The sequence below is a fragment of the Rhinoderma darwinii genome, chromosome 1, assembly GCF_050947455.1.
Source record: "Rhinoderma darwinii isolate aRhiDar2 chromosome 1, aRhiDar2.hap1, whole genome shotgun sequence".
Classification (NCBI taxonomy): Eukaryota; Metazoa; Chordata; class Amphibia; order Anura; family Rhinodermatidae; genus Rhinoderma; species Rhinoderma darwinii.
Window position 1 is genome coordinate 657,920,722 of NC_134687.1, and position 140,594 is coordinate 658,061,315.

At 44.0% G+C, this 140,594-nt stretch overlaps 2 protein-coding genes across 2 annotated transcripts; both read left to right on the forward strand.

Moving 5' to 3' along the window:
• Nucleotides 1-27,890: 27,890 nt before the first annotated feature.
• LOC142705830 (gastrula zinc finger protein XlCGF66.1-like) lies at nucleotides 27,891-72,503 on the forward strand. Its single transcript, XM_075848299.1, has 5 exons — nucleotides 27,891-28,049; nucleotides 61,079-61,242; nucleotides 61,732-61,905; nucleotides 61,990-62,113; nucleotides 72,319-72,503. The coding sequence occupies exons 2-5, from the start codon at nucleotides 61,165-61,167 to the stop codon at nucleotides 72,501-72,503; spliced, it is 561 nt and encodes a 186-aa protein (XP_075704414.1). The 5' UTR covers nucleotides 27,891-28,049; nucleotides 61,079-61,164.
• A 116-nt stretch (nucleotides 72,504-72,619) lies between these two features.
• LOC142664101 (uncharacterized) lies at nucleotides 72,620-86,663 on the forward strand. Its single transcript, XM_075843053.1, has 3 exons — nucleotides 72,620-73,150; nucleotides 73,235-73,358; nucleotides 85,409-86,663. The coding sequence occupies exons 1-3, from the start codon at nucleotides 73,127-73,129 to the stop codon at nucleotides 86,467-86,469; spliced, it is 1,209 nt and encodes a 402-aa protein (XP_075699168.1). The 5' UTR covers nucleotides 72,620-73,126; the 3' UTR covers nucleotides 86,470-86,663.
• Nucleotides 86,664-140,594: the final 53,931 nt, after the last annotated feature.

Below are 140,594 nucleotides of genomic sequence, written 5' to 3' on the forward strand. Positions count from 1 at the left end.
TTAGAATTTAGAAGTGGAAAGAATGAGCAATGTATGAAGGACCTGTGATGATGATCACGTGACATGAGGTGTAATGGGGATCATGTGACCAGTGCAGGAGTGGTCAGACATAAGCCGCGTGAAATATAATGGGTTGTGGCTAAAAGACCTGTGATGACGTCAACACCATATGACCAATGCAGAAGGGGCGGAGCTTATCAGTGGGATGAAGGACCTGTGATGTTGATCACTTGACATGACGGGCGGGTCTATGTGAGGGGGCGGGGCTCCTGTGCTGTTTGGAGAAGTGAAGATCACGTGACGTTATATCACATAATAACAGTCTGGACATGCTGGGAGTTGTAGTTCTCTCCTCTTATACCTCCTCCATGTAATGTCCTCTTATATCCCATAATAACAGTCTGGACATGCTGGGTGTTGTAGTCCTCTCCTTATACCCCTCCCTGTAATGTCCTCTGATATCCCATAATAACAGCCTAGACATGCTGGGAGTTGTAGTTCTCTCCTCTTATACCTCCTCCCTGTAATGTCCTCTGATATCACATAATAACAGTCTGGACATGCTGGGAGTTGTAGTCCTTTCCTCTTATACCTCCTCCCTGTAATATCCTCTAATATCACATAATAACATTCTGGACATGCTGGGAGTTGTAGTTCTCTCCTCTTATACCTCCTCATGTAATATCCTCTGATATCACATAATAATAGTCTGGACATGCTGGGAGTTGTAGTTCTCTCTTATACCTCCTCCCTGTAATATCCTCTAATATCACATAATAACATTCTGGACATGCTGGGAGTTGTAGTCCTCTCCTCTTATACCCCTCCCTGTAATGTCCTCTGATATCACATAATAACAGCCTAGACATGCTTTGAGATGACTACAACTCCCAGCATGTCCAGACTGTTATTATGTGATATCAGAGGACATTACAGGGAGGAGATATAAGAGGTGAGAACTACAACTCCCAGCATGTCCAGGCTGTTATTATGGGATATCAGAGGACATTACAGGGAGGAGGTATAAGAGGAGAGAACTACAACTCCCAGCATGTCCAGACTGTTATTATGGGATATCAGAGGACATTACAGGAGGAGGCATAAGAGGAGAGAACTACAACTCCCAGCATGTCCAGACTGTTATTATGTGATATCAGAGGACATTACAGGGAGGGGTATAAGAGGAGAGAACTACAACTCCCAGCATGTCCAGACTGTTATTATGTGATATCAGAGGACATTAGAGGGAGGAGGTATAATAGGAAAGTACTACAACTCCCAGCATGTACAGGCTGTTATTATGGGATATCAGAGGACATTACAGGAATGAGTATGAGGAGAGAACTACAACTCCCAGCATGTCCAGACTGTTATTATGTGATATCAGAGGACATTACAGGGAGGGGTATAAGAGGAGAGAACTACAACTCCCAGCATGTCCAGGCTGCTATTATGTGATATCAGAGGACATTACAAGGAGGAGGTATAAGAGGAGAGAACTACAACTCCCAGCATGTCCAGACTGTTATTATGTGATATCAGAGGACATTACAGGGAGGAGGTATAAGAGGAGAGAACTACAACTCCCAGGATGTCCAGACTGTTATTATGGGATATCAGAGGACATTACACGGAGGAGGTACAGAGGAGAGAACTACAACTCCCAGCATGTCCAGACTGTTATTATGGGATATCAGAGGACATTACATGGAGAGGTATAAGAGGAGAGAACTACAACTCCCAGCATGTGCAGGCTGCTATTATGTGATATCAGAGGACATCACAAGGAGGAGGTATAAGAGGAGAGAACTACAACTCCCAGCATGTCCAGACTGTTATTATGTGATATCAGAGGAAATTACAGGGAGGGGATATAAGAGGAGTGGACTACAACTCCCAGCATGTCCAGGCTGTTATTATGTAATATCAGAGGAAATTACAGAGAGGAGGTATAATAGTAGAGAACTATAACTCCCAGCATGTCCAGACTGTTATTATGTAATATCAGAGGACATTACAGGGAGGAGTATAAGAGAGAACTACAACTCCCAGCATATCCAGACTGTTATTATGTGATATCAGAGGACATTACAGGGAGGGGTATAAGAGGAGAGGACTACAACTCCCAGCATGTCCAGACTGTTATTATGTAATATCAGAGGACATTACAGGGAGGAGGTATAAGAGGAGAGGACTACAACTCCCAGAATGTCGAGGCTGTTATTATGTGATATAAAAGGACATTACAGGGAGGGGTAATTGAGGAAAGAACTACAACTCCCAGCATGTCCAGCCTGTTATTATCTGATATCAGAGGACATTACAGGGAGGAGGTATAAGAGGAGAGAACTACAACTCCCAGCATGTCCAGGCTGTTTCTATGAGATATCAGAGGACATTACAGGGAGGAGGTATAAGAGGAGAGAACTACAACTCCCAGCATGTCCAGACTGTTATTATGGGTTATCAGAGGACATTACAGGGAGGAGGAATAAGAGGATAGAACTACAACTGCCAGCATGTCCAGAATGTTATTATGGGATATCAGAGGACATTACAGGGAGGAGGTATAAGAGGAGAGGACTACAACTCCCAGCATGTCCAGACTGTTATTATGGGATATCAGTGGACATTACAGGGAGGAGTATTAGAGAGAACTACAACTCCCAGCATGTCCAGGCTGTAATTATGGGATATCAGAGGACATTACAGGGAGGAGGAATAAGAGGATAGAACTACAACTCCCAGCATGTCCAGAATGTTATTATGGGATATCAGAGGACATTACAGGGAGGAGTATTAGAGAGAACTACAACTCCCAGCATGTCCAGGCTGTTATGTGATATCAGAGGACATTACAGGGAGGAGAAATAAGAGGAGAGAACTACAAATCCCAGCATGTCCAGACTGTTATTATGTAATATCAGAGGACATTACAGGGAGGAGTATAAGAGAGAACTACAACTCCCAGCATATCCAGACTGTTATTATGTGATATCAGAGGACATTACGGGGAGGGGTATAAGAGGAGAGGACTACAACTCCCAGCATGTCCAGACTGTTATTATGTGATATCAGAGGAAATTACAGGGAGGAGATATAAGAGGAGAGAACTACAACTCCCAGCATGTCCAGGCTGTTATTATGTGATATCAGAGGACATTACAGGGAGGAGTATTAGAGAGAACTACAACTCCCAGCATGTCCAGGCTGTTATTATGTGATATCAGAGGACATTACAGGGAGGAGGTATAAGAGGAGAGAACTACAACTCCCAGCATGTCCAGGCTGTTATTATGGGATATCAGAGGACATTACAGGGAGGAGGAATAAGAGGAGAGAACTACAACTCCCAGCATGTCCAGACTGTTATTATGGGATATCAGTGGACATTACAGGGAGGAGTATTAGAGAGAACTACAACTCCCAGCATGTCCAGGCTGTTATTATGGGATATCAGAGGACATTACTGGGAAGGGTATGAGAGGAGAGAACTACAACTCCCAGCATGTCCAGACTGTTATTATGTGATATCAGAGGACATTACAGGAGGAGGTATAAGAGGAGAGAACTACAACTCCCAGCATGTCCAGACTGTTATTATGTAATATAAGAGGACATTACAGGGAGGAGTATAAGAGAGAACTACAACTCCCAGCATATCCAGACTGTTATTATGTGATATCAGAGGACATTACGGGGAGGGGTATAAGAGGAGAGGACTACAACTCCCAGCATGTCCAGACTGTTATTATGTGATATCAGAGGAAATTACAGGGAGGAGATATAAGAGGAGAGAACTACAACTCCCAGCATGTCCAGGCTGTTATTATGTGATATCAGAGGACATTACAGGGAGGAGTATAAGAGAGAACTACAACTCCCTGCATGTCCAGGCTGTTATTATTGGATATCGGAAGACATTACAGGGAGGAGGTATAAGAGGAGAGAACTACAACTCCCAGCATGTCCAGACTGTTATTATGGGATATCAGAGGACATTACATGGAGAGGTATAAGAGGAGAGAACTACAACTCCCAGCATGTCCAGACTGTTATTATGTGATATCAGAGGACATTACAGGAGGAGGTATAAGAGGAGAGGACTACAACTCCCAGCATGTCCAGACTGTTATTATGTGATATCAGAGGAAATTACAGGGAGGGGATATAAGAGGAGTGGACTACAACTCCCAGCATGTCCAGGCTGTTATTATGTGATATCAGAGGACATTACAGGGAGGAGGTATAATAGTAGAGAACTACAACTCCCAGCATGTCCAGACTGTTATTATGTAATATCAGAGGACATTACAGGGAGGAGTATAAGAGAGAACTACAACTCCCAGCATGTCCAGACTGTTATTATGTGATATCAGAGGACATTACGGGGAGGGGTATAAGAGGAGAGGACTACAACTCCCAGCATGTCGAGGCTGTTATTATGTGATATAAAAGGACATTACAGGGAGGGGTAATTGAGGAAAGAACTACAACTCCCAGCATGTCCAGCCTGTTATTATGGGATATCAGAGAACATTACAAGGAGGAGGTACAGAGGAGAGAACTACAACTCCCAGCATGTCCAGGCTGTTTCTATGGGATATCAGAGGACATTACAGGGAGGAGGTATAAGAGGAGAGAACTACAACTCCCAGCATGTCCAGACTGTTATTATGGGATATCAGAGGATATTACAGGGAGGAGGTATAAGAGGAGAGTACTACAACTCCCAGCATGTCCAGACTGTTATTATGGGTTATCAGAGGACATTACAGGGAGGAGGAATAAGAGGATAGAACTACAACTCCCAGCATGTCCAAAATGTTATTATGGGATATCAGAGGACATTACAGTGAGGAGGTATAAGAGGAGAGGACTACAACTCCCAGCATGTCCAGACTGTTATTATGGGATATCAGTGGACATTACAGGGAGGAGTATTAGAGAGAACTACAACTCCCAGCATGTGCAGGCTGTAATTATGGGATATCAGAGGACATTACAGGGAGGAGGAATAAGAGGATAGAACTACAACTCCCAGCATGTCCAGAATGTTATTATGGGATATCAGAGGACATTACAGGGAGGAGTATTAGAGAGAACTACAACTCCCAGCATGTCCAGGCTGTTATTATGTGATATCAGAGGACATTACAGGGAGGAGGTATAAGAGGAGAGAACTACAACTCCCAGCATGTCCAGGCTGTTATTATGGGATATCAGAGGACATTACAGGGAGGAGGAATAAGAGGAGAGAACTACAACTCCCAGCATGTCCAGACTGTTATTATGGGATATCAGTGGACATTACAGGGAGGAGTATTAGAGAGAACTACAACTCCCAGCATGTCCAGGCTGTTATTATGGCATATCAGAGGACATTACTGGGAAGGGTATGAGAGGAGAGAACTACAACTCCCAGCATGTCCAGGCTGTTATTATGTGATATCAGAGGACATTACAGGGAGGAGTATAAGAGAGAACTACAACTCCCAGCATATCCAGGCTGTTATTATTGGATATCGGAGGACATTACAGGGAGGAGGTATAAGAGGAGAGAACTACAACTCCCAGCATGTCCAGACTGTTATTATGGGATATCAGAGGAAATTAGAGGAGGTGGTATAAGAGGAGAGAACTACAACTCCCAGCATGTGCAGGCTGCTATTATGTGATATCAGAGGACATCACAAGGAGGAGGTATAAGAGGAGAGAACTACAAATCCCAGCATGTCCAGACTGTTATTATGTGATATCAGAGGAAATTACAGGGAGGAGATATAAGAGGAGAGAACTACAACTCCCAGCATGTCCAGGCTGTTATTATGTAATATCAGAGGACATTACAGAGAGGAGGTATAAGAGAGAACTACAACTCCCAGCATATCCAGACTGTTATTATGTGATATCAGAGGACATTACGGTGAGGGGTAGTAGAGGAGAGAACTACAACTCCTAGCATGTCCAGACTGTTATTATGTAATATCAGAGGACATTACAGGGAGTAGTATAAGAGAGAACTACAACTCCCAGCATATCCAGACTGTTATTATGTGATATCAGAGGACATTACGGGGAGGGGTATAAGAGGAGAGGACTACAACTCCCAGCATGTCCAGACTGTTATTATGTGATATCGGAAGACATTACAAGGAGGAGGTATAAGAGGAGAGAACTACAACCCCCAGCATGTCCAGGCTGTTATTATGTGATATCAGAGAACATTACAGAGAGGAGGTATAATAGTAGAGAACTACAACTCCCAGCATGTCCAAACTGTTATTATGTAATATCAGAGGACATTACAGGGAGGAGTATAAGAGAGAACTACAACTCCCAGCATGTCCAGACTGTTATTATGTGATATCAGAGGACATTACCGGGAGGGGTATAAGAGGAGAGAACTACAACTCCCAGCATGTCCAGACTGTTATTATGTGATATCAGAGGACATTACAGGGAGGAGTATAAGAGAGAACTACAACTCCCAGCATGTCCAGGCTGTTATTATTGGATATCGGAGGACATTACAGGGAGGAGGTATAAGAGGAGAGGACTACAACTGCCAGCATGTCCAGACTGTTATTATGGGATATCAGAGGACATTACAGGGAGGAGGAATAAGAGGAGAGAACTACAACTCCCAGCATGTCCAGGCTGTTATTATGGGATATCAGAGGACATTACTGGGAAGGGTATGAGAGGAGAGAACTACAACTCCCAGCATGTCCAGGCTGTTATTATGTGATATCAGAGGACATTACAGGGAGGAGTATAAGAGAGAACTACAACTCCCAGCATATCCAGGCTGTTATTATTGGATATCGAAGGTCATTACAGGGAGTAGGTATAAGAGGAGAGAACTACAACTCCCAGCATGTCCAGGCTGTTATTATGGGATATCAGAGGACATTACATGGAGAGGTATAAGAGGAGAGAACTACAACTCCCAGCATGTGCAGGCTGCTATTATGTGATATCAGAGGACATTACAGGGAGGAGGAATAAGAGGAGAGAACTACAACTCCCAGCATGTCCAGACTGTTATTATGGGATATCAGTGGACATTACAGGGAGGAGTATTAGAGAGAACTACAACTCCCAGCATGTCCAGGCTGTTATTATGGCATATCAGAGGACATTACTGGGAAGGGTATGAGAGGAGAGAACTACAACTCCCAGCATGTCCAGGCTGTTATTATGTGATATCAGAGGACATTACAGGGAGGAGTATAAGAGAGAACTACAACTCCCAGCATATCCAGGCTGTTATTATTGGATATCGGAGGACATTACAGGGAGGAGGTATAAGAGGAGAGAACTACAACTCCCAGCATGTCCAGACTGTTATTATGGGATATCAGAGGAAATTAGAGGAGGTGGTATAAGAGGAGAGAACTACAACTCCCAGCATGTGCAGGCTGCTATTATGTGATATCAGAGGACATCACAAGGAGGAGGTATAAGAGGAGAGAACTACAAATCCCAGCATGTCCAGACTGTTATTATGTGATATCAGAGGAAATTACAGGGAGGAGATATAAGAGGAGAGAACTACAACTCCCAGCATGTCCAGGCTGTTATTATGTAATATCAGAGGACATTACAGAGAGGAGGTATAAGAGAGAACTACAACTCCCAGCATATCCAGACTGTTATTATGTGATATCAGAGGACATTACGGTGAGGGGTAGTAGAGGAGAGAACTACAACTCCTAGCATGTCCAGACTGTTATTATGTAATATCAGAGGACATTACAGGGAGTAGTATAAGAGAGAACTACAACTCCCAGCATATCCAGACTGTTATTATGTGATATCAGAGGACATTACGGGGAGGGGTATAAGAGGAGAGGACTACAACTCCCAGCATGTCCAGACTGTTATTATGTGATATCGGAAGACATTACAAGGAGGAGGTATAAGAGGAGAGAACTACAACCCCCAGCATGTCCAGGCTGTTATTATGTGATATCAGAGAACATTACAGAGAGGAGGTATAATAGTAGAGAACTACAACTCCCAGCATGTCCAAACTGTTATTATGTAATATCAGAGGACATTACAGGGAGGAGTATAAGAGAGAACTACAACTCCCAGCATGTCCAGACTGTTATTATGTGATATCAGAGGACATTACCGGGAGGGGTATAAGAGGAGAGAACTACAACTCCCAGCATGTCCAGACTGTTATTATGTGATATCAGAGGACATTACAGGGAGGAGTATAAGAGAGAACTACAACTCCCAGCATGTCCAGGCTGTTATTATTGGATATCGGAGGACATTACAGGGAGGAGGTATAAGAGGAGAGAACTACAACTCCCAGCATGTCCAGACTGTTATTATGGGATATCAGAGGACATTACAGGGAGGAGGAATAAGAGGAGAGAACTACAACTCCCAGCATGTCCAGGCTGTTATTATGGGATATCAGAGGACATTACTGGGAAGGGTATGAGAGGAGAGAACTACAACTCCCAGCATGTCCAGGCTGTTATTATGTGATATCAGAGGACATTACAGGGAGGAGTATAAGAGAGAACTACAACTCCCAGCATATCCAGGCTGTTATTATTGGATATCGAAGGTCATTACAGGGAGTAGGTATAAGAGGAGAGAACTACAACTCCCAGCATGTCCAGGCTGTTATTATGGGATATCAGAGGACATTACATGGAGAGGTATAAGAGGAGAGAACTACAACTCCCAGCATGTGCAGGCTGCTATTATGTGATATCAGAGGACATCACAAGGAGAAGGTATAAGAGGAGAGAACTACAAATCCCAGCATGTCCAGACTGTTATTATGTGATATCAGAGGAAATTACAGGGAGGAGATATAAGAGGAGAGAACTACAACTCCCAGCATGTCCAGACTGTTATTATGTAATATCAGAGGACATTACAGGGAGGAGTATAAGAGAGAACTACAACTCCCAGCATGTCCAGACTGTTATTATGTGATATCAGAGGACATTACAGGGAGGAGGTATAAGAGGAGAGAACTACAACTCCCAGCATATCCAGACTGTTATTATGTGATATCAGAGGACATTACGGGGAGGGGTATAAGAGGAGAGGACTACAACTCCCAGCATGTCCAGACTGTTATTATGTGATATCAGAGGAAATTACAGGGAGTGGTATAAGAGGAGGGGACTACAACTCCCAGCATGTCCAGGCTGTTATTATGGGATATCAGAGGACATTACAGGAGGAGGAATAAGAGGAGAGAACTACAACTCCCAGCATGTCCAGGCTGTTATTATGTGATATCAGAGGACATTACAGGGAGGAGTATAAGAGAGAACTACAACTCTCAGCATGTCCAGACTGTTATTATGTGATATCAGAGGACATTACAGGGAGGGGTATAAGAGGAGAGAACTACAACTCCCAGCATGTCCAGGTTGTTATTATGTGATATCAGAGGACATTACAGGGAGGAGGTATAAGAGGAGAGAACTACAACTCCCAGCATGTCCTGGCTGTTATTATGTAATATGAGAGGACATTACAGAGAGGAAGTATAATAGTAGAGAACTACAACTCCCAGCATGTCCAGACTGTTATTATGTAATATCAGAGGACATTACAGGGAGGAGTATAAGAGGAGAGGACTACAACTCCCAGCATGTCCAGACTGTTATTATGGGATATCAGAGGACATTACAGGGAGGAGGTATAAGAGGAGAGAACTACAACTCCCAGAATGTCCAGGCTGTTATTATGGGATATCAGGGGACTTTACAGAGAGGAGGTATAAGAGGAGAGAACTACAACTCCCAGCATGTCCAGACTGTTATTATGGGATATCAGAGGACATTACATGGAGAGGTATAAGAGGAGAGAACTACAACTCCCAGCATGTGCAGGCTGCTATTATGTGATATCAGAGGACATCACAAGGAGGAGGTATAAGAGGAGAGAACTACAACTCCCAGTATGTCCAGGCTGTTATTATGTAATATCAGAGGAAATTACAGAGAGGAGGTATAATCGTAGAGAACTACAACTCCCAGCATGTCCAGACTGTTATTATGTAATATCAGAGGACATTACAGGGAGGAGTATAAGAGAGAACTACAACTCCCAGCATATCCAGACTGTTATTATGTGATATCAGAGGACATTACGGGGAGGGGTATAAGAGGAGAGGACTACAACTCCCAGCATGTCGAGGCTGTTATTATGTGATATAAAAGGACATTACAGGGAGGGGTAATTGAGGAAAGAACTACAACTCCCAGCATGTCCAGCCTGTTATTATCTGATACCAGAGGACATTACAGGGAGGAGGTATAAGAGGAGAGAACTACAACTCCCAGCATGTCCAGGCTGTTATGATGGGATATCAGAGGACATTACAGGGAGGAGGAATAAGAGGAGAGAACTACAACTCCCAGCATATCCAGGCTGTTATTATGTGATATCAGAGGACATTACAGGGAGGATTATAAGAGAGAACTACAACTCCCAGCATGTCCAGGCTGTTATTATTGGATATCGGAGGACATTACAGGGAGGAGGTATAAGAGGAGAGAACTACAACTCCCAGCATGTCCAGACTGTTATTATGGGATATCAGAGGACATTACATGGAGAGGTATAAGAGGAGAGAACTACAACTCCCAGCATGTGCAGGCTGCTATTATGTGATATCAGAGGACATCACAAGGAGGAGGTATAAGAGGAGAGAACTACAACTCCCAGCATGTCCAGACTGTTATTATGTGATATCAGAGGAAATTACAGGGAGGGGATATAAGAGGAGTGGACTACAACTCCCAGCATGTCCAGGCTGTTATTATGTAATATCAGAGGAAATTACAGAGAGGAGGTATAATAGTAGAGAACTACAACTCCCAGCATGTCCAGACTGTTATTATGTGATATCAGAGGACATTACAGGGAGGAGTATAAGAGGAGAGGACTACAACTCCCAGCATGTCGAGGCTGTTATTATGTGATATCAGAGGACATTACGGGGAGGGGTATAAGAGGAGAGGACTACAACTCCCAGCATGTCGAGGCTGTTATTATGTGATATAAAAGGACATTACAGGGAGGGGTAATTGAGGAAAGAACTACAACTCCCAGCATGTCCAGCCTGTTATTATCTGATATCAGAGGACATTACAGGGAGGGGTATAAGAGGAGAGAACTACAACTCCCAGCATGTCCAGGCTTTTATTATTGATATCAGAGGACATTACATGGAGGAGTATAAGAGAGAACTACAACTCCCAGCATGTCCAGGCTGTTATTATTGGATATCGGAGGACATTACAGGGAGGAGGTATAAGAGGAGAGAACTACAACTCTCAGCATGTCCAGACTGTTATTATGGGATATCAGAGGATATTACAGGGAGGAGGAATAAGAGGATAGAACTACAACTCTCAGCATGTCCAGAATGTTATTATGGGATATCAGAGGACATTACAGGGAGGAGGTATAAGAGGAGAGAACTACAACTCCCAGCATGTCCAGGCTGCTATTATGTGATATCAGAGGACATCACAAGGAGGAGGTATAAGAGGAGAGAACTACAACTCCCAGTATGTCCAGGCTGTTATTATGTAATATCAGAGGAAATTACAGAGAGGAGGTATAATCGTAGAGAACTACAACTCCCAGCATGTCCAGACTGTTATTATGTAATATCAGAGGACATTACAGGGAGGAGTATAAGAGAGAACTACAACTCCCAGCATATCCAGACTGTTATTATGTGATATCAGAGGACATTACGGGGAGGGGTATAAGAGGAGAGGACTACAACTCCCAGCATGTCGAGGCTGTTATTATGTGATATAAAAGGACATTACAGGGAGGGGTAATTGAGGAAAGAACTACAACTCCCAGCATGTCCAGCCTGTTATTATCTGATACCAGAGGACATTACAGGGAGGAGGTATAAGAGGAGAGAACTACAACTCCCAGCATGTCCAGGCTGTTATGATGGGATATCAGAGGACATTACAGGGAGGAGGAATAAGAGGAGAGAACTACAACTCCCAGCATATCCAGGCTGTTATTATTGGATATCGGAGGACATTACAGGGAGGAGGTATAAGAGGAGAGAACTACAACTCCCAGCATGTCCAGACTGTTATTATGGGATATCAGAGGACATTACATGGAGAGGTATAAGAGGAGATAACTACAACTCCCAGCATGTGCAGGCTGCTATTATGTGATATCAGAGGACATCACAAGGAGGAGGTATAAGAGGAGAGAACTACAACTCCCAGCATGTCCAGACTGTTATTATGTGATATCAGAGGAAATTACAGGGAGGGGATATAAGAGGAGTGGACTACAACTCCCAGCATGTCCAGGCTGTTATTATGTAATATCAGAGGAAATTACAGAGAGGAGGTATAATAGTAGAGAACTACAACTCCCAGCATGTCCAGACTGTTATTATGTAATATCAGAGGACATTACAGGGAGGAGTATAAGAGAGAACTACAACTCCCAGCATATCCAGACTGTTATTATGTGATATCAGAGGACATTACGGGGAGGGGTATAAGAGGAGAGGACTACAACTCCCAGCATGTCGAGGCTGTTATTATGTGATATAAAAGGACATTACAGGGAGGGGTAATTGAGGAAAGAACTACAACTCCCAGCATGTCCAGCCTGTTATTATCTGATATCAGAGGACATTACAGGGAGGGGTATAAGAGGAGAGAACTACAACTCCCAGCATGTCCAGGCTTTTATTATTGATATCAGAGGACATTACATGGAGGAGTATAAGAGAGAACTACAACTCCCAGCATGTCCAGGCTGTTGTTATTATTGGATATCGGAGGACATTACAGGGAGGAGGTATAAGAGGAGAGAACTACAACTCTCAGCATGTCCAGACTGTTATTATGGGATATCAGAGGATATTACAGGGAGGAGGAATAAGAGGATAGAACTACAACTCTCAGCATGTCCAGAATGTTATTATGGGATATCAGAGGACATTACAGGGAGGAGGTATAAGAGGAGAGAACTACAACTCCCAGCATGTCCAGGCTGTTATGATGGGAAATCAGAGGACATTACAGGGAGGAGGAATAAGAGGAGAGAACTACAACTCCCAGCATATCCAGGCTGTTATTATGTGATATCAGAGGACATTACAGGGAGGATTATAAGAGAGAACTACAACTCCCAGCATGTCCAGGCTGTTATTATTGGATATCGGAGGAGATTACAGGGAGGAGGTATAAGAGGAGAGAACTACAACTCCCAGCATGTCCAGACTGTTATTATGGGATATCAGAGGACATTACATGGAGAGGTATAAGAGGAGAGAACTACAACTCCCAGCATGTGCAGGCTGCTATTATGTGATATCAGAGGACATCACAAGGAGGAGGTATAAGAGGAGAGAACTACAACTCCCAGCATGTGCAGGCTGCTATTATGTGATATCAGAGGACATCACAAGGAGGAGGTATAAGAGGAGAGAACTACAACTCCCAGCATGTCCAGGCTGTTATTATTGGATATCGGAGGACATTACAGGGAGGAGGTATAAGAGGAGAGAACTACAACTCCCAGCATGTCCAGACTGTTATTATGGGATATCAGAGGACATTACATGGAGAGGTATAAGAGGAGAGAACTACAACTCCCAGCATGTGCAGGCTGCTATTATGTGATATCAGAGGACATCACAAGGAGGAGGTATAAGAGGAGAGAACTACAACTCCCAGCATGTCCAGACTGTTATTATGTGATATCAGAGGAAATTACAGGGAGGGGATATAAGAGGAGTGGACTACAACTCCCAGCATGTCCAGGCTGTTATTATGTAATATCAGAGGAAATTACAGAGAGGAGGTATAATAGTAGAGAACTACAACTCCCAGCATGTCCAGACTGTTATTATGTAATATCAGAGGACATTACAGGGAGGAGTATAAGAGAGAACTACAACTCCCAGCATATCCAGACTGTTATTATGTGATATCAGAGGACATTACGGGGAGGGGTATAAGAGGAGAGGACTACAACTCCCAGCATGTCGAGGCTGTTATTATGTGATATAAAAGGACATTACAGGGAGGGGTAATTGAGGAAAGAACTACAACTCCCAGCATGTCCAGCCTGTTATTATCTGATATCAGAGGACATTACAGGGAGGGGTATAAGAGGAGAGAACTACAACTCCCAGCATGTCCAGGCTTTTATTATTGATATCAGAGGACATTACAGGGAGGAGTATAAGAGAGAACTACAACTCCCATCATGTCCAGGCTGTTATTATTGGCTATCGGAGGACATTACAGGGAGGAGGTATAAGAGGAGAGAACTACAACTCCCAGCATGTCCAGACTGTTATTATGGGATATCAGAGGACATTACATGGAGAGGTATAAGAGGAGAGAACTACAACTCCCAGCATGTGCAGGCTGCTATTATGTGATATCAGAGGACATCACAAGGAGGAGGTATAAGAGGAGAGAACTACAACTCCCAGTATGTCCAGGCTGTTATTATGTAATATCAGAGGAAATTACAGAGAGGAGGTATAATCGTAGAGAACTACAACTCCCAGCATGTCCAGACTGTTATTATGTAATATCAGAGGACATTACAGGGAGGAGTATAAGAGAGAACTACAACTCCCAGCATATCCAGACTGTTATTATGTGATATCAGAGGACATTACGGGGAGGGGTATAAGAGGAGAGGACTACAACTCCCAGCATGTCGAGGCTGTTATTATGTGATATAAAAGGACATTACAGGGAGGGGTAATTGAGGAAAGAACTACAACTCCCAGCATGTCCAGCCTGTTATTATCTGATACCAGAGGACATTACAGGGAGGAGGTATAAGAGGAGAGAACTACAACTCCCAGCATGTCCAGGCTGTTATGACGGGATATCAGAGGACATTACAGGGAGGAGGAATAAGAGGAGAGAACTACAACTCCCAGCATATCCAGGCTGTTATTATGTGATATCAGAGGACATTACAGGGAGGATTATAAGAGAGAACTACAACTCCCAGCATGTCCAGGCTGTTATTATTGGATATCGGAGGACATTACAGGGAGGAGGTATAAGAGGAGAGAACTACAACTCCCAGCATGTCCAGACTGTTATTATGGGATATCAGAGGACATTACATGGAGAGGTATAAGAGGAGAGAACTACAACTCCCAGCATGTGCAGGCTGCTATTATGTGATATCAGAGGACATCACAAGGAGGAGGTATAAGAGGAGAGAACTACAACTCCCAGCATGTCCAGACTGTTATTATGTGATATCAGAGGAAATTACAGAGAGGAGGTATAATAGTAGAGAACTACAACTCCCAGCATATCCAGACTGTTATTATGTGATATCAGAGGACATTACGGGGAGGGGTATAAGAGGAGAGGACTACAACTCCCAGCATGTCGAGGCTGTTATTATGTGATATAAAAGGACATTACAGGGAGGGGTAATTGAGGAAAGAACTACAACTCCCAGCATGTCCAGCCTGTTATTATCTGATATCAGAGGACATTACAGGGAGGGGTATAAGAGGAGAGAACTACAACTCCCAGCATGTCCAGGCTTTTATTATTGATATCAGAGGACATTACATGGAGGAGTATAAGAGAGAACTACAACTCCCAGCATGTCCAGGCTGTTATTATTGGATATCGGAGGACATTACAGGGAGGAGGTATAAGAGGAGAGAACTACAACTCTCAGCATGTCCAGACTGTTATTATGGGATATCAGAGGATATTACAGGGAGGAGGAATAAGAGGATAGAACTACAACTCTCAGCATGTCCAGAATGTTATTATGGGATATCAGAGGACATTACAGGGAGGAGGTATAAGAGGAGAGAACTACAACTCCCAGCATGTCCAGGCTGTTATGATGGGATATCGGAGGACATTACAGGGAGGAGGTATAAGAGGAGAGAACTACAACTCCCAGCATGTCCAGACTGTTATTATGGGATATCAGAGGACATTACATGGAGAGGTATAAGAGGAGAGAAGTACAACTCCCAGCATGTGCAGGCTGCTATTATGTGATATCAGAGGACATCACAAGGAGGAGGTATAAGAGGAGAGAACTAGAACTCCCAGCATGTCCAGACTGTTATTATGTGATATCAGAGGAAATTACAGGGAGGGGATATAAGAGGAGTGGACTACAACTCCCAGCATGTCCAGGCTGTTATTATGTAATATCAGAGGAAATTACAGAGAGGAGGTATAATAGTAGAGAACTACAACTCCCAGCATGTCCAGACTGTTATTATGTAATATCAGAGGACATTACAGGGAGGAGTATAAGAGAGAACTACAACTCCCAGCATATCCAGACTGTTATTATGTGATATCAGAGGACATTACGGGGAGGGGTATAAGAGGAGAGGACTACAACTCCCAGCATGTCGAGGCTGTTATTATGTGATATAAAAGGACATTACAGGGAGGGGTAATTGAGGAAAGAACTACAACTCCCAGCATGTCCAGCCTGTTATTATATGATATCAGAGGACATTACAGGGAGGGGTATAAGAGGAGAGAACTACAACTCCCAGCATGTCCAGGCTTTTATTATTGATATCAGAGGACATTACATGGAGGAGTATAAGAGAGAACTACAACTCCCAGCATGTCCAGGCTGTTATTATTGGATATCGGAGGACATTACAGGGAGGAGGTATAAGAGGAGAGAACTACAACTCCCAGCATGTCCAGACTGTTATTATGGGATATCAGAGGACATTACATGGAGAGGTATAAGAGGAGAGAAGTACAACTCCCAGCATGTGCAGGCTGCTATTATGTGATATCAGAGGACATCACAAGGAGGAGGTATAAGAGGAGAGAACTAGAACTCCCAGCATATCCAGACTGTTATTATGTGATATCAGAGGACATTACGGGGAGGGGTATAAGAGGAGAGGACTACAACTCCCAGCATGTCGAGGCTGTTATTATGTGATATAAAAGGACATTACAGGGAGGGGTAATTGAGGAAAGAACTACAACTCCCAGCATGTCCAGCCTGTTATTATATGATATCAGAGGACATTACAGGGAGGGGTATAAGAGGAGAGAACTACAACTCCCAGCATGTCCAGGCTTTTATTATTGATATCAGAGGACATTACATGGAGGAGTATAAGAGAGAACTACAACTCCCAGCATGTCCAGGCTGTTATTATTGGATATCGGAGGACATTACAGGGAGGAGGTATAAGAGGAGAGAACTACAACTCTCAGCATGTCCAGACTGTTATTATGGGATATCAGAGGATATTACAGGGAGGAGGAATAAGAGGATAGAACTACAACTCTCAGCATGTCCAGAATGTTATTATGGGATATCAGAGGACATTACAGGGAGGAGGTATAAGAGGAGAGAACTACAACTCCCAGCATGTCCAGGCTGTTATGATGGGAAATCAGAGGACATTACAGGGAGGAGGAATAAGAGGAGAGAACTACAACTCCCAGCATATCCAGGCTGTTATTATGTGATATCAGAGGACATTACAGGGAGGATTATAAGAGAGAACTACAACTCCCAGCATGTCCAGGCTGTTATTATTGGATATCGGAGGAGATTACAGGGAGGAGGTATAAGAGGAGAGAACTACAACTCCCAGCATGTCCAGACTGTTATTATGGGATATCAGAGGACATTACATGGAGAGGTATAAGAGGAGAGAACTACAACTCCCAGCATGTGCAGGCTGCTATTATGTGATATCAGAGGACATCACAAGGAGGAGGTATAAGAGGAGAGAACTACAACTCCCAGCATGTGCAGGCTGCTATTATGTGATATCAGAGGACATCACAAGGAGGAGGTATAAGAGGAGAGAACTACAACTCCCAGCATGTCCAGGCTGTTATTATTGGATATCGGAGGACATTACAGGGAGGAGGTATAAGAGGAGAGAACTACAACTCCCAGCATGTCCAGACTGTTATTATGGGATATCAGAGGACATTACATGGAGAGGTATAAGAGGAGAGAACTACAACTCCCAGCATGTGCAGGCTGCTATTATGTGATATCAGAGGACATCACAAGGAGGAGGTATAAGAGGAGAGAACTACAACTCCCAGCATGTCCAGACTGTTATTATGTGATATCAGAGGAAATTACAGGGAGGGGATATAAGAGGAGTGGACTACAACTCCCAGCATGTCCAGGCTGTTATTATGTAATATCAGAGGAAATTACAGAGAGGAGGTATAATAGTAGAGAACTACAACTCCCAGCATGTCCAGACTGTTATTATGTAATATCAGAGGACATTACAGGGAGGAGTATAAGAGAGAACTACAACTCCCAGCATATCCAGACTGTTATTATGTGATATCAGAGGACATTACGGGGAGGGGTATAAGAGGAGAGGACTACAACTCCCAGCATGTCGAGGCTGTTATTATGTGATATAAAAGGACATTACAGGGAGGGGTAATTGAGGAAAGAACTACAACTCCCAGCATGTCCAGCCTGTTATTATCTGATATCAGAGGACATTACAGGGAGGGGTATAAGAGGAGAGAACTACAACTCCCAGCATGTCCAGGCTTTTATTATTGATATCAGAGGACATTACAGGGAGGAGTATAAGAGAGAACTACAACTCCCAGCATGTCCAGGCTGTTATTATTGGCTATCGGAGGACATTACAGGGAGGAGGTATAAGAGGAGAGAACTACAACTCCCAGCATGTCCAGACTGTTATTATGTGATATCAGAGGACATTACAGGGAGGAGGTATAAGAGGAGAGAACTACAACTCCCAGCATGTGCAGGCTGCTATTATGTGATATCAGAGGACATCACAAGGAGGAGGTATAAGAGGAGAGAACTACAACTCCCAGTATGTCCAGGCTGTTATTATGTAATATCAGAGGAAATTACAGAGAGGAGGTATAATCGTAGAGAACTACAACTCCCAGCATGTCCAGACTGTTATTATGTAATATCAGAGGACATTACAGGGAGGAGTATAAGAGAGAACTACAACTCCCAGCATATCCAGACTGTTATTATGTGATATCAGAGGACATTACGGGGAGGGGTATAAGAGGAGAGGACTACAACTCCCAGCATGTCGAGGCTGTTATTATGTGATATAAAAGGACATTACAGGGAGGGGTAATTGAGGAAAGAACTACAACTCCCAGCATGTCCAGCCTGTTATTATCTGATACCAGAGGACATTACAGGGAGGAGGTATAAGTGGAGAGAACTACAACTCCCAGCATGTCCAGGCTGTTATGATGGGATATCAGAGGACATTACAGGGAGGAGGAATAAGAGGAGAGAACTACAACTCCCAGCATATCCAGGCTGTTATTATGTGATATCAGAGGACATTACAGGGAGGATTATAAGAGAGAACTACAACTCCCAGCATGTCCAGGCTGTTATTATTGGATATCGGAGGACATTACAGGGAGGAGGTATAAGAGGAGAGAACTACAACTCCCAGCATGTCCAGACTGTTATTATGGGATATCAGAGGACATTACATGGAGAGGCATAAGAGGAGAGAACTACAACTCCCAGCATGTGCAGGCTGCTATTATGTGATATCAGAGGACATCACAAGGAGGAGGTATAAGAGGAGAGAACTACAACTCCCAGCATGTCCAGACTGTTATTATGTGATATCAGAGGAAATTACAGGGAGGGGATATAAGAGGAGTGGACTACAACTCCCAGCATGTCCAGGCTGTTATTATGTAATATCAGAGGAAATTACAGAGAGGAGGTATAATAGTAGAGAACTACAACTCCCAGCATATCCAGACTGTTATTATGTGATATCAGAGGACATTACGGGGAGGGGTATAAGAGGAGAGGACTACAACTCCCAGCATGTCGAGGCTGTTATTATGTGATATAAAAGGACATTACAGGGAGGGGTAATTGAGGAAAGAACTACAACTCCCAGCATGTCCAGCCTGTTATTATCTGATATCAGAGGACATTACAGGGAGGGGTATAAGAGGAGAGAACTACAACTCCCAGCATGTCCAGGCTTTTATTATTGATATCAGAGGACATTACATGGAGGAGTATAAGAGAGAACTACAACTCCCAGCATGTCCAGGCTGTTATTATTGGATATCGGAGGACATTACAGGGAGGAGGTATAAGAGGAGAGAACTACAACTCTCAGCATGTCCAGACTGTTATTATGGGATATCAGAGGATATTACAGGGAGGAGGAATAAGAGGATAGAACTACAACTCTCAGCATGTCCAGAATGTTATTATGGGATATCAGAGGACATTACAGGGAGGAGGTATAAGAGGAGAGAACTACAACTCCCAGCATGTCCAGGCTGTTATGATGGGATATCAGAGGACATTACAGGGAGGAGGAATAAGAGGAGAGAACTACAACTCCCAGCATATCCAGGCTGTTATTATGTGATATCAGAGGACATTACAGGGAGGATTATAAGAGAGAACTACAACTCCCAGCATGTCCAGGCTGTTATTATTGGATATCGGAGGACATTACAGGGAGGAGGTATAAGAGGAGAGAACTACAACTCCCAGCATGTCCAGACTGTTATTATGGGATATCAGAGGACATTACATGGAGAGGTATAAGAGGAGAGAAGTACAACTCCCAGCATGTGCAGGCTGCTATTATGTGATATCAGAGGACATCACAAGGAGGAGGTATAAGAGGAGAGAACTAGAACTCCCAGCATGTCCAGACTGTTATTATGTGATATCAGAGGAAATTACAGGGAGGGGATATAAGAGGAGTGGACTACAACTCCCAGCATGTCCAGGCTGTTATTATGTAATATCAGAGGAAATTACAGAGAGGAGGTATAATAGTAGAGAACTACAACTCCCAGCATGTCCAGACTGTTATTATGTAATATCAGAGGACATTACAGGGAGGAGTATAAGAGAGAACTACAACTCCCAGCATATCCAGACTGTTATTATGTGATATCAGAGGACATTACGGGGAGGGGTATAAGAGGAGAGGACTACAACTCCCAGCATGTCGAGGCTGTTATTATGTGATATAAAAGGACATTACAGGGAGGGGTAATTGAGGAAAGAACTACAACTCCCAGCATGTCCAGCCTGTTATTATCTGATATCAGAGGACATTACAGGGAGGGGTATAAGAGGAGAGAACTACAACTCCCAGCATGTCCAGGCTTTTATTATTGATATCAGAGGACATTACATGGAGGAGTATAAGAGAGAACTACAACTCCCAGCATGTCCAGGCTGTTATTATTGGATATCGGAGGACATTACAGGGAGGAGGTATAAGAGGAGATAACTACAACTCTCAGCATGTCCAGACTGTTATTATGGGATATCAGAGGATATTACAGGGAGGAGGAATAAGAGGATAGAACTACAACTCTCAGCATGTCCAGAATGTTATTATGGGATATCAGAGGACATTACAGGGAGGAGGTATAAGAGGAGAGAACTACAACTCCCAGCATGTCCAGGCTGTTATGATGGGATATCAGAGGACATTACAGGGAGGAGGAATAAGAGGAGAGAACTACAACTCCCAGCATATCCAGGCTGTTATTATGTGATATCAGAGGACATTACAGGGAGGATTATAAGAGAAAACTACAACTCCCAGCATGTCCAGGCTGTTATTATTGGATATCGGAGGACATTACAGGGAGGAGGTATAAGAGGAGAGAACTACAACTCCCAGCATGTCCAGACTGTTATTATGGGATATCAGAGGACATTACATGGAGAGGTATAAGAGGAGAGAACTACAACTCCCAGCATGTGCAGGCTGCTATTATGTGATATCAGAGGACATCACAAGGAGGAGGTATAAGAGGAGAGAACTACAACTCCCAGCATGTCCAGACTGTTATTATGTGATATCAGAGGAAATTACAGGTAGGGGATATAAGAGGAGTGGACTACAACTCCCAGCATGTCCAGGCTGTTATTATGTAATATCAGAGGAAATTACAGAGAGGAGGTATAATAGTAGAGAACTACAACTCCCAGCATGTCCAGACTGTTATTATGGGATATCAGAGGACATTACAGGGAGGAGTATAAGAGAGAACTACAACTCCCAGCATATCCAGACTGTTATTATGTGATATCAGAGGACATTACGGGGAGGGGTATAAGAGGAGAGGACTACAACTCCCAGCATGTCGAGGCTGTTATTATGTGATATAAAAGGACATTACAGGGAGGGGTAATTGAGGAAAGAACTACAACTCCCAGCATGTCCAGCCTGTTATTATCTGATATCAGAGGACATTACAGGGAGGGGTATAAGAGGAGAGAACTACAACTCCCAGCATGTCCAGGCTTTTATTATTGATATCAGAGGACATTACAGGGAGGAGTATAAGAGAGAACTACAACTCCCAGCATGTCCAGGCTGTTATTATTGGATATCGGAGGACATTACAGGGAGGAGGTATAAGAGGAGAGAACTACAACTCCCAGCATGTCCAGGCTGTTATGATGGGATATCAGAGGACATTACAGGGAGGAGGAATAAGAGGAGAGAACTACAACTCCCTGCATATCCAGGCTGTTATTATGTGATATCAGAGGACATTACAGGGAGGATTATAAGAGAGAACTACAACTCCCAGCATGTCCAGGCTGTTATTATTGGATATCGGAGGACATTACAGGGAGGAGGTATAAGAGGAGAGAACTACAACTCCCAGCATGTCCAGACTGTTATTATGGGATATCAGTGGACATTACATGGAGAGGTATAAGAGGAGAGAACTACAACTCCCAGCATGTGCAGGCTGCTATTATGTGATATCAGAGGACATCACAAGGAGGAGGTATAAGAGGAGAGAACTACAACTCCCAGCATGTCCAGACTGTTATTATGTGATATTAGAGGAAATTACAGGGAGGGGATATAAGAGGAGTGGACTACAACTCCCAGCATGTCCAGGCTGTTATTATGTAATATCAGAGGAAATTACAGAGAGGAGGTATAATAGTAGAGAACTACAACTCCCAGCATGTCCAGACTGTTATTATGTAATATCAGAGGACATTACAGGGAGGAGTATAAGAGAGAACTACAACTCCCAGCATATCCAGACTGTTATTATGTGATATCAGAGGACATTACGGGGAGGGGTATAAGAGGAGAGGACTACAACTCCCAGCATGTCGAGGCTGTTATTATGTGATATAAAAGGACATTACAGGGAGGGGTAATTGAGGAAAGAACTACAACTCCCAGCATGTCCAGCCTGTTATTATCTGATATCAGAGGACATTACAGGGAGGGGTATAAGAGGAGAGAACTACAACTCCCAGCATGTCCAGGCTTTTATTATTGATATCAGAGGACATTACATGGAGGCGTATAAGAGAGAACTACAACTCCCAGCATGTCCAGGCTGTTATTATTGGATATCGGAGGACATTACAGGGAGGAGGTATAAGAGGAGAGAACTACAACTCTCAGCATGTCCAGACTGTTATTATGGGATATCAGAGGATATTACAGGGAGGAGGAATAAGAGGATAGAACTACAACTCTCAGCATGTCCAGAATGTTATTATGGGATATCAGAGGACATTACAGGGAGGAGGTATAAAGGAGAGAACTACAACTCCCAGCATGTCCAGACTGTTATTATGGGATATCAGAGGACATTACAGGGAGGAGGAATAAGAGGATAGAACTACAACTCTCAGCATGTCCAGAATGTTATTATGGGATATCAGAGGACATTACAGGGAGGAGGTATAAAGGAGAGAACTACAACTCCCAGCATGTCCAGACTGTTATTATGTAATATCAGAGGACATTACAGGTAGGAGGTATAAGAGGAGAGAACTACAACTCCCAGCATGTCCAGCTGTTATTATGTGATATCAGAGAACATTACAGAGAGGAGGTATAAGAGGAGAGAACTACAACTCCCAGCATGTCCAGGCTGTTATTATGTGATATCAGAGAACATTACAGAGAGGAGGTATAAGAGGAGAGAACTACAACTCTCAGCATGTCCAGACTGTTATTATGGGATATCAGAGGACATTACAGAGAGGAGGTATAATAATAGAGAACTACAACTCCCAGCATGTGCAGGCTGCTATTATGTGATATCAGAGGACATCACAAGGAGGAGGTATAAGAGGAGAGAACTACAACTCCCAGCATATCCAGACTGTTATTATGTAATAACAGAGGACATTACGGGGAGGGGTATAAGAGGAGTGGACTACAACTACCAGCATGTCGAGGCTGTTATTATGTAATATCAGAGGACATTACGGGGAGGGGTATAAGAGGAGAGAACTACAACTCCCAGCATGTCCAGGCTGTTATTATGTGATATCAGAGGACATTACAGAGAGGAGTATAAGAGAGAACTACAACTCCCAGCATGTCCAGGCTGTTTTTATTGGATATCGGAGGACATTACTGGGAAGGGTATGAGAGGAGAGGACTACAACTCCCAGCATATCCAGACTGTTATTATGGGATATCAGAGGACATTACAGGGAGGGGTATAAGAGGATAGAACTACAACTCCCAGCATATCCAGACTGTTATTATGGGATATCAGAGGACATTACAGGGAGGAGGAATAAGAGGATAGAACTACAACTCCCATCATGTCCAGAATGTTATTATGGGATATCAGAGGACATTACAGGGAGGAGGTATAAGAGGAGAGGACTACAACTCCCAGCATGTCCAGACTGTTATTATGGGATATCAGTGGACAATGCAGGGAGGAGTATTAGCGAGAACTACAACTCCCAGCATGTCCAGGCTGTTATTATGGGATATCAGAGGACATTACAGGGAGGAGGTATAAGAGGAGAGAACTACAACTCCCAGCATGTCCAGACTGTTATTATGGGATATCAGAGGACATTACAGGGAGGAGGTATAAGAGGAGAGTACTACAACTCCCAGCATGTCCAGACTGTTATTATGTAATATCAGAGGACATTACAGGGAGGAGTATAAGAGAGAACTACAACTCCCAGCATATCCAGACTGTTATTATGTGATATCAGAGGACATTACGGGGAGGAGGTATAAGAGGAGAGGACTACAACTCCCAGCATGTCGAGCCTGTTATTATGTGATATAAGAGGACATTACAGGGAGGGATAATTGAGGAAAGAACTACAACTCCCAGCATGTCCAGCCTGTTATTATGTGATATCAGAGGACATTACAGGGAGGAGGTATAAGAGGAGAGAACTACAACTCCCAGCATGTCCAGGCTGTTATTATGTGATATCAGAGGACATTACAGGGAGGAGAATAAGAGGAGAGAACTACAACTCCCAGCATATCCAGAATGTTATTATGTGATATCAGAGGACATTACAGGGAGGAGAATAAGAGGAGAGAACTACAACTCCCAGCATATCCAGAATGTTATTATGGGATATCAGAGGACATTACAGGGATGAGGTATAAGAGGAGAGGACTACAACTCCCAGCATGTCCAGAATGTTATTATGTGATATCAGAGGACATTACAGGGAGGAGGTATAAGAGGAGAGGACTACAACTCCCAGCATGTCCAGACTGTTATTATGTGATATCAGAGGACATTACAGGGAGGAGGAATAAGAGGATAGGACTACAACTCCCAGCATGTCCAGGCTGTTATTATGGGATATCAGAGGACATTACATGGAGAGGTATAAGAGGAGAGAACTACAACTCCCAGCATGTCCAGGCTGTTATTATGTGATATCAGGGGACATTACAGGGAGGAGTATAAGAGGAGAGGACTACAACTCCCAGCATATCCAGACTGTTATTATGGGATATCAGAGGACATTACTGGGAGGGGTATAAGAGGAGAGAACTACAACTCCCAGCATATCCAGACTGTTACTATGTGATATCAGAGGACATTACAGGGAGGAGGTATAAGAGGAGAGAACTACAACTCCCAGCATGTCCAGACTGTTATTATGGGATATCAGAGGACATTACAGGGAGTGGTATAAGAGGAGAGTACTACAAATCCCAGCATGTCCAGACTATTATTATGTGATATCAGAGGACATTACAGGGAGAAGGTGTGAGGAGAGAACTACAACTCCCAGCATGTCCAGACTGTTATTATGGGATATCAGAGGACATTACAGGGAGGAGGTATAAGAGGAGAAGACTACAACTCCCAGCATGTCCAGACTGTTATTATGGGATATCAGAGGACATTACAGGGAAGAGGTATAAGAGGAGAAGACTACAACTCCCAGCATGTCCAGACTGTTATGTGATATCAGAGGACATTACAGGGAGAAGGAATAAGAGGAGAGAACTACAACTCCCAGCATGTTAGGCTGTTATTATGTGATATCAGAGGACATTACAGGGAGGAGGAATAAGAGGATAGAACTACAACTCCCAGCATGTCCAGGCTGTTATTATGGGATATCAGAGGACATTACAGGGAGGAGGAATAAGAGGATAGAACTACAACTCCCAGCATGTCCAGGCTGTTATTATGGGATATCAGAGGACATTACAGGGAGGAGGTATAAGAGGAGAGAACTACAACTCCCAGCATGTCCAGGCTGTTATTATGTGATATCAGAGGATATTACAGGGAGGATGTATAAGAGGATAGAACTACAACTCCCAGCATGTCCAGGCTGTTATTATGGGATATCAGAGGACATTACAGGGAGGAGGAATAAGAGGATAGAACTACAACTCCCAGCATGTCCAGGCTGTTATTATGGGATATCAGAGGACATTACAGGGAGGAGGAATAAGAGGATAGAACTACAACTCCCAGCATGTCCAGGCTGTTATTATGGGATATCAGAGGACATTACAGGGAGGAGGTATAAGAGGAGAGAACTACAACTCCCAGCATGTCCAGGCTGTTATTATGTGATATCAGAGGATATTACAGGGAGGAGGTATAAGAGGAGAGAACTACAACTCCCAGCATGTCCAGGCTGTTATTATGTGGTATCAGAGGACATTACAGGGAGGAGTATAAGAGGAGAGGACTACAACTACCAGCATGTCCAGACTGTTATTATGGGATATCAGAGGACATTACAGGGAGGAGGTATAAGAGGAGAGAACTACAACTCCCAGCATGTCCAGGCTGTTATTATGTGATATCAGAGGACATTACAGGGAGGAGGTATAAGAGGAGAGAACTACAACTCCCAGCATGTCCAGACTATTATTATGTGATATCAGAGGACATTACAGGGAGAAGGTGTGAGGAGAGAACTACAACTCCCAGCATGTCCAGACTGTTATTATGGGATATCAGAGGACATTACAGGGAGGAGGTATAAGAGGAGAGAACTACAACTCCCAGCATGTGCAGGCTGCTATTATGTGATATCAGAGGACATTACAGGGAGGAGGTATAAGAGGAGAGAACTACAACTCCCAGCATGTTAGGCTGTTATTATGGGCTATAACGTCACGTGATCATCGCTTCTCCACACAGCTCAGGAGCCCCGCCCCCTCACATAGACCCGTCCGTCATGTCACGTGATCAACACCAAATGTCCGTCATCCCTAAGTTCTCCTCCTCAATGATAAGCTCCGCCCTTCTGCATTGGTCACATGGTGTTGACGTAATCACAGATCCTTTAGCCACAACCCATTATATTTCGCACAGCTTATGTCTGACCACTCCTGCACTGGTCACAATATCCCCATTACACCTCATGTCACGTGATCATCATCACAGGTCCTTCATACATCGCTCATTCTTTCTACTTCTAAGATTCAGCGGTCACGTGATCTTTTTATCGTCACAGGTCCCTCATCCACCACTGATAAGCCCCGCCCCTCGTGCCCAGGTCACGTGGTGGTGACGTCATCACAGGACCTTCAGCTATTGCCGTGTATGAGGTAGATAGCAGCGCTGGTCGGGTGTTCTCTCTGTTATCAGTCCCCTCTGTATGAGTGTGTATACAGAGAGCTGTCAATCATTGAGTGACCCCGCCCACTGGACTCCTAGCCGGGATTTAACCCCTCCAGTGCCGGCCTCTTTGTGGTAAGTTGTTATTTCTGGTCTTTGTAGTGGTCGGATGTTTTGTAGGACGAGTCGTATTTTGTAATGATGTAATATTAGGTTCACGACCTCCCAACTTTCAAATAGTGTAAAGACGGACAACCAATGCGGCGCGGGTAAGCCACACCTCTATTACTGTCCATACATACCCGGTTCAACCCACAAAGTATTATGCCCCTATAACTGCCCCCATACATTATAATGCCCCCATACAGTATAATGCCCCATACAGTATAATGCCCCCATACAGTATAATGCCCCCATACAGTATAATGCCCCCATACAGTATAATGCCCCATACAGTATAATGCCCCATACAGTATAATGCCCCCATACAGTATAATGCCCCCATACAGTATAATGCCCCCATACAGTATAATGCCCCCATACAGTATAGTGCCCCCATACAGTATAATGCCCCCATACAGTATAATGTCACCATACAGTATAATGCCCCCATACAGTATAATGCCCCCATACAGTATAATGTCCCCATACAGTATAATGCCTCCATACAGTATAATGTTCCCATACAGTATAATGCTCCCATACAGTATAATGCCCCATACAGTATTATGTCCCCATACAGTATAATGCCCCCATACAGTATAATGCCCCCATACAGTATAATGCCCCATACAGTATAATGCCCCATACAGTATAATGTCCCCATACAGTATAATGTCCATACAGTATAATGTCCCCATACAGTATAATGTCCATACAGTATAATGCCCCATACAGTATAATGCCCCCATACAGTATAATACCCCATACAGTATAATGCCCCCATACAGTATAATGCCCCCATACAGTATAGTGCCCCCATACAGTATAATACCCCATACAGTATAATGCCCCATACAGTATAATGCCCCCATACAGTATAATGTCCCATACAGTATAATGTCCCCATACAGTATAATGTCCATACAGTATAATGTCCCCATACAGTATAATGCCCCCATACAGTATAATACCCCATACAGTATAATGCCCCCATACAGTATAATGTCCCCATACAGTATAATGTCCCCATACAGTATAATGTCCCCATACAGTATAATGCCCCCATACAGTATAATGCCCCATACAGTATAATGCCCCATACAGTATAATGTCCCTATACAGTATAATGTCCCATACCGTATAATGCCCCCATACAGTATAATGCCCCCATACAGTATAATGTCCCCATACAGTATAATGCCCCATACAGTATAATGCCCCCATACAGTATAATGCCCCCATACAGTATAATGCCCCATACAGTATAATGCTCCATACAGTATAATGTCCCCATACAGTATAATGTCCCCATACAGTATAATGCCCCATACAGTATAATGCCCCATACAGTATAATGCCCCCATACAGTATAATGCCCCCATACAGTATAATATCCCCATACAGTATAATGCCCCCATACAGTATAATGCCCCCATACAGTATAATATCCCCATACAGTATAATGCCCCATACAGTATAATGCCCCCATACAGTATAATATCCCCATACAGTATAATGTCCGCCCATACAGTATAATGCCCCCATACAGTATAATGCCCCCATACAGTATAATGTCCCCATACAGTATAATGCCCCATACAGTATAATGCCTCCATACAGTATAATGCCCCATACAGTATAATGTCCCCATACAGTATAATGTCCCCATACAGTATAATGCCCCCATACAGTATAATGTCCCCATACAGTATAATGCCCCCATACAGTATAATGCCCCCATACAGTATAATGCCCCATACAGTATAATGCCCCCATACAGTATAATGCCCCCATACAGTATAATGTCCCCATACAGTATAATGTCCCCATACAGTATAATGCCCCCATACAGTATAATGTCCCCATACAGTATAATGCCCCATACAGTATAATGCCCCATACAGTATAATGTCCCCATACAGTATAATGTCCATACAGTATAATGTCCCCATACAGTATATTGTCCCCATACAGTATAATGCCCCCATACAGTATAATACCCCATACAGTATAATGCCCCCATACAGTATAATGTCCCATACAGTATAATGTCCCCATACAGTATAATGCCCCATACAGTATAATGTCCCCATACAGTATAATGTCCCCATACAGTATAATGTCCCCATACAGTATAATGCCCCATACAGTATAATGTCCCCATACAGTATAATGTCCCATACAGTATAATGCCCCATACAGTATAATGTCCCCATACAGTATAATGTCCCCATACAGTATAATGTCCCATACAGTATAATGCCCCATACAGTATAATATCCCCATACAGTATAATGCCCCATACAGTATAATGCCCCCATACAGTATAATGCCCCTATACAGTATAATGCCCCATACAGTATAATGTCCCCATACAGTATAATGTCCCATACAGTATAATGCCCCATACAGTATAATATCCCCATACAGTATAATGCCCCATACAGTATAATGCCCCCATACAGTATAATGCCCCCATACAGTATAATGCCCCATACAGTATAATGTCCCCATACAGTATAATGCCCCCATACAGTATAATGCTCCCTTACAGTATAATGCCCCCATACAGTATAATGCCCCATACAGTATAATGCCCCATACAGTATAATGTCCCCATACAGTATAATGCCCCCATACAGTATAATGTCCCCATACAGTATAATGTCCCCATACAGTATAATGCCCCCATACAGTATAATGCCCCCATACAGTATAATGTCCCCATACAGTATAATTCCCCCATACAGTTTAATGCTACCATACAGTATAATGCCCCCATACAGTATAATGCCCCCATACAGTATAATGCCCCCATACAGTATAATACCCCATACAGTATAATGACCCCATACAGTATAATGTCCCCATACAGTATAATGCCCCATACAGTATAATGTCCCCATACAGTATAATGTCCCCATACAGTATAATGCCCCCATACAGTATAATGCCCCCATACAGTATAATGTCCCCATACAGTATAATGTCCCCATACAGTATAATGCCCCCATACAGTATAATGCCCCATACAGTATAATGTCCCCATACAGTATAATGCTCCCATACAGCATAATGCCCCATAAAGTATAATGCCTCCATACAGTATAATGCTACCATACAGTATAATGCCCCCATACAGTATAATGCCCCCATACAGTATAATGCCCCCATACAGTATAATGCCCCCATACAGTATAATGCCCCCATACAGTATAATACCCCCATACAGTATAATGTCCCCATACAGTATAATGCCCCATACAGTATAATGCTCCCATACAGTATAATGTCCCCATACAGTATAATGCCCCATACATTATAATACCCCCATACAGTATAATGTCCCCATACAGTATAATGCCCCCATACAGTATAATGTCCCCATACAGTATAATACCCCATACAGTATAATTCCCCATACAGTATAATTCCCCCATACAGCATAATGCCCCCATACAGTATAATGCCCCCATACAGTATAATGACCCCATACAGTATAATTCCCCATACAGTATAATGCCCCCATACAGTATAATGCCCCCATACAGTATAATGCCTCCATACAGTATAATTCCCCATACAGTATAATTCCCCATACAGTATAATGCCCCCATAGCTGCCTCATACAGTATAATGCCCCCATACAGTATAATTCACCATACAGTATAATGTCCCCATACAGTATAATTCCCCATACAGTATAATGCCCCATACAGTATAATGCCCCATACAGTATAATGCCCCCATACAGTATAATGCCCCCATACTGTATAATGCCCCCATACAGTATAATGCCCCCATACAGTATAATTCCCCCATACAGTATAATGCCCCCCATACAGTATAATGCCCCCATACAGTATAATACCCCCATACTGTATAATGTCCCCATACAGTATAATGCCCCCATACAGTATAATTCCCCCATACAGTATAATGCCCCCCATACAGTATAATGCCCCCATACTGTATAATGCCCCCATACAGTATAATGCCCCCATACTGTATAATGCCCCCATACAGTATAATTCCCCCATACAGTATAATGCCCCCCATACAGTATAATGTCCCCATACAGTATAATTCCCCCATACAGTATAATGCTCCCATACAGTATAATGCCCCATACAGTATAATGTCCCCATACAGTATAATATCCCCATACAGTATAATGCCCCCATACAGTATAATGTTCCCATACAGTATAATGCCCCCATACAGTATAATGCCCCCATACAGTATAATGCCCCATACAATATAATATCCCCATACAGTATAATGCCCCATACAGTATAATGCTCCCATACAGTATAATGCCCCATACAGTATAATGTCCCCATACAGTATAATGCCCCATACAGTATAATGCCCCCATACAGTATAATACCCCATACAGTATAATGTCCCCATACAGTATAATGTCCCCATACAGTATAATGCCCCATACAGTATAATGCCCCCATACAGTATAATGCTCCATACAGTATAATGTCCCCATACAGTATAATGTCCCCATACAGTATAATGCCCCATACAGTATAATTCCCCCATACAGTATAATGCCCCATACAGTATAATTTCCCCATACAGTATAATTTCCCCATACAGTATAATGCCCACATACAGTATAATGCCCCATACAGTATAATGCCCCCATACAGTATAATTTCCCCATACAGTATAATTTCCCCATACAGTATAATGCCAACATACCGTATAATGCCCCCATACCGTATAATTTCCCCATACAGTATAATGCCCCATACAGTATAATGTCCCCATACAGTATAATTTCCCCATACAGTATAATGCCCACATACAGTATAATGCCCCATACAGTATAATTTCCCCATACAGTATAATGCCCACATACAGTATAATACCACCATACAGTATAATGCCCCATACAGTATAATGTCCCCATACAGTATAATGCCACCACACAGTATAATGCCCCATACAGTATAATGCCCCATACAGTATAATTTCCCCATACAGTATAATGCCCACATACAGTATAATGTCCCCATACAGTATAATGTCCCCATACAGTATAATGCCCCATACAGTATAATGTCCCCATACAGTATAATGCCCCCATACAGTATAATGCCCCATACAGTATAATGTCCCCATACAGTATAAAGCCACCACACAGTATAATGCCCCATACAGTATAATGTCCCCATACAGTATAATGCCCCATACAGTATAATGCCCCATACAGTATAATGCCCCCATACAGTATAATGTCCCCATACAGTATAATGTCCCCATACAGTATAATGCCCCCATACAGTATAATGCCCCCATACAGTATAATGCTCCATACAGTATAATGCCCCCATACAGTATAATGCCCCATACAGTATAATGTCCCCATACAGTATAATGCCCCATACAGTATAATGTCCCCATACAGTATAATGTCCCCATACAGTATAATGCCCCCATACAGTATAATGCTACCATACAGTATAATGCCCCCATACAGTATAATGCCCCCATACAGTATAATGCCCCCATACAGTATAATGTCCCCATACAGTATAATGCCCCCATACAGTATAATGCCCCCATACAGTATAATGCCCCTATACAGTATAATGCCCCATACAGTATAATGTCCCCATACAGTATAATGTCCCCATACAGTATAATGTCCCATACAGTATAATGCCCCATACAGTATAATATCCCCATACAGTATAATGCCCCATACAGTATAATGCCCCCATACAGTATAATGCCCCCATACAGTATAATGCCCCATACAGTATAATGTCCCCATACAGTATAATGCCCCCATACAGTATAATGCTCCCTTACAGTATAATGCCCCCATACAGTATAATGCCCCATACAGTATAATGCCCCCATACAGTATAATGCCCCCATACAGTATAATGTCCCCATACAGTATAATGTCCCCATACAGTATAATGCCCCCATACAGTATAATGCCCCCATACAGTATAATGTCCCCATACAGTATAATTCCCCCATACAGTTTAATGCTACCATACAGTATAATGCCCCCATACAGTATAATGCCCCCATACAGTATAATACCCCATACAGTATAATGACCCCATACAGTATAATGTCCCCATACAGTATAATGCCCCATACAGTATAATGTCCCCATACAGTATAATGTCCCCATACAGTATAATGCCCCCATACAGTATAATGCCCCCATACAGTATAATGTCCCCATACAGTATAATGCTCCCATACAGCATAATGCCCCATAAAGTATAATGCCTCCATACAGTATAATGCTACCATACAGTATAATGCCCCCATACAGTATAATGCCCCCATACAGTATAATGCCCCCATACAGTATAATGCCCCCATACAGTATAATGCCTCCATACAGTATAATGCTACCATACAGTATAATGCCCCCATACAGTATAATGCCCCCATACAGTATAATACCCCCATACAGTATAATGTCCCCATACAGTATAATGCCCCATACAGTATAATGCTCCCATACAGTATAATGTCCCCATACAGTATAATGCCCCATACATTATAATACCCCCATACAGTATAATGTCCCCATACAGTATAATGCCCCCATACAGTATAATGTCCCCATACAGTATAATACCCCATACAGTATAATTCCCCATACAGTATAATTCCCCCATACAGCATAATGCCCCCATACAGTATAATGCCCCCATACAGTATAATGACCCCATACAGTATAATTCCCCATACAGTATAATGCCCCCATACAGTATAATGCCCCCATACAGTATAATGCCTCCATACAGTATAATTCCCCATACAGTATAATTCCCCATACAGTATAATGCCCCCATAGCTGCCCCATACAGTATAATGCCCCCATACAGTATAATTCACCATACAGTATAATGTCCCCATACAGTATAATTCCCCATACAGTATAATGCCCCATACAGTATAATGCCCCATACAGTATAATGCCCCATACAGTATAATGCCCCCATACAGTATAATGCCCCCATACTGTATAATGCCCCCATACAGTATAATGCCCCCATACAGTATAATTCCCCCATACAGTATAATGCCCCCATACAGTATAATGCCCCCATACTGTATAATACCCCCATACTGTATAATGTCCCCATACAGTATAATGCCCCCATACAGTATAATGCCCCCCATACAGTATAATGCCCCCATACTGTATAATGCCCCCATACAGTATAATGCCCCCATACTGTATAATGCCCCCATACAGTATAATTCCCCCATACAGTATAATGCCCCCCATACAGTATAATGTCCCCATACAGTATAATTCCCCCATACAGTATAATGCTCCCATACAGTATAATGCCCCATACAGTATAATGTCCCCATACAGTATAATATCCCCATACAGTATAATGCCCCCATACAGTATAATGTTCCCATACAGTATAATGCCCCCATACAGTATAATGCCCCCATACAGTATAATGCCCCCATACAGTATAATGCCCCATACAATATAATATCCCCATACAGTATAATGCCCCATACAGTATAATGCTCCCATACAGTATAATGCCCCATACAGTATAATGTCCCCATACAGTATAATGCCCCATACAGTATAATGCCCCCATACAGTATAATACCCCATACAGTATAATGTCCCCATACAGTATAATGTCCCCATACAGTATAATGCCCCATACAGTATAATGCCCCCATACAGTATAATGCTCCATACAGTATAATGTCCCCATACAGTATAATGTCCCCATACAGTATAATGCCCCATACAGTATAATTCCCCCATACAGTATAATGCCCCATACAGTATAATTTCCCCATACAGTATAATTTCCCCATACAGTATAATGCCCACATACAGTATAATGCCCCATACAGTATAATGCCCCCATACAGTATAATTTCCCCATACAGTATAATTTCCCCATACAGTATAATGCCCACATACAGTATAATGCCCCCATACCGTATAATTTCCCCATACAGTATAATGCCCACATACAGTATAATGCCCCATACAGTATAATGTCCCCATACAGTATAATTTCCCCATACAGTATAATGCCCACATACAGTATAATGCCCCATACAGTATAATTTCCCCATACAGTATAATGCCCACATACAGTATAATACCACCATACAGTATAATGCCCCATACAGTATAATGTCCCCATACATTATAATGCCACCACACAGTATAATGCCCCATACAGTATAATGCCCCATACAGTATAATTTCCCCATACAGTATAATGCCCACATACAGTATAATGTCCCCATACAGTATAATGTCCCCATACAGTATAATGCCCCATACAGTATAATGTCCCCATACAGTATAATGCCCCCATACAGTATAATGCCCCATACAGTATAATGTCCCCATACAGTATAATGCCACCACACAGTATAATGCCCCATACAGTATAATGTCCCCATACAGTATAATGCCCCATACAGTATAATGCCCCATACAGTATAATGCCCCCATACAGTATAATGTCCCCATACAGTATAATGTCCCCATACAGTATAATGCCCCCATACAGTATAATGCCCCCATACAGTATAATGCTCCATACAGTATAATGCCCCCATACAGTATAATGCCCCATACAGTATAATGTCCCCATACAGTATAATGCCCCATACAGTATAATGTCCCCATACAGTATAATGTCCCCATACAGTATAATGTCCCCATACAGTATAATGCCCCCATACAGTATAATGCTACCATACAGTATAATGCCCCCATACAGTATAATGCCCCCATACAGTATAATGTCCCCATACAGTATAATGCCCCCATACAGTATAATGCCCCCATACAGTATAATGCCCCATACAGTATAATGACCCCATACAGTATAATGTCCCCATACAGTATAATGTCCCCATACAGTATAATGCCACCATACAGTATAATGCCCCCATACAGTATAATGCCCCCATACAGTATAATTCCCCCATACAGTATAATACCCCCATACAGTATAATGCCCCCATACAGTATAATGCCCCCATACAGTATAATGCCCCCATACAGTATAATGCCCCCATACAGTATAATGCCCCCATACAGTATAATGCCCCCATACAGTATAATGTCCCCATACAGTATAATGCCCCCATACAGTATAATTCTCCCATACAGTATAATGCCCCCATACAGTATAATATCCCCATACAGTATAATGGCCCCATACAGTATAATGCCCCCATACAGTATAATGCCCCCATACAGTATAATGTCCCCATACAGTATAATGCCCCCATACAGTATAATGCCCCCATACAGTATAATGCCCCCATACTGTATAATACCCCCATACAGTATAATGTCCCCATACAGTATAATGCCCCCATACAGTATAATGCTCCCATACAGTATAATGCCCCCATACAGTATAATATCCCCATACAGTATAATGCCCCCATACAGTATAATGCCCCATACAGTATAATGCCCCCATACAGTATAATGCCCCCATACAGTATAATGTCCCCATACAGTATAATGCCCCCATACAGTATAATGCCCCCATACAGTATAATGCCCCCATACAGTATAATGTCCCCATACAGTATAATGCCCCCATACAGTATAATGCCCCCATACAGTATAATGCCCCATACAGTATAATGACCCCATACAGTATAATGTCCCCATACAGTATAATGTCCCCATACAGTATAATGTCCCCATACAGTATAATGCCACCATACATTATAATGCCCCCATACAGTATAATGCCCCCATACAGTATAATTCCCCCATACAGTATAATACCCCCATACAGTATAATGCCCCCATACAGTATAATGCCCCCATACAGTATAATACCCCCATACAGTATAATGTCCCCATACAGTATAATGCCCCCATACAGTATAATGCTCCCATACAGTATAATGCCCCCATACAGTATAATATCCCCATACAGTATAATGGCCCCATACAGTATAATGCCCCCATACAGTATAATGCCCCCATACAGTATAATGCCCCCATACTGTATAATACCCCCATACAGTATAATGTCCCCATACAGTATAATGCCCCCATACAGTATAATGCTCCCATACAGTATAATGCCCCCATACAGTATAATATCCCCATACAGTATAATGCCCCCATACAGTATAATGCCCCATACAGTATAATGCCCCCATACAGTATAATGCCCCCATACAGTATAATGCCCCCATACAGTATAATGCCCCCATACAGTATAATGTCCCCATACAGTATAATGTCCCCATACAGTATAATGCCCCCATACAGTATAATGCCCCCATACAGTATAATGCCCCCATACAGTATAATACCCCCATACAGTATAATGTCCCCATACAGTATAATGCCCCCATACAGTATAATGCCCCCATACAGTATAATGTCCCCATACAGTATAATGTCCCCATACAGTATAATGCCCCATACAGTATAATGCCCCCATACAGTATAATGCCCCATACAGTATAATGTCCCCATACAGTATAATGCCCCATACAGTATAATATCCCCATACAGTATAATGCCCACATACAGTATAATGCCCCCATACAGTATAATGCCCCCATACAGTATAATGCCACCACACAGTATAATGCCCCATACAGTATAATGTCCCCATACAGTATAATGCCCCATACAGTATAATGCCCCATACAGTATAATGCCCCCATACAGTATAATGCCCCCATACAGTATAATGTCCCCATACAGTATAATGCCCCCATACAGTATAATGCCCCCATACAGTATAATGCTCCATACAGTATAATGCCCCCATACAGTATAATGCCCCATACAGTATAATGTCCCCATACAGTATAATGCCCCATACAGTATAATGTCCCCATACAGTATAATGCCCCCATACAGTATAATGCCCCATACAGTATAATGCCCCCATACAGTATAATGCCCCCATACAGTATAATGTCCCCATACAGTATAATGCCCCCATACAGTATAATGCCCCATACAGTATAATGACCCCATACAGTATAATGACCCCATACAGTATAATGTCCCCATACAGTATAATGTCCCCATACAGTATAATGGCACCATACAGTATAATGCCCCATACAGTATAATGCCCCCATACAGTATAATATCCCCATACAGTATAATGCCCCCATACAGTATAATGCCCCATACAGTATAATGCCCCCATACAGTATAATGCCCCCATACAGTATAATGCCCCCATACAGTATAATGTCCCCATACAGTATAATGCCCCCATACAGTATAATGCCCCCATACAGTATAATGCCCCCATACAGTATAATGCCCCCATACAGTATAATGTCCCCATACAGTATAATGCCCCATACAGTATAATGTCCCCATACAGTATAATACCCCCATACAGTATAATGCCCCATACAGTATAATGTCCCCATACAGTATAATGCCCCCATACAGTATAATGCCCCCATACAGTATAATGTCCCCATACAGTATAATGTCCCCATACAGTATAATGTCCCCATACAGTATAATGCCCCCATACAGTATAATGTCCCCATACAGTATAATATCCCCATACAGTATAATGTCCCCCATACAGTATAATGCCCCCATACAGTATAATGCCCCCCATACAGTATAATACCCCCATACAGTATAATGTCCCCATACAGTATAATGTCCCCATACAGTATAATGCCCCCATACAGTATAATGTCCCCATACAGTATAATGCCCTCATACAGTATAATGCCCCCATACAGTATAATGCCCCCATACAGTATAATGCTCCCATACAGTATAATGCCCCCATACAGTATAATGCCCCCCATACAGCATAATACCCCCATACAGTATAATGCCCCCATACAGAATAATGCCCCCATACAGAATAATGTCCCCATACAGTATAATGCCCCCATACAGTATAATGCCCCCATACAGTATAATGCCCCCATACAGTATAATGGCCCCATACAGTATAATGCTCCCATACAGTATAATGTCCCCATACAGTATAATGACCCATACAGTATAATGCCCCCATACAGTATAATGTCCCCATACAGTATAATGTCCCCATACAGTATAATGCCCCCATACATTATAATGCCCCATACAGTATAATGCCCCAGACAGTATAATGCCCCCATACAGTATAATGTCCCCATACAGTATAATTCCCCCATACAGTATAATGCCCCCATACAGTATAATGCCCCTATACAGTATAATGTCCCATACAGTGTAATGCCTCCATACAGTATAATTCCCCCATACAGTATAATGCCCCATACAGTGTAATGCCTCCATACAGTATAATGCCCCCATACAGTATAATGTCCCCATACAGTATAATGCCCCCATACAGTATAATGCCCCATACAGTATAATTCCCCCATACAGTATAATGCCCCCATACAGTATAATGCCCCCATACAGTATAATGGCCCCATACAGTATAATGCTCCCATACAGTATAATGTCCCCATACAGTATAATGACCCATACAGTATAATGACCCCATACAGTATAATGTCCCCATACAGTATAATGTCCCCATACAGTATAATGTCCCCATACAGTATAATGCCCCCATACAGTATAATGCCCCATACAGTATAATGCCCCCATACAGTATAATGTCCCCATACAGTATAATTCCCCCATACAGTATAATTCCACCATACAGTATAATGCCCCCATACAGTATAATTCCCCCATACAGTATAATGCCCCATACAGTATAATGCCCCATACAGTATAATGCTCCCAAACAGTATAATGCCCCCATACAGTATAATGTCCCCATACAGTATAATGTCCCCATACAGTATAATGTCCCCATACAGTATAATGCCCCATACAGTATAATGCCTCCATACAGTATAATGTCCCCATACAGTATAATGCCCCCATACAGTATAATGCCCCCATACAGTATAATGCTCCCAAACAGTATAATTCCCCCATACAGTATAATTCCCCCATACAGTATAATGCCCCCATACAGTATAATGCCCCATACAGTATAATGCCCCATACAGTATAATGCTCCCAAACAGTATAATGCTCCCAAACAGTATAATTCCCCCATACAGTATAATTCCCCCATACAGTATAATTCCCCCATACAGTATAATGCCCCATACAGTATAATGCCCCATACAGTATAATGCCCCATACAGTATAATGCCCCCATACAGTATAATGTCCCCATACAGTATAATTCCCCCATACAGTATAATTCCCCCATACAGTATAATGCCCCCATACAGTGTAATGCCCCCATACAGTATAATGCCCCATACAGCATAATACCCCCATACAGCATAATGCCCCATACAGTATAATGCTCCCAAACAGTATAATACCCCCATACAGTATAATGTCCCCATACAGTATAATGCCCCCATACAGTATAATGCCCCATACAGTATAATGCCCCATTACAGTATAATGCCCCCATACAGTATAATGTCCCCATACAGTATAATGCCACCATACAGTATAATGTCCCATACAGTATAATGTCCCCATACAGTATAATGCCCCCATACAGTATAATGTCCCCATACAGTATAATGTCCCCATACAGTATAATGTCCCATACAGTATAATGCCCCCATACAGTATAATGCCCCCATACAGTATAATGTCCCATACAGTATAATGTCCCTATACAGTATAATGCCCCCATACAGTATAATGCCCCATACAGTATAATGTCCCCATACAGTATAATGCCCCCATACAGTATAATGCTCCCTTACAGTATAATGCCCCCATACAGTATAATGCCCCATACAGTATAATGTCCCCATACAGTATAATGCCCCATACAGTATAATGCCCCCATACACTATAATGCCCCCATACACTATAATGCCCCCATACAGTATAATGCCCCCATACAGTATAATGTTCCCATACAGTATAATGTCCCCATACAGTATAATGCCCCATTACAGTATAATGTCCCCATACAGTATAATGTCCCCATACAGTATAATGCCTCATTACAGTATAATGCCCCCATACAGTATAATGTCCCCATACAGTATAATGCCCCATTACAGTATAATGCCCCCATACAGTATAATGCCACCATACAGTATAATGCCCCCATACAGTATAATGTCCCCATACAGTATAATGCCCCATTACAGTATAATGTCCCCATACAGTATAAAGCCTCCATACAGTATAATGCCACCATACAGTATAATGTCCCCATACAGTATAATGTCCCATACAGTATAATGCCACCACACAGTATAATGCCCCCATACAGTATAATGCCCCATACAGTATAATGCCCCATACAGTATAATGTCCCCATACAGTATAATGCTCCCATACAGTATAATGTCCCCATACAGTATAATGCCCCCATACAGTATAATGCCCCCACACAGTATAATGTCCCCATACAGTATAATGTCCCCATACAGTATAATGCCCACGAACAGTATAATACCCCCATACAGTATAATGCTCCCATTCAGTATAATGTCCCCATACAGTATAATGCCCCATACATTATAATTCCCCCATACAGTATAATGCCCCCATACAGTATAATGCCCCCATACAGTATAATTCCCCATACAGTATAATGCCCCCAAACAGTATAATGCCCCCATACAGTATAATGCCCCCATACAGTATAATGCCCCCATACAGTATAATTCCCCATACAGTACAATGCCCCCATACAGTATAATGCCCCCATACAGTATAATGCCCCCATACAGTATAATGCTCCCATATCGTATACTGCCCCCATACATTATAAGTCCCCCATACAGTATAATGCTCCCATACAGTTTAATGCCCCATACAGTATAATGCCCCCATACAGTATAATGCCCCATACAGTATAATGTCCCCATACAGTATAATGTCCCCATACAGTATAATGCCCCCATACAGTATAATGCTCCCATACAGTTTAATGCCCCATACAGTGTAATGCCCCCATACAGTGTAATGTCCCCATACAGTATAATGCCCTCATACAATATAATGCCCCATACAGTATAATGCCACCATACATTATAATGTCCCCCATACAGTATAATGCTCCCATACAGTATAATGCCCCCATACAGTATAATGCCCCATACAGTATAATGCCACCATACAGTATAATGTCCCCATACAGTATAATGTCCCCATACAGTATAATGTCCCCAAACAGTATAATGTCCCCAAACAGTATAATGCCCCCATACAGTATAATGCCCCCATACAGTATAATGCCCCCATACAGTATAATGCCCCCATTCAGTATAATACCCCCATACAGCATAATGCCCCCATGCAGCATAATGCCCCCATACAGTATAATGCTCCATACAGCATAATGCTACCATACAGTATAATGTCCCCATACAGTATAATGTCCCAATACAGTATAATGCCCCCATACAGTATAATGCTCCATACAGTATAATGTCCCCATACAGTATAATGCCCCATACAGTATAATGCCCCTTACAGTATAATGCTCCCAAACAGTATAATGCTCCCAAACAGTATAATTCCCCCATACAGTATAATTCCCCCATACAGTATAATGCCCCCATACAGTATAATGCCCCATACAGTATAATGCCCCATACAGTATAATGCCCCCATACAGTATAATGCCCCCATACAGTATAATGTCCCCATACAGTATAATTCCCCCATACAGTATAATGCCCCCATACAGTATAATGCCCCATACAGCATAATACCCCCATACAGTATAATGCTCCCAAACAGTATAATGCCCCCATACAGTATAATGCCCCCATACAGTATAATGCCCCCATACAGTATAATGCCCCATACAGTATAATGCCCCATTACAGTATAATGCCCCCATACAGTATAATGTCCCCATACAGTATAATGTCCCCATACAGTATAATGCCACCATACAGTATAATGCCCCCATACAGTATAATGTCCCATACAGTATAATGTCCCCATACAGTATAATGCCCCCATACAGTATAATGTCCCCATACAGTATAATGTCCCCATACAGTATAATGTCCCATACAGTATAATGTCCCCATACAGTATAGTGCCTCCATACAGTATAATGCCCCATACAGTATAATGTCCCCATACAGTATAATGTCCCCATACAGTATAATGCCCCCATACAGTATAATGCTCCCATACAGTGTAATGTCCCCATACAGTATAATGCCCTCATACAATATAATGCCCCATACAGTATAATGCCACCATACATTATAATGTCCCCCATACAGTATAATGCTCCCATACAGTATAATGCCCCCATACAGTATAATGCCCCATACAGTATAATGCCACCATACAGTATAATGTCCCCATACAGTATAATGTCCCCATACAGTATAATGTCCCCAAACAGTATAATGTCCCCAAACAGTATAATGCCCCCATACAGTATAATGCCCCCATACAGTATAATGCCCCCATACAGTATAATGCCCCCATTCAGTATAATACCCCCATACAGCATAATGCCCCCATGCAGCATAATGCCCCCATACAGTATAATGCTCCATACAGCATAATGCTACCATACAGTATAATGTCCCCATACAGTATAATGTCCCAATACAGTATAATGCCCCCATACAGTATAATGCTCCATACAGTATAATGTCCCCATACAGTATAATGCCCCATACAGTATAATGCCCCTTACAGTATAATGCTCCCAAACAGTATAATGCTCCCAAACAGTATAATTCCCCCATACAGTATAATTCCCCCATACAGTATAATGCCCCCATACAGTATAATGCCCCATACAGTATAATGCCCCATACAGTATAATGCCCCCATACAGTATAATGTCCCCATACAGTATAATTCCCCCATACAGTATAATGCCCCCATACAGTATAATGCCCCCATACAGTATAATGCCCCCATACAGTATAATGCCCCATACAGCATAATACCCCCATACAGTATAATGCTCCCAAACAGTATAATGCCCCCATACAGTATAATGCCCCCATACAGTATAATGCCCCCATACAGTATAATGCCCCATACAGTATAATGCCCCATTACAGTATAATGCCCCCATACAGTATAATGTCCCCATACAGTATAATGTCCCCATACAGTATAATGCCACCATACAGTATAATGCCCCCATACAGTATAATGTCCCATACAGTATAATGTCCCCATACAGTATAATGCCCCCATACAGTATAATGTCCCCATACAGTATAATGTCCCCATACAGTGTAATGTCCCATACAGTATAATGTCCCCATACAGTATAGTGCCTCCATACAGTATAATGTCCCATACAGTATAATGCCCCCATACAGTATAATGTCCCATACAGTATAATGTCCCCATACAGTATAATGCCCCCATACAGTATAATGTCCCCATACAGTATAATGTCCCCATACAGTATAATGTCCCATACAGTATAATGTCCCCATACAGTATAGTGCCTCCATACAGTATAATGTCCCCATACAGTATAATGCCCCCATACAGTATAATGCCTCCATACAGTATAATGCCCCCATACAGTATAATGCCCCCATACAGTATAATGTCCCATACAGTATAATGTCCCCATACAGTATAATGCCCCCATACAGTATAATGCCCCATACAGTATAATGCCCCATACAGTATAATGCTCCCAAACAGTATAATGCTCCCAAACAGTATAATTCCCCCATACAGTATAATTCCCCCATACAGTATAATGCCCCCATACAGTATAATGCCCCATACAGTATAATGCCCCATACAGTATAATGCCCCATACAGTATAATGCCCCCATACAGTATAATGTCCCCATACAGTATAATTCCCCCATACAGTATAATGCCCCCATACAGTATAATGCCCCCATACAGTATAATGCCCCCATACAGTATAATGCCCCATACAGCATAATACCCCCATATAGCATAATGCCCCATACAGTATAATGCTCCCAAACAGTATAATGCCCCCATACAGTATAATGTCCCCATACAGTATAATGCCCCCATACAGTATAATGCCCCATACAGTATAATGCCCCATTACAGTATAATGCCCCCATACAGTATAATGTCCCCATACAGTATAATGTCCCCATACAGTATAATGCCACCATACAGTATAATGCCCCCATACAGTATAATGTCCCATACAGTATAATGTCCCCATACAGTATAATGCCCCCATACAGTATAATGTCCCCATACAGTATAATGTCCCCATACAGTATAATGTCCCATACAGTATAATGTCCCCATACAGTATAATGCCCCCATACAGTATAACGCCCCCATACAGTATAATTCCCCATACAGTATAATGCCCCATACAGTATAATGCCCCATACAGTATAATGTCCCCATACGGTATAATGCCCCCATGCGGTATAATGTCCCCATACGGTATAATGCCCCCATACGGTATAATGTCCCCATACAGTATAATGCCCCATACAGTTTAATGCCCCCATACAGTATAATGTCCCCATACAGTATAATGCCCCCATAGCTGCCCCATACAGTATAATGTCCCATACAGTAGAATTCCCCCATACAGTATGCCTCCATACAGTATAATGCCCCATACAGTATAATGCCCCATACAGTATAATGCCCCCATACAGTATAATGTCCCCATACAGTATAATGCCCCCATAGCTGCCCCATACAGTATAATGTCCCATACAGTAGAATTCCCCCATACAGTAGAATGCCTCCATACAGTATAATGCCCCCATACAGTATAATGCCCCCATACAGTATAATGCCCCATACAGTATAATGTCCCCATACAGTATAATGTCCCCATACAGTATAATGCCCCCATACAGTATAATGCCCCCATACAGTATAATGTCCCCATACAGTATAATTCCCCCATACAGTATAATGCCCCCATACAGTATAATGCCTCCATACAGTATAATGCCTCATACAGTATAATGCCTCATACAGTATAATGTCCCCATACAGTATAATGTCCCCATACAGTATAATGCCTCATACAGTATAATGTCCCCATACAGTATAATGTCCCCATACAGTATAATGTCCCCATACAGTATAATGCCTCATACAGTATAACGCCCCCATACAGTATAACGCCTCATACAGTATAACGCCCCCATACAGTATAACGCCCCCATACAGTATAACGTCCCCATGCAGTATAACGTCCCCATGCAGTGTAACGTCCCCATGCAGTGTAACGTCCCCATGCAGTGTAACGCCCCCATACATTATAACGCCCCCATACAGTATAATTCCCCATACAGTATAATGCCCCATACAGTATAATGTCCCCATACAGTATAATGCCCCCATACAGTATAATTCCCCCATACAGTATATTGCCCCCATACAGTATAATGCCCCCATACAGTATAATGCCCCCATACAGTATAATGCCCCATACAGTATAATGTCCCATACAGTATAATGTCCCATACAGTATAATGTCCCCATACAGTATAATTTCCCCATACAGTATAATGCCCCCATACAGTATAATGCCCCATACAGTATAATGTCCCCATACAGTATAATGTCCCCATACAGTATAATGCCCCCATACAGTATAATGCCCCCATACAGTATATTACACCCATACAGTATAATACCCCTATAGCGGTCCATACAGTATAATGCACCATACAGTATAATGCCCCCATACAGTATAATGCCCCCATACAGTATAATGTCCCCATACAGTATAATGCCCCCATACAGTATAATGCCCCCATACAGTATAATGTCCCCATACAGTATAATGCCTCATACAGTATAATGTCCCCATACAGTATAATGTCCCCATACAGTATAATGCCTCATACAGTATAACGCCCCCATACAGTATAATGTCCCCATGCAGTATAATGTCCCCATAAAGTATAATGTCCCCATACAGTATAATGCCCCCATACAGTATAATGCCCCCATACAGTATAATGCCCCATAGCTGCCCCATACAGTATAATGCCCCCATACAGTATAATGCCCCCATACAGTATAATGCCCCTATACAGTATAATGCCCCATAGCTGCACCATACAGTATAATGCCCCCATACAGTATAATGCCCCCATACAGTATAATGCCCCATAAAGTATAATGCCCACATACAGTATAATGCTACCATTCATTATAATGTCCCCATACATTATAATGTCCCCATACAGTATCATGCCCCTATACAGTATAATACCCCTATACAGTATAATGACCCCATACTGTATAATGCCCCTATAGCTGCCCCATACAGTATAATGCCCCTATACAGTATAATGCCCCCATACAGTATAATGCCCCAATACAGTATAATGCCCCATTGCTGCCACATACAGTATTATGTCCCCATATTGTGTATTGCCCCCATACAGTATAATGCCCCATACAGTATAATGCCCCCATACAGTATAATGCCCCCATACAGTATAATGCCCCATACAGTATAATTCCCATTACAGTATAATGCCCAATACAGTATAATGGCCCCCATACAGTATAATGCCACCATACAGTATAATGCCCCTATACAGTATAGTGCCCCATAGCTGCCCCCATACAGTATAATGCCACCATACAGTATAATGCCCCCATACAGTATAATGTCCCCATACAGTATAATGCCCCTATACAGTATAATGCCCCCATACAGTATAATGTCTCCATACAGTATAATGCCCTATAGCTGCCCCATACAGTATAATGCCCCATACAGTATAATGCTCCCATACTGTATAATGTCCCCATACAGTATAATGCCCCTATACAGTATAATGCCTCATAGCTACCCCATACAGTATAATGTCCACATATAGTATATTGCCCCCCATTCAGTATAATGCCCCCATAATGTATAATGCCCCTATAGCTGCCCCATACAGTATAATGCCCCATAGCTGCCCCATACAGTATAATGTCTCCATATAGCGTATTGCCCCCCATACAGTATAATTCCCTATACTGTATAATGCCCCTATAGCTGCCCCATACAGTATAATGCCCCCATACAGTATAATGCCCCCATACAGTATAATGCCCCCAGAAAGTATAATGCCCCCATAAAGTATAATACCCCCATACAGTATAATGTCCCCATACAGTATAATGCCCCCATACAGTATAATGTCCCCATACAGTATAATGCCCCTATACAGTATAATGCCCCATAGCTACCCCATACAGTATAATGTCCCCATATAGTATATTGCCCCCATATAGTATAATGCCCCCATACGGTATAATGGCCCTATAGCTGCCCCATACAGTATAATGCCCCCATACAGTATAATGCCCCTATTCAGTATAATGCCCCATAGCTGCCCCATACAGTATAATGTCCCCATATAGTATATTGCCCCCATACAGTATAATGCCCCATACAGTATAATGCCCAATACTGTATAATGCCCCTATAGCTACCCCATACAGTATAATTCCCCTATAGCTGCCCCATACAGTATAATGCCCCATACAGTATAATACCCCTATAGCGGCCCATACAGTATAATGCACCATATAGTATAATGCCCCATACAGTATAATTCCCCTATAGCTTCTCCATACAGTATAATGCCCCCATACAGTATAATGCCCCTATAGCTGCCCCATGCAGTATAATGCCCCATAGCTTCCCCATACAGTATAATGCCCCTATAGCTGCCCCATACAGTATAATGCCCCTATAGCTGCCCCATACATTATAATGCCCCCATACAGTATAATGCCCCTATAGCTGCCCCATACGCTATAATGCCCCCGTAGGTGCCCCATACAGTATAATGCCCCTATACCTGCCCCATACAGTATAATGCCCCATACAGTATAATGCCCCCATACTGTATAATGTCCCCACAGCTGCCCCATACAGTATAATGCCCCTATAGTGTCCCCCATACACTATAATGCTACCATAGCTGCCCTCATACAGTATAATACCCCATAGCTGCCAATACAGTTTGATGCCCCCATAGTTGCCATTATACAGTATAATGCCGCCTTATCTGCCCGCATACAGCATAATGCCCCATATAATATAATGCCCCATAGCTGCGCCCATACAGTTTAATGCCCCCATAATTGCCCTATACAGTATAATGCCCCCATATCTGCCCCAATTCAATATAATTCCCCTTTAGCTGCCCCTAGTGCCAGTGCCCATGTAGATAGTGCCACACTCCCTGTTGATAGTTCTACCCCCCTGTAGCCATCGGGACTCTTTCAAGGGGCGGTATACCCGGCCCGAGCATCGGCCGCGCTGTGGGCAGGGATTCCGCTCCAGGAGGAGCCACTGACGTCCCTGTCCGTATATGACAGTGACGTTAAGGAATTCCCCGGGCTCAACACTTAAAGTAGCGCTGTGCCTGGGGAGTCTTCTGTACTAATGCTTAAGCTGGGAGCTGGCGGTTCCCTGCTTCAACATTGGCTTTAACTGTATCTGCGTCCTGAGGATGCAGATACAGTTGTCACCCGAAGTCCGGGGCATACAACCGGCCTCCCAGGACAGCGGGACACCACCCAAAATCTGTGACTGTCCTGCTGTATCTGGGACGGTTGGGAGGTACGGGTATATACAACGTATTCAGTGACTTTTATACATTTCTTGTTAATGTCATTCACCGTGCGGTTTATGGGAATGTTCACACGTAGCGAATACGACCCACAACACGCAAGGAAATCACCCCGAAAATTCACCCCAAATGGTGGACGTATAATCCTCCCGAATATCTACTACAGAAATGCAACAAGGCCGATCCTCACCTCTCCCAGCGTTACCATAGCAACACGCCCCTGCTTTTCCGGCTGTGTCCAGGTGACCCCTATAATGACATGTGACCTCTCCGGCCTGTGATTGGCTGCAGGGGTCACATGACGCCTTCTTTTTTATATATGTGTAACCTGCAGCGTTGCTGTGAACACGCGGTGGAGCTGCAGAGGATTCTGGGAACAATGGCGTTTATTGCGGAACTTGACTTTCCCATTGAACTTAATGGGGAAATTCTGCAACAAATGCGCCGCGAATCCGCGGTATAAATCCGATATCCTGCGTGTTGATAATCCGCACCGCAGGTTAACCCCTTAACCACCAGGCCAGTTTAGTTTTCGTTTTTCCCTCCTTTCCTAACTTTTTAAATTTTCTCGTTGATGGAGCGGTGTTGGGGATTAGTTTTTGCAGGGCGGGTTGTAGTTTTTGATCACTTTTTACTACGTTTTACTTTATTTAACTTTTTTTTAGCGCTAATGTGACCAAATAACAGCAATTAACATCATTTTTTTTTTACACCGTTCACCGTGCGGGGTAAATAATGTTATATTGTAATGGTTTTGACTTTTACGGATGCGGTAATACCAGTTATGTTTATTATTTTGTTTTTTTACATCACTTTAGAGAAAAAAGTGTTTGTTTTTAAAAAAAAAAAAAAATTATTACTCCCCTGGGGATCAGATCGCTGATACAATATACTATAATAATAATGTATCGCAGTATATCGTAATTAAGATTAAGGGGTCAATAGGCGTAGAAAGATGGCGGGCTTTCATTACCCCCCCAGGCTACCGTGACAAACATCTGCACCCCGTGATCGCGTCGCGAGGGGCCGATGAGCTGTCAGAGAGGACCACCCCCTCTTTCTAAAAGCTTAGATTCCAATCGCTTTTGACCGCAGGATCTAAGTAGTTAAATGTCCGGGATCGGCGTTCTCTCTGATCCTGGCCGTTAGTGCGAGGTGTCGGCTGTAATACACCTGCAGCGTGTGGAGCGGGCTCAGCCTGTAAACCCTCTCCATACTTCTCTCCCCGCACCATGACGTTCAGTGTTGTCATGGGGCTGGCCGCCTTTGGACATTACTGATGGATTACTGGCGTCTTTCTTGTTACTCTCTAGAAGGGGTTTATGTATTCGCACCATTAGGGTATGTGCACACGACCTCTTTTCAGACGTAATGGAGGTGTTTTACGCCTCGAATTACGCCTGAAAAGTCGGCACCATTACGCCTACAAACATCTGCCCATTGCTTGCAATGGGTCTTACGATGTTCTGTGCAGACGAGCTGTCATTTTACGCGTCGCTGTCAAAATACGGTGCGTAAAATGACGGATCATCAAAAGAAGTGCAGAACACTTTTTGGGACGTTTTTGGAGCCATTTTCTCATAGACTCTATTGAAAACAGCTCCAAAAACGGCCGTAAAAAATGCTGTGAAAACGCAGCGAAAAACGCAAGTTGCTCAAAAAACTTCTGAAAATCAGGAGCGGTTTTCCCTTGAAAACAGCTCCGTATTTTCAGACGTATTTTGTTAATCGTGTGAACATATCCTTAATGTTGTACAACTGACATATTGACCCTGACATTGTAGAGAGCGGATGAGATAAATGACGTGATGTGTTATAATCTATATCTGTCTTACTAGTGACACCCCGTTATCTGTACAAGACGAAGAACTATTTGTAGCTTTGTTATAATTCCAGGATCGTCTTTTTATGACCACGATGGAAATAACCTTCAGTGGTGAGACAAGTCTGACTCCGTATTTCACTCTCACATAAACTCGGGGGGAGACGTTGTCCTCGTGTTGGGGTCTCTCTGGAATAACTCTTACACCATCCCGAATAATGTCATCCAGTCCTGACCGCAAATGGGAAGACACTTTACAATAATGTTTCTGAGCTCCTTATACTTCACACTGAAAGAAGTCGTAAAATATCATCATTTATAAGTCCGGACATTATTTTTGGGGCGATAAAAACTTCACCTTACAAAGTGTTTTATTATGGATTTTTTTTTCTGTACACAATTGAATTTGACAACTTATCATTACTCCACAATCTCGAGGTTCAGACGATCTCACAGAGGAGCCCCCTCCCAAACACTTAGGTGCATTAGTCCCTATTGACCGCAGCTTCAAAAGGGTTAATTGGCCGTAATGGCAGTTCTCTCAGGTCTCCGGCCTTTGCAGCAGGCCTCCGGTCTTCCCTATGTCATGTGAACAACTCCTGAGCGGTAAATATCCTGTGCAGGAAGGGGTTAAATGAGTAAAATACAAGTTTATACTGAATCTTATCCCACATAACAATGTTTCTCGTTAAAGTATTCAGTGGGGGACACAGTGCCATGGGTAGAGGCCGCTGCCACTAGGAGGCTGACACTAAGTGAATATAAAAATAAAGTGTGGCTCCGCCCAGTGGGCTGTATCCTCTGCTGAGCACTCCGCTCCTCAGTTTTAGCCGAGTGTCCGTAGGAGGCAGACATTTTGCTAGATATTTTATTTTTATTTATTTTTCAGGTGCAGGGTGCGAGTCCCTCGCGTGTTCCACTTGGTGACTCCCCTGCGGGCGCTGAGCAGTAGGAATTCCCACCCTTTCAGTGAATGCGCAGCATTTTGGCGGATGCTATTTCCACATCGGTGGATCCCTGCCGCTCTGTTGGATGTTACCCGCTCTGGTCACCCAGTCCCCTATTATTAGCGCCCCAATGGTTGAGAATGCCACTACTTGTGTGTGTTTTCCAAAGCGGTGACAGGCTGCGCCTGAAGACGACTGACAGGTAAGTTCTCCCCCCGCAATTGGGAGCCTCTGTGGTGGGGGAGCATTCAGACTATGTCAGCAGGCTTTGTGGCATTATATATAGAGGTTTTTTTTTCTGAGATGTTGTGTCCTTACTAATGGGGTTTCTAAGGGTATGTTCACACGAGGGCGTCCGTTACGGCTGAAATTACGGGGATGTTTCAGCCTGAAAACATCCCCGTAATTTCAGCCGTAACGGCATGTGCAGGCGCTTGGACGCCGCGTCCATTACGGCCGTAATTAGCGCTGCTATTCATTGGAGTCAATGAATAACGGCTCCAATTACGCCCAAAGAAGTGACAGGTCACTTCTTTGACGCGGGCGTCTATTTACGTGCCGTCATTTGACAGCGGCGCGTAAATTACGCCTCGTGTGAACAGACAAACGTCTGTTTGTCAGCGCTATTGCGGCGCTATTTTCAGATGTAATTTGGGGCAAAAACGCCCGAATTACGTCCGTAAATAGGCCGTGTGAACATACCCTAACACTTATGTGCCGGCAGACATACTCAAACATTATCTTCTGCTTTTTACTACAAGCTGCGGCATTCCGCGGACTGCGCCATTGGTACTCTGATTGGTTGCAAGCTGGCCATGCCCTTGCCCTCCCGCCGGCTCTCCTCCCCGCCCCACTGTGTTCCTGCGCCGTTTTCCCGTTTTGATTGCTCCCCAAGCGGGACCTTAGTCACATCAGCACGGCACCGTTTTTTGGCTAGAGGTAAGGGGTAATTCGGTTCTTGACAGACAATTCTCACCGGTAGTGAAAGCCATAGTACACTGAGCAGTATACAGAAGTCATATAGCGCTGGAAACATTCCTGCTGCACGGGGGTCACAGCACCTAGCGGGTCTGGTAGGATAGCCATTGGCTATTGTGTTTTTTTGTAAAAGGCTCTTTATATGTCATCAAAGGGAAAACCTCCTAAGACCCCCAACCCCCCACCATTGTAGCGCACTTTGTGTGTTCGCGGTGCAGTACTAAGTTTCCATGCAGGCAGGCTGACCAAGTCTGTGTTCAATGCACTAAACCACCACAGGACACCCAGCTCGCATGGTTAGTGAAAATATTACCCCCCAATGGGCGGCTTCCCTCACCCAGGCGATAGATAAACTCACCCGTCCCTCTCAGGCCATGGCGGATGCCTTACAACTCCTTTCTCAGCAGTTAGCTTCCCAATTGTCTGACCCCTCTCAGGCACCACAATCCATTCAGGCCCCCAGATGTTCTTCCCTGGATTGCACTCGTTATATTTCTCCCAGTTCATCCAGCACGCGGGCCAGGAAATCAAGACAATATCATTCTTCCTCTGATTCCTTTTTGGACAAAAATTATTTTCCTTCAAGAGATATATCTGAACCAACTTCTTCAATGAATTATTGCAGCGACACAGATGACCCCCTCTGGTCTTTCCAGATCACAAGGGTTTTGGCAAATTATTTTCTGATCCATGGAAACACTCTGACCGGTGCATTTGGACTATGTTTCCTTTCTCTGATGAGTGTATTGCCAAATGGTCAGCTCACCCCAAGGTAGATGCTACAATACCCGGCTTTATGAAAATACTACCTTACCGGTTGCAGATGCTTCCGCCTTAAAGGTTCCTGTTAATTCCGAAGTGGAGTTTATGGCTAAATCCATTTTCATCGCGGCCGCAGCTTCAGTCAGACCCCCTTTTACAGCATATTGGTTTACCATGGCTAGTATTGAACTAGCTACTCAACTACAGGACGTATCTAATTCAGGGGACTCTCAAGTGGGTAATTCCCTTCTAGCTGTGGAGCTTTTGCAGATGTCTAAATGTATCTTGTAATGTGTCTGTCTAAGCTACCCAAAGGTCGGCTATGGCTAATGCGGTAGCTGTCCTCAGGGCCATTTGGACTAGGAACTGGGATACTGACAGTGCCTCTAGGAAGTGGCCCTAGGAAGGACGAAAACCTTCCATTTGCCCAGGATCTCCTTTATGGACCTGGCCTGGTCCAACTCATTTCTGAGGCTACAGGAAGAAGGAGCACTTTACTTCAACAATGTTGTCAAAGACCACGCCCAGTTACCTCAGTCAGAAGAGAAAGATGATTTTGTTCATTTCGGTACTTGGCCCCTCGTCAGAGGCAGAACTCCCCTCCGAGCACACACACATTTTTTCCGGTCTAGAAACTCCTGGCAGCCTCGCAACAGACCCGCTAGACCTGCCCTGGTACAGCGGGCTTCCACATCCTGAAAATTTGCCCTCATCTGAGCTGCTCCCTCGTATTGTGGGACGGTGGCTCTACTTCCAGGAGACAGGGCTCAAAAACATTGAAGACGCCTGTGTGCAGTAGCTTATGTTGACAGGCTACAAAATACAGTTTTCTTCTCGCCCTGCCGGGCGTTTTTTCCTGTCAACGCCCCCTCAGTGCCCCTCCAGGGCCCAAGGTTTTTCTCAAGCCAGTCAAAACCTCCTCCATCAAGGAGCAATTGTCCCAGTATGAATTTATTAGAGTACAAAAGAAAGATGGATATCTTCGAGCCATTTTGGAAATAAAACGCCTCAATCGATATTTGAAGATTCAAAGGTTTTGCGTGGAGTCTCTGTAATTGGTGGTCGCTTCCTTGGAGGTCGACGAGTTCCTGTCCTCAATAAATATCAGGGATACTTATCTTCATGTTCCCATTGTTCAAGTACATCAGCGTTTCTTGCACTTTGCAGTAGGTTCAGAGTATTTCCAGTTTATGGCCTTCCCCTTTGGGCTGGCCATGGCTCCAAGGGTCTTCACCAAGATCATGGCGGCGCCCATGGCTTTTCTCAGATCCAGGGGGATAGCGGTTATCCTATACTTGAACGATCCTCTGGTGAAGGCACCTTCCAAACAGGACAGTGACAGTACTCCACAGGAATGCTCCTTGCTCCATTCGCTTCATGAAAGTCTTGAGGACTTCAAGGCAGTCCCATTTGCTCAATTTTACTTCTGATCTATAGCTGGCTATTCTGTTGGGACAAGTGTCCGGAGTCCTTGATTCTGTTGATCCGTCTGTCCCCTTCAGTCAAGGAGGAGCTGCTGTGATGGATGTCTTTCCCCGACATCTCTCAGGAAAAACCCTTAACATCTATCAACTGGCAAGTCATCGCAACGAATGGAAGTTTGTCTGGATGGGGGTGCTCTTCAGCTGCCTCACAGATCAGGGCACCTGATCCGATTCGGAAGCTCCGCTCCAGATCAACATGATGTCTCGTCTCCAGACTCTTCCAGTGCGGATACAGACAGACAACTCTACAGTAGTGGCTTACTTCAATCATCACGGAGGTAGAGGAAAGAGGACTGTATGGAAGGAAACCCCTAAGATCCTTCAGTGGGCGGAACAAAATGTCTCAGCAGTGCACATCTGTCACGACTCGTGGGGAATGTGGACCCACTAGGCCGGTCCGCTGTCATTGAGTAGCAGCTGGCCAAACAAGAGTTAATGATAGTCTTTAACATTTATATGCAAATTATTTACATAATTAGTTATATTCAGTTTATTTATTTATATTTACATATATATTTATATATGTAATTTTCTTTAACTAACTCCATAGTTATCTTATTATTTAAATTTAATATCCAGTCAGATATACATATAATATATATTCTTTTCAACATGAAAAACAAATACATATACTTACCTGAAGCCATCCTGTGCATCTGGGGTTAACTTGGACTGACGAATGTCGACACGAGTCTTTGATTGGTTGCCGACCTGTTCAAATAGATGACTAACTCTAGTGTCTGTATGCACGCTCTGAGGAAGTCACGTGGTGACGAAACGCGTCAGCGTAGTGTCTGTGTCCTGACGTCACATGCTGGGAGCACGTGCATTGATCCAGCACACTGTTTGAATACAAGCACGGTCTGAGCGATGCTGCATATGTTGTACCCTGCTGGGCTCCGTATGATCTAAATCTGCTGGTCAGCTGGCTGTTGCTGGGGCTCCTATTACACTCCCTCTACAAGCTGGACAAGGAGACATTGGACTAGGACGAATGATCCCCATTCCAACTATACAGCTAAACTTTGCCGGTAAAAAACTACACACTTGAGAGCGATAAGTGTATTCTGCCGTTAAACCTTCTCCACATACCATTGAAGTGATGAATATATGCTGCAGCTTAATTTCTTCCACATGATACTGAGGCTGCACCACAACAACCAGTGCCTCTCTGTGGTCAATCTTTGATGTCTGTCAGTGTCGATCTGTCTGAGTGTTCACCGTCCAAGCCGTACGAACATTCATTATACAGCCATAGCTAATCAGACGTCTGTGCTTATGTGATATATACCAGCTGGATCATTACCTTCTGCCTTTTCCCTTCTTTGTATGGGGATCATATTTAGTCCCACACTTGCATGAGTTATATGCGCTTAAATAATTTTTTACCAAGTATTTTTGCATGACTACACTTTGTGTTCTAAACTTGGTTGCATTTGCACTTTGAGCATAATCTATATGCTCCTATATGTGGGCTAATTTACTGTTGACCCGGCCGGGCATGTGACGTCCTTTATGTTTTTGTATATTTATGTATGCGTTTGTTTTTTGTGTTTCATTTTTGCTGTTTATACAAGGAATTGCAATTCGTGCTACCTTGTTTCTTTTAACTAATTTTGCTAATAAATTGATATTTTTTTCTATACTTGTGCTGAGCCGAGTGCCTGTTTCTCCCTGAGGTTATTCTCACCTTTTTCTTTTTCTTTCTGTCTTTCTTTCCTTTGATATTTATATCCCTCTTTTTTCTTGACTGTTTTTTTCATTTCTTGAATATATTAGTTTACTTCCCTGGTTGGCACCGTACTGACTGTACTGAGCTCATGCCTGTGTCATTTGGAACTGGAACTCCTCTTTATTCTTTAAGACTATAGTACCTGAATAGAAGACTTGCACAGACACTTGACACGTGCACTTGACTTGACACGAATACTAAACATGAATAATGCAGTCGTCTCGAACACTTGACTTGACTCGGATACAGATACTGAATACGGGATACAGGAAAATGGAATACAGCTAAGGAACCATTTGCTAGACAAACATGGGTAGACACAACATTGTTCTGGCAAGGAATGAATGGGCAGAGTCTGTTTTGTAGTTCCTGGTATGCAGGGATAGGTTGAGGATATTTTCCTGGTGCACGTGCTGGCCCTTTTAGGCCAGAAGCGAGTTCGTGCACCCTATGAGCAGCAGTGGCAGAGGCCAGAACACGCTGGCATCCCCGGAAAGGAGGTGGAGGATGCCGCCACCGAGGTGAGAGATGCTGGCGCCCGCCAGGGGAAGTAGGATGGCGATGAACGGCGGATTCCACCATTAAAACATCCCAGGAGTAGACAACTGGAAGGCGGAGCGCCTGGATCCCAGAGAATGATCTCATAATCCAGAGATTTTTCACTGCATTTGCATTCGGTGGGGTTTCCCGGACGTGGATCTCTTCGCCTCTCACCTCAATCACAAGTGCCCGGACTACATCACCAGAACCAGGGATCCCAGCTCCACCCCCATGTTTTTCCATCCCACATATTCTGGCCTTCCTCCAGGTTGGCTTGGATCATGGACTCCGATAGGGCTGAAACCTGCCCCTTTATAGAGTAGCCAATCTATTTTTTTCCAACGCATTTTGACTTTCCGCGCTCCATTTGAGACTTCTTTGCAGGGAGTCACACATTGTTCTCATCCGTCTCCTCTGGAACCTTGGGCTCTCAATCTGGTCCTTGACGCACTCCAGCCTGCACCCTTCGAACCTTTGTGGGAAGTTTCTCTCAGGATCTTATCTTGGAAGGTAGTTTTTCTTGTGATGATCACCTCTATCCGTAGAGTGTCTGAGCTGACAGCCTTGTCCTGCAAACCTCCGTTTACGGTTTTTCATAGGGACAAGGTGGTGCTACGTCCATTTCCATCTTCCCTTCCTAATTGTCATTGACATTGTCATTCCTTCGTTTTGTTCTAAACGTTACACTGCATGGATGTTGTCAGAGCCACTCGGGTCCACGTTGCAGCTATGAAGTCCTTCCGAAAGTCGGACTCTTATTTGTTGTTCCTAAGGGCCCTCGTAAGATTGGCCCAGCTTCAAAGGCCACCATTGCTAGCTGGATCCGGTTGGCCGTTAAAAGGGCCTACTCTGCTAAGGGTAGGTAACCTCCCTTCTGGGTCACTGCTCATTCTACCAGGGTAGTTGGGACCTCCTGGGAGATGCTCTATCCGGTTTCTGCCCTTCAAGTCTGTAAAGCCGCCACCTCGTCCTCGATACATACTTTTCTGAGGTTTTACTGGATCCATTCTTTGGCCTCTGCCGATGCCAGTTTGCGTCGTATGGTGTGCAAACAGCCATTGTTTTATGCTGCTCGCATGGCTATGATTCTTTTTTACGACCCTAATGGACTGCTTTAGGATGTCCAATGGTACTGTGTTCTCCAGTGAGTACTTAACGAGAAAACAACAGGATTCTTGTACTTACCAGTATAATCTCTTTCTCGTTAAATTCACTGGGAGACAGAGGTCCTGCCCTATTTCTTTCTTTCTTTCTTATGTTTTTGGGCTTCTTGAGGTTCCTTTTCTCATGGAAAACATATTGTGTTAAATCTTCTCTGCTCTTCTACCGCTCTTGGTACAAACTGAGGAGCGGAGTGTTCAGCAGAAGGTATAGCTCACTGAGCCACACTTTTTATTTTATTTTATATATTTATCTAGTGTCAGCCTCGTATTGACTGCAGCTTATACCCATGATACAGTGTCTCTCAGTGAATTCAACAAGAAAAATATTTTACTGGTAAGTAAAAAAAATTCTGTTATCAATCTGCTCAACTCCTCCTGCACCATAACAAGATAAGAGATCCCTTTATATATAATGTCACCTCAACTGCTGCAGAAACTTAAAGTTCATATCAAACACTGACTGCATAGTGTGCACCACGTCTTGTGAGATGCCAGCCAAGTCTCCCCAATATCTGCCATGTGTCGAGTTGTGAGGAGTCAGATCTTCATTGTCTGGGGAAATGTCTTCATTTTTCTCTTCTAAGCTGCAAATTCTCACCTGAGAGATATGCCATAAATGTCTGATAAATGGGGTCCCACCTCTATGTGGAGAACGGGGGTCCCCCGACCCGCCTGGTGAGGTGATGACTATATCCGCGTGGAGAGATGACCGTGGAGAGATGACCACACATGTGCACGATTCTCTCCATTCACTTGTATAGCAGTTCCAGAAACAGCCGAGCACGGCCAGAGGTGGAGCCGCATCTATCAGACATTTCTGGCATATCCTGCGGAAAAATGTCCGTGTTGGGAATACCCCTTTATTCCATGTGGTGACGGCTCTGAGAAGATGTTTCTCTCAATGATCAATAAGTGAGGTTCTGTATGTCACAGTTGATGTTGTCCCCTGTATGATCTCCATCTTCTCCTTTCTTCATAAAGACGTCTGCAGTACTAGATCCTCCAGTTCCTCCAGTTTTCTCATCTTCTCCTCCACAACGTTCCTTCTCCTGAATGACCCACCAAGGATGGACAAGGACAGGAATGAGATGAGCAGAAGAATATTAGACTTCACCTTGGAGATCATCTACCTGTTGAGCGGAGAGGTAAACTTTTCTACATTATAGAACAAGTTACACATAGGGAAGGGACAATACATAATAGGAAGTAATAGGAAGAATCCAGTGTCCTGTATAACAGCGTCCAGACCTTTCAAGTGACGGCAAGAAGCCACCAGCAGAAAAGCTGAAGATCAGCCACCAATATGGTCTGTTATGTGTCATGTCACCAAAGCAGCAATAGTAATGTTGTAGAGTAATGAGAATGACAAGGAACCAGGAGGATCATGATGACCTCTATATAGAAACATAGAAGATGACGGCAGGAGGGGAGCACATGGTCCATCTAGTCCCCCCAATATTATTTCCTTTTTAGTTTTGGCCTCGTTCTATTTTTTCAATGTCTTTTTGTAGGTGAGATCTCCAGTATTACAGATGTGGGGTCATTAGAGGTCTATACAGCGGGGTCACAATCTCCCTCTCTACTGAGGGGGGAATACTGTGTTCAGTTCTCTAAGTGTCTCTCTCCATACACAGGAGTACACAATAGTGAAGAAGACATCGGGTGACTGTACGACTCCCATCATCCATGAGTCAGGAGGATGGAGCAGTAGTCAGAGCCCCATCACAGAGCCTCCCCCTCACTCCTGGATACATGAGAAGAAGATCTTAGAACTGATCTACAAGATGACTGAAGTACTGACTGGACAGGTGACACTGCTGGGAATGCTGGGAAATTCTACAGTAACAGCACTGGAGGTGTCTGGGTGATGACTGTATCATTGTGTGTGTCAGGTTCCTATAAGGTGTCAGGATTTCACTGTCTATTTCTCCATGGAGGAGTGGGAGTATCTAGAAGGACACAAGGATCTGTACGAGGACGTCATGATGAAGAACTACCGGCCGCGCACATCACAAGGTAAGAAGAGACAGATATATATATATATGTATGTTTGGCATTACTGTGGGCACAGGCTGGACTGGCGGCCATGTTGATGCCATGTTGTGAACACCTGCTGTAAATCTGTGATGTGGGGACCATTACATTACACATCTGTGCACATTTGTGGGGAGGGTAATTTATCACATGAGCCTTCTCCTTCCAGGGTGAGACTGGTCCACATATCATGATGTCATCAGTTTTAGACCACGCCCATATTTTAACCCATTCCCGCCAAAGACCGTTTTTTCAGATTTAAATTTTTCCCTCCCTACATTCCAAAAGCCACAACTTTTTCATTTTTCCGTCGATTGAGCAACACATATTTTGCGGGACAAGATGTAGCTTTTTGGGGTACATGCCAGGTTTGGATCACTTTTTATTCCATTTTTTGTGGGAGGTGAGATGACCAAAAAACAGCGATTCTGGCATTTCTACATTTATTTATTTTTATGATGTTCACCGTGCGGCTTAAATAATGGTATATTGAAATAGTTTAGACTTTTACTGATGAAGCAATACAGATTTTGTTTATTTTTTTATGATGCTTCAGGGGGAAAATGGGTTAAATGTTTTTTTAAATTTTTTTTCTAATTTATACTGCTGTATAATGTTCGCCATGCTGCTTCTGAATGTGTGAGATAAACACGATCCTCTCTTGTCTCTGTGTGCTGTGTATGGGAGAGGACATAGTAGATAGTCTCTGCATTATCTGACCCTATCGGAATAATATCCCACAGTAGGGAAAGACAACAGCTTGGCAGCAGATCAAATGCACAGGAAAGGTAAACATACCAGGGCAACTACTGATCCCAGGATAGACTAGATCTCTCAGAGGTCCAATAGGTCTCACACTACAAACAAACACATAGACAAGAACAACATCACTAACTAGAATCTGGAAAGAATTTAGCACATGCCAGAAACAGTATAACCAGCACCTGAGTAATCCAGGCCTGAAGTATATATAGGCCCAAGAAAAGTACTCCGCCCTAATTAACCAGGCAAAGATAAATGATGACTAAATCTAGACACAGACCAAAGGCGTTGCCTAGCAACGACCAAACTGTGATAACAGAAATCATTGATTAGCAGCAGTCCTGCCTCCCCTTTCAAGGAGGACTGCCGAGCCCTTAATCCTGGAGTTCAAATTTGGATTGCCTGCATTTAAGGCTCTTATCAATCTATCAGCATGGATGTCTCTAGCTGTTCCCAGGACTTTTCCTCTGGGCCATTGTCCCGCCAATCAACAAGGTAATGTGGTTGTCTACGACGCCATTCAGAATCAAGGATCCTCTGGACCACATACTCAGGCTGACCATGGACCAAAACAGAAGGAGTTCTACGGATTACCCTTCCAAAAGTAGACACAGGTTTATAAAGAGAACAATGAAAAGTCCTGGATATTCTTATGCTTTGTTTTAAATCCAACACCAAGGAAACTGAATTTGTCTTAAAATCTTAAAAGGACCAATACATCTAGACTCAACTTGCCACATGGTTGTATCTTCCACTTTGAACTTATGTGGCCTGCGGTGGTGATCAAACTTGCGTTTAGCACAAAGGGAAGTTGAGCCCAAAGCCATATGGACCTTACTCCACACTGATTTCAACATGTTAATCCTCAGTCTCAGCAGTGGAATGTCAAAACCCACGCTGCCGGTAAATGAAGATGCCTTTGGGTGAAAAGCATAATTACAGAAAAACGCAGCAACGTTAGTGGATGCATGACACAAATTCTTATAAGCAAACTCTGCCCACAGCAAAAACTGGACCCAATCATCATGTAGTTCTGAAACATTACACCGGAGATATTGCTCTGTCTGGTTCACTATCTGCCTGACCATTGGTCTGTGGATGATAGGCGGTGGAGAAACCCAAATCAATACCTAAATTTGAACAAAAGGCCTTCCAAAATCTAGCCACGAACTGTGAACCCCTGGCGGATACAATATTTTCAGTAACACCATGAAGTCTCACCACTTTTTTAACAAAGTGAGTAGCCAGCTTATCAGCAGAGAGACAGCCAGACAAGGGTATAAAATGGGCCATTTTACTGAACCTGTCTACAACAGCCAAATGGTATCTCTCCCCCGGATCTGGGCAACTCGACAATAAAGTCCATGGAGATGTGTGTCCATGGTTTCCTGGGAGTGGGCAAAGGTTTTAACTGACCAAAAGGTAATGCTATAGATCTCTTACTGTGAGCACAAATGTCACATTCCCCAACAAACCATTGTACTTCTCTCCTCATATCTGGCCACCAAACAGAGCGAGACAAGGTCTCACACATTGTTATGTCCGTGGCTGCGGGCTGTCAGTTCCAACCCCCCCCCCTGACAGCCGCAGCCACGAGTCGGCAAACGCTGGCCCCAGCCTCCTCCTCAGGAGACGCCAGCGCTCGCGTCCAATCACCTCAGCCGGATCCCATAGGGTGCAGCGCGCGCGCACCAGAACTTGTGATGAACTTTGACCCGTGAGTACCCTGGACTATAAGAGAGGTCCAGAACCCTAGTTCTACGCCTGAGCATTGTTGTTCCCTAGTTTGTCTATGTGATGGCCTCCTAGTGTGTTATCTGTACCTGTTCCCGTACCTGTTCCTAGCATTCGACACCTTCCTGGTCTAGCACTGTACTGTGCCAAAGTCGTGCCGTGCTGTATCCACGTCTGACCTGCTTCACCTCGCCTGACATCCGCCTGCTACCTGGTTCCAGCCGAGCCTGCCTTGCTGCTGTCTACATCGCCTCAGGTACCCTTTTCTGGACTATAGACTTTACACCAGACCTGTTTGGCCGGCTGCCGTCCCGCTGCGTGGTACGGCCAAGTGGGTCCACACCATGCCTCGTGACACACATCTTAGTGATACCTGAATGACCCGCCAACTTACTGCCATGACACTCAAAAAGAACAGCGGGTCTAAGGTTAATAGGAACAAACAAGCGTTTGGCGGGTTTCTCTGGAGGTGCCTGAGGTTGAGCCTGCAGAAGTAAATCAGAAATATCCTGTGTTGCCCCTGTCACCATTTTATCAGGAGGAATGATGAAAGAAGGTACAGGGGTCTTCACATGTTGCTGTAGAAAACTGCGAGAAAGGGCGTCAGCCTTAAGGTTTTTTGGAACGTGGAACTAGATGAATGGAGCAGTCATACCCTCTATGAGGGGGGAAGAACATCAGCAGATTTTTCCACACAAAACATTCTCAAATTCTCTATACTCAACAGGCAGACCCTGGGGACTGGTGACTGCGACTATAATCGGGGAAGTAAAACATCTCCCTGAACAAAACTTCCCACTGCACTAATTCTACTGAAGTCCAATCAAACACTGGATTATGGAGGAACAACCAAGGATACCCCAAAATAATGGTATAGGAGGGAGAGAGTCTCACAGTGGATACTTCCTTCTGAAAACTTCAGACCAGGAGTATGGCATCTTACCGATCCTCCAGACACAGGAGTACTGTCCACCGAACAAATGTCAATAGAGGGGCAGGGTTTAATCCCCAACTTCTTGGCGAAATCTAGAAAGTCTGCTGCAGCACCAGAATGAACAAAGGCCTGCATAGAAGAGTACATAGGAAGAGAGAACTACAACTCCCAACATCTCCATGATGCTATTATGGGATATCAGAGGACATTACAGGGAGGGGTATAAGAGGAGTGAACTACCGTGTTTCCCCGAAAGTAAGACAGTGTCTTACTTTCTTTTTATCCCCAAAAGCCCCACTATGTCTTACTTTCGGGGTATGTCTTATATTAGAAAAAAATTGTCGAATTTTTTGCACTTTACTTTATTATTTTTTTATTACTATGGTCTGTCCCTCAAAGGTCAAAAAAGACCTTTGGGGAACTTTATATATATTTTTTTCTTTCTTTTACACCATCTTTTCCCCTGTAACTGGAGCTGCACAGCAGCCCCAGTTACAGGGGAAATCAGCCCTCTCATAGTGACGATTGTCACTAATAGGGCTGTGCTGGGTCTTGTTAGACACAGCAGCAGCCTGCCACTAACGGGACCCGGCGATCATGTGACCTGTCACATGATCATCGGGAGGAATAGAGACAGCGCCGCTGCTGCTGTCTCTATTCCTATACACAGCGTTCATTGAACGCTGTGTAAAAACACATCGGAGAAGACAGAAGCAGCTAAAGCTGCTTCTATCTTCTCCTCCGGGTCCCCGGCAGTCACTGACAGCCGGAGACCCGACATTCAGCTGCCCGATCGCGCGGGCAGCAAGTTAAAACCCGAGCCGTAAAAAGTCTATGGCTCGGGTTTTAAGGAGGAGGCGGCATTGACAAGTGCTGGGGGTGACGTATGGAGAGGGGGGCGGCGCGGAAGTGGGCAGGAGGCGGCAATACCCCGTGTTTCCCCGAAAGTAAGACATATGTCTTACTTTCGGGGTACGGCTTATATTAGCCGACCCCCCTGAAACCCCCGATACGTCTTACAATCGGGGGTGTCTTACTATCGGGGAAACACGGTATAATTCCCAGTATTTCCCGTTCTCCAGCTCTCACACAATTGCTGACAACCTATCAAAGAGGAAAAAACAGAATGCATCCCTTCTCCACACAGCACAGGAGCCCCGCCCCTTATAGGTCCTTTATACAACACTTCTCTGCACTGATAAGCTCCGCCCCTCCTGCCACGGTCAAATGACTTCATCGCAGGTGTTTTAGTCACAAACTATTCTATTTTGCACTGCTTAGCTCTGATCACTCCTGCACCAGTCACATGATCATAATTACCCCTCATGTCAAGTGATCATCATCACAGCTCCTTCATCCGCAGAGGATTCTGGGAGCAATGGTGTTTGTTGCGGAACTTGACTTTCCCATTGAACTTAAAGGGAATGTGTCCCTAGAAACATTTTTTTTTTTTTTTTAGTTAAACTGTTAGTATATAAATAATTAAACATTGTTCTAATTTTTTCATAAGTCAGGAAATATTATAAATTAGATTCTAATTTATAACATTTCCATGTGCTGGACACTAGATGGAGCATTTCCCAAAATTGCTGCATTGGCATGTGGTAAAGCAACCTCATTGCTTTATGCTGCAAAAGTGGAGAACATACACTCGCTCTATCGTCCTCAAACAATCCCCCCTCCTTTATCCTGGCTAGTGCCAGGAGAAAGGAGGTGGTTGAATGTTTAAACCTCCTACACTGTGTGTGTCGCCATTTTTTGAGCGAATGCACAGTGTAGTAGGCTTACATACAGTGGTAAATACACAGTATAACACGAACATACACAAACATAACTTACCTGCTCCTGCCGCCGCCGCTGCCTTCGCTCCCTCCGCTTCTAGTCCTTGCTTCTGAACATATGGACGGAAGCCGCGACCGGAAGTAGTCATCTTACTGTCCGGACGCGACTTCCGGTCCACATAAAATGGCGCCGGATGTCGCTCGGCTGAAGACCCTCCTTTTGGACTGTGTGGGAGCGGCACATGCGCCGTTACACACAGACGGCGTACGCTATAGTGAATGGAACAGCTCCCGTTCACATTCTCTATGGGGATGTATGTGCCGTATTCCATCTCTGTATGTGTCGTTAATTGACACATACAGAGATGAAAAAAAAAATGGCAGCCCCCATAGAGAAGTAAAAGAAATAAAAAATAAAAAAAGTAAAACACAAAAAAACATTTAAATAAAATTTATTTTAATAACATATTAAAAGCAAAAACATATAAAAACATTTTTTTCCGTGACACCTTCCCTTTAACCCCTTCGCGCTCAGCGTCGTACTAGTCCGTCGCGCTAACCAATACGTTCGCGCTCAGCGACGGAATAGTACGTCGCGGGAGTAACGGCCATTTCGGCCGTCCTCCCGACACATACAGGAGCTGTGACAGCTGCTGTCTCGTACAGCAGCTCCTACAGCGGGGACCGATCGCTGTGTCCCCGCTGATTAACCCCTGAAAAGCCGTGTTCAATAGCGATCACGGCTTTTTAGGGGTTAAGCTACAATCGCCAGCCTGCTACACGATAGCGGCCGGCGATTGTAACTATGGCAATCTAAAGTAGACATATGGGAAATGTGAACTAGTAACTATTTTGGGTGGTATAACCGTCTGTTTTACAAGCAGATGCAATTAAATTCTGAAAAATGCTATTTTTTTCTACATTTTCTCTAAATTTTGCAATTTTTCACCAATAAACACTGAATATATCGACCAAATTTTACCACGAACATGAAGCCCAATGTGTCACGAGAAAACAATCTCAGAATCGCTTGGATAGGTTTAAGCATTCCGACGTTATTACCACATAAAGTGAAATATGTCAGATTTCAAAAATGGGCTCTGAGCCTTAAGGCCCAAACTAGGCTGCGTCCTTAAGGGGTTAATGGGGAAATTCTGCAACAAATGCACTGCGAATCTGCGGTATAAATCCGATATCCTGCGTGTTTATAATCCATACAGCAGGTTAACCCTGTTACGACCAGGCGATTTTCTTTTCCCTCTCCGTCTTCTCAGAGCTATAACTTTTTTGTTTTTCTGTCAGTGCCGCGGTGTGAAGGATTATTTTTCGCGGGACGAGTTGTAGTTTTTCAGGGCGTCATATAAAGTATCACATAATGTCACTGCAACTGGAAAAAAATATTTGTGTGGTGAAATGGGGAAAAAAAAATCGTATTGCTCCAATGTTTTTTCGGTTTCGTTTTTATAGTGTTCACCATGTTGGTAAAAATGAAATGTTCTTTATTTTGAAGGTCAATACGATTACGGAGATCCCAGATTTCTATAGTTTTTTATGATGTGCGACATTTACAAAGAAAAATATAATGAATAAAAATTTAGTGTCGCCAAATTCTCAGAGCCAGAACTTTTTTATTTTTCTGTGGATGGAGCAAAGTGAGGGTATGTTCACACGCCCTATTTCCGGACGTAATGCAGGCGTTTTACGCCTGGAATTACGCCCGAAAAAACGGCTCCAAACCGTCTGCAAACATCTGCCCATTGAATTCAATGGGTCTTACGGTGTTTTGTGCAGACGGGCTTTTTTTTACGCGCCGCTGTTTTAAAAAGACGACCGCCTTAAATAAATGCATGTCACTTCTTTCGACGTAATTGGAGCCGGTTTTCATTGACTCCATTGAAAAACAGCTCCAAAACGCATGCACGTGCAAAAACGTCTGAAATTCAGGAGCTGTTTTCGCTTGAAAACAGCTCCGTAATTTCAGACGTATTTTACGTTTGCGTGTGAACATACCCTTAGGGTTTCTTGTTTTTTGTGGGCTGAGCTGTAGTTTTTATACTTTTTATAAAAAATAGGTTTTTAGAGTTAAGCTGACCACAAAACAGCGATTCTCCCTATTGTGTTCACTATACGGGTAAATAACATTAAAGTGAAATGGTTCTGACTTTTACGGATGCGGTGATACCAGTTATGTTTATTATTTAGTTTTTTTACATTACTTTAGATAAAAAATGGGAAAAAGTTGTTTTAATTTTTTTGAACCTAACTTAAAACTTTATTTGACTACTTTTAACAAATTGTATTACTTCCTTTGGAGATTTGAACTTGTTGGGCTTAATAGGAGCAGAAAGATGGCAGACCTCATTACCCCCCAGGCTGCCATGACAACAATCTGCACCCCGTGATCGCGTCGGGAGGAGCCGATGAGCTGTCAGAGGACCACCCCCTCATTCTAAAAGCTTAGATTCTGCAGTCGCTATTGACCCCGGCATTTAAGTAGTTAAATGGCCAGGATTGGAGTTCTCTCTGTTCCTGGCCGTTACACCCCATGTACACGACAGCAAAAATCGACCATGATTACGGTCCGCAATTACGGACCCGTTCACTTTTATTAACCACAGACACCTTCCCGTATATTTGAGGGAAGGTGTCCGGTCCGTAGAAGTTTACCGCAAATTATGGAACACGTTCGTTATTTTGCATTTTACGGGGTGAACAGGCCGAAAATGCGAGTGGCTGTCCGTGGCCGCCAGCGCCTGGCCGTGCCAGTCATCGCGGGCCGTGATTACAGAAACGGCCTTGTGCATAGGGCCTTAGTGCGAGGTGTCAGCTGTAATACACTTGCTGCTGGGGTTGAGCAACTAATCAAATTAATTCAATTAATTCGCCCTTTTATTGAAGCACGATTCTGATTTTTATCAGAGTCGTGAAATTGATCTCAGTCCTGACCCCACGGTATTGGCTTCACATTTTGGCGGGAGGGGCACTATAGGAATGAGCCGCTAGATCAGCAGCGAGTCCAGCACCAGCAGGCTCTCCGAACTTACACCCTCCTGACCACTGACGTCTCACCCTCCTCTGCACACCTGCAGAGCCACCTCACCATGCAACAAAACCATTGCTTCCTGGCCCTGCCCCTCATGTACTGAGAGGCAGACAAGAGGATAAGAACCCGAGGACACACACTGGATCCTGCGGAGGAGGAGGAGCCACTGCAGCCAGGTAATTATGAAGTAAACAGAGGAGAGAGACTGTATCAGCGTTTCTTTCTCTCCTCTATTTACATTAGACAGTCTCTCTCCTGTCGGATATACAAAGAGTAGAGAGACTGTCTTATATACAAATAGTAGATACTTTTTTTTAGCCTGCTTAGGCTTCGTTCAGATCTGTGTCAGGCCTCCGTTCATGGGTTCCTTTGGAGCGCGCTCAGTCTGTGAACCCGCTCCATACTTCTCCCCCACACCATGACATTCAGTGTTGTCATGGGGATGGCCGCCTTTGGACATGACTGATGGATTACTGGCATCTTTCTTGTTATTATCTAGAAGGGGTTTATGTATTCGCACCATTAATGTTGTACAACCGACATATTGAACCTGACATTGTAGAGAGCGGATGAGATAAATGACGTGATGTGTTATAATCTATATCTGTCTTACTAGTGACACCCCGTTATCTGTACAAGACGAAGAACTATTTGTAGCTTTGTTATAATTCCAGGATCGGCTTTTTATGACCACGGTGGAAATAACCTTCAGTGGTGAGACAAGTCTGACTCCGTATTTCACTGTCACATAAACTCGGGGGAGACGTTGTCCTCGTGTTGGGGTCTCTCTGGAATAACTCTTACACCATCCCGAATAATGTCATCCAGTCCTGACCGCAAATGGGAAGACACTTTACAATAATGTTTCTGAGCTCCTTATACTTCACGCCGAAAGAAGTCGTAAAATATCATCATTTATAAGTCCGGACATTATTTTTGGGGGTGATAACAATTATTTATAGTTTAAAAAAAATTCATAATAAAACATTTTTTAAGGTGAAGTTTTTTGTTTTTTTCTGTTCACATTTGAAATTGACAACTCATCATTACTCCACAATCTCAAGGTGAGGATGATCTCACAGAGGAGCCCCCTCCCAAACCTCATACCCATGCCTCCAGTCGCTATTGACCGCAGCATCAAAGGGGTTAAATGGCCGTAATCGCAGTTCTCTCAGGTCTCCGGCCTTTGCAGCAGGTGTCCGGTCTTCCCTATGTCATGTGAACAACTCCTGAGCGGTAAATGTCCTGTGCAGGAAGGGGTTAAATGAGTAAAATACAAGTTTATACTGAATCTTATCCCACAAAACAATGTATCACTGTGCTCCACTCCACCTGCACTGTAACATGATGATAAGAGATCACACTGCATGTTCTCTATATAATGTCACCTCAGCTGCTGCGGAACCTCACAGTTCATATCAAGCACTGACTGCATAGTGTGCACCACGTCTTGTGAGATGTCAGCAATGTCTCCCCAGTATCCGCCATGTGTAAGGTTGTCAGGAGTCAGGTCTTCATTGTCTGGGGGGGAATGTCTTCATTTTACTCTTCTCACCTGAGAGATATGTCATAAATGTCTGATATGTGGGGGTCCCACCTCTATGTGGAGAACGGGGGTCCCCCGACCCGCCTGGTGAGGTGATGACTACATCCAGGTGGAGAATGAATGGAGAGGTGACCACACATGTGCACGACTCTCTCCATTCAATTGTATAGGAGTTCCAGAAACAGCCGAGCACGGCGAGAGGTGAAGCCGCATCTATCAGACATTTCTGGCCTGTCGGGAGAAATGTCCGTGTTGGGAATACCCCTTTATTCCATGTGGTGACGGCTCTGAGAAGATGTTTCTCTCAATGATCAATAAGTGAGGTTCTGTATGTCACACATGATGTTGTCCCCTGTATGATCTCCATCTTCTCCTTTCTTCATAAAGACGTCTGCAGTACTAGATCCTCCAGTTCCTCCAGTTTTCTCATCTTCTCCTCCACAACGTTCCTTCTCCTGAATGACCCACCAAGGATGGACAAGGACAGGAATGAGATGAGCAGAAGAATATTAGACTTCACCTTGGAGATCATCTACCTGTTGAGCGGAGAGGTAAACTTTTCTACATTATAGAACAAGTCACACATAGGGAAGGGACAATACATAATAGGAAGTAATAGGAAGAATCCGGTGTCCTGTATAACAGCGTCCATACCTTCCAAGTGACGTCAAGAAGCCACCAGCAGAAAAGCTGAAGATTAGCCACCAATATGGTCAGTTATGTGTCATGTCACCAATGCAGCAATAGTAATGTTGTAGAGCAATGAGAATGACCAGGAACCAGGAGGATCAGGATGACATATATATATAGAAACATAGAAGATGACGGCAGGAGGAGAGCACATGGTCCATCTAGTCCCCCAATATTATTTCCTCTTTAGTTTTGGCCTCGTTCTATTTTCTCAATGTCTTTTTGTAGGTGAGGTCTCCAGTATTACAGATGTGGGGTCACTAGATCTCTATACAGCGGGGTCACAATCTCTCTCTCTCTCTACTGAGGGGGGAATACTGTGTTCAGTTCTGTAAGTGTCTATCTCCATACATAGGAGTACACAATAGTGAAGAAGACATCAGGTGACTGTACGACTCCCATCATCCATGAGTCAGGAGGATGGAGCAGTAGTCAGAGCCCCATCACAGAGCCTCCCCCTCACTCCCGGATACATGAGAAGAAGATCTTAGAACTGATCTACAAGATGACTGAGCTGCTGACTGGAGAGGTGACACTGCTGGGAATGCTGGGAAATTCTACAGTAACAGCACTGGAGGAGTCTGGGTGATGACTGTATCATTGTTTGTGTCAGGTTCCTATAAGGTGTCAGGATGTCACTGTCTATTTCTCCATGGAGGAGTGGGAGTATCTAGAAGGACACAAGGATCTGTACGAGGAGGTCATGATGGATGAGTACCGGACGCGCACATCACAAGGTGAGAAGAGACAGATATATGTTTGGCATTACTGTGGGCACAGGCTAGACTGGCGGCCATGCTGAAGTATTAATAGCGTCATGTGCAGTACATATACACGTGTGTACAATGATGTGTAATGTAGGAGCCCCACAATTTCAGCTCTTGACATCAGCTTAGATCCCTTCATGCTTCCGGCTGCTCGTAACTCTGCATTAGAGGTCCCATTACATTGTACAGTGCTGGCGGCCGTTCTGGATACAGGAGCCATTGAGATGAGCAGGCCCCTCTGTCTTCTAATGCACAGTTACGGGCAGCCGGCAGCGCGGACTATGGGCAGTCCGTGCTGTAGTTAGAAGTAAACATGATAATACAAGTCATGTAAAAAGATGATTATCGGCACACTCCGGCAGTATAATCGTTTTCTATATAATGTAAGTATGACCGGAGGTTCACTTTAATATTACAAGTTATGGTACTAGATTCTGGAGATGGGACGATGATCCAGGGATTTATTGTGGTTTCCGAATTTGGTGTCGGGGAGGAGTTTTTCCCCTAATGAGACAATTGTCATCCACCTCATGGGGGTTTTGTCTTCCTCTGGATCAACACGGTCGGATTATAGGATGGACTTGTGTCTTTTTTTCATCCAGAGTAACTATATAACACAGAATGGCGCAAAATTTACCACTAATATAAAGTACAATGTGTTCCCAAAAAACAATCTCACAATGACATGGATAAGTAAAATCTTATTCCCACTTTGCTATTTGCACCTTCTGTAGGCAATTATTTATTTTTTCATTAAATATTTGATTTTGTTTTTCTCATTTGACTTTAATTAAAAAAAATACTTTTGGGTTTTTACGATATAGCTGTTATGTCTCCGCTATACACAGAAGCTGGATCATTCACTATCAGCCAAATTCATAAGTGAAATGACCTGACGACTCAGCTGAGAGCGGTTCCTGTGTATCCATGTTCATCACCTTAGGTGTGTTAGAGACACAGGACCCGCTCTCAGCCGAGTCATCAGTTCACTTTACTTACGGATTCGACTGATCGAGAATGATCCAGCTTCTGTGTATAGAGGAGACATAACAGCTGTATCTTGAAAACAAAAATAAAAACTTTTAATAAAAGTCAATATAAAAAAAAATGTTTATTCACCTAAAACCAATATATATAAATATTAATATAAAAATCTTTAAGGAAAATATTGGCTACAGAGGTGTACACAGCCTTTAAGACGCTAATAACCGGGCGATGCCGTGACAATTTTTTGTTTGGCAGGGAACTCTCAAAATAGGGGCGCCCTGTGTCCTGCTACTTTCATGTGTATCCGCGTACACAGAATGTAGAAATCGTTAACCCCTTAAGGACGCAGCCTTGTTTTGGCCTTAAGGCTCAGAGCCCATTTTTCAAATCTGACATATTTCACTTTATGTGGTAATAATGTCGGAATGCTTAAACCTATCCAAGCGATTCTGAGACTGTTTTCTCGTGACACATTGGGCTTTTTGTTAGTGGTAAAATTTGGACGATATATTCAGTGTTTATTGTTGAAAAATTGCAAAATTTAGAGAAAATTTATAAAAAATAGCATTTTTCAGAATTTACATGCATCTGCTTGTAAAACAGACGGTTATACCACCCAAAATAGTTACTAGTTCACATTTCCCATATGTCTACTTTAGATTGGCATCGTTTTTTGAACATTCTTTTATTTTTCTTGGATGTTACAAGGCTTAGAACATAAACAGCAATTTCTCATATTTTTAAGAAAATTTCCAAATCCTTTTTTTTAAGGTACCTGTTCAGTTCTGAAGTGGCTTTGAGGGGCCTATGTATTAGAAACCCCCATAAAACACCCCATTTTGAAAACTAGACCCCTCAAAGTATTCAAAACAGCATTTAGAACGTTTTTTAAACCTTCAGGCATTTCACAGGAATTAAAGCAAAGTGGAGGTGAAATTTGCAAATTTCATTTTTCTTGCTGAATTTCAATTTTATTAAATTTTTTTCTGTAGCACAGAAGGTTTTACCAGAGAAATACTACTAAATATGTATTGTCCAGATTCTGCAGTTTTTGGTGCAGAGTGAGATTTGCAATTTTCTATATATATATGGCATGTCAGTGTACGATATAGTGTGCCCACCATCTGCCACCGGAGATTTACACCCCATAAGCTGTAATGTGGGTTCTCCCGGGTACGGCAATACCCTACATGTGGCTGTTATCAGTTGCCTGGGCACATGGTAGGGCTCAGAAGGAAAGGACCACCATTTGGCCTACTGGAGCTTTTCTAGTGCTAAGTCATGTATGCAGAAGCCCCTGAGGTACCAGTACAGTTGAAACCCCGAGAAGTGACCCCATTTTAAAAATGACACCCCTTAAGACATTCATCTAGAGGTGTAGTGAGCATTTTGACCCCACAGGTACTGTGTAAAAGATAATGCGCAGCAGAAGGTGCGGAGTGAGATTTGCAATTTTCTATATATATATGGCATGTCAGTGTCCGATGTAGTGCGCCCAGCATGCGCCACCGGAGATCTACACCCCATAAGCTGTGATGTGGGTTCTCCCGGGTACGACAATACCCTACATGTGGTTGTTATCAGCTGCCTGGGCACACGGCAGGGCGCAGAAGGGAAAGATGAGGGGGATAAGCAATCTTTCATACAGAGCCCTGGTTTTTTGGGACACGTGTCACATTGGTATATTGTTTCCCTCCTTATCCCCCTCTTTGAGCAGACTCTGCACCTCTTTTGACTTTTTCCCTTCTTGCCAGTTTGGGGAATATCTCCTGGAAAGTGTTGCCCTGGTACGATGCGTGTGGCCTCGCTTCCAGAAGTACTGGGTGCCCCCTCTTCTTGGTCCCTAAAGATTAGGTTCTTGATAACCACCTCTTGAAATTCCAGGAAAGTTCCCCTCTGGCCTGCACATCGATGTAGCACGTACGCATTGTACAATGCCATTTGTATGATGTGCACGGCCAGCTTCTTATACCACACCCTCGATTTCCGCATGGCGGTGTAGGGCTTCAGGACTTGATCTGACAAGTCCACCCCTCCCATGTACCTATTGTAGTCCAGGATGCAGTCTGGTTTGGGGGTCTCTGTACTGGGTACTGGTGTGGCCATGTATTGTTGTCAATACAAGGACATCTCGCTTGTCCTTGTACTTGACACAATATATTGCTGCTAGATTGTGCCCTGCTCTCACCCCTGCTGAGTGTTTGCCCAAACAGAGTCTTAGGGAGGCCTCTCAGATTTTTTCGAGCAGTGCCGCATGCCACAGTACTTCTGGAAGCGAGGCACTTGAAGAGTGGGACACTGGTATAAAAATGATCCAGGTGGTAACCCTGGTCCAACAGAGGGTGCACCAAATCCCACACAATTTTTGCATTAATTCCCTGTAAGGGGGGGCATTTTGGGGGCTGAATACTGCTGTCCTTCCCTTCATATATCCTAAATTTATATGTATACCCTGATGCACTCTCGCACAGCTTATACAACTTCACGCCATACTTTGCCCTCTTACTCGGCAGGTACTGGCGGAATTGAAGCGTCCCTTTAAAATGTACCAGGGACTCATCAATAAAAATACACTTCTCGGGAGTGTATGCTTGGGCAAACCGGGCACTGAAATGGTCTAATAGGGGTCTCAGTTTGTACAAACGGTCAAAACTGGGGTCATCTTGGGGTGGGCACTGCTCATTATCAGCATAATGTAAGAAGCGAAGTGCACTGCTCCTTACTGCTTTATGATGTGCTCCATACTACTGCTGCAGCTTTTAAGGGTGTGCTACAGAGAGATAGTGGACCAGAATGGTTTTCTGCTCTGTGTGTGATGTGTATAGAAGACATGATAGCAGTTCGGCTCCACCCACTACTTCAGGGAAAACTGAGAATTAAACGGGTTGTCCAGGAATTTTTTTTATTTCTACTTCAACTTAACGTGACCTATACAATTAACTTCCTAATATAATGTCTGTTTATAGCTTGTGGCATTACTGCTAATATTCGGTCACGTGACCGCACCCAGAATACGTTTTTCACTTCCTCTGATGTTCCCTGTCTTTGCTCAGCCAGCACTTCCAGCAGAGCAGAGACACGGCGCATCATCAACTGAAGAGCTCATAAAACATCCGCCCAGCAGACTGCCTGTAAAACCTAGTTGATGACGCGACTTGGCTCTGCTCTGCCGGAAGTGCTGGCTGAGCAAAGACAGGGAATGTCCTCTCTGCTAGTACACGCCCCCTCCTCCTCTCTGACGGAGTTCCCGCACTGCCTGCCCGTCTCCTCTCATCGCCCACGCCCCCTCCTCCTTTTGGCTTCCGCTTCTGAAGTCAGGGTAAAACTTCCTTTTCGCTGTTATTTCACACCGAATAGCCACCTCTGTAAATTGAAAACTGAGAGCATGCGTGGAAAAAGTACACCAGACAGACAAATGTTTGTACACATCCTCCCTCAGTTAAGTAGGAAGTAAAAACTGAACTTTTTATTGAACAAAGAAACACAATCTCCGCCCTAGAGATGTGGGACGTGCTTAAGCCCCATTGGCTCCTCAGCTGTAAATCCATCTGTACACTCCTCTTGCATTCCAGGGGCGGTGTCTCCATAGGCGTGTCCCTCATGCAGGCTCCTTTGTGTTCCATAGGTCCAATCTCTTTGTGTAATTGTAAAGGATCTGCCAGGCACAACTTCTGTGTATACGCCCATAGGTAATCAGTCTGCACCTGAGTCTATGTCTCTGAGACTGACTCCAGCTTCCACCACTCAGGATGGCAGGCTTAGGAGTGGGAGAGCCTATCGCAGCCTGGCCAGACGGAGCTAGCTCCCGCCCTCTGTCTATTTATACCTGCCTTTCCTGTTCCTCCTTTGCTTGTGATTCTTCTCGTGTGGTTTCCTGGCCCAGCTACAGCTTCTGACTATTTGATCCTGCTCCATACTGACCCTGGCTTTCTGACTACTCTCCTGCTCTGTGTTTGGTACCTCGTGCACTCCTGGTTTGACTCGGCTCGTTCACCACTCTTGTTGCTCACGGTGTTGCCGTGGGCAACTGCCCCATTTCCCTTTGCTTTGTGTTCCCTTGTCTGTTTGTCTCTTGCACTTACTGAGCGTAGGGACCGCCGCCCAGTTGTACCCCGTCGCCTAGGGCGGGTCGTTGCAAGTAGGCAGGGACAGAGTGGCGGGTAGATTAGGGCTCACTTGTCCGTTTCCCTACCCCCGTCATTACATAATCACAAGTCCATATACCTAGTCTACCCTGATCCCTGACACTACTATGGACCCCCTTGAGACCCTGGCCCAGCAAATGCAGGGTCTCTCCCTACAGGTCCAGGCCCTGGCTCAGAGGGTCAACCAGCCTGACGCTACCATGGTAGTGCCCCTCACCTCACCTCTTGAACCCCACCTCAAGTTGCCTGACTGGTTCTCAGGGGACCGGAGGACTTTTCTCTCCTTTCGGGAGAGTTGTAGGCTCTACTTTCGTTTAAAGCCTCACTCCTCAGGTTCTGAGAGCCAGCGGGTGGGTATTATTATGTCCCGGCTCCAGGAAGGGCCCCAAGAGTGGGCCTTCTCCTTGGCTCCTGACGCCCCTGAACTTTCCTCCGTTGATCGTTTCTTTTCTGCTCTCGGACTCATTTATGACGAGACTGACAGGACTGCCTTTGCTGAGAGTCAGCTGGTGACCTTACGTCAGGGTAAGAGACCTGTTGAGGAGTATTGTTCTGACTTTAGGAAGTGGTGCGTAGCTTCTCGGTGGAATGACCCTGCCTTAAGGTGCCAGTTTAGGTTTGGTCTGTCGAACGCCCTGAAAGACCTGCTAGTTAGCTATCCCTCTTCTGACTCCCTTGACCAGGTTATGGCTTTAGCGGTACGACTTGACCGACGTCTCAGGGAACGACAACTTGAACGTTTTTGTGTTTTCCCCTCTGACTCCCCCATGATTCCTCCCGAGGTCCCCTTGCTTCACTCTTCCAGGGAAGACTCGGAGGTACCTATCCAACTCGGGGCCTCCGTGTCCCCCCCCGACAACGTAGAGAGTTCCGCAGGAAGAATGGTCTCTGCTTCTATTGTGGGGATGACAAGCATCAAGTGAACACCTGCCCTAGGCGTAAGAATAAGCAGCCGGAAAACTTCCGTGCCTAAGTGATCATCGGGGAGGTCACTTGGGCGCACAGGTATTTCCCGTAAATATGAAACGTAATAAAATCTTGCTTCCCTTTCAGGTCTCTTTTCGGGGTAGGTCTGCTACCGAAAGTGCCTTCGTGGATTCAGGGTCTTCTACTAATATCATGTCTGTGGAATTTGCCATGTCTCTAGCTATGCCTTTAATTGATTTGCCTAAACCTGTCCCGGTAGTGGGTATCGACTCCACTCCTCTTGCTAATGGTTATTTTACACAGCATACCCCTGTTTTTGAACTCCTTGTTGGCTCCATGCATTTGGAGCAGTGCTCTGTACTGTTGATGCAGGGATTATCGTCCGATTTGGTTTTAGGCCTTCCCTGGTTGCAGTTGCATAATCCCACGTTTGACTGGAATACTGGGGAGCTTACCAAATGGGGTAATGAATGCTTGATGTCATGTTTTTCTGTTAATTCTATTTCTCCCCCTGAGGAGGTGAACACGCTACCTGAGTTTGTTCAGGACTTCGCTGATGTTTTCTCTAAGGAGGCCTCCGAAGTGTTACTGTAAAGGATCTGCCAGGCACAGCTTCGGGGTTAACTCCCAGAACTAATCAGTCAGCACCTGAGAATACATCCCTGAGACTGACTCCTGCTTCCACCATTCAGGCTGGCAGGCTTAGGAGTGGGAGAGCCTATCGTAACCTGGCCAGACTCAGCTAGCTCCCGCCCTCGGTCTATTTAAGCCTGCACTTCCTGTCCCTCGGTGCTTGTGATTCTTTTCGTGTGGTTTCCTGGCCCAGCTACAGCTCCTGCTATTTTTGATCCTGCTCCATACAGACCCTGGCTTACCGACTACTCTTCTGCTTTTCGTTTTGTACCTCGCACACTCCTGGCTTGACTCGGCTCGTTCACCACTCTGGTTGCTCACGGTGTTGCCGTGGGCAACGGCCCCTTATCCTTGCTTGTGTTCCTTTGTATGTTTGTCGTGTTTGTCGTGCACTTACTGAGCGCAGGGACCGCCGCCCAGTTGTACCCCGTCGCCTAGGGCGGGTCGTTGCAAGTAGGCAGGGACAGAGTGGCGGGTAGATTAGGGCTCACTTGTCCGTCTCCCTACCCCCTGCCATTACAGTTACATCCTCATAGAGAATACGATTGCGCTATCGAATTGGTACCAGGAGCTAAGCTCCCTTAGGGTAGGATATTTAATCTTTCTTGTCCCGAACGTGAAGACATGAGAGAGTATATCCAGGGATGCCTGGCCAAGGGTTACATTCGCCCCTCTACTTCTCCGGTAGGTGCTGGCTTCTTCTTCGTAGGGAAGAAGGATGGTGGTCTTAGGCCATGCATTGACTACCGTAACTTGAATAAGGTCACTGTAAGGAACCAGTATCCCCTTCCTTTGATTCCTGATCTCTTTAATCAGGTTCAGGGGGCCCAATGGTTCTCTAAGTTTGATATACGGGGGGCGTATAACCTTATCCGCATCAAAGAGGGGGATGAGTGGAAGACTGCGTATAACACGCCCGAAGGTTATTTAGAATACCTCGTCATGCCCTTTGGGTTGTGTAATGCTCCTGCGGTCTTCCAGAATTTCATAAATGAGATTTTAAGAGATTACCTGGGGGTATTTCTTGTAGTGTACCTTGATGACATACTGGTGTTTTCCAAGGACTTGTCCTCCCACATTGAGCATGTCAGGAAGGTGCTCCAGGTCCTTCAGGAAAACAAACTGTTTGCGAAAACCGAAAAATGTGTGTTTGGGGTACAGGAGATACCATTTTTGGGTCAAATCCTCACTCCTCATGAATTCCGCATGGACCCCGCCAAGGTCCAGGCTGTGGCGGAATGGGTCCAACCTGCCTCCCTGAAGGCGTTACAGTGTTTCTTGGGGTTCGCTAATCATTACAGGAGATTTATTGCTAACTTCTAGGTCATCGCTAAGCCTCTTACGGACCTCACTCGCAAAGGTGCTGATCTCCTCCACTGGCCCCCTGAGGCTGTCCAGGCTTTTGAGGTCCTTAAGAAGTGCATTATCTCGGCCCCGGTGCTGGTTCACCCCAACCAAATGGAGCCATTTATCGTGGAAGTTGACGCATCCGAGGTGGGAGTGGGGGCTGTCTTGTCCCAGGGTACCAGGTCCCTCACCCATCTCCGTCCCTGTGCCTACTTCTCCAGGAAGTTTTCGCCCACTGAGAGTAACTATGATATTGGCAACCGCGAACTCTTAGCCATTAAATGGGCATTTGAAGAGTGGCGCCACTTCCTGGAGGGGCTAGGCACCAGGTAACGGTCCTTACCGACCACAAGAATCTGGTTTTCCTAGAATCGGCCCGGAGGCTAAACCCGAGACAAGCTCGATGGGCGCTATTTTTTACCAGATTCAACTTTTTGGTTACCTATAGGGCTGGGTCTAAAAATATTAAGGCCGATGCACTGTCGCGTAGCTTCATGGCCAGCCCTCCTTCGGAGGAAGATCCTGCTTGTATTTTGCCTCCTGGTATAATCATTTCTTCTATTGATTCTGATTTAGTCTCTGAAATTGCGGCTGATCAAGGTTCAGCTCCCGGGAACCTTCCTGAGGACAAGCTGTTTGTTCCCCTGCAATACCGGCTAAGGGTACTTAGGGAAAATCATGACTCCACACTATCTGGTCATCCAGGCGTCCTGGGTACCAAACACCTCATTGCCAGAAACTATTGGTGGCCTGGGTTGCCTAAAGACGTTGAGGCCTACGTCGCTGCTTGTGAGGTTTGTGCTAGGTCCAAGACTCCCAGGTCCCGACCAGCGGGCTTACTACGTTCTTTGCCCATTCCCCAGAGACCTTGGACCCATATCTCCATGGATTTTATGGTGTGGGTGGTAGTAGACCGCTTCAGTAAGATGTGCCACTTTGTGCCCCTCAAGAAACTACCTAATGCCAAGACGTTAGCTACCTTGTTTGTCAAACACGTCCTGCGTCTCCATGGGGTCCCTGTCAATATTGTTTCGGACAGAGGGGTACAATTTGTTTCATTGTTTTGGAGAGCCTTCTGTAAAAAGTTGGAGATTGATCTGTCCTTCTCCTCTGCCTTCCATCCTGAAACTAATGGTCAAACTGAGAGGACTAATCAATCTCTAGAACAATATTTAAGGTGTTTTATCTCTGACTGTCAATATGATTGTGTCTCATTCATTCCCCTCGCCGAATTTTCCCTTAATAACCGGGCCAGTAACTCGTCAGGGGTCTCCCCCTTTTTCTGTAATTTTGGGTTTAATGCACGGTTCTCCTCCGTCTCACCTGGTAGTTCCAACAATCCCGAGGTAGAGGTCGTTCATCGGGAACTGTGCACAGTCTGGGCCCAGGTTCAGAAGAACCTAGAGGCGTCCCAGAGCGTACAAAAAATTCAGGCTGATAGAAGACGTTCTGCTAACCCCTTGTTTATGGTCGGGGATCTGGTGTGGTTATCGTCTAGGAACTTGCGCCTTAAGGTCCCGTCCAAGAAGTTTGCTCCCCGGTTTATTGGGCCGTATAAGGTCATTGAAGTCCTCAATCCTGTCTCCTTCCGACTGGAGTTGCCCCCATCTTTTCGAATACATGACGTGTTTCATGCCTCCCTCCTTAAACGCTGCTCCCCGTCCTTGGCTCCTTCGAGGAAACCTCCTGTTCCCGTTCTCACCCCTGAGGGGGTGGAATTCGAGGTGGCCAAGGTTGTGGACAGCAAGATGGTCCAAGGCTCCCTCCAGTACCTGGTCCATTGGAGAGGATACGGGCCTGAGGAGAGGACTTGGGTACCCGCCCGGGATGTTCACGCTGGGGTATTGGTCAGGAGGTTCCACCTTCGTTTCCCCAATAAACCAGGTCCATTTAGAAAGGGTCCGGTGGCCCCTCATAAAAGGGGGGGTACTGTAAAGGATCTGCCAGGCACAACTTCTGTGTATACGCCCATAGGTAATCAGTCTGCACCTGAGTCTATGTCTCTGAGACTGACTCCAGCTTCCACCACTCAGGATGGCAGGCTTAGTAGTGGGAGAGCCTATCGCAGCCTGGCCAGACGGAGCTAGCTCCCGCCCTCTGTCTATTTATACCTGCCTTTCCTGTTCCTCCTTTGCTTGTGATTCTTCTCGTGTGGTTTCCTGGCCCAGCTACAGCTTCTGACTATTTGATCCTGCTCCATACTGACCCTGGCTTTCTGACTACTCTCCTGCTCTGCGTTTGGTACCTCGTGCATTCCTGGTTTGACTCGGCTCGTTCACCACTCTTGTTGCTCACGGTGTTGCCGTGGGCAACTGCCCCATTTCCCTTTGCTTTGTGTTCCCTTGTCTGTTTATCTCTTGCACTTACTGAGCGTAGGGACCACCGCCCAGTTGTACCCCGTCGCCTAGGGCGGGTCGTTGCAAGTAGGCAGGGACAGAGTGGCGGGTAGATTAGGGCTCACTTGTCCGTTTCCCTACCCCTGTCATTACAGTAATATACTGATATATATATATATACATATATGTAAGGATAATATTTTTGCAAACAATATACATGGTAATGATCCCTGACACTGATACCGGTCCCTTTCACTTTATGTAATGACCGAGTCGTGCTTTGCCCGACCCCCCCTGTTCTGATTAAATATACAGTTATTACAGGGGTTACATAAATACAGCGATGATGGGGGTAATATAAACACAGTGATGATGGGTTTTATTTACAGGAATGATGGGGTTATATACAGGAATGATGGGTTCATCATCCCGGTGTATAATCCTCATCAACGCTGTATATTACCTCCATTATCTCTGTATATAACCGCCTTCATCCCTGTATAGGATGTTGGGGGTAATACACAGGGATAATGGGGTAATACACAGGGATGACGGGGTTTATATAAAGGGATAATGGGGTAATACACAGGGAGTGGCACTATCTACAGGAAGGGGTATTGCTGGAATCTGAAAGCACCTAATGTCACTGTCCATATATGGACAGTGACGTCAAGGGCTTTGCCAAGACAGGAGTCCACCTGGCAGAGCTTTGGCCGGAGTCTCCATTGGGGAGAGAGCCGGAAGACAGGAAAGTGCAGCACTGCTTCAGTGTGTGCAGCGCTGTACTTCTAATCCCCCTAACAGTGATCAAACAGATGGTTGTTTGATGAAGGGGGAGAGGTGACAGCACTTGTGGAGAGAGCCGGTAGACAGGAAAGGGTAGCGCTGCTCACATTGAAGCAACACTGCACACATTAAACCCTGTTCCAGGCTGTCAACGTTTATAGACGACACAGCTGCTCGGTGCATTGGCAGTTGGAAAGTATGTAGCTGTATGGCTGTCATAAAGAAGTTGTATGTCTCATTATTATTAAAGGACCAAATTTGTTGGCAGAGGACAGACAAGGTTCTTCTTTTTTAATTCTATTAATTTAAACATTACAGTTATTGCCTTACTCTAATAAATCTATTTTTGCAAATCATCCTAAGGAGTGCTTGAGTTTACCTCTTAAATATTGACGGGTTGGGAACTCTACCCAAAGCATCCAGAAAACTTGCAGAGTGCCACAGATTTTGATCACTATTGTAAAGAAGTTATATGTCTAATTAGTATTAAAGGACCAAATTTGTTGGCAGAGGATAGACAAGGTTCTTTTTTTCTTTTTTAATTCTATTAATTTAAGCTTTATGTAATAAAAGTAGAGGACTGGGTGTAGACCAGAATCCTGGACTTTGTCATCAATATATTTTAAGGTGTTATACAAAGCGTTTTAAGGCTTGAATCACACACACAGTTTTTAGGACAGGTTTTTGAGCTGAAACCAGCAGATTTAAAAGTTATGACTTAACTTCTCCTTCCTGCTTGATCCACTTCTGGCTTTGGTTTAAAACATTGCACGTGTGTTTCCAGCCTAATATGAATGTCATAAATTTGTCAACTTTTGTTTTGAAACAAAATCACAAAATAAATTTTTAATCCTAACAGAAAATCCCAGTAAGGAGTCTGAGGGAAACTTCATGGTATCGATAGATTATAAAATAGAAGATGAAGAAATGCAGCACTCTTCAGGAGAAAACCTCATTACCCTTAATGCACATCCAGGACTTCACAGTAAAGATCTATCACATAATTCCTCTAATCATGAGGAACCTTCTCCCGAACAATCACAGATTGTTACCACAAGTGCAGCTCAAAAAGGGGCTAAAAGGTTTCATTGTGGTCAACAGTTCAAAAAAATCTCAGGTATTTTTGCAAACAGAAGAATTCACACAGAGGAGAAGCCGTATTCATGTTCAGAATGTGGAAAATGTTTTTCGGCACACTCATATCTTGTTAGACACAAGAGAATTCACACAGGAGAAAAGCCATATTCATGTTCAGAATGTGGGAAAAGTTTCACGCAAAAATCAGGTCTTGTTACACATGAGAGAATACACACAGGAGAGAAGTCATATTCATGTTCAGTATGTGGGAAATGTTTTGCAGCTAAATCAAGTCTTGTTACACATGAGAGAATTCACACAGGAGAGAAGTCATATTCATGTTCAGTATGTGGGAAATGTTTTGCAGCTAAATCAAGTCTTGTTACACATGAGAGAATTCACACAGGCGAGAAGCCTTATTCCTGTTCAGAATGTGGGAAATGTTTTACAGATAATTCAAGTCTTGTTAGACATGAGAGAAGTCACACAGGAGAGAAGCCGTATTCATGTTCAGAATGTGGGAAATGTTTTATAGCTAAATCAAGTCTTGTTACACATGGGAGAATTCACACAGGAGAGAAGCCGTATTCATGTTCAGAATGTGGGAAATGTTTTACAGATAAATCACATCTTGTTAAACATAAGAGAAGTCACACAGGAGAGAAGCCGTATTCATGTTCAGAATGTAGGAAATGTTTTACAGATTATTCAAATCTTGTTAAACATGAGAGAAGTCACACAGGAGAGAAGCCATATTCATGTTCAGAATGTGGGAAATGTTTAACTACTAAAGGCGGGCTCAGGGCTCATCAGAGAATTCACACAGGGGAGAAGCCATTTTGATGTTTTTTATATGGAAGATGTTTTACAGAGATATCAAAATTTGGAACTCCGAAAATTCACTTATGGAAGAAACCATATTCTCGTTTAGAATATGGGAAATGTTATAATAGCAAAAAAAAAAAAAATGTAAGTAAGTTACTTATTTTTATTATATTTTTTTTTTGTTTTTTTTTGTGTATTTGTTTCTTCCACAAGGTGGGAAATATTAAAAATAAAATAATAATTTGACATGTCTTCCTATGTCTTTACATAAATGGTAAATGCACCGTTAGTACATACAACCAACTTTTTACGCAAGCGTTTTAAAAAAAACCATGTTGTGTAATTAAAGAAGTGACTAATCAATTCTTTGGTACGTAAAACACGCCAAATGTTCCCGTAGTCAATGGGAGTCCTAATTATGCGCAAAACAACTTGCAAAAATGTTTAAAAGAAACATGCAAAAAAAGCGTCAAACACTTGATTAAGCTTCTCATTTACATCAATACACTGCGTTCCAAATTATTATGCAAATGTTATTTTTCGCTGATTTTCCTAAATAGTCGATGCAAATGACAGTCAGTATAATCTTCAAGCCATCAACGGTTGGAGTATAATGCGAATTTTATTGAACAAATCTCTTAATGATAACAGATTTTTTTTTGGAAGTAAAAAACTCAAAATGCACTGTTTCAAATTATTATGCACAACAGAGATCAAAACATTTTAAAGGTTGTAAAGAGAACTAAAATGGTAATTTGTTGAATTTGCAGCATCAGGAGGTCATATTTACAGAAATCAAAAGCTCTTTCAATCAAAAAAAAATAAACAGGCCAAGTTACATGTTAACATAGGACCCCTTCTTTGATATCACCTTCACAATTCTTGCATCCATTGAATTTGTGAGTATTTGGACAGTTTCTGCTTGAATATCTTTGCAGGATGTCAGAATAGCCTCCCAGAGCTTCTGTTTTGATGTGAACTGCCTCCCACCCTCATAGATATTTTGCTTGAGGATGCTCCAAAGGTTCTCAATAGGGTTGAGGTCAGGGGAACATGGGGGCCACACCATGAGTTTCTCCTTTTATGCCCATAGCAGCCAATGACACAGAGGTATTCTTTGCAGCATGAGATCGTGCATTGTCATGCATGAAGATAATTTTGCTACGGAAGGCATGGTTCTTTTTGTACCATGGAAGAAAGTGGGCAGTCATAAACTCTACGTACTTTGCAGAGGTCATTTTCACACCCTCAGGGACCCTAAAGGGGCCTACCAGCTCCCTCTCCCCATGATTCCAGCCCAAAACATGACTCCGCCACCTCCTTGCTGACGTCGCAGCCTTGTTGGGACATGGTGGCCATTCATCAACCATCCAATACTCCATCCATCTGGACCATCCAGGGTTGCACGGCACTCGTCAGTAAACAACACGGTTTGAAAATTAGTCTTCATGTATTTCTGAGCCCACTGCAACCGTTTCTGCTTGTGAGCATTGTTTAGGGGTGGCCGAATAATAGATTTATGCACACTTGCAAACCTCTGGAGGATCCTACACCTTGAGGTTTGCGGGACTCCAGAGGCACCAGCGGCTTCAAATACCTGGTTGCTGCTTTGCAATGGCATTTTAGCAGCTGCTCTCTTAATCCTATTAATTTGTCTGGCAGAAACCTTCCTCATTATGCCTTTATCTGAACGAACCCGTCTGTGCTCTGAATAAGCCACAAATCTTTTCACAGTATGATGATCACGCCTAAGTTTTCTTGAAATATCCAATGTTTTCATACCTTGTCCAAGGTATTGCACTATTTCACGCTTTTCGGCAGCAGAGAGATCCTTTTTCTTTCCCATATTGCTTGAAACCTGTGGCCTGCTTAATAATGTGGAACGTCCTTCTTAAGTAGTTTTCCTTTGATTGGGCACACCTGGAAAACTAATCACAGGTGTCTGACATTGATTACAATGATCCAAAGAGCCCTAAGACACCATACCATCCATGAGTTTAATTGAAAAACTAATAATTAAATGTTTATGACACTTAAATCCAATGTGCATAATAATTTGGAACACAGTGTAGACTCTGGGTAAAAAAAAAAGAAAAAAAAGCATGGTGCCACATAGTGCAAAGTAAATTTTGGTAGAAAATGTGGTTAATGAGGAGTATTGAAAAATTAAATATTTTTTTTTATTAATGTACTTGATTAAAAATCCAATGTTAAATAAGCGTGAAGTGCAGATGTCCCCTATTTCTACACTACGGACTTTTAGGTCCGAGTATGTCAAGAGCCTGTTACGTGAGGAAACCTATACTGCTGGTGAGCAACGTAAAGGTGCCCTAGTCCCTAATTGACTGTGCAGAAATCTGGAGGCTATCTATTTAATTCCTATCTATTAATTAGACTGCACAGGTACTAAGTTAAACCCTGTTGTGCTAATATATTCACTGTATCTAATAATAATAATAATAATCTTTATTTATATTGCCAACATATTATGCAGCACTTTACAATTTAGAGGGAACATGAAACAAACAATATCAGACATTACATAGTGACAAAGTTCATTTACAATTCAAACCTGGGGAGTGAGGACCCTGCTCGCAAGGGCTTACAATCTATGAGGAAATAAGGGAGACACAAAGTGTAACTGTTTGTTCTGTACAATGGTCCAGCCATTTTTATACACATGCGGTGGTAACATAAAGCTGCATGAGCCCGTCACCAGCCGGTATCCGTGTATGACGGACATGAAGAGAAGGAGTGTGAGGGAATCTTATTCTGATGACTAATCTAAAAGGAGGGCCATGGAAAGGAGTCCGATTAGGGAATGTTATAGGCCTGTCTAAATAGATGTGTTTTCAGGGCACGTTTAAAACTGTGGATGTTGGGAATTAATCGGATTGTCTGGGGTAGCGCATTCCAGAGGACGGGTGCAGCACAAGAGAAATCTTGGAGGCGGGAGTGGGAGGTTCGGATTATGGAGGATTTTAATCTAAGGTCTAGAAATCGCTGTTCTGACACTGGTAATATAAAGCAAGAAATGAACGTGCAACTGATGCCTAGTATGCAGCCAAGTCTCTTCACCGGGCTGTATATCAAAGCCCAGCAGTGGAAAGGCCCCCACTTGCTAGGGGTGGGATGCATTGTATGCAGCAGTGTTGTCCGTGTTCGGATGCACAGGGAAACAGACAGGTAAGGAACCTCGCGACAGATACCAACGAGCTCACCCCTCAAACTGCAGTGAGAGAGTGGCCAATATGTTATGTAGTGAATACAGAGGACAGGAAGCAGTGGTAAGTATTATTCAGGATGCCGTCAACCATGCTTCACGGAACCAGGGTCTGCGGTGATCGCAGAGAACGGTGAGTGCATTCGCCAATGAGTTTAAATTAATCACATACACAGCTGTATGGTAAAGTTGCTGTGAATGATCTAAGCACAAAACTGTGTCACGGACAAATTGGAAGTGTTTCCTCTCTTTGATATGACCTGTGAATTTTTCTATTGCTTGTTGCAATGTGGTTTCTTTCCTCTCATAATTAGAGTTGCTGAATAATTTTTGTGCAGATGTAATGCCCTCCTTTAATTCCTGTGTACACCTATGAAGACAATTTTTCTCTTCCTCTAGTAATATTCCCATGAACCTTAGAGAAGATTCTATGGACTCTTTTTCCCACTTTTTTTTAGAAGTTCAATTGATCGAACCCTTAATGCCGGGATCAGGGATATTCTCAGGCCTCGGGGAACAATTTTGTTTTTAATATAGTTTTCTAAAGTCTATATTTCCCACCACGACCTGATATGATCTTTATATAGTTTAGTAAGTTGACGAAAAGAAGCGGTGATGCTTAAATTCTGAGTTGGAGATGCAAACTCATTTTCAGAGAACACCTCCCTTGCAACATTAATCCATTTATCTGTGTTAATATCACCTGTGAGAAATCCTGCCATCCCCACTTTTTAAAATTAATTTGAAATTAGTCACTGTACACTAATATATTCAGTTCAGTTAACCCGTTAGTGACCGCCAATACGCCCTTTAACGGCGGCCACTAACGGGCTTTATTCTGATGCATATGCCTTTTTACGGCACTGCATCAGGATAAAGTAAACAGAGCAGGGAGCGTCAAATCTCCCTGCTCTCAGCTGCTAGAGGCAGCTGGGGGCGTCCCTGCTCTGCCGGGTGAGATCGATATTAGTATCGATCTCACCCGTTTAACCCCTCAGATGCGGTGCACAATAGCGAGCACCGCATCTGAGTGGTTTTGGAGAGAGGGAGGGAGCTCCATCTCTCTCCCACCGACACCCGGCGATAAGATCGCCGAGTGTCTGTGTCTCCAATGGCAGCCGGGGGCCTAACAAAGGCCCCCAGGTCTGCCTGGAGCGAATGCCTGCTAGATCATGCCGGAGGCATGACCTAGCAGATGCCTGTCCGTTTTAAATGGACGGGCAGTAATACACTGCAATACAAAAGTATTGCATTGTATTACAATAGCGATTGGAGGATCGCATATTAAAGTCCCCTAATGGGACTAGTAAAAAAGTAAAAAAAAGTTTAATAAAGTTAATTTAAAAAAAATTTGAAAAAAAATGAAAAACCCAGCTTTTCCCCTTACAAAATGCTTTACTATTAAAAAAACAAAATAAAGTAAAAAAGTTACACATATTTGGTATCGCCGCGTCCTTAACGACCCCGACTGTAAATGTATTACATTATTTAACCCGCATGGTGAACGCCGTAAAAAAATTAATAAAAAACTATGGAAAAATTGCTGTTTTCTGTGAATCCTGATTTAAAAAAAAATTTGCCAAAAAGTCGTATCTACTCAAAAATGGTACCAATAAAAACGACAAGTCTTCCCGCAAAAAAAAAGCCCTCATACAACCGCATCGGCGAAAAAATAAAAACGTTACAGCTCTTCAAATATGGAGACACTAAAACAAATAATTTTGAACAAAAGCTTAAAAGTAGTAAAACATACAAAAACTATACAATTTTGGTATCGTTGCAATCGTAACAACCCGCTGAATAAAGTTATTGTGTTATTTATCTCACACGGTAAACGCCGTTGATTTAAGACGCGAAAAAGTGTGGCGAAATTTCAGGTTTTTTTCTATTCCCACCCCCAAAAAAAAAGTTAATAAAAGTTAGGCTTTATTCAGACAAACGGGAAATATGCGCGTGCAACGCGCGTGATTTTCACGCGCGTTGCACGGACTTATATTAGTCTATGGGGCCGTGCAGACATGTGCGTGAGTTTTGCGCTGCGTTGGTCCGTTACAAAAAACTCACGACATGTCCGTTGATTCAGCATTTTCCACGCATCACGCACTCATTGAAGTCAATGGGTGCGTGAAAACCACGCATGCCGCACGGAAGCACTTCCGTGCGAACTGTGTGATTCGCGCAAGAGCTGTCAAAAGGATGAATGTAAACAGAAAAGCACCACGTGCTTTTCTGTTTACAAACATCCAAACGGAGTGTCTTTGAGAAGAGCGAACCCGGACAACCGACCCGAACTTCACCGGGTTCGGCCGAACTCGGCAAAAAAATATCCGGTACGCGACGTCAGGAGATAGTCACTGTCCAGGGTGCTGAAAGAGTTAAACTGGTTCAGCACCATGGACAGTGACTTCCGATCACAATATACATGAACGTGTTAAAAAAAAAAAAAGTTCTAACTTACCGATAACTCCCGGCTTCTTCCTCCAGTCTGACCTCCCGGGATGACAATTCAGTCCAAGTGACAGCTGCAGCCAATCACAGGCCAAGCCCAGGCTGCAGCGGTCACATGGACTGCCGCGTCATCCAGGGCGGTGGGGCCAGATGTCAAAAGAGGCGCGTCAACAAGGGTGCGTCACCAAGGACGCGTCACCAAGGCAACGGCCGGGAAGTTCTCGGTAAGTACGAACCTCTTTTTTTTTTTTTAACAGGTTGCTAGATATGGTGAACGGAATTCACTGTCGAGGGTGCTGAAAGAGTTACTGCCGATCAGTTAACTCTTTCAGCACCTTGGACAGTGACTGACGTCATCTCTATGATGGCGGCTGCGCGAAAATCACGCAGCCGCGCATCATACACGGATGACACACGGAGCTGGCAAGTGATTTTTGCGCGCGCAAAACGCCGCGTTTTTGCGTCCGCAAAAACGCCACGTTCGTGTGAATCCAGCCTTAATCAATAAATAATATGTCCCCCAAAATGGTGCTATTAAAAAGTACAACTTGTCCCGCAAAAAACAAGACCTTATACAGCTATGTCGACGCAAAAATAAAAAGGTTATAGCTCTTGGAATGCGACGATGGAAAAACATAAAAAATGGCTTGGTCATTAAGGTCTAAAATAGGCTGGGGTTAAATTTTAAAGTCACCGCCTGAAAAGAACGATTAAAAATATTTTTATTATTTAAATTCTAAAATTGGCTCTTGAAGCCCAAAATAACAAATACAGGCACAAGCAAGTGGTCAGAGATATGAGAAATGTCTATAGGTGATAGGATGTGAATCCACTCATAAACCACGATCTCTCCTTATGTAATAACAAATACACTGAAACCACTTGCTGCAGAGTAATCCTACGCGTTTCAGTATCACAAATTTTAGTGATACGTCATCAGGGATTATGTATTGATGCCGGTTAGCACTGTTTTCGTGCTGATTCAACCTCCTGGCGTGTGCACGACTCTAGTATAATAGCCGCACACGCGCCGGCCATATAAAGGCTTCAGCCCTCCTCCTCTGTTGACGTCATCTCTGCCAGCCACCAATCCGAAATCGACACGTCACTTCTGACGTCCCGGATGGTGACGAGCCTCCGTTTTATCAGCCAATAGAGAGCAACCAGACGACGAAGCGTCCCTAGTAACTCTGGGGATCCCAAAGCGGCTTTGCAGACATGATCCAATTAACACAGTAGATAAGTATTGCAGAAACTCAGAAGAATCCATATCTGTTAAGGATCTGCCAGGCACAGCTTCTGTATCCACGCCCATAGGTAATCATTCTGCACCTGCTTCTATGTCTGTGAGACTGACTCCATCTTCCACCACTCAGGATGGCAGGCTTAGGAGTGGGAGAGCCCATCACAGCCTGGCCAGACGGAGCTAGCTCCCGCCCTCTGTCTATTTATACCTGCCTTTCCTGTTCCTCCTTGCTTGTGATTCTTCTCTGTTGGTTTCCTGGCCCTGCTGCAGCTTCTTGAACTACTTGTCCCTGCTTCGTATTGACCCTGGCTTACTGACTACTCTTCTGCTCTGCGTTTGGTACCTCGTACACTCCTGGTTTGACTCGGCTTGTTTACTACTCTTGTTGCTCACGGTGTTGCCGTGGGCAACTGCCCCGTTTCCGTTTGTTCTGTGTTTCCTTGTCTGGTTGTCTGTTGTGCACTTATTGAGTGTAGGGACCGTCGCCCAGTTGTACCCCGTCGCCTAGGGCGGGTCGTTGCAAGTAGGCAGGGACTGAGTGGCGGGTAGATTAGGGCTCACTTGTCTGTTACATAGTTACATAGTTACATAGTTAGTACGGCTGAAAAAAGACACATGTCCATCAAGTTCAACCAAGGGAAGGGAAAAGGGAAGGAAAAATTTCTACACATAGGAGCTAATATTTTTTTGTTCTAGGAAATTATCTAAGCCTTTTTTAAAGCCGTCTACTGTCCCTGCTGTGACCAGCTCCTGCGGTAGGCTATTCCATAGATTCACAGTTCTCACTGTAAAGAAGCCTTGTCGCCCCTGAAGCTTGAACCTTTTTTTCTCCAGACGGAGGGAGTGCCCCCTTGTTTTTTGAGGGGGTTTTACAAGGAACAGGATTTCACCATATTTTTTGTATGTGCCATTAATATATTTATATAAGTTAATCATGTCCCCCCTTAGTCGTCTTTTTTTAAGGCTAAATAGGTTTAATTCTTTCAATCTTTCCTCATAACTTAAATTCTCCATGCCCCTAATTAGCTTCGTTGCTCTTCTTTGTATTTTTTCCAACTCCAGGGCATCCTTTCTATGAACTGGAGCCCAGAACTGGACTGCATATTCTAGATGAGGCCTCACTAATGCTTTGTAAAGTGGTAATATTCCATCCCTGTCCCGCGAGTCCATGCCTCTTTTAATACACCACAATATCCTGCTGGCCTTTGAAGCAGCTGATTGACACTGCATGCTGTTATTGAGTTTATGATTTATAAGTACACCCAGATCCTTCTCAACAAGTGAATCCGCCAGTGTAGCTCCCCCTAGGACATATGATGCATGCAGGTTGTTGGTACCCAGATGCATAACTTTACATTTATCTACATTAAACTTCATCTGCCAAGTGGACGCCCAAACACTTAGTTTGTTTAAATCTGCCTGTAATTCATGAACATCTTCCATAGTCTGAACTATATTACATAGCTTGGTGTCATCTGCAAAAATAGAAATAGCGCTATTAATCCCTTCCTCTATATCATTAATAAATAAGTTGAATAATAGTGGTCCCAACACTGAACCCTGGGGTACACCACTTATTACCGGGGACCATTCAGAGTAGGAATCATTGACCACAACTCTCTGGATACGGTCCTTGAGCCAATTCTCAATCCAATTACAAACTATATTTTCTAAACCTATAGTCCTTAATTTACCCATTAGGCGTCTATGGGGGACAGTGTCAAATGCCTTTGCAAAGTCCAAAAACACTAAATCCACAGCGGCCCCTCTGTCTAGACTTCTGCTCACCTCTTCATAAAAACAGATTAGGTTAGTTTGACAACTTCTGTCCTTAGTAAAACCGTGCTGGCTGTCACTTATAATACTATTTATTGTAACATAATCCTGTATATAGTCCCTCAATAGCCCCTCAAACATTTTCCCCACGATGGATGTTAAGCTTACTGGTCTATAATTACCTGGGGAAGACCTAGAGCCCTTTTTGAAAATAGGCACCACATTTGCCCTGCGCCAGTCCCTTGGCACTATACTAGTCACTAGAGAATCTCTAAATATTATGAAAAGGGGGACAGAAATAACTGGACTAAGCTCTTTAAGAACTCTAGGGTGTAACCCATCTGGTCCCGGGGCCTTGTGCACATTTATTTTATTTAATTTAGCTTGGACCATATCTACATTCATCCAATTCAGTATATCAACTGATATATTAACAGCACTGGCACCGGCTACATCAGCTGCTCCTTCTTCAGTTGTATATACAGAGCTAAAGAATCCATTTAGTAACTCTGCCTTCTCTTGATCCCCTGTGATCAACTCCCCATTACCACTATCTAGGGGTCCTACATGTTCAGACCTTGGCTTTTTTGCATTTATATGCTTGAAGAATTTTTTAGGATTTGTTTTACTATCCTTGGCCACCTGCCTTTCATTTTGTATTTTTGCTAATTTTATTACATTTTTACAGATTTTATTAAGCTCTTTATATTTTAAAAAGGCTACCGCTGTACCCTCAGATTTGTATTTTTTAAATGCCCTTTTTTTGTCATGTATTGCCCCTTTCACAGAAGGTGTAAGCCATGTGGGGTTTAATTTGAGTCGTTTATACTTGTTACCTGTAGGAATACATTTTGCACTATAATAACTCAAAGTAGATTTGAAAATCTCCCATTTATCATTTGTTCCATTATTTGACATTAGTTCTTCCCAGTCTATATCCTGAATTGCCGCCCTCATCCTGGGGAAATTGGCTTTCTTAAAATTAAATGTTTTTGCCCTCCCAGCCTGCGTTTGTTTTTTACAGTATAGGTAAAATGTAACTATATTGTGATCACTGTTACCGAGGTTTTCACGAACATTGACATTCCCAACAAGATCTGCATTATTAGAAATGACCAGATCCAACAGAGCTTCACCTCTAGTCGGGTCTTGCACAAACTGGCCCATAAAATTTTCCTGCAACAGTCCCTATCCCTGTCAGTACAATATCACTGCAGTTTCATGATCCCATAAGTTAACAAATAATGGGGACAGCTGAGTGGAGCATAATTCGTTCCAAATAGATCATACAGAACAGGCATCATATCCTATGAGGTACATATATTCATTATAATCCTCTGCATCCAAGATGAGTGACGTTACTCTAAAGGGGACCAACATTGGATGTCTTAGTCCCCCATAAGGAGAACATGTCCTATTTACAAAGGATAATAAAGGCTAAAGGCCACAGATGTAATGATACATACTACAGAGGATCAACCAGAGATAGACATAGGTGGTACAATTGATCATAGATGGGGAGAAATAAGAGATATGTTCATTCAGACCTGATGGATTAATGGTCTGCAGACGGAAGATCCCTTGTGCTTCCTTCTGAAAGATCTCCTTGTCCAAATTTCCACCTCTCGCTGTCGGTATAATGTGCTCAACACCTCGAAACTTAAGGGTCATGGCATCCCCCTTGTGACATTCCCATACATGGCGTGAAACCGGTGTGTCATCTTTCCTCCTGATGTCTCCTACATGATCACGAATCCTCCTGAATTCCCTTTTTATTTTTCCAACATATTGTAACTGTTATTCACAGGTAATAAGGTATACAATACACTTGGTTTTGCAATTAAAATACGACTTATTCTCAAACACCTCACCTGTCTTGAAACGTTTGAATTTTTTAATACAGAGGATGGTGTCACAGGCCCTACAAGAGCCACATCTATAAGTTCCCTTCAGACCACTATTCAGCCAAGTAGTAGGTTTGACCTGTGGATTAATGTGACTATGTACAAGCCAATCTTTCACATTCCATCCCCTTCTATACGTAATCAAGGGAGACTCCCCTACCAGGCCATCAACGGGTCAGATCGCAAAATTCCCCAGTAACGTTGTGAAATTTCTCTGATATCTTTGTTGGCCGAGTCAAAGGTTCCTATGACCCGGATAACTTCTTCAATTTTCTTAGGTTTGGAATTGAGCAGGTCATTTCGATTACAACCAAGTGCATTTTGGTATGCCTCTTTTTTTTAAATCAAACCAGTTTTTATTGATAGTACAACATACATTATAAATCTCATGTATATCTAGTCAATTCCAACAATCAATACATTTTCAGTTTTGTACAGAATATTCAGTTACATTTAACATAACTCCCCCTTCCCTGCAACCAAACTCCCCCCCCCCTCCCCCGCAGTATCTCCTTTCCCTGGCTCGTACATTTTCTCTCCCGCATCATACTAATATATTCATAAGCGATCTCCTGATCATGTCCCCTCAATCTGCCTCCTACCTCCCTGCCGTACCATAGTTATGTATCCACTTTCCCCATTGTTTATCATATTTGTGCATTGCCCCACGTTTCAGATATATCCGATGTTCTAACGACACCGTGTGATTAACATATCCTACCAGTTCAGACACCTCCGGGGGATCCGTGTTCAGCCAATATTTTGCTATCAGCTTCCTAGCATGGTATAAAACTTTTTTAATAGCCAGTAATTCAGCCCCATTTCCTCCCTCCTCCCCCATGCAACCCAACATAAAGATCTTAGGTTCCAACGGGAAATCCCTCCCATATACTCTCGCTACCATGCCTCCAACCTCCTTCCAGTAGTCATTCAGCATCGGACAGTCCCAGAACATATGCTTTATGTCTGCCCCATCAAACGAACACCTGGGACACTCCTTCGTTGGCCTAAGCCGCATTTGCCATAACACCTTAGGTGTCCTATACACCCTATGCAGGAGAAAAAGTTGTGACCGCCTATGTGCTACATTAATGGACAGCATTTTGGGCGATTCGAGTATCTCCTCCCACTCTTCATCTGTTATAGTCCCCACATCTTCTTCCCATTTGCGTCTGATCTCCCCCATCGGATCCCCAAGGAATTTGGAAAGTAATGTACTATATATCACAGAGATAATCCCCTTAGTGTCCTTTGCCCCCAATACCTGTTCCATCGCTCCCATAGTGGAGCAGCTCAAGTCCACCGACCTACCCTGGGCCTGTGCTGCATGACGCAACTGGAGATACTGATAGAACATCCGATGTGGGAGCCCAAACTCCTCCTGCAATTGTGAGAACAATTTGAGACTTCCTCCCTCATACAACTGGTATACATATCTGACCCCTGCTTGTTCCCATTCCTGGAAGCCAGCCAAGATACTAAATTCCCATAGGTATGGATTGTCCCATAGAGGCATATAGTTGGAGCACCCTGTAACGCCCAATATTTTCTTGCATTCCCACCAGATCCTATGTATCAATAGCAAGGTTGGTTTCCCTTTCGCCTCCCTCCGCAACTTATGAGACTCCATGGCCTCTAGTATATCCGTGCATTGACTCAAATAATACACCAGTTTCCCACTAGAGTCCCACTCTTCCCTATTCTTCCAACCTTTAAAGTGTTGCACTTGGGCTGCTAGATAATATATCCACGCATTTGGAATAGCCAATCCTCCCTGGTCTGTTGGTAATTGTAGTTTTTCCAATTTAATCCTGGGGATCCCCCTTTTCCACACCAAGTCCCTAAACAGATTATGTATTCTCCTGAACCAGTACTTGGGCAACCACACTGGGGCATTATGCACAACATAAAGAACCTGAGGCATCAGAATCATTTTAATCAGGTTTGCTCTTCCTAGCGCTGAAAGTGGTAGTCCTAGCCATATTCTAGTCTTTTCTTTTAGTTTGTCCAGTAATGGTTTTACATTCAGTGCGACAAAATCCTGCACCCTCGCCGAGACCTTAATCCCCAGATATTTAAATTCCTTAACACAAGGTATATCAATTCCCCCCCCCTGCAGTGGCCCCTCTAATGACTTGAGTGGCAATAATGCCGACTTACTCCAATTAATTTGCAACCCTGAAAATTTACCAAACCGTTCCAATACGGTCATTATCATAGGCAGTGATCGATCTATCTCTCCCAGGAATAACAAAATATCATCCGCATATAGTGCAATGCGTTCCTCCAGGTCCCCACATCGAAACCCTTCTATACCCGGATGTTGCCTTACTATGTTTGCCAGAGGTTCGATCGCTATAGCGAATAGTAACGGGGAAAGTGGACATCCCTGACGTGTCCCCCTCCCTAATCTAAAAGAGTCTGACATCCTTCCATTGGCTCTGATTCTAGCCACCGGTTCCTTATACAACAATTTTACCCATGTTATAAAATTTCTCCCAAAACCAAACCGCTCCAAAACAGCCCACAGATACCCCCATTCCACGCTGTCAAATGCCTTGGCAGCGTCTAAGGACAGCACTGCTCTACACTGCGTATCTGCAGCATCTGTCTGCAAATTCAAGAATAATCTCCGTATATTAATCGCTGTAGATCTTGATGGCATGAATCCCGACTGATCCGGGCCCACTACTTTAGTTACCACTCTTGTCACCCTGTTAGCCAGAGCCTTTGCCAGAATTTTAACATCAGCGGGCAGCAGGGATATTGGTCTATAGGAATCTGGCTTTGTTCGATCTTTCCCCTCCTTGGGAATGACCACTATTGCTGCTTTGTACATAGTCTGCGGTAATCGCCCCCTGGTAAAACTATCTTGGAACACCTCCAACAACTCTGGCAGAAGCTCCCCCCCATATGTTTTGTACAGCTCAGTGGGTATTCCATCCATCCCTGGAGCCTTTTCATTTGCCATAGAACTCACCGCTTCCTGCAGTTCCTCCAAAGTAATTGGCTCCTCAAGCCACTCTCTCTCCTCCTCCCCCAGAGTAACCCACGTCATTTCCGCCAAATAGTCTGTCAGAAGATCTTCTGGATAATCTACCCTCGTGCGATACAGCTCAGTATAAAAGGACTTCAACACTCCCAGTATATCCCCTGTTTCTCCCACCAGTGTCCCGTCTTTATCCTGCAATTGGTGGATGAACGCACCCTCCCTCTGAGGCCTAGCCATATTTGCCAACAATCTACCCGTCATTTCTCCCTCCTCATAGTATTTTTGTTGCAAAAACAACCTTTTATTAGCTGCTTGCTCCAGCTGATGTTCCTTTAGTAGTTTTTGGGCGACCTTCCACTGGGCCAAAGTTTCTACTGTACTATTAGCAATATGATTCTCCTCAGTTAGCGTCACCCTTTCCCTCAGATGTTCTCCCACCTGTCTTGATTTATTCTTTATGATCGTGATCTCCCGAATATACACCCCCCTTATATTTGCTTTCATAGCGTCCCATAGGATATCTATAGGAACCGTACCTTTATTAAACTCAAAGTACTCCTGCAGGCTCGTATTTATTATCTCCTCCCCCACTAGGTGTATCCAGAACGGATTTAGCCTCCAGTGCAGTCTTAGCCCCTCCATCTGTGGGCTGGTTCGAACCTTCAGTATCATCGGGGAGTGATCAGACAATGACCTTGGTAGATATTCCACCCCTTCCACCCCCTCAATCCCTAACCCGTTACTAAACATCAGATCTATTCTGGATAATGACCCATAAGTAGATGACACACAAGAATATTGCGTAGTAGAGGGCCATTTTGCCCGCCAAATATCTGTATATCCAACCTCCGTCATGTATTTCCCAAACCGCGTCAGAGCAGCCTCTCCTACCCCCCCCCCCCTTTTGGAAATTTATCACACCTTTTATCCATTACGTTGTTGAAATCTCCCATTAGTATAGTCGGAACCATAGGCCAACTAGCCAACCTCTCCAACACTTCTCTTATTGGAACCACAGAATATGGGGGAGGTACATACAGTACCACAATTATACATTCCCAATTAAACAGTTTACAATGTACCCCTACATATCTGCCCTCTCCATCTCTAAAGGAAGCCAAACAGCAAAAAGGTACATCCCTATGAACCAGGAGACTAACCCCCCTCGAGTATGTGGAGTGAAAGGAGTGGAAGCTGTGCCTAATCCAAGCCCTATGTGCCTGTTGCACAGTATCAGCGGTAAGATGCGTTTCCTGTAGTCCCATCACTCCAGCAGACTGTCCTTTCAGGAAATCGAATATAGCTCGCCGTTTTGTTGCCTCCCCCATACCTCTCACATTCCATGACAAAAGATTTACCCTACCCCCCATCTAGCCATTTCTTTTAACTGACAGTGGCAATTACCGTTGAATCCAGTGTTAATCAGAGCATACTGCATTTCAAACTCCCTTTCCCTCCAAAACATTTTCCCCCCTCCACCCACTTCCCTAACCCACCCAACTTTACATAAACTTACCCTCCAAAGAGGGCCCGGGCTGGCGAAGAAACCTCCACCAATGTGACTATTCAGCTTCCCATTCACATTGCAGAAATACATCTCTTCCCGCAATATAAACTTAAGAACCTCAAAACTCCCGCCACCTTACCACAATAGACATATAGCATTTCTGTGACTCAAATACCTGATGCTTCAATTAAACTGACATCTCTGTCTCCTCCTCTCACCATTATAGACATATAAACTGCAGACCCACATTAGAACAACAAATAAATGCAGAAAACAGTGCCTTATTCCTCTGCGCAGCTCATCCTTCTGTTTTTTTTTCCCCCATAAAAATCAGAGTCCCCCTTTCAGCCCTCCACCTGATGATCACGCCGCATCTTCCCCTCGATCTTGACGAAGGCGATCTTCGTGACTATCCAGCCATCTCAGCGCATCTTTTGAGTTCTCAAAAAATTGTACGGATCCCAGCGCCGCAACCCGAAGCTTCGCCGGGTACAGCATTGAATATTGAACACGCAGATTCCTCAGTCGTCGTTTAATATCCATAAATTGCATCCTTCTTTTCTGAACCTCTGCAGAAAAATCTGGGTAAAATGACACTTTCACACCATTCACCCGTATATCTTGCTTTTCCCGGGCTTGCCGAAGAATTAAATCTCTGTCTTTATAATGAAGCAACTTTACCAACACAGGCCTTGGCGGCCGTCCAGGTGGGCCAGGGCGAGTTGGTACTCTATGGGCTCTTTCCACCGCAAACAGTGGGGTCAGCGACTCCTTACCAAACACCTCCAATAGCCATTTTTCAAAAAATGAATCCGGGTTGGACCCTTCTACTTTTTCAGGAATCCCCACCATCCTCACATTGTTTCGACGTAGGCGATTTTCCAGATCATCAGCTTTAGATAACAGGTAATTAACATCCACAGCTACCGCATTTACATCCCTCCTCATGGGCAGCATTCTGTCTTCCAATTCGCTGACCCTGCCTTCCACCGCTGTTGTTCGTTCCGAAACTTTCTGTAAATCGTGACGTATGATGGAGATATCCTCCTTAATTCCGCCCACCTGGCAGGTAAGTTTAGCTAGCGTGGAATTACACAGGCTCACCGCCGAAAAAACATCCGCCAGCGTGGGTCCCGGCTTATTCAAGCTATGCGAGCCTCGATCCAGCCCTCCTCCTGAGCTGCCTGCAGCATCTTCTCCATTCTCTTCCTCCTCTGACTCCATCTGTGCCCTCAGCGGTTCATACCTAGACCCTGAGTGGCCTGTCTGCTTTTTCCCTCCGTCTGACATCTCTCCATCAGCAGCTGCCTTCATGGGCATCTTTCTGGCAAAACGCTCCAGCCAGGATGCCGCCGCCCCTCTCAAGTCCCTGCTCTCTGCCATCATGCACGTGTCGGCGCCATCTTGTAAGCGCAGCTCACCTTCCTCTGCCGCCTTAGACTTTCTGGAACGGGTCATTACAGCCTCCAACAGCTCCAAAGTCGTGTCCACAGATTCTCCTCCTTCTCCCCTCTCCGCACAGGTATGTCTCCGTTAGGATAATTCAGCCACAGGATATGTACCAGGATATCGGCAGCGGGAGCTCCGGTTCCTGCGTCCGCTCACATATGCCGCTAAGCCACGCCCTCTTTTGGTATGCCTCTTTAAAGACTCCCTTGGGATATCCCCTATGCCTAAACCTCCCTTCCAGTTCCCGTGAGGATTTTTGAAGTCAGAAATGGTCGAACAATTATGACGTGCCCTCAGGTATTGGCCCTTGTGTATCTCACGCCTGAGAGTCATTGGATGCCAGCTTTCCCACCATAGAAGACTGTTCGTAGCAGTCCTTTTTCGATACATGTTTGTATACATAGCTCCTGATGCTGTCTTGGAAATCTTCACATCGAGAAATGTGATCTTATTCTCGTTGATTTCCGAAATGAAGAATAAACCTAGGTCATTCATATTGAGAGTAGCAACAAACTCTTCAAAGTCACCCTTTGTTCCTGTCCACAGGATCAGAACGTCGTCAATGAATCTAATCCACAATAGGATACAGGATGTCCATTGTTTCACTGAAGACAGTTTCTTTTTCCCACCAGCCCAGGTATAAATTGGCGTATGTAGGGGCACAAGGACTCCCCATCGCCACACCCCTGAGCTGGTGGAAAATCTTCTGATCAAATAGGAAGATATTGTGCTCGAGGATGAATCTAAGTAATAAAATAACAAATTAGTTGTGGGCCTGATACTGTATTCCTTTCCCCTTCAGGAAATATTCAACGGCTCTACAACCCTTGTCATGAGGGATGGAGCTATATAAGGCCACAACATCAAGTGAAGCCAATAGAACATCCTGGTCACATCGTATATCCACTAGTTTCCTCAGAGCATCCATGGTGTCCCTCACATACGATGGGAGTGAGACTACAAATGGTCTGAGGATCTGGTCGAGGTACAGACTAGCATTCTGTGACAGACTGTCTATTCCCGACAATTTAGTGACCCTTAACCCCTTCCCGCTCCTGGACGTACTATTAGGTCATGGTAACTATAGCGTTCGGGCTCCATGACCTAATAGTACGTCTCGGGAATAACGGCCGTTTCGGCCGTCCTCCCGACACATACAGGAGATGTGACAGCTGCTGTCTTGTTCAGCAGCTGTCACAGCTCCTACAGCGGGGACCGATCGCTGTGTCCCCGCTGATTAACCCCTTAAAAGCCGCGTTCTATAGAGATCGCGGCTTTTTAGGGGTTAAGCTGCCATCGCCGGCCTGCTACACGATAGCGGCCGGCGATGGTGACTATGGCAACCGGACACCAAACAGTGGCGTCCGGCAGTGCCGTAGATGGAAGCCTAGTGGGTCCTGACAACGTCGGGACCCACTATGCTTGCTGTCAGTGAGTAGCTGACAGTTCTAATACACTGCACTACGCATGTAGTGCAGTGTATTAGAATAGCGATCAGGGCCTCCTGCCCTCAAGTCCCCTAGTGGGACAAAGTAATAAAGTAAAAAAAAAGTAAAAAAAAGATGTGTAAAAATAAGAAAATAAACGTTTTAAAAGTATTAATGTAATGACACTGGTAGGGAAATGGACAAGTGAGCCCTAATCTACCCACCACTCTGTCCCTGCCTACTTGCAACGACCCGCCCTAGGCGACGGGTTACAACTTGGCGGCGGTCCCTACGCTCAGTAAGTGCATGAGACAAACAGACAAGGGAACACAAGCAAAGGGAAAGGGGCAGTTGCCCACGGCAACACCGTGAGCAACAAGATTGGTGAACGAGCCGAGTCAAAACCAGGAGTGCACGAGGTACCAAACGCAGAGCAGGAGAGTAGTCAGTAAGCCAGGGTAAGTATGGAGCAGGATCAAATAGACAGAAGCTGTAGCTGGGCCAGGAAACCACACGAGAAGAATCACCAGCAAAGGAGGAACAGGAAAGGCAGGTATAAATAGACAGAGGGCGGGAGCTAGCTCCATCTGGCCAGGCTGCGATAGGCTCTCCCACTCCTAAGCCTGCCATCCTGAGTGGTGGAAGATGGAGTCAGTCTCAGAGACATAGACTCAGGTGCAGACTGATTACCTATGGGAGTATCCACAGAAGTTGTGCCTGTCAGATCCTTTACAATTAACAGTAAAAATCCCCCTTTTTACCTTATCAGTCATTTATTATTAATAAAAATATATAAACAAACAAATAAACTATACATAATTGGTATCGCCGTGTCCGTAACGGCCTGAACTACAAAATTATTTCGTTATTTATCCCGCACGATGAACGCCGTAAAAGAAAATAATAATAAACCGTACCACAATGCACGCCAAGAAAACTACAATGCTGGTATACAGAAAAAAATTGAGTCTCCAAGGCGCTGCTGCACGGGGAAGCAATTAGCAAGCAAGGTAACAGGTAAAGGTGGTTTATTGCAAAAGGCTACGCGTTTCAATGCCGCACCGGCATCTTCATCAGGCCATAAAAGAAAATAAAACATCTGCACAGTTTAAATACACACTGACCAATTAAAAAACCCGCCAATGTGGCTGGGGTCAAAGTTCTCAGATGACGTCACTAATGAGAAGAAAAGTGACAGTTCACACGAGGCAATAGATAGAAAAACAACATTCAGGACCATGGACAGCAGTAAAATCAAACATACGCAAGTGCATAGATGAAGCGCACATAGCCGACATGACAAAAATGGTACATAGGGCATAAAAAGAAAACTACAATGGATTCCTCAAGGGGTCTAGTTTCCAAATTGGGGTCACGTTTGGGGGGTTTCCACTGTTTTGGCACCACAAGACCTCTTCAAACCGGACATGGTGCCTAATAAAAAAGAGGCCTCAAAATCCACTAGGTGCTCTTTTGCTTCGGAGGCCGGTGCTTCAGTCCATTACCGCACTAGGGCCACATGTGGGATATTTCTCTAAACTGCAGAATCTGGGCAATACGTATTAAGTTGCGTTTCTCTGATAAATACTTTTATGTTGTAAAAAAAATGGTATAAAGAGGATTTTCTGCCAAAAAAAAAATGTAAACTTCACCTCTACTTTGCTCTACATTTCTGTGAAACACCTAAAGGGTTCATAAACTTTCTAAATGCTGTTATGAATACTTTTAGGGGTCTAGTTTCTAAAATGGGGTGTTTGATAGGGGTTTCTAATATATGGGCCCCTCAAAGCAACTTCAGAACTGAACTGGAACCTAAAAAAAAAAAAAAATAAGGCAATACTTCGCTTCTAACATTATACTGATAATGAGCCGTGCCCATCCCGAGATGACCCCAGTTTTGACCGTTTGTATAAACGGAGATCCCTATTAGACCGTTTCAGTGACCTGTTTTCCCAAGCATACACCCCCAAGAAGTGTATTTCTATTGATGAGTCCCTGGTACATTTTAAAGGGAGGGTTCAATTCCACGAGTACCTGCCGGGTAAGAGGGCAAGGTATGATGTGAAGATGTGTAAGCAGTGCTAGGGTGCATCAGGGTATACCTACAGATTTAGGATATATAAAGGGAAGGACACCCCCAAACCAGACTGCTTCCTGGACTACAATAGGTACATGGGAGGGATGGACTTGTCAGATCAAGTCCTGAAGCCCTACAGCGCCATGCGGTGTGGTATAAGAAGCTGGCCGGGCACATCATACAGATGGCATTGTACAATGTGTACGCGCTACATCGATGTGCAGGCCAGACGGGAACTTTCCTGGAATTTCAAGAGGTGATTATCAAGAACCTAATCTTTAGGGACCAAATAGGGGGGGCACCCAGTACTTCTGGAAGCGGGGCCACACGCATCGTACCAGGGCAACACTTTCCAGGAGAAGTTCCCCAAACTGGCAAGAAGGGAAAAATTCAAAAGAGGTGCAAAGTCTGCTATAAGAGGGCTATAAGGGATGACACAATATATCAATGTGACACGTGTCCCGAATAACCAGAGCTCTGTATGAAAGTGTTTTAAAATTTATCATACATCCCTTGGTTTATAATTTACCCCAATTTTACTTACCCTGATGCACTCCGCACAGCTTATCCCCCTCGTCTTTCCCCTCTGAGCCCTGCTGTGTGCCCAGGCAGCTGATAACAGCCACATGTAGGGTATTGCCATACCCGGGAGAACCCACATTACAGTTTATGGGGTGTAGGTCTCCGGTCAAAGTGCTCACTACACCTCTAGATGAATGCCTTAAGGGTGTAGCTTTTAAAACGGGGTCACTTCGTGCGGGTTTCAACTGTACTGGTACCTCAGGTGCTTCTGCATACATGACTTCGCACTAGAAAATTCCCAGTAGGCCAAATGGTGGTCCTTTCCTTCTGAGCCCTCCCATGGGCCCAAACAGCAGTTTATCACCACAAATGGGGTATTGCGGCACTCAGAACAAATTGCGCAACAGAATGGGGTATTTTTTTTCTTGTGAAAATAATAAATTTTCAGCCAAAACGACATATTATTTGAAAAAAATAATTTTGTTTTCATTCCCAGCCCAATTCAAATAAGTTCTGTGAAAAAACTATGGGGTCAAAATGGTCACAACACCTGTAATGACCGAGGGGTAGGGAAACGGACAAGTGAGCCCTAATCTACCCGCCACTCTGTCCCTGCCTACTTGCAACGACCCGCCCTAGGTGACGGGGTACAACTGGGCGGCGGTCCCTGCACTCAGTAAGTGCACGACAAACACGACAAACATACAAGGGAATACAAGCAAGGGAAAGGGGCAGTTGCCCACGGCAACACCGTGAGCAACCAGAGTGGTGAACGAGCCGAGTCAAGCCAGGAGAGTGCGAGGTACCAAACGAAGAGCAGAAGAGTAGTCAGTAAGCCAGGGTCTGTATGGAGCAGGAACAAAATAGAAGGAGCTGTAGCTGGGCCAGGAAACCACACGAAAAAGAATAACAAGCAAGGAGGAACAGGAAATGCAGGTATAAATAGACAGAGGGCGGGAGCTAGCTGAGTCTGGCCAGGCTGCGATAGGCTCTCCCACTCCTAAGCCTGCCAGCCTGAGTGGTGGAAGCTGGAGTCAGTCTCAGGGATGTAGATTCAGGTGCTGACTGATTAATTAAGGGAGTTAACCCCGAAGCTGTGCCTGGCAGATCCTTTACAGTACCCCCCCTTTTATGAGGGGCCACCGGACCCTTTCTAAGTGGACCTGGCTTACTGGGGAAACGCAGGTGGAACCTCCTGACCAATACCCCAGCGTGAACATCCCGGGCGGGTACCCAAGTCCTCTCCTCGGGCCCGTAACCTCTCCAATGGACCAGGTACTGGAGGGAGCCTTGGACCATCTTGCTGTCCACAATCCTGGCCACCTCGAATTCCACCCCCTTAGGGGTGAGGACGGGAACAGGAGGTCTCCTCGAGGGAGCCAAGGACGGGGAGCAGCGTTTAAGGCGGGAGGCATGAAACACGTCGTGTATACGAAAAGACGGGGGTAACTCCAGCCGGAAGGAGACAGGATTGAGGACCTCAATGACCTTATACGGCCCAATAAACCGGGGAGAAAACTTCTTGGACGGAACCTTGAGACGCAAGTTCCTAGACGACAACCACACCAGATCCCCGACCATAAACAGGGGGTTAGCAGAACGTTTTCTATCAGCCTGAGTTTTTTGTACGCTCTGGGACGCCTCTAGGTTCTTCTGAACCTGGGCCCAGACTGTGCACAGTTCCCGATAAACGACCTCTACCTCGGGATTGTTGGAACTACCAGGTGAAACGGAGGAGAACCGTGGATTAAACCCAAAATTACAGAAAAAGGGGGAGACCCCTGACGAGTTACTGACCAGGTTATTAAGGGAAAATTCGGCGAGGGGAATGAATGAGACCCAATCATATTGACAGTCAGAGACAAAACACCTTAAGTATTGTTCTAGAGATTGATTAGTCCTCTCCGTTTGACCATTGGTTTCAGGATGGAAGGCAGAGGAGAAGGACAGATCAATCCCCAACTTCATACAGAACGCTCTCCAAAACAATGAAACAAATTGTACCCCTCTGTCCGAAACAATATTGACAGGGACCCCATGGAGACGCAGGATGTGTTTGACAAACAAGGTAGCCAACGTCTTGGCGTTGGGTAGTTTCTTGAGGGGCACAAAGTGGCACATCTTACTGAAGCGGTCTACCACCACCCACACCACCGACTTGCCTTGGGATGGAGGCAAATCGGTGATAAAATCCATGGAGATATGTGTCCAAGGTCTCTGGGGAATGGGCAACGAACGCAGTAAGCCCGCTGGTCGGGACCTGGGAGTCTTGGACCTAGCACAAACCTCACAAGCGGCGACGTAGGCCTTAACGTCTTTAGGCAACCCAGGCCACCAATAATTTCTGGTAATGAGGTGTTTGGTACCCAGGATGCCTGGATGACCAGATAGTGCGGAGTCATGATTTTCCCTAAGTACCCTTAGCCGGAATTGCAGGGGAACAAACAGCTTGTTCTCAGGAAGGTTCCCGGGAGCTGAACCTTGATCAGCAGCAATTTCAGAGACTAAATCAGAATCGATCGAGGAAATGATTATACCTGGAGGCAAAATACAAGCAGGATCTTCCTCCGAAGGAGGGCTGGCCATGAAGCTACGCGACAGTGCATCAGCCTTAATATTTTTAGACCCAGCCCTATAGGTAACCAAAAAATTGAATCTAGTAAAAAATAACGCCCATCGAGCTTGTCTCGGGTTTAGCCTCCGGGCAGATTCTAGGAAAACCAGATTCTTGTGGTCGGTAAGGACCGTTACCTGGTGTCTAGCCCCCTCCAGGAAGTGGCGCCACTCTTCAAATGCCCATTTAATGGCTAAGAGTTCGCGGTTGCCAATATCATAGTTACTCTCAGTTGGCGAAAACTTCCTGGAGAAGTAGGCACAGGGGCGGAGACGGGTGAGGGACCTGGTACCCTGGGACAAGACAGCCCCCACTCCCACCTCAGATGCGTCAACTTCCACGATAAATTGCTCCATTTGGTTGGGCTGAACCAGCACCGGGGCCGAGATAAAGCACTTCTTAAGGACCTCAAAAGCCTGGACAGCCTCAGGAGGCCAGTGGAGGAGATCAGCACCTTTGCGAGTGAGGTCCGTAAGAGGCTTAGCGATGACCGAGAAGTTAGCAATAAATCTCCTGTAATAATTAGCGAACCCCAAAAAACACTGTAACGCCTTCAGGGAGGCAGGTTGGACCCATTCCGCCACAGCCTGAACCTTGGCGGGGTCCATGCGGAATTCATGAGGAGTGAGGATTTGACCCAAAAATGGTATCTCCTGTACCCCAAACACACATTTTTCGGTTTTGGCAAACAGTTTGTTTTCCCGAAGGACCTGGAGCACCTTCCTGACATGCTCAATGTGGGAGGACCAGTCCTTGGAAAACACCAGTATGTCATCAAGGTACACTACAAGAAATATCCCCAGGTAATTTCTCAAAATCTCATTTATGAAATTCTGGAAGACCGCAGGGGCATTATACAACCCAAAGGGCATGACGAGGTATTCGAAATGGCCTTCGGGCGTGTTAAACGCAGTCTTCCACTCATCCCCCTCTTTGATGCGAATAAGGTTATACGCCCCCCGTAGATCCAATTTAGAGAACCATTGGGCCCCCTGAACCTGATTAAAGAGATCAGGTATCAAAGGAAGGGGATACTGGTTCCTTACCGTGACCTTATTCAGGCTACGGTAGTCAATGCATGGCCTAAGACCACCATCCTTCTTCCCCACGAAGAAGAAGCCAGCACCTACCGGAGAAGAAGAGGGACGAATGTAACCCTTGGCCAAGGATTCCTGGATATACTCTCTCATGGCTTCACGTTCGGGACAAGAAAGATTAAATATCCTACCCTTAGGAAGCTTAGCTCCTGGTACCAATTCGATAGCGCAATCGTATTCTCTATGAGGAGGTAACACTTCGGAGGCCTCCCTAGAGAAAACATCAGCGAAGTCCTGAACAAACTCGGGTAGCGTATTCGCCTCCTCAGGGGGAGAAATAGAATTAACAGAAAAACATGACGTACAACATTCATTACCCCATTTGGTTAGCTCCCCAGTATTCCAGTCAAACGTGGGATTATGCAACTGCAACCAGGGAAGGCCTAGAACCAAATCGTACGATAATCCCTGCATCAACAGTACAGAGCATTGCTCCAAATGCATGGAGCCAACAAGGAGTTCAAAAACAGGGGTATGCTGTGTAAAATAACCATTAGCAAGAGGAGTGGAGTCGATACCCACTACCGGGACAAGTTTAGGCAAATCAATCAGAGGCATAGCAAGAGACATAGCAAATTCCACAGACATAATATTAGTAGAGGACCCTGAATCCACGAAGGCACTGCCGGTAGCAGACCTACCACCAAAAGAGACCTGAAAGGGAAGCAAGATCTTAGTACGTTTCCTATTTACTGGAAATACCTGTGCGCCCAAGTGACCTCCCCGATGATCACTTAGGCGCGGAAGTTCTCTGGCTGCATTCTTACGCTTAGGACAGTTGTTCACTTGATGCTTGTCATCCCCACAGTAGAAGCAGAGACCATTCTTCCTGCGGAATTCTCTACGTTGTTGGGGGGACACGGAGGCCCCGAGTTGCATAGGTATCTCTGAGTCTTTCCTGGAGGAACGAAGCAACGGAACTTCGGGAGGCATCATGGGGGAGTCGGAGGAGAAAACACATAAACGTTCATGTTGTCGTTCCCTGAGACGTCGGTCAAGTCGTACCGCTAAAGCCATAGCCTGGTCTAGGGAGTCAGAAGAGGGATAGCTAACTAGCAGGTCTTTCAGGGCATTCGACAGACCCAACCTAAACTGGCACCTTAAGGCAGGGTCATTCCACCGAGAAGCTACGCACCACTTCCTAAAGTCAGAGCAATACTCCTCAACAGGTCTCTTACCCTGACGTAAGGTCACCAGCTGACTCTCGGCAAAGGCAGTCCTGTCAGTCTCGTCATAAATAAGTCAGAGAGCAGAAAAGAAACAATCAACGGAGGAAAGTTCAGGGGCGTCAGGAGCCAAGGAGAAGGTCCACTCTTGGGGCCTTTCCTGGAGCCGGGACATAATTATACCCACCCGCTGGCTCTCAGAACCTGAGGAATGAGGCTTTAAACGAAAGTAAAGCCTACAACTCTCCCGAAAGGAGAGAAAAGCCCTCCGGTCCCCTGAGAACCGGTCGGGCAACTTGAGGTGGGGTTCAAGAGGTGCGGTGAGGGGAACTACCAAGGTAGCATCAGGCTGGTTGACCCTCTGAGCCAGGGCCTGGACCTGTAGGGAGAGACCCTGCATTTGCTGAGCCAGGGTCTCACGGGGGTCCATAGTGGTGTCAGGGACCAGGGTAGACTAGGTATGGGCTTGTTATTATGTAATGACCGGGGGGTAGGGAAACGGACAAGTGAGCCCTAATCTACCCGCCACTCTGTCCCTGCCTACTTGCAACGACCCGCCCTAGGTGACGGGGTACAACTGGGCGGCGGTCCCTGCACTCAGTAAGTGCACGACAAACACGACAAACATACAAGGGAATACAAGCAAGGGAAAGGGGCAGTTGCCCACGGCAACACCGTGAGCAACCAGAGTGGTGAACGAGCCGAGTCAAGCCAGGAGAGTGCGAGGTACCAAACGAAGAGCAGAAGAGTAGTCAGTAAGCCAGGGTCTGTATGGAGCAGGAACAAAATAGAAGGAGCTGTAGCTGGGCCAGGAAACCACACGAAAAAGAATAACAAGCAAGGAGGAACAGGAAATGCAGGTATAAATAGACAGAGGGCGGGAGCTAGCTGAATCTGGCCAGGCTGCGATAGGCTATCCCACTCCTAAGCCTGCCAGCCTGAGTGGTGGAAGCTGGAGTCAGTCTCAGGGATGTAGATTCAGGTGCTGACTGATTAATTAAGGGAGTTAACCCCGAAGCTGTGCCTGGCAGATCCTTTACAACACCCATAAATGAATTCCTTGAGGGGTGTAGTTTCCAAAATGGGGTCACTTCTGGTGGGTTTCTATTGCTTTGATACCTCTGGGGCTCTGCAAATGCGACATGGCACCCGAAAACCAATCCAGCAAAATCTAGACTCCACAAAGAACAAATAGCGCTCCTTTGCTTCTGAGCCCTCCCATGGGCCCAAACAGCAGTTTATCACCACAAATGGGGTACTGCCGCACTCAGGACAAATTGGGCAACAAAATGGAGTATTTTCTTTCTTGTGAAAATAAGAATTTTTCAGCTAAAATGACATATTATTGGAAAAAATATATTTTTTTTAAATTCCCAGCCCAATTCAAATAAGTTCTGTGAAGAAACTATGGGGTCTAAATGGTCACATTACCCATAAATGAATTCCTTGAGGGGTGTAGTTTCCAAAATGGGGTCACTTCTGGTGGGTTTCCATTGCTTTGATACCTCTGGGGCTCTGCAAATGTGACATGGCACCCGAAAACCATCTGGATTACAATTAAAAGACTCTCTATGGAAAACTGATGGTTTGAACATGGAAGGTGATGGGCGAGGAGATGATAACATGGGGGAGAGTGTTAGGAGAGGAGATGTCATAATGTTCCAATCAACTGTGGTATTAGGACTATAATCCAAATGGTCCCTATTGAGTTTCTTTACCTTTTTCAAACCAATGTCTCTTTCAAATGTTTTAAGACGTTTTTCAGTGTGGCACAGAAAAGCAGTTTTGACATAGTTTCATTAATTTTGTCATTTAATTCTTTACAGATCGTACACCTTTTGTGTAAGATTCTAGTAAGAAAACCTAAAGCACATTGTCTCATAAAGTCAAACCACTCAGTGGAAAATTGTAAATCCAAAGGGTAAGCTGTATATTTTTTATTTATTTATTTTTAATTTTTAACATTTTTCACTTGTCCCCTTAGGGGACTTTAACCAGCAATCGTTGGATCGCCTGCACGACATACTGCAATACTAATGTATTGCAGTATATCGTGATTCTAACAGTCTAATATGAAGCTCTGCCGGAGGCAGGGCTTCATAGGAGTATAAAAATGGCGGACCCCCAGGCTGCCATGCCAACCAACGGCAACTTCTGATATTGCCGCGGGGGCCCGTTGCAACGTTACAGGCCCCCCCCCCCCGGTTTTTAGTCATTTAAGTGCCGCAGTCGCAATTGACCGCAGCGTTATGCCGCTCGTTACCCGGAAGTTTTGGCTGTAGCCCGCTCTATACTCCCCAACCCGGCGTGCGTCATATATATACGCCGGATGACGGGAAGGGGTTAAAATCAGATAATGAAAGAAATAATTTTTTCTAATCTGTTTTGTTTTTTGATTGTAGATTTTTTTAATTCTTTTTTCTCTGCAGAGGTCATTGTGCAGGAAGGGGGAGGAGGGAAGCTGTGTCCATCACCGATTGTCAATGCTGGATCCTGTGTTATCTATGTGTATGTATATGTATATATAAAATTGTAAGGCAGGTAGGAGCAGCACAAGTGCAAATTACCAAATAAATGGTCGGTGCTAAGCTTCAAATAATAGGAGTGACTTCTCCCCATATGATGTATAACAAAAAGACAAGAGCATGGAAGCAGCACTCCTGAAAAAAAGTGAAGTTTATTCACCCAACAAATGCAACGTTTCACTTCCTCAATGGAAGCATTTGAAAATGCTTCCATTGAGGAAGTGAAATGTTGCATTTGTTGGGTGAATAAACTTCACCTTTTTTTCGTGAGTGCTGCTTCCATGCTCTTGTCTTTTTGTTATATATACTGTATATATATATATATATATATATATATATATGTATATGTGTATAGATCATTATCTATCTATCTATCTATCTATCTATCTATCTATCTATCTATCTATCTATCTATCTATCTATCTATCTATCTATCTATCTATCTATCTATCTACAGTGAAGGAAATAAGTATTTGATCCCTTGCTGATTTTGTAAGTTTGCCCACTGTCAAATACATGATCAGTCTAGAATTTTTAGGCTAGGTTAATTTTACCAGTGAGAGATAGATTATATAAAAAAAACAACAGAAAATCACATTGTCAAAAATTATATAGATTTATTTGCATTGTGCACAGAGAAATAAGTATTTGATCCCTTTGGCAAACAAGACTTAATACTTGGTGGCAAAACCCTTGTTGGCAAGCACAGCAGTCAGACGTTTTTTTGTAGTTGATGATGAGGTTTGCACACATGTTAGATGGAATTTTGGCCCACTCCTCTTTGCAGATCCTCTGTAAATCATTAAGATTTCGAGGCTGTCGCTTGACAACTCGGATCTTCAGCTCCCGCCATACGTTTTTGATGGGATTAAGGTCTGGAGACTGGCTAGGCCACTCCATGACCTTAATGTGCTTCTTTTTGAGCCACTCCTTTGTTGCCTTGGCTGTATGTTTCGGGTCATTGTCGTGCTGGAAGACCCAGCCACGAGCCATTTTTAATGTCCTGGTGGAGGGAAGGAGGTTGTCACTCAGAATTTGACGGTACATGGCTCCATCCATTCTCCCATTGTTGCGGTGAAGTAGTCCTGTGCCCTTAGCAGAGAAACACCCCCAAAACATAATGTTTCCACCTCCATGCTTGACAGTGGGGACAGTGTTCTTTGGGTCATAGGCAGCATTTCTCTTCCTCCAAACACGGCGAGTTGAGTTAATGCCAAAGAGCTCAATTTTAGTCTCATCTGACCACAGCACCTTCTCCCAATCACTCTCAGAATCATCCAGATGTTCATTTGCAAACTTCAGACGGGCCTGTACATGTGCCTTCTTGAGCAGGGGGACCTTGTGGGCACTGCAGGTTTTTAATCCATTACTGCGTAATGTGTTACCAATGGTTTTCTTGGTGACTGTGGTCCCAGCTGCCTTGAGATCATTAACAAGTTCCCCCCGTGTAGTTTTCGGCTGAGCTCTCACCTTCCTCAGGATCAAGGATACCCCACGAGGTGAGATTTTGCATGGAGCCCCAGAACGATGTCGATTGACAGTCATTTTGTATGTCTTCCATTTTCTTACTATTGCACCAACAGTTGTCTCCTTCTCACCCAGCATCTTACTTATGGTTTTGTAGCCCATTCCAGACTTGTGCAGGTCTATGATCTTGTTCCTGACATCCTTAGAAAGCTCTTTGGTCTTGCCCATGTTGTAGAGGTTAGAGTCAGACTGATTAATTGAGTCTGTGGACAGGAGTCTTTTATACAGGTGACCATTTAAGACAGCTGTCTTTAATACAGGCACCAAGTTGATTTGGAGCATGTAACTGGTCTGGAGGAGGCTGAACTCTTAATGGTTGGTAGGGGATCAAATACTTATTTCTCTGTGCACAATGCAAATAAATATATATCATTTTGACAATGTGATTTTCTGTTTTTCTTTTTATATAATCTATCTCTCACTGGTAAAATTAACCTAGCCTAAAAATTCTAGACTGTTCATGTCTTTGACAGTGGGCAAACTTACAAAATCAGCAAGGGATCAAATACTTATTTCCTCCACTGTATCTATCCAGGGGCGTAGCTAGGGGGGGGGGGGCAAGCGGGGCATGTGCCCCGGGCACAGTTTAGAGGGGGGCGCCAGCGCCACCTCCTCCTGCACTATAATTGTACCTGTGTCGCAAGGACACAGGTACAATTAGAAGCAATGAATGACCGGGCACGTTCCGTGCCTGGCCATTCAGCGCCTCTCCACGAATGAAGCGACTGGTACCTTTTGTACCAGTGACGCTTCCGTCGATGAAAGGCGCTGACTGACTGGCAGGGAAAGTCATCCTGCCCAGCCAATCAGCGCCTTTCATAGACGCTGTGTTCAACCCCCTGGAGACCTGCGCAGAAGAGAGCAGGTCTCCATGGCTGCCGGACGGCGTGGGAGCGGGAATAAGGTGAGTTTGATTTTTTTTTAATTGTAATAGACGTGTGGCTGCATCTGCGGGGGGGGGGGGGACTTTGTCTACACGGGGGACTTATCTACGGGGGGTGTCTATCTACAGGGGGACTATATCTACAGGGCTGGGCTATATACATGGGGACTATATCTACAGGGCTGGGCTATATACAGGGGGACTATATCTACAGGGCTGGGCTATATACAGGGGGACTATATCTGCTGGGCTATATACAGGGGGACTATATCTACAGGGCTGGGCTATATACAGGGGGTCTATATCTACAGGGCTGGGCTATATACAGGGAGACTATATCTACAGGGCTGGGCTATATACAGGGGGACTTTACAGGGCTGGGCTATACACAGGGGGACTATATCTACAGGGCTGGCCTATATACATGGGGACTATATCTACAGGGCTGGGCTATATACAGGGGGACTATATCTACAGGGCTGGGCTATATACAGGGGGACTATATCTACAGGACTGGGCTATATACAGGGGGACTTTATCTACAGGGCTGGGCTATATACAGGGGGACTATATCTACAGGGCTGGGCTATATACAGGGGGACTATATCTACAGGGCTGGGCTATATAAAGGGGGACTATATCTACAGGGCTGGGCTATATACAGGGGGACTATATCTGCTGGGCTATATACAGGGTGACTATATCTACAGGGGGCTATATACAGGGGGACTATATCTACAGGGGGGCTATATACTGGAGTGGGCTGTCTATAGAACACCATATACAGGGGTGGGCTATATAGTATATAGCCCCCTGTAGATATAGCCCACCCCTGTATATGGTGCTCCATAGATAGCCCACCCCAGTATATAGCCCCCCCTGTAGATCTAGTCGCCCTGTATATAGCCCAGCCCTGTAGATATAGCCCCCTGTAGATATATTCCCCCTGTAGATATATTCTCCCTGTATATAGCCCCCCGTGTATAGCCCACCCCTGTAGATATAGCCCAGCCCTGTGTATAGCCCAGCCCTGTGTATAGCCCAGCCCTGTAGATATAACCCAGCCCTGTAGATATAGCCTAGCCCTGTAGATATGGTCCCCCTGTAGATATGGTCCCCCTTTAGATATGGTCCCCCTGTAGATATGGTCCCCCTGTAGATAGCCCACCCCTGTATATAGTCCCCCTGTAGATATAGTCCCCCTGTAGATATAGCCCACCCCTGTATATAGTCCCCCTGTAGATATAGCCCACCCCTGTATATAGTATCCCACAAATAGCTCCCCCTATAGTGCTCCACAGAAAGCCCACCCCTGTATATAACCCCCTTGTACATATAGTCCACCCCTGTGTATAGTGCTCCACAGATAGCCCACCCCTGTATATACTATATAAAAGGGTGGACTATCTAGTGGAGCACTATATACAGGGGTGGACTATATGTATAAGGGGGGGGCTATATACAGGGGTGGGCTATCTGTGAAACACTATATACAGGGGTGGACTATATGTGGAGCACTATATACAGGGGTGGGCTATATCTACAGGGGCGCTACATACATGGTTGGGCTATCTGTAGAGCTCTATATACAGGGATGGGCTATATCTACAGGGGGCTATATACAGGGGTGGGCTATCTGTAGAGCACTATAGGGGGAGTTATTTGTGGGACACTATATACAGGGGTGGTCTATATGGGGGCACTATCTACAGGGAGCTCTATGGCAGGCACTATCTAAATGGGGCACAGTGTGTGTGTGTGGGACACAGTGTATGGTGCTATTATAATTAGAGGTGCAGTGTATGGCGCTATTATATTTAGGGGTGTAGTGTGTGGTATAATGATAACTTTATATTTATTTATAGGTGCAGAAATGTTGGAAAAGTGAGAAGCTGAAGACATCTGAGCGGCAAACTGCAGAAATGGACCGGGAGAAGTCGTCATAGAGGTCTGGACCAAATGGAGAAAAATAACTAGAATCTGAGACGTCACCGGTGAGTCACTTAATGTAAATGTTTATTCTGCCTCTAATCAGCACTGTAGTCACTGTATGATCTGCAGCGAGATGATGGGTGGTATGATTATGATAGGATTTATTTTTTGTGAAACGGCATCTCCCAGCATATCCTTACCATTGTTCGGGCCTTGCTGGGAGCAGTAGTTTTACGCCGTACAAACCTATACGGCAGGGGTTGCTCTAAATTGAGCTGTATTTGTTCTGGGGCTGTATATATGTACCGTGCTTGGTTCTGGTGTTGTGTATAGAACCATATTGCTTGTGAAATGTACAAATAATTTTATGCTCGCGTTACATAAAAAGAAATGACACGTCGATTGGTAGAGAAAACAAACACGGCGAGGGGGAAGGAGATGTCGGGAAAGAGGTTGGGGGGGGCGCCAAACTGAATCTTTGCCCCGGGTGCTGGAGAACCTAGCTACGCCTCTGATCTATATAATATAGTTACATAGTTAGTACGGCTGAAAAAAGACACATGTCCATCAAGTTCAGCCAAGGGATAGGAAAAGGCAAGTTAGACATTTTTACACATAGGAGCTAATATTTTTTTGTCTAGGAAATTATCTAAGCCTTTTTTAAAGCCATCTACTGTCCCTGCTGTGACGGCTCCTGCGGTAGACTATTCCATAGATTCACAGTTCTCACTGTAAAGAAGGCTTGTCGCCTCTGCAGGTTGAACCTTTTTTTTCTCCAGACGGAGGGAGTGCCCCCCTGTTTTTTGAGTGGGTTTTACATAGAACAGGATTTCACCATATTTTTTTGTTTGTGCCATTAATATATTTATATAAATTAATCATGTCCCCCCCCCCCCTTAGTTGTGTTTTTTCAAGGCTAAATAGGTTTAATTCTTTTAATCTTTCCTTATAACTTGGATTCTCCATGCCCCTTATTAGCTTCGTTGCTCTTTTTTGTATTTTTTTATAACTCCAGGGCATCCTTTCTATGAACTGGAGCCCAGAACTGAACTGTATATTCTAGATGAGGCCTCACTAATGCTTTGTAAAGTAGTAATATTACATCCCTGTCCTGCGAGTCCATGCCTTTTTTTAATAAAGGACAATATCTTGCTGGCTTTTGAAGCAGCTGATTGACATTGCATGCTGTTATTTAGTTTATGATTTACAAGTACACCCAGATCCTTCTCAAGAAGTGAATCCCCCAGTGTAGCGCCCCCTAGGACATATGATGCATGCAGGTTGTTGGTACCTAGATGCATAACTTTACATTTATCTACATTAAACTTAATTTGCCAAGTGGATGCCCAAACACTCAGTTTGTTTAAATCCGCTTGCAATTCATGAACTTTAGATTGGCATTGTTTTTTGAACATCCTTTTATTTTCTAGGACGTTACAAGGCTTTGAACTTTAGCAGAAATGTCTCACATTTTCAGGAAAATGTCAAAACGGACCAATTCAATTTGCAGGGACAAATTCAGTTGTGAAGTGGCTTTGATGGCCTTATATATTAGAAACCCCCAAAAAGTCACCCCATTTTAAAAACTTCACCCCTCAAAGTATTCAAGACACCATTTAGAAAATTTCTTAACCCTTTAGACGTTTCAAAGCAAAGTAGAGGTGAAATTTACAAATTTAATATTTTTTTGCAGAAATTAATTTTCAATCCAATTTATAACACAGTACGTTTTACCAGAGAAATGCAGCTCAATATTTATTGCCCAGGTTATGCAGTTTTAGGAAATATCCCACGTGTGGCCGTAGCGTGCTACTGGACCGAAGCACCGGCCTCAGAAGCAAAGGAGCACCTAGTGGATTTTGGGGCCTTATTTTTATTACAATATATTTTAGGCGCCATGTCAGGTTTGAAGGGCTCTTGCGGTGCCAAAACAGTGGAAATCCCCCAAAAGTGACCCCATTCGGGAAACAACACACCTCAAGGAAATTATCTAGGGGTATAGTGAGCGTTTTGACCCCACAGGTTTTTTTCAGAAATTATTGGAAGTAGGCCCTAAAGACGAAAATCTACATTTTTTCAAATAAAATGTAGGTTTAGCGTTTTGTTTTGTTTTTTCATTTCCACAAGGACTAAAGGAGAAAAAGCACTGCAAAATTTGTAAAGCAATTTCTTCCAAGTAAAACAATACCCCACATGTGGTAATAAAAAGCTGTTTGGACACATGGCAGGGCTCAGAAGGGAAAGAGCGCCATTTGGCTTTAGGGAACAATTAAAATGAACTAAAAACAATACACATTTTGATGTGTAAGAGGACCTAAAACTTAAAGCCGTCTCTTTTATTATTCATTTATTCATTTACAATGTCTCCCTCTATTAGGATATGACTTTTTATAATTTTATTAACACTTGCTGTATGTTTTATTGCATTGCCGTCTAACTATTTGTAATTTCATGTGTCACTGTGATGTCATGGGTGAGCTTTGACCTCACGGTTTTTGTGTCCTTTTTTCTGTGTTTGTATGTTTAAGCCTCTATAAATAGAGGTGTTATTGTGTTTTACTGCTATTGGCCTGATGAAGATGTTTGTCCAACGTTGAAACGCGTTGCCTGCCTATCTCCATTAAAACTAGTTATTTATTTGCTAACTACTTGTCATCATCATTATCTTCACTAACAGCAGCACCTCTCTTTAGGTCCTCTTACACATCAAAATGTGTATTGTTTTTAGTTCATTTTAATTGTTCTTGAAATTGCCGCTTGAGATCTACCGTTTACCTTGGATGACCTCTTCCTTCTGTCCACCCGTATTGATATGAGAATCCGAGAACAGCTCCAAGAGGCTCGTCGGGAGGGAGGTCTTCCTAGTCCGGTCCCATCCTTGCAGCAACCTCTGCTGTCCTCAGGTGCCGATCCTCCTAAGGAGTCTGTGAGGATGGACCAGTGTAAGCTATCCACCCAGGAGAAACAACGCAGACGCACTTCGGGACTCTGTTTATATTGTGGCCTCGGAGGCCATCTTGTGCGTCTGTGTCCCCAAAAGTTAGTTGTCCATACCCATGACCATAGTGTCCGACGAGAAAATGCATCGGGTCTCTGCGTATCTGGACTCTGGATCCGCTGCTAATTTCATTTGTAGAGACCTGGTGGATCTTCTTCAATTACCCACTACCCCTCTGGAGAGGACGTTGATGGTTGCATCGGTAAATGGACTACTTATGCCAGATCCAGTTATTGCAGTGACCAAGCCGCTGAGGCTCCAAGTGGGAGCTTTCCACGCTTAGCTGTTATCATTCTTTGTCTTGTCCAAGGCCATTAACCCCGTGATGCTGGGCCTGCCTTGGCTCAGATTACATTCCCCAGTCCTGGACTGGAACTCTGGAAAGGTTCTCCAGTGGGGGCCCGAGTGTCACAACCGTTGCCTGGGACAGATTAGTTCGGCTCAGCCTCCTCTGCCTCAGTCATTGGCAGGATTGCCTGGTCATTATGCTGCATTTTCGGATTTCTTCAGCAAGAGGGAGGTGGAGACGCTGTCCCCACACAGGGCGTATGACTGCCCTATTGAGCTTATTCCTGGTGCATCCCTTCCCCGTAGTAGGGTATATCCTCTCTCCTTACCAGAGACTCCATGTCCGCCTATGTTAAAGAGAACTTGGAGAGGGGCTTCATACGGAAATCTTCCTCCCCGGCAGGGGCCGGGTTCTTCTTCGTCACGAAAAAGGATGGTTCTCTGCGTCCCTGTATCGACTACCGGGGTCTCAACCAGATTACGGTGAAAAATAAGTACCCGTTGCCATTGATCTCAGAACTATTTGATCGTATATGTGGTGCCAAGATTTTTCCCAAACTAGACCTGCGTGGGGCTTACAACCTAATTCGGATTCACCGGGGTGACGAATGGAAGACTGCATTTAACACCCGTGATGGACACTATGAATATCTTATAATGCCTTTCGGCCTGTGTAATCATCCCGCAGTCTTCCAGGAGTTTGTTAATGACATATTCCGTGACCTCCTCTATGTTTGTGTAGTAGTCTATCTTGATGACCTCTTGATTTATTCTCCAGATCCTATGACTCATCAGAGACATGTCCGTCAAGTTTTGCTGTGGTTAAGGGAGAATCGTCTCTACCCTAAGTTGGAGAAGTGCGTGTTTGAGAAAGATGCTCTACCCTTCCTGGGCTACATCGTCTCGAATCGAGGTCTCGAGATGGATCCTGAAAAAGTAAAGTCCGTCCTGGAATGGCCACGCCCTCAAGGCTTGAGGGCGATACAGCGCTTTCTGGGATTCACCAATTTTTACAGACAGTTCATCCCAAATTTCTCCTCACTGACTTCTCCTATCTCTAACCTCACCAAGAAGGGCATGAACGCCAAGGTGTGGACTCCTGAGGCAGAGTCCGCATTCAATAGCCTGAAGAATGCCTTCACGTCAGCCTCTATCCTCCATCATCCAGATGTTTCCCTACAGTTCTCGTTGGAGGTGGACGCCTCCTCTGTCGGTGCTGGTGCACTCCTGTTCCAGAGAGGTTCCAAGGGCAAGTCAATGGTATGTGGATATTTCTCTAAGCTCTTCTCTTCAGCAGAACGCAACTAGTCGATTGGGGATTGGGAGTTACTGGCCATCAAATTGGCTCTGGAGGAGTGGAGACATCTACTAGAGGGCGCAGCTCATCCCATCCTAATTTTTACGGACCACAAGAATCTCACCTCCAGACGGCCCAACGGCTGAATCCTTGTCAGGCCAGGTGGTCGCTGTTCTTTACCAGGTTTCAGTTTGAGCTCCATTATCGCCTGGCTGACAAAAATGTGAGGACCGATGCCTGTCCAGGTCTTTCGAGACAGAAGACACCATGGAGATTCCATAGAACATTATTGATCCGTCTTACATTGTCTCTGTCAACCCCCTGCAAGTTGGGGACATTCCTCCAGGGAGGACTTTTGTGCGCCTGGCTGACCGAAGGAGAATCTTCCGCTGGGGACACGCCTCTAGACTGGCAGGTCACGTGGGGACCCGTAAGACCTGGGATCTGATTGCCAGTCATTTCTAGTGGCCCACGCTGCCCAAGGACATTATGGACTTTGTTTCTTCCTGCAGTGTATTCAGCTAACAAGGTCGCTCACTCCAGACCTGCTGGCCTGCTCCAGCCATTGCCTGTGCCCGATGGTCCCTGGCATCATATAGCTATGGACTTTATCACTGACCTGCCTCTCTGCTGGATGCAGTACTGTCTGGGTGGTGGTGGACCGATTTTCGAAGATGGCCCACTTTGTTCCTCTGACCGATCTTCCTTCTGCTCCTCAACTGGCCAAGCTTTTCATCCAACACATCTTCCGCCTGCACGGCTTGCCGCATCATATTATGTCTGATTGGGGGGGTTCAGTTCACCTCAAAGCTCTGGAGAGCCCTCTGCGGACTCCTAGGTGTAAAGATCGACTTTTCCTCGGCCTACCATCCTCAGTTCAATGGTCAAGTCGAGAGGATCAATCAGATCTTGGAGAAATACTTACGCCACTTCATCTCCAAGCAGCATGATGACTGGGTGCAGTTGCTCCAATGGGCTGAATTCTCCTACAATAATCACACCAGCGAGTCCACAAGGAATACACCGTTCTTTATTGTCTATGGCCAACACCCACAAATTCCTTTCCCAGTGCCTAATACGTCCGAGGTACCAGCTGCTGACACTGCTTTTAGTGACTTTATACAGATCTGGCAGCAGACTTGATCCTCCATCCTGCCGCATGAAACGGAATGCGGACATAAGGAGAAGAGAACCTCCTCAGTTTTTTCCTGGCACAAAGGTCTGGCTGTCCTCCAGGAATATTCGACTAAGGGTGCCTTCGTACAAATTTGCTCCCAAGTTCCTCTGACCCTTTGAGATCCTGTAGCAGATCAACTCTGTCGCCTACAAGCTTTGTCTTCCTCCTACCCTCAAAATCCCCAACTCCTTCCATGTCTCTCTCCTGAAACCAGTGGTTCTGAACCGCTTTACCAAGACTCCTAGCCCTGTGGTTGCCTCCAGCGGCCCTTCAGAAGTCGTCATCTTACTGTCCGGCAGCGGATTTTGCTCTATGAACGAGCTTCGTTTTGGTCTGTGTGGGAGCGGCGCATGCGCCGTTCCCACACAGACGGCGCACGCAACTTCGAATGGAATGGCTCCCGTTCGCATTCTCTATGGGGTTGTATGTGCCGTATTCAATCTCTGTATGTGTCGTTAGAGAAGTAAAAGTCAGAAAACAAAAAAGTAAAACCTGAGAATACAATTTAATAAATGTTTTTAATATATTACATTAAAAGCAATATGATCGAATAAATAAAAAAAACATGACACCTTCCCTTTAACTAACCAACCTAAATAAATACTCAGATACATACACTACCGTTCAAAAGTTTGGGGTCACCCAGACAATTTTGTGTTTTACATTAAATATTTATCAAATGAGTTGCAAAATGACTAGAAAATATAGTCAAGACATTGACAAGGTTAGAAATAATGATTTTTATTTGAAATAATAATTTTCTCCTTCAAACTTTGCTTTCGACAAAGAATGCTCCATTTGCAGCAATTACAGCATTGCAGATCTTTGGCATTCTAGCTGTTAATTTGCTGAGGTACTCGGGAGAAATTTCACCCCATGCTTCCAGAAGCCCCTCCCACAAGTTGGATTGGCTTGATGGGCACTTCTTGCATACCATACGGTCAAGCTGCTCCCACAACAGCTCTATGGGGTTGAGATCTGGTGACTGCGCTGGCCAATCCATTACAGATAGAATACCAGCTGCCTGCTTCTTCCCTAAATAGTTCTTGCATAATTTGGAGGTGTGCTTTGGGTCATTGTCCTGTTGTAGGATGAAATTGGCTCCAATTAAGCGCTGTCCACAGGGTATGGCATGGCGTTGCAAAATGGAGTGATAGCTTTCCTTATTCAAAATCCCTTTTACCTTGTACAAATCTCCCACTTTACCAGCACCAAAGCAACCCCAGACCATCACATTACCTCCACCATGCTTGACAGATGGCGTCAGGCACTCTTCCAGCATCTTTTCAGTTGTTCTGCGTCTCACAAATGTTCTTCTGTGTGATCCAAACACCTCAAACTTCGATTGGTCTGTCCATAACACTTTTTTCCAATCTTCCTCTGTCCAATGTCTTTGTGCTTTTGCCCATATTAATCTTTTCCTTTTATTAGCCAGTCTCAAATATGGCTTTTTCTTTGCCACTCTGCCCTGAAGGCCAGCATCCCGGAGTCGCCTCGTCACTGTAGATGTTGACACTGGCGTTTTGTGGGTACTATTTAATGAAGCTGCCAGTTGAGGACCTGTGAGGCGTCTATTTCTCAAACTAGAGACTCTAATGTACTTGCCTTGTTGCTCAGTTGTGCAGCGGGGCCTCCCACTTCTGTTTCTACTCTGGTTAGAGCCTGTTTGTGCTGTCCTCTGAAGGGAGCAGTACACACCGTTGTAGGAAATCTTCAGTTTCTTGGCAATTTCTCGCATGGAATAGCCTTAATTTCTAAGAACAAGAATAGACTGTCGAGTTTCACATGAAAGCTCTCTTTTTCTAGCCATTTGGAGAGTTTAATCGAACCCACAAATGTAATGCTCCAGATTCTCAACTAGCTCAAAGGAAGGTCAGTTATATAGCTCCTCTAAGCAGCAAAACTGTTCACAGCGGTGTTAACACAATTGCACAAGGGTTTTCAAGTGTTTTCTAATAATCCATTAGCCTTCTAACACAGTTAGCAAACACAATGTACCATTAGAACACTGGAGTGATGTTTGCTGGAAATGGGCCTCTATACACCTATGTAGATATTGCATTAAAAACCAGACGTTTGCAGCTAGAATAGTCATTTACCACATTAACAATGTATAGAGTGTATTTCTGATTAATTTAATGTTATCTTCATTGAAAAAAAACTGTGCTTTTCTTTCAAAAATAAGGAAATTTCTAAGTGACCCTAAGCTTTTGAACGGTAGTGTATATTTATATATGTATGTGTACGTACGTGTATATATGTATGTATATATGTGTGTATGTATGTGCGTGTCTATATGTATGTTTATATATATATATATATATATATGTGTGTGTGTGTGTCTATAATATGTACAGTATGTTTATATATGTATGTATTTATATATGTGTATGTATATATGTGTGTGTTTATATATGTATATGTATGTATGTATGTATGTATGTGTATGTATGTATATATATATGTGTGTGTGTGTATGTATGTGTCTATAATATGTATGTTTATATATGTATGTATGTATATATGTTTGTGTATGTATATATGTATGTAATATGTATGTTTATGTATGTATGTGTACACTACCACTCATTCATTTCAATACACCCCCACATTTGTTGATTTCTCTGTAAAGGATGAATGGGATACGTGTGTTTTGGACAGAATTTAGTCTATGCACTGTTTTTAACACTTTCAGCACTCGCAGGCACCGTGTTTATACATTGTTTATATAAATATCAGGAATTAGATATCAATCGAAAAGCGATCTGCCAGTTGCCTTGAGAAGTACAGGGCATAGTCTGTTGAAAACTGTTTGCCTAGAGAAGATTTTACTTGGTGGCGTGCCAGCCTTTTATAATGCTGGGGTACAGTGGGGTGTCAGTACTCAGTGGGGTGCACTTAGACAGTGCTGGGCAGCCCACCTAATCTAATATTATGGGTGTGATTAATAGGCTGTCAACCAGGATGCACTACATGTAACAGTGTGACGGGCACCTTTGTATAATCTTTATCTGTGTGCAATAATGATATTAAGCACCCCCCCATGAATAGTCGGAGGGTAGAGTGGTTGTTCATCAGTATATTCCACCTATGTAAGCTTCCGCCATGTAGCATTGTGCTTGTCTGCATCCTGCTGGGAGCTGGTGATTGACCTGCCCATGTATGAGTAAGTATGGCTTTTTTTTTGGTGATTTTTTTTCAAAGTAAATATATGTCCCCTTTTTCTGTGGTTTTTAATTCCCTCCTCCACCAAAATTTACAGTTGGCACAATCAGTCAGGCAGGTAACGATCTCCTGGTCTTTATCAAACCCAGACTCATCCATCAGACCGCCAGATAGAGAAGCGTCACTCCACAGAACACGTTTCCACTGCTCCAGAGTCCAGTGGCCAGGTGCTTTTCACCACTCTATCAGGCGCTTGGCATTGTGCTTGGTGATGTAAGGCTGGCATGCAGCTATGGAAGCCCATGCCATGAAGCTCCCAGCGCACAGTTTGTGTACGGATGTTAATGCCAAAGGAGATTTGTACTCTGCAGTTATTGAGTCAGCAGAGCGTTGGCGAACTTTATGCACTATGCGTCTCCGCTCTCTACTACCCCGCTCTGTAACTTTACGTGGTCTCCACTTTGTGGCTGAGGTTCCTAAACGCTTCCACTTTGCAGTAATATCACTCATAGTTGATCATTAAATATCTAGTAGGGAAGTAATTTCGCAAACTGACTTGTTGCAGCAGTGACGTTCTATTACATGACCGCGATGGAATTCAGTGATCTCTTTTGAATGACCCACTCTATCACAAATGTTTGTACAGGCGACTGCACGGCGAGGTGCTGGATTTTTTACACCTGCTGCAATTGGACTGAATGAAACACCTAAATTCAGTGATTAGGAGGGGGGCCAATACATTTCTCCATATAGTGTATGTATACTAGTATATACCAAAAATATTCAAATGAAGCAGCATTGCTGTAATAAAGTGGTGGGTGCAAAGTAACTAGAGCTTAATCCACAGCTCAAGATACCATACAAGAACAAAGATTGCAGTGCTCCAGCAAAGTCCAGTAAGAAAATCTGTGGTTTTATTTGCCCATGTTTAAAGCCAAGCGACGTTTCAGTTCCACCCTGGGACTTTTTTCAAGCAGAAAACGTCGCTTGGCTTTAAACATGGGGAGTGCTGCAATCTTTTTTCCTCGTATACATATAATTTTTTTATTTTTGTTCAAGCCTTAATACTATCATGTGGAGTACATACACTCACGTGATTCCTGAGCTTCGATCACACGTTCCTTGCTTTGCTCTTGTACTGCACTAGGGTGTGTTCACACATGACAGATTTCCATATATCTGAATGTGGTTGTTTCTGCAGCAGGTCCATGACTTCTTACAATCCACGTTTAGATGAGTTGGACACTCACAGAAATTTCTACAACTAAATTTCCATGTGTAAACATAGTCTTATATAACCAGTGACTGATCTGCGCTGCTCTTATAATCTCTACAACATGGAGTGTATGGCTGGGTTCACACAACCTATTTTCAGATGTAAACGAGGCGTATTATGCCTCGTTTTATGACTGAAAATAGGGCTCCAATACGTCGGCAAACATCTGCCCATTCATTTGAATGGGTTTGCCGACGTACTGTGCCGACGACCTGTCATTTACGCGTCGTTGTTTGACAGATGTCAAACGACGACGCGTAAAATGACTGCCTCGGCAAAGAAGTGCAGGACACTTCTTTGCAACGTAATTTGAGCCGTTTTTCATTGAAGTCAATGAAGAACAGCTCAAGATTATGGGCGTCACAGACGCCTCACATAATACGAGGAGGAGCTTTTACGTTTGAAACGACGCAGCTGTTTTCTCCTGAAAATAGTCTGTCTTTTCAGACATAAAAGCCACTTATCGTGTGCACATACCCTAAAGTTCTACCATGTGGGAACCGCGGACATGACAATCATGTGGAAAGATGTTCTGCAGGTTCAGTGTTAGATCTACTTATACTGGAGAGTTCACTTCTGCACATGGATGAGACATTCTGCTAGTAGACACTTAATTCTGCACTTACAAGAATAATAATAACCACTGTCCATATGTCCTACAAGTAAATATTAATGACAAATGGGGTCCTAGAATTGGTAGACCATTCTTAGTCAGAGCAGAGGGCTGCTTTACCCCCTAAGGGTATGTTCACACACAGTGGTTTCAAACGTAATTCAGGCATTTTACTCCTCTAACTCCGCCTGAAAAAACGCCCCTAATACGCCTACAAACATCTGCCCATTGCCTGCAATGGGTTTTACGATGTTCTGTTCCCACAAGCCTTTATTTTACGCGTCGCTGTCAAAATACGGCACATAAAATCACGGCTCGTCAAAAGAAGTAAAGGACACTTCTTGGGACATTTTTAAAGGCGTTTTTCATTGACTCCATTGAAAAACAGCTCCAAAAACATCCGTAAAAAACGCGGGTGGTTAAAAAAACATCTGAAGATCAGGAGCTGTTTTTGCCTGAAAACAGCTCCGTATTTTCAGCCATTTTTGGAGTTGGCATCATTTACACGACCGTGATATACGTCCGTGCGACGCGCGTGCTTTTCACGCGGGTCGTACGGACCTATACAAGTCTTTGGGCCAGTGCAGACAGTCCGTGAGTTTTGCGCAGTGTGAGTCCGTTGCGTAAAACTCACGACATGTTCTATATTTCGCCGTTTTTCGCGCATCACGCAACCATTGAAGTCAATGGGTGCGTGAAAACCACGCATGCTGCACGGAAGCACTTCCGTGCGAACTGCGTGATTCGCGCAACAGCTTTCAAAGTCTGAATGTAAACAGAAAAGCACCATGTGCTTTTCTGTTTACAAACATCCAAATGGAATGTCATAATGATGGCGGCTGCGCGAAAAGCACGCTGCCGCGCATCATACACTGATGACACACGTAGCTGTTAAGTGCCTTTTGCGCACGCAAAACGCAGCGTTTTTTGCGTGCGCAAAACGCACACGCTCATGTAAATCAGGCCAAAGGCTAAGGGAACTAAGAGTATTTTGCTCGGTTGTTTCTGTTAGCCCCATAGACATTGAATTGAGCAATGGGCACATGCTCAACCGCCGCTCCATTCATGCTCCTCCTCACTGCAGAGACTGCAGTGAGGCGGAACGGGGGGTTCGGGACCCTAATTCTCACCCGCGGTGGGGCACCCAGTGATCAATTATTACCTATCCTGTGGATAGAAGATAATTGTCGATTCTGGGACAACCCGTTTAAGCCTTTAATGATGTCTCTGATTTTGCCCTTTAAAAAAACAGTAAAAATAATTTTCCCGCTGCATTCTGTTAGATTTAACATTTTTAGGAACCATTTTCAAGGAGAATTTATATTTCTGTCATCAACTGATGTTTTCTTTTATGGACAGGAATATTTTGGATAAGAGAATCATACGAGGTATGGGAGCTCTCAGTTATGAAGAAATACATCAAAACTAAATGTATTTCCTCAGAGAAGAAAAGGCTGAAGGGGGGGGGAGGGGGGATATCTTCATATACATATATAAATGTCCCTATAAAACAATGTAATAAATTATTCTTTTCATGGACCCGCAGAGAACACAGGGTCATTGCTTACGATTAAGGGTATATGCACACACACTAATTACGTCCGTAATTGACGGACGTATTTCGGCCGCAAGTACCGGACCGAACACAGTGCAGGGAGCCGGGCTCCTAGCATCATGCTTATGTACGATGCTAGGAGTCCCTGCCTCGCTGCAGGACAACTGTCCCGTACTGTAATCATGTTTTCAGTACGGGACAGTTGTCCGGCAGCGAGGCAGGGACTCCTAGCGTCGTACATAAGTATGATGCTAGGAGCCCGGCTCCCTGCACTGTGTTCGGTCCGGTACTTGCGGCCGAAATACGTCCGTCAATTACGGACGTAATTAGTGTGTGTGCACATACCCTAAAGGAATTGCAATTTCATCACAAAGTCCTAAAGCTGCACATCACTGTCCGAACCGTAAAGTCATGGAACCTGCTCCGACAGGATTTGGTAATGGTAAAGTGGGAGAGAGATAAGAAACGGTTAAATATTTTCCTTGTAAGACACAATATACATGGATACTGGTAGTAATGTAGAATGTGGATCCAGGGATAGGTGTGATTGTCCCCGGGGGCAGGGAGGTATTTTCCACTTAATGGAAAATTTGGTGTCTGCGGTGTAAAGATTATTTTTTTCCTTCTTCTGGATCAACTGGGATTTGTAAGTATAAAAAAGTTGAACTTGATATACTTAGTGGTTTGAAAAAATACCTATTTGCTTAGAATAAAAAAAATCTTTATTTTTTTCTATTTTTATACCTTGTTAGATTTTATTTTATAGATTTTATTAAAATGGAATAGCAGGGGATTGAGCTCTGAAACAAGAGGCGGACACATTACATAAAGGGGGATAATAAAAAGAGTAGATAGGGTACATAAATGTGACATGATTTTTTTTTTTTAAATGACAAGAAAATATTTTCCTGTCAAATAAAAATAAAAGAAACCTGAAACTTTACTGTGCAGAGAAGCTGCTGCTGATTACAAGCCGTTTTCCCTGCAGTAACACTACTGTCCAGTGTCGTATGTTTCCTCCTTCCTCAGGACAAGCAGGTCGCGGCTTCCGGACTTGTGCACTTGGAGCGGAGGTAGCAGACGGAGCGGACGGACCGGAGGGAGCGGCGGCGGCAGGAGCAGGTAAGTTAGGTCTGTGTATGTACATGTTTTACTGTGTGTTTACTACTGTATGTAAACCTACTACACTGTGTGTTAGCTCAAAAAATGGCGACACACAGTGTAGGAGGTTTGACCATTCAATCCCCTCGTTTCTCCCGGCACTAGCCAGGATAAAGGAGGGGGGATTCTGAGAGCTCACTGGAGCGAGTGAGTTTTCTCAAATTTTGCAGCATAAAGCAATGTGGTTGCTTTACCACATGCAATGCTGCAATTTTGGGAATTGCTCCATCTAGTGACCAGCGCTGGGAAATGTTATAAATTAGAATCTAATTTATAATATTTCCTGACTAGTGAAAAAATTAAAAAAATTAGAACAATGTTTAATCACCTATACACTAACTGTTTAACTAAAAAAAAATAATAATAATTTCTAGCGACACATTCCCTTTAAAGAGCGACTTCCATTGTAATATATCGTTGGCGTCCATTTGATTGGCAGTTGTGTAATATTACATACATATTAAGTATGGGGCTGCCTGCAGTTTGGACCATTAATATATTCTGACATCAGAGCTTTCAGCGGCTGGACCCATGACGCACAGCTACTCTCAGGACCAGCTTCCTTAATTTTATAAACTTTGTAGAGTTAGAACAATCCATTTTGTGTGGATCTGTCAGGTCTCTAATGTTCTCCTATCAGTGGGCAGAATAGGATCGGGAGGGGGGGGGGTAGATGCTGAGATCTGGGATATAACGTTTTCTATAACTTCATGCAGTATTTTTATGTAAAGAACTGGTTAGGGCTGAATTCAAACATACAATTTTAATGCAGTTTTTTTTTTATCAGCCAAACACAAAAGTGGATCCAAAAAGGACACGTATTAAGGAAAGATTTAGTTTATGTTTACCCAGGCAAATTGGAGGCATATTTCGGAGGGTAAAATGGTTCATAATACTCCTCAAAATGTACTTTCAATGGGCCTAGAAATACTCTGTTTAGTTAAAGAGGCTCTGTCACCAGATTCTCAAATCCCTATCTCCTATTGCATGTGATCGGCGCTGCAATGGAGAGAACAGTAACGTTTTGTTTTTTTTAAAAACGTTAATTTTTGGCCAAGTTATGAGCTATTTTATATATATATGCAAATGAGGTTTGAAATGGACAACTGGGCGTTTGTTTTTCGTTATGTCCAACTGGGCGTGTATTGTGTTTTTAACTGGGCGTGTTTACGTGTATGACGCTGACCAATCAGTGACCAGTCAGCATCATAAAAAATACAATGGAGCGGACCTCAATAGTTGGTGGGCGTGCAACAGTTAAATTCAAAAAAGGCTGCCTGCCGGCAGAAATAAGCCCTGTTTTCCAACCATTATTAAAGAGTAAAAATAAAAAAGTCTTTATTCAATTTGCAACAAGGACAGACTACATGAAATGTAAAAGTTAATGTCCATTTCTGACAGCAATTAGCACAGTGCCAGACGTAAGAGCTCTGTCTAGAAAGGGTTAAGTTCCACAACCACAGAGCGCTACATGCAGTTAGTTATTAGTTAGATTCAAAGGTGTCAATAGGACAATTATTAAAATAAAGTTAGAAGCCCCCCGACATGTTTCGCTACGATGTAGCGTCCTCAGGGCTTCGCTGTTCAAAGTTATTGGTTTATGGTTATATACTATTTTTTGAGCCTGCTACATGATGACATGGGAACTGGGCCCCACTATAACTGCTCAATGATCGCGGTAGGAGGGGGCTGTGAGTCCTGGGGCTTCCCCATAGAGATATGGTATAGAAGGGAATATGGCGACACTTAAATTTATGTCCTGGAATGTGAGGGGGATGGGAACGCCGGGTAAGAGAAACATGATCTTTTCTGTACTAAGGAGACAGATGTCTCATATTATTTGCCTTCAGGAAACGCATCTTACAGCAGATAAGGTGCACATGCTGAGTAAATCATGGATTCAATGGGGGCGGCATGCCACTAGATCCTCAGCGTCACGGGGAGTATCACTGTTGGTACATAGGAATCTACGCTGGGAGGCATTACATACAAGAATAGATGCTGATGGTAGATATGTGCTAGTTCATGCTAATGTAAACTCTATCCCTTATGTTATAGTTGGTATGTACAACCCGCCACAGGGCTCAATAAACATAATCAGTGAGGCCATCTCCTTTGCATCCACTTATCAGGACACGAGAGTTATATTAATGGGTGACCTGAACCTCACCATAGACCCTCTGATGGATCGTTTTACCGCCAGGACCGCCCCCCAGGACCCCGTGAGTCCCACACCTCTAGCTTCTCTGATAGAGGAGGTAGGATGGCTGGATCTATGGAGGGTGAGCCACCCGGGAATAAGGGAGTACACGTGCCATACCCCTCAGTTTAACGCATTGTCACGCATTGATTACGTGTTTGGGTCTCCCGCCATTTTCTCGAGCATGGATTCTATAGAGCATCTGCCCAGGGGGGTGTCAGACCATAGTCCGATTCTTTTACAACTAAATCAGTGGGCAGAGGGAATGAGGGGAGCTCTTAAAATACACCCATTTTGGTTGCAATTATTTACGGAGAATGACAGAATACCTGACCAACTAGATGTCTTTTTAGGGGCAAAATAGTGCATTGGTGTGGGATACATTAAAGGCATATCTGAGAGGGTGCTTGAGATCCTCTATATCCTATGTTAAACGTTCCTCAGCCAGACAAGAAGTGAATTTAGCACAACAATGCAGGGAATTAGAGGATAATTTTGTACGGGACCCAACCCCGGTTAATAGAGAAGCTTGGCTGGCAGCGGGTAGGCAATATTTGCTTCTTGTCAAGGAGAAGGCAGCGAGAAGGATATTTTTCTCCAATCTTTTTTTGAGCACGGTAATCAGTCAAGTAAGCTGTTGGCACAAATAGCGAAACAGAATACCATGTCTCCCCCAGTGCTACGCATTTCCCAACCAAATCAGGGTATGGCTACTACACCGTTAGACATACTGAACAGATTCGCAGATTTTTATGGAGAGCTATACACTTCGCAGGCACAGTACCATATGGAGGAATTGAACACCTATTTAGAGGGGGCAAAATTTCCAGTGCTGTCAGAGGAGAATAGAGTAAAGTTAGAGGCCCCTTTCTCGTTACAGGAGATTGAAGAATGCTTATCTTCCATGACAAAAGGGAAGGCGTCGGGTCCGGATGGACTCCCCCTAGAGGTGTATATTAAATATGCGGATGCTCTAACACCCCAGTTGTTAAATGTATTTGAGGACGCCTTTCAGAGGGGTGAGCTACCTGACTCGCTGAAAGATGCCACTATAGTAGTTATTTTGAAACCAGGGAAATGTTCAGAGGAATGTGGATCGTACCGCCCGATATCCCTACTCAACGTGGATTATAAAATTCTAACCAAACTCTTAGCTAATAGACTCAGCGGCGCTGTTACAGACATTATTCACCCGGATCAATCCGGTTTTATCCCAGGCAAATCGACATCGGATAATATCCGCAGAGCTCAGGTGGTGACTCAAATAGGGTGGTGGGAGCAGCAGGATTGGGTGTTGGCCTCGTTGGACGCGGCTAAGGCCTTTGATTCAGTGGAGTGGCCTTTTCTGTTTGAGGTCCTCCGCAGATTTGGCGAGAGCTTCCTTAAATGGATTAAAATCCTGTATAAAGATCCCAGAGCATCGGTGGTGGTCAATGGGATTTTATCCCCCTCCTTCCATCTCCATAGAGGCACGAGGCAGGGATGTCCCCTCTTCTGTTCACAGTGGCTATCGAGCCCCTGGCTATCCGCATCCGTCAGGACGCGGCTTTTCAGGGTATCCGCATAGGACCACGGGAGGATCGGATCGGTCTCTATGCTGACGACATGATTTTGTACATGGCTAATCCCAACGCCTCCCTACCTAGAGCAATGATGATACTGGAAGAGTTTGGGCGGTTCTCGGGCCTATATATTAATTGGAGTAAGTCAGTTTACATGAGCGTGTGCGTTTTGCGCACGCAAAAAATGCAGCGTTTTGCGTGTGCAAAAGGCACTTAACAGCTGCGTGTGTCATCAGTGTATGATGCGCGGCTGCGTGATTTTCGCGCAGCCGCCATCATTATGACACTCCGTTTGGATGTTTGTAAACAGAAAAGCACGTGGTGCTTTTCTGTTTACATTCAGAGCTTGACAGCTGTTGCGCGAATCACGCAGTGATTCCGTGCGACCTGGGTGGGTTTCACGCACCCAATGACTTCAATGGGTGAATGATGCGCGAAAAACGCAGAAATATAGAACATGTCGTGAGTTTTACGCAGCGGACTCACGCTGCACAAAACTCAAGGACTGTCTGCACTGCCCCATAGACTAATATAGGTGCGTACGACACGCGTGAAAAGCACGCGCGTATATTACGCTCGTGTAAATCAGGCCTAACTCACAATCATTATCTTACCCTTCAAAATTAAACGTGTATGGACCCTGCAGTGTCTAAGTCTCCAACTACAGTCATGTAAAGACACACCTTGTAATCTTTTTTTTTTGTTTTTTTACATTTTTTGACATGTGTATCAATATTTAATCTTCATTCATACAGTATAAAAAGTGATAGAATTTTTTTTTTAATTCAATTTTCAATAATTTTTCAAATACAAAAGAGAAACAACTCACAGATATGCCACTTCCTTCTATGGCTCAAATAGTTGCTTCTGCCACTTTGGAAAAAATATCCCCAGCAGGCGTTTTTTTCATAATGCCTCATTCACACTTGTGTTTTTTGGTTAGTACTTTCCATCAGTATTTTTAAGCCAACACTGGGAGCGGAGCATAAACAGAGAAAAGTATAATGGAAAGATCTGCATGTCTTCCATGTTTTGAACCCATAATGAGCAAAATATGCAAATGTGAATGAGACATTATGGTCCATTAGTCTCTTATATGGGACATTTTGTTTCCTACTATTTCATGGGGAACATGCACAGCCAGTTTTACACCCCCCCCCAGGCTTTGACTTGGTCGTTAAAGAACCCTCCATTTCTTTTCTTGGCCATTCCGTGGTGGGTTTACAGGTATTGCCATGTTCCAAAGTCTACTTTAAGCTGAACTTAAAGCTTTCTGACAGACAGCCTCACATTATCCTCAAACAGCCTCTGCCAATGTAGAATCCAGGTCTTGATGCAGTTTAGCAGTCCCAAACCATAACATTTCCTCCACCATGCTCGCAAGTCTTTTACAGGTTTTTTTCTGGTGAAACCCGGTCTATAATTTATGCCAAACATGTCTTCTGGTACTGGGGACAAATAACTTTTTGATTCTTCTTTCCATAGAAGACAGTTCCAGAAGTCATGTTTTTTGCCTAGGTGTTCACGAGCAAACTTTAGTCTTGCCCTGATATTTTTACTGGATAGCTAAGGTTTTCTTCTGGCACATCCCTATGTAGTTTTAATTTTTTAAGAATTTTTGCAATGGTAGAAATCAAGAGTGGCAAAATCTGAAGCAGATCTTTAAGAAATTCTGGGGTTCTTAGAAACTTCTCTCAGCACCTTGTGTTCTGCTCTCAGGCTGATCTTACTGAGACAGTTGTCTGAAATCTCCACCTGTAAATGGTTTTCTGGACAGTGGAATGATTGACATCCAATAGTTTGGACATTTTCCCTTTCCTGAATCATAGACATCCATAACCTTTCTGAAGGCCTCAGAGCGCTCTGGATCTCAGCATGGTGATACCACACATTTCCATAACAAAGAACAAATAAAACGTCAGAGGTTTAAACAAGACACGTTCCTCCTGGATCCTGTCTAAGACTGGAATCACACGTGCAGTTTTTTTTAGCCAAATCCAAAATTGTATTAAAAAGAATTGGGAAATATAAATGAAGGACTTCCACTTCTCCTTCTGGCTGAATCCACTTCTGACTTTGAGGTGCAGTTTTTCATGTGTTTCTTTGAGCCAAATTGCATGTGTGATTCCAGTTCACAAAAAACTGTTTTGCTTCAGGAATGTGCGGCTGGCCTATTCATCTGAATGGTGATTTCAGAATCCATGTGCGCCCTGCAGAAACAACCCCACTCAGATATATGGAACTATTTAGTTTCAGAAATTTATACTGCAAATCTTCCGCAAGTGAATCTACCCTGAGGGTAAGAACAGACGGAACGTCAACCACAATAGGTTACAAATGGACACACAATTTAGCTGGTAAATATTGGAGTATTACAAGAAAAACTATGTGGCCATTCCCCACCACATGTGGGCGTGATTTTGGGCACCAACCTTGATTCTAATTCAGTGATAAATACACTTATGACATTTCCTTTCATGACAATAAATTGGTGAATATTTATTTTATTCAATTAGAAAGTTACTTTGTTAGTGTTTATTTTTCTTCTATTCCATCACCTTCATCTTTTTATACTGTTTTAATGAAAGTCAAATATAAAAATGTCCATATATGTTAAAAACAAAACGTTTACATTGTCCTGCAGTGTGGGGGAATTTATGAATACAGTAATAAGACGCGAGGTTCATGGTGACAATTCAGCTTCTCTGCTTTGTAAGTAAACCAGACTCTTCTTTTCTTCCTTATAGCCACAATACTTTTCCTTCATAGATCCCGGTCACAGTTGATGTCAGGTAAATATAATTTGGGTGTTTGGCAGATCCAGGCTAATTCCATCCCAAAAAATACAAAACATTCTTATTGGCTGTTTAACCCGTTAGTGACCGCCAATACGCCTTTTCACGATCCCTGCTGTAACGGGTGAGATTGATATCAGTTTAACCCCTCAGATGCGTCACTCAATAGCGAGCGCCGCATCTGAGTGGTTTTGGAAAGAGGGAGGGAGCTCCCTCTCTAACCCCAACTGCACACTGCGCATGATCGCAGAGTGCTGGTGTCTTCTATGGTAGCCGGGGGCCTAATAAAGACCCCCAGGTCTGCCTGTAGTGTATGCCTGCTAGGTCATGCCAGAGCCATGGCCTAGCAGATGTCTGTCCATTTTACACGGACAGGAACTAATACACTGCAATACAGAAGTATTGCAGTGTATTATAAAAGCGATCGGAGGATCGCTTACGTTAAGTCCCCTAGTGGGACTAGTAAAAAAATAAGTTTATAAAGTTAATTAAAAAAAATCAGTAAAAAAAAATTTAAAACCCACTTTTTCCCCTTACAAAATGCTTTATTAAAAAAAAAGTAAAAGTTACACATATTTGGTATCGCCGCGTCCGTAACGACCCAAACTATAAAGTTATTACAATATTAAACCTGCACGGTAAACGCCGTAAAAATATAATAAAAAAACATGCAAAAAAAAATCCATGTTTTCTGTGAATCCTGCCTTAAAAAAAATGTGATAAAAAGTGATTAAAAAGTCGCACGTACTCCAAAATGGTACCGATAAAAACTACAAGTTGTCCCACAAAAAAAGCCCTCATACAACTGCATCGGCGAAAAAATAAAAAAGTTATGGCTCTTCAAATATGGAGACACAAAAACAAATAATAAAAAAAAAGTGTTTTTACTGTGTAAACGTAGTAAAACATACAAAATCTATATAAATTTGGCATCATTGCAATCATAACAACCCGCTGAATAAAGTTATTGTGTTATTTTACCACACGGTAAACGGCGTAAATTTAAAGGGTTACTCCCAAGTTGAGTCCAAATTTTTTTTTTAGACATTCTAAGCTGGAACGTTTTTTAAAATTCATTCCCTAACTACCTTTTTTTTTTACACTTGATAACTCAGCTAGTGCTGGTTATCTTTTCTAAAAAGGGGCGTGAGCGGCTCGATTTTAAATCAAGCGCTCTGTAGTGTGCGCGCTCCTGACGTTGCTAGATACTGTAGTTCTAGCAGCATCGGGAGAATGTTCGTCTCAACCAGGCATGGTAAGCCTGGTTGAGACGAACACACCGTGAATGTCAACAACACAACACTCAATTGACCCCGTTTCGGCAAGCCACTTCTCCCCCCCAGCTAAGCTGCCCCCCCTCTCACCCCATGTAATAACTTTAGCCGCCGCATCGGTGCTGCATCAGCACCCGGCGAACAACAGAAAATATATAAAAAAATACAAAAAAAACTCACTTAAGACGTTCCTACGAAAATCTGAACGGTCCCGTCACTTTCCATCTTACTCCTACTTGGCGCCGCTCGCATTCACAGTAACAATCGTTGTGGCGCAGATGACGTAATCATATCACACTCACGTGATTACATCATCTGCTCCCACCGCTTTGTTATTGTGAATGGGAGCAGTAAAAAGAAAAGTGACGGGACCATTCAGATCTTCGTGGGAACGTCTTATGTGAGTTTTTTTTTCTTTGTGTGTGTATGTATGTATATATATATATGTGTATATATGTATGTATATA

Coding starts and splice junctions, on each gene's coding strand:
- LOC142705830 (XM_075848299.1), top strand. CDS start 61,165: ATGGACAAGGACAGGAATGAGATGAGCAGAAGAATATTAGACTTCACC. Junction 61,243..61,731: donor TCTACCTGTTGAGCGGAGAG/GTAAACTTTTCT, acceptor CTCCATACACAG/GAGTACACAATAGTGAAGAA. Junction 61,906..61,989: donor CTGAAGTACTGACTGGACAG/GTGACACTGCTG, acceptor TGTGTGTGTCAG/GTTCCTATAAGGTGTCAGGA.
- LOC142664101 (XM_075843053.1), top strand. CDS start 73,127: ATGACTGAGCTGCTGACTGGAGAG. Junction 73,151..73,234: donor CTGAGCTGCTGACTGGAGAG/GTGACACTGCTG, acceptor TGTTTGTGTCAG/GTTCCTATAAGGTGTCAGGA. Junction 73,359..85,408: donor CCGGACGCGCACATCACAAG/GTGAGAAGAGAC, acceptor TAATCCTAACAG/AAAATCCCAGTAAGGAGTCT.